The following is a 144,179-nucleotide window of genomic DNA, read 5'->3' on the forward strand; positions in this document are numbered from 1 at the left end:
TACAAGGTAATACTTTATCCATTTTAGTATTTTTTTTGTTCTACTACTATTGATTGAACTCTGTAATTAACACACAATTATTCTTAGGTGTTTAAATTTTAACTGAAAAGTGATCCCTGTTAAATAAAAGAGTGGGAATAAGAGAGGGAGGAGATGTACAATTTGGGACATGCTCAATCGGACTTGCCCCAAATGGTGGAGTTAGAATCGTGCCAGGGGATTCCAATACAATCCCATCAAGGTGGCATGTACCAATGCCATCTCACTAGTCAAAGTGATCAATTTCAGTTCACAATTGATCACACTGATAGGTCTAAGAGTCAAAGGGATCACATAAACAAGACTAGTGTCTGCTAATACTAGCTGATAGAATCAAAAAGGGAGAGAACGATCCATCATGGAAAGCGGGATTCACAGCAGACTCATAGAATGGCAGATGTCCTAAACAGCACTCTGGCCTCAGAATCAGCCCTTTCGGATGTGGCTGAAGAGCCCACGAGAGTATTTTAGGCATGGAAAGCCAAGACACTCTGGCAAAAAAAAAAAAAAAAAAAAAGAAGACCTAAATGAAAGATCTCTGTGAGTGAGATCCCAGTGGAAAGAACGGGATCATCAAAGAAGGAGGTACCGTTCTCTGAAGGGAGGAGAGAACTTTCACTTTGACTATGACCCTGTCAGAATAAGATCGAAGTTGGCAAACCCAAAAGGCTTCCATAGCCTTGGCAACTCTTGACGAGAGCCTAGGGAGATTACTGACGCCATAAACAAGAATGTCAAATTGTTAAGTCAACAACAGGAGTCACTGTGTACTTACTTCTCATGTGGGATCTGTCCTTAATGTGTTGTCCAATGTGAAGTAATGCTATAACTAGTACTGAAACAGTATTTTACACTTTGTGTTTCTGTGTGGGTGCAAACTGATGAAATCTTTACTTAATATATACTGAATTGATCTTCTGTATATAAAGATAATTGAAAATGAATCTTGATGTGAATGGAATGGGAGAGGGAGCGGGAGATGGGAGGGGTGCAAGTGGGAGGGAAATTATGAGGCGGGGGAGCCAATGTAATCCATAAACTGTACTTTGGAAATTTATATTTACTAAATAAAAAAATATATTACATACATGTGAATGCTGAGCTAGCCTCAAGGCCTAGTCCCAGAAATACCACTGACCTGTATGACTTAATAGGATCACTGTGGAATGTCCCATTGGAAAAGGTAAAGTAATTGCTCAACAAGTCTTTGCTCTTTTGTTATTCTGAAATGATACTCTATCTGAAAATACTTAAGCAGGTATATCTCAGCATTGTAAGGGAAATGATCCCTAATAGTTCCTATGAATATTTAGTGTACTCAGCAAACTTCTACTAAGGCACATTTACATGGTCAGTAGTGACCAAAATATTCCATGTATTGATTGTCCTGTTCAGTGTTCATTTTACTATACGTAAGCACTGTATTATACAAGTATTAGGTAATATAGTATCATAAAGTACTGATTACAATCATCTAATCTTATTCTAGCTCTTCGAGGACTGCTATGGCGGAGCTCAGCAGGTAATCAGACAATAACTACAAGGCACTGCTTCTCAAACTTTATTGGGCACACACTTCATGGGGTGAGAATGGAAGTTGTGAAAATACACATTCTGATTTAGCAGGCCTGGAGCTGGGGCAGGATTCTGCATTTCTCCCAAGATTTCAGGTGCTACAGATGCAGATTGCTGGACTACACTTTTGAGTAGCAAAGTCCTACAGCTTCTTCCAAAAATGAAATTTTCATAATCCTCTGTGAACAAGGTATCTGTGAAATGAACATGATAGCTTACTACTCTTAGTCACTTAGCAGGAAACATGAATCTCAGGATATACAAAGTTTGAATCCACTAAGTCAGAGGAATTCCATGTGATTTAGAAATTCAGTCAGCTTGCCAAGAGCAAAATGAAGAACATAATTCAGATGCGGATGGAAACTTCTGAAGTCCAGAAGCCTTTGCTCTGACATGCACTCTGAATAGGGCTGTCCCCATGCCAAGATTGTACTAAAAGGTGAGCACGCCCAACCTGGAGAAAACATGTGTCTCCAAGAAACCCTTGAACTCTTCCTCAAGAGGAGCCAGGCAACTCTGGAAGACCCAGTTAATAACTTGGGCATATTACTTGAAAAGAATATTTAGGCCCCATAAACACATTAGACATTAACTGGAAAATAAACCATAAAAGTAGTAAAACAAAGTGAAGAACTCCATAACCATCAGGGACAAAAAGGAATTCAGAAAGTGAACAATTTACACAAAGGTTATTACACTAGCTAAGAGTCTCCTTGTTTCTAGAATCTTTTTATCCCTGATTTGTGTTTTCTCCATAGTCCAGGCAATCTTCTCCAAACAGAACTTTTTACAACCCTGTTGTAAAATCATCTAAAACTCACTGTAAAAATACAAATACTGACTCTTTTTAGTGCACCAACCTGTGAGTATTTACAAAGGCTTACCCATATATTTACTAGAACCACAACCAGGATAATGGGCAGTTCCATGATCTCCAAAATTCTCCCCTGTCCCCTTGTAGCCATGGCTATCTTTCTCCCCTCCCCCTAACCTGACACTGTTCCTGTTTTGAATGGAATCTCTGGTGTGTCTTTTCAGTCCACCGTCCACCACCCCTCCCTCATGCAATGCTTCTGAGATGCATCAGTTTTGTAGTGTTGTGGTTTCATCAGGAGTTTGTTCCTTATCAAAACTGCACCCCCACATCTGTGTTTTCATGGATTTTGTAATTTATCAGAATATTAATAAATATACTTTAAAAAGCTATGTGAAAATTCACTATATTATTTTAAGTGTAAAGACTTTATTTATAGCAAAACACTTTATTATAATTTTACTTTCCTGGTTTTAATGGAAGCAAATTCATCTATGTTTTCAAAATCTAGGGCTGGCGCCGCGGCTCACTAGGCTAATCCTCCGCCTAGCGGCGCCGGCACACCGGGTTCTAGTCCCGGTCGGGGCGCCAGAATCTGTCCCGGTTGCCCCTCTTCCAGGCCAACCCTCTGCTGTGGCCAGGGAGTGCAGTGGAGGATGGCCCAGGTGCTTGGGCCCTGCACCCCATGGGAGACCAGGAAAAGCACCTGGCTCCTGGCTCCTGCCATCGGATCAGCGCGGTGCGCCGGCCGCAGCGCGCCAGCTGCGGCGGCCATTGGAGGGTGAACCAACAGCAAAAGGAAGACCTTTCTCTCTGTCTCTCTCTCTCTCACTGTCCACTCTGCCTGTCAAAAAAAAAAAAAAAAAATCTACTCCTTGGTTTATCTCATTTTCTTTTGTGTGATACCACCATGATTGCCATTTCCAAAAAAATTCTCAAAACCACTTCCAAATTTGGAAAAGATTGTGCTAACCAAAATACATGAATCCATTCTTAAAAATCCAACCACAATACTAATTTTTATATTATAAATTACTTATAATGCATATTTCTTGAAGTATTTTAGGTGAAATTTCTATAGGATTTAAATTGTCTGAATATTTAAGAGCCAGGTCACTGACTGCTTTTTATAAATTAAATGTAATCATAGATAAGTACTCTTTTTCTGATTAAAAATTCACCTCTGAAGGTGTACTCTTATCAGTCCATTTGTGCATTACTTAACAAAATGCCTGAGGCTGAGTAACTTATAGAGAGGATTGTTTAACTCAGTTTTGGAGGTTGATAGTCCAAACAGCATAGCTCCAGCTCTGGCCAGGGCTCCCTCGTCGCATCACAGCATGGAGGTGGACTTCATGGCAGGATGTGTGCGAGAGCACACACTGTGAGACAGGCTGGAAGAGAGTGATTCAGAGCTTAGACCTGTCTTTTAAAACAACCCTCTTAGGAGAACTAATGAAGAATGAACCCAGAAGAGCTATGTTAATTCCTTCTGAAGGTATCACCCTCATTGGCCTAATTATATCCATTATGCCCCATCTCAAAGGTTTCACTTCCCCTTACATCTTATTCCTTTTTCACATATTTATAAACTCTAGAAATATATTCATATCTCTCAATAAAGTTTGATATTCAAATATTCCTTCAAAGTAATTAATTTTTATCCTTTGTTATAAGCAGAGTAATAAGCCTTCTAAGAAGCATACAACTTCATATATATTAGTGGTTTTTAGATATAGAAATTAATGCTTTCCACTGTTTTAAAGTATTGTCCCATAAAGTTTCATAGAAGTATATAATATATTGCACCAAGATTTTCTCAATTGTAGCATAACATTTTTATTTTTTAAAGATTTACTTATTTGAAAAGCAGAATGACAGAGGGAGAGATGGTGGGGGGTGATCTTCCATTCTTCCATCCACTGGTTCACTCCCAAAATGGCCACAACAGCCAGATCTAGGCTAGGCCAAAACCAGGAGCCAAGAACTCCAGCCCTGTCTTCCACATGGGTGGCAGGTCCCTAAATGCTTGGGCCATCTTCTTTCCCAAGCACATTAGCAGGAAACTGAATTAGAAGCAGAGCAGCCCGGACTCAAACCAGTGCTGTGATATGGGATGCTGGCATTGCAAGGTGAGGCTTAACCTGCTGTGCCACCACACTGGCTCCAATATATCTTTTGATATTTGAGAAATATCTTATTTTATGTATTATTGCATTTGGTCCAGATGTTTATTTTTAATTTGTCATGATTTTAAAAAGCATTGCTGTAATATTAGTTGTCTTACTTGGTGATTTGGCACCCCTAAAATTTGTACCTGATTAGAATATCTTACTTGCCTCACCTTCATCCTGGGCCTGTGATATAATGTGGATGTACCACTGTTGTTTTATCCAAATGAAGGTGAGTTTGGGGTTGTTTCAAGTTTGGGGCACTTATGAATACAGTTGCTATAAACACATTTGTGTAGAATATTTTTAAAGATTTATTTATTTGCACAAAAATGAGGGAGATCTTCCCCTGTTCTTACTCCTTGCACTTTTTGCAATCAGGGCTTCCAAGAAGAGCAGTATTTCTTTAAAAGAGATGACGCTGACCAAAAAGGTTTTGTCTAGGATCTAAAGAATTGGTGTGCATGAGCAAAGTGTTTCTAAATAACTTCTGCCAGGAAAGTGAAACTTCTTTTGTCCTAGGGTAGTCACATGAGTGGCTTTTTAGTTAAGCTCAGGATAAAAAGAAAGCTTTTGTCCGGGGATTAGGATGGAACCCAAACTTCTGTGTCTCAGTCAAGGCTACCACTCCCCGAAATTCTTGTTTTATAAAACTGAATACCAGGGAAACAATGGATCAATTTGCATGAGTCCAGGATCCTCTAAGAGGCAAGAAACTGAGTTTTAATGAACCCCAGCTCCCTGATATGTGGACATAGGGAATTATCAAGGCAGACTAGGATGGCTCTGAAATTATATTGACTCTAGGTATAAAGTGGTGAGCTGGATCTACACCAGAAGCCCTAGAGCGGATGGGAAAGGGCTGCATTCAACACGTACCCAGCTGTTACTGGAAGCACCGCAGGCCTATTCACCAGGACACTGGGCTCGTGATCCAAGCAATAGAGGCAGAGGACATGGCTGTGAAAGGCAGGGAAGCCCCACCATGGAGGACCTTTATCAAGGCCCAGAACTGACACAGAGGATTCTCCTCCCACCTCAATGAACTGAGCAGTACCAGAAGTTGGACCCATCAACATCATCTGTGAGTTGCAGAGGCCTCACTCCTGTAACAGCACCCACACAGTGGGGTTGGGGCAGGGGGAATGGCACCAGCTGATCTGTCACCTGTGCAAGTCAGACTTCAGAAGTCCCATGGTTTCGGAGTTTTTATTTAAACAAGTCATAGAAAGAACTAGAAAAGAGATCTTCCTGCTACTCTGGCAATTGAGATTCTCAAAAGTTTCCATAAACTCAATATAAAAATATAAATGAATACTCCCTAAACCTAACTTTATGGAGTGGGTAATTCCAGTTATATAGAGAGCATATCCCTTATCCAAGATAATCTTTGAAGCAATATCTGAGATATAATTTAATGGATAAAGGCATAGATTTGAAGCCAGACAGTCTGAAACCAAGTTTGAGTGGCAATCCCAGAAAACACCAGAAATGAATAAAGAAAGAAAATGAGAAAGGGAAGGGAGCTGAGGAAGGGTGTGCGATCAAGTCAGCTTCTCTGGGGAGCAGCTAGAGGGTAATCCTGCTAAGGAACTGTCAGAGTAACCTTGGGAGTGTCCCAGACAAGGGCGAGGAAGCTGAGCTGTTGGATCCCCCAGCACTCTGTCCTCTACTGCTTCCGGGTTGCTCCAGGAGCATTCCCTGTCTGTTACTATAGCTTTCCACACATGCTCCTGAGCACGTTCTCAGGACCAGAACAAAGCCCTCAAGCAGAGAATCCCAGGTATGCGCTGCAAGCAGGTGGGAGCCTATGCAGAGGCTGCCAAGAGGACATAACTGTGGGCCACTAATCTCATCAGCCACTCCCTGAGGAATCTAGAAACACACTCAGAAGTACTGCCGCATTCTACCTTCATCACAAGCCTGAATATGGGTTTTTTAAAAAGATTTATTTTTATTTATTTGAAAGACAGAGTTACAGAGAGAGGTAGAGACAGAGGGAGAGGTCTTCCATCTGCTGATTCACTCCCCAGATGGCCGCAATGGCTGGAGCTATGCCGATCCAAAGCCAGGAGCTTCTTCCGGGTCTCCCATGCAGGTGCAGGGACCCAAAGACTTGGGCCATCTTCCACTGCTTTCCCAGGCCATGACAGAGAGCTGGATCAGAAGAGGAGCATCCGGGACTAGAACCGGCACCCATATGGGATGCCGGTACTTCAGGCCAGGGCGTTAACCCACTGTGCCACAGCACAGACCCCGAAAGATGGATTATTATCATCCCCATTTCACAAGCAACAAAACTGAAGATGTAAGACACTAAATGACTTGGCCACAATTAATTGGCACAGAAAGAACTTGAACTCATATTTTCTGCTTTAAACATCACCTTCCCTCCCCTCAACTATAACAAGTCATTTTATAAATTGAGCCTAAAAGGATAGAAAAATATTTGCCAACGATAATCGCTGTGCCACCTGTAGGTCTGGGGGTATGAGAACCGTAGAAGAAATCATGCTTAGACAGCCAGCAAAAACATGGAGCAGTTTGGTTCCCATTAGAAAAAGAAGAGTGGGAAGAATCACTATCTTCCTAAATTTGTACATATGAAATACATGAAGTTTGTATTCCTTAAATAAATTTTTAAAAAGAAGCAGCAGCTATTTACGGTCCAGGCTAGTATTGTAAGTAAGTTAAATGATTCCAGAGGTAAGAAGGTATTAGAAGTCATGGAAGGGAAGGCTGGCAAGATAGAAGGAGACAAAAGGGGCACACACAAAGCCTTGTGCAATGCTTTGATTTATGGCTTTGTTACTCTCCCCCTATCTTCATTCCAGCCATTCTGGCCTCCTTGACTACTCCAGCTACCCTGACTATGGCCTTTGCACTAGAACGGTCTTTCTTCAGATGTCCACCTGGCTGAATCCTTTACATTCTTCAATGCTTTGCTTAAATCTTTCCTTCCCAAGAAACCTAATTTCCACAACCACTTGATTTGTATCATATCTTGACCACGTGCCTAATCTCACACTCCTGATCCTTTGCTCTTTATTTTTCTTAACTCTTATCACCTCTGACTTCCTATATAGTCACTTCCTGTGCATGTTATATGCCTCCCTTTGTTCAAATGTAAGCTCCAAGCACTGGTGTTGTGGCATAGGAGGTAAAGCCACCACCTGGACACCAGCATCTTATAAGGGCACTGGTTTGAGATCTAACTGCTCCACTTCTGATCCAGCTCCCTGCTAATGTGTCTGGGAAAGCATTAGAAGATGGTCCATGTCCTTGGGCCCTCACACCCACATGGGAGACCCAGACTCTTAGCTTCAGCCTGGCCCTGTCCTGTCTGTTATGGCCGTTTGGGGAGTGAACCAGCAGATAGAAGATCTCTCCATCTCTAACTTGAACTTTCAAATAAATAAAATAAATCTTTAATTTAAAAAAAAAATGTAAGCTTCAATAAGGCAGACAATTTTGTTATATCCACAGATGTATCACAAGTACTTAGAGTAGGACCTGCCTAGTGGTAATTGCTTAATGAACATATGTTGAAAAATGTCAGGCACTCGTGAGAATGTTCCAACATGGGAACCACTCCACACAGCAGACTCATAGAATGATAAACACCCTAAACAGCACTCTGAACTCAGAATCAGCCCTTATGGCATTCCAGTCTGGCTGAAAAGCCCATGAGAGCATTTCAGGCATGGAAAGCCAAGACTCTGTGGCAGAAAAAAAAAAAAAAAATCCTACATGAAGAATTTCTGTGAGACCTTGTCTAAATACTGATGGATTCAAAAAGCTTGCATAGCCTTGGCAGCTCGTGACAGGAGCCTCGGGTGATCACTGACAACATAAATAAAAGTGTTAATTGTTAAATTAACAATAGGAGTCACTGTGCACTAACTCCCCATGCAGTATATCTGTCCTTAATGAGATGTACTATGAGAATTAACTGTAAATCTTGTTCTCAAACAGTTCTTTACATTTTGTATGTGAGTGGAGTACAAATTGTTGAAATCTTTACTAATAAGGTTGATCTTCTGTATATAAACTTCATTTAAAACAAATCTTAACAAAGAATGGGATGGGAGAGGGAGGAGGAGGTAGGATAGGAGTGGGGGGTGGGAGGGCAGGTATGGGGAGAAGAATCACTATATTCCTAAAATTGTACTTATGAAATTTGTACTCATTAAATAAATGATTTTTTAAAAATCAGGCACTCCTAAGCCCCCCAAAGAGTAATCAATGTGTTATTCTATACCTTCACCTCTGCCTGTGGTGCCAGCATCCCACATGGGCACCAGTTTGAGTTCCAGCTGTTCCACTTCTGATCTTGCTCCCTACTAATGGCCTGAGATAGCAGTGGAGGATGACCCAAGTGCTTGAGCCTCTGCACCCACAGTGGAGACCCAGAAGAAGCCCCTGGCTCTTGGCCTTGGGTTGGAGGAGCTACAGCCATTGCAGCCATCTGGGGAGTGAACCAGCAGATGGAAGACCTCTATGTCTCTCCCCCTCAAATAAATAAGTAAATCTTTAAAAAAAATAGGCATTTTCTTCTCAATTTACCTTAATAATTGTGTTTTATTGGTAGTGATTATTTAAATGACTTTATTTTTTAATGCATTTTAAAGTCAGAGAGAGAAGGAGAGAAAGAGACATCTTCTATCCCTCTCCAAAATGCCCACAATAACCCAGTCTGGGCCAGGCTGAAGCCAAGAACCTTATACTCCATTCTGGTCTCCCACATGGATGGCAGTCACCCAAGTGTTTGAGCCATTACCTGTTGCTTACCAGAGTGTGCATTTCCAGGAAGTTAGATAAAAGCAGAGTGGGACTTGAACCCCAGAACTCAGAGAGGGTACTGACATCCCAGGTGGTGACTTAACCGCTGTGTCAAACACCTGCCCCCTCTATCTACTTTTGTTTTTCCCCAAAGAAACCATTTAATGGGTACAGATTTCATAAATACTCTATTTACTTTTATTTCTCTTTTTTTTTTTTTTTTTTTTTTGACAGGCAGAGTGGACAGTGAGAGAGAGAGACAGAGAGAGAAAGGTCTTCCTTTGCCGTTGGTTCACCCTCCAATGGCCGCCGCTGCAGCCGGCGCACCGCGCTGATCCGATGGCAGGAGCCAGGAGCCAGGTGCTTTTCCTGGTATCCCATGGGGTGCAGGGCCCAAGCACCTGGGCCATCCTCCACTGCACTCCCTGGCCATAGCAGAGAGCTGGCCTGGAAGAGGGGCAACCGGGACAGAATCCGGCGCCCCGACCGGGACTAGAACCCGGTGTGCCGGCGCCGCAAGGTGGAGGATTAGCCTATTGAGCCACAGCGCCGGCCCTCTATTTACTTTTAAATATAAGTGTTTTGTTTGCCCTATGAAGAAGATGGTTTATCTAGTAACTACTCTTAGTTCTCTTTTTAGACATATTAGATGCCATAAACCTTATTTTGCCCTTGGTCCCTGCCCCCCGCTGCCAAAACCTTTTATTTAAAGATTACAAACTTTATGCATTTCATAAGTACAACTTTAGGAACAAAGTGATTTTTCCCACTGTACCCACCACCTTCCCATCCTTCTTCTTCCTCCTTCTCCTAGTCCCATTCTTATTTTTTACTAAGATCTATTTTCAATTGCTATCCACATATGATTAGCTCTATACTAAGTAAATTCAACAAATAGTATAAAAAAAAACTTCCTCAACAGTCAAGACAAGGGCTGTTCAAAGTCATTGCATCTCAAAGTGTCAATGTCACTTCTATAGATTACCTTTTAGGTGTTGTATTAGCACAGATCATAGAGAACATATGGTATTTTTCCTTTTGGGACTGGCTTATTTCACCAAGTATGATGTTTTCCAGTTTCATCCATTTTGTTGCAAATGACAGGATTTCATTTTTTCCCATTGTGTAGTATTCCATGGTGTACATATATAATAATTTCTTTATCCAGTCTTCAGTTAATGGACATTGGGGTTGATTCCATATCTTAGCTATTGTGAATTGAGCTGCACTTTGGTTCTTTTTGTTAAACAGAAGGTAGGATCTGCTACATGGTCAGCATTAGGTCTGGACACTATCCTTATATGGTCAGTGTTTGTATATCAACAGTATTTGAAAACATTTGCTCTAGTTCCAACAGTCAATGTTAACAGTCAAAGTTAAGCAATAAATATCCAAATGCCAGGGAAAGGACAGAGCTATGGACTAAAGAGTAACAGAACTCTACTATGGAGTGAAATCACTAGAAAAAAAGAAGCATTTAAATAATTCTTTTTTTAAAAAAATATTTATTTTATTTACTTGAAAGAGTTATAGAGAGAGGTAGAGACAGAGAGAGAGGTCTTCAACCTGCTGTTTCACTCCCCAGATGGCCCCAACAGCTGGAGCTGCGCCGATCTGAAGCCAGGAGCTTCTTCCGGGTCTCCCACATGGGTGCAGGGGCCCAATGACTTGGGCCATCTTGCACTGCTATCCCAGGCCATAGTAGAGAGCCGGATCAGAAGAGGAGCATCCGGGACTAGAACCGGCACCCACAAGGGATGCTGGCGCTTCAGACCAGGGCGTTAACTCACTGCGCACAGCGCCACCCCCAGCATTTAAATAATTCGAACATGTAAGTTGAGAACTAAAAATTGTACCTAAACTCATAGAACAACATGTAACATTCCAATACACCCTGGTGAGTGTTGTAGTTTTAATAAATAATTTTATTTGAATAATAAATAACTAGTTCAGTTTCTCAAAACCTAAAGTCATCAACAACTAAATATGTAGAAACACATAGAAAATATACAATACAAAAATTCCTCAGTAACACTCACTTTCTAACCCAAAAGTAATCATCTGGGGGCATGTGTTATAGCACAGCAGGTTAAGTTGCTGCTAGTGATACCAGTATCTTTTTTTTTTTTTTTTAATATTTATTTGAGTCAGAGTTAAAGAGACAGAGAGAGAGAGAAAGATCTTCCATCCACTGGATCACTCCCCTCAATGGCCTCAACAGCTGGGGCTGGGCCAGGCCAAAGCCAGAAGCTTCCTCCAGGTCTCCCACATGGGTAGCCAGGGCCCAAGCACTTGGGCCATCTTCCACTGCTTTTCTCATGCCATTAGCAGGGAGCTGGATCAGAAGTGGAGCAGCCAGGACTTAAACCAGTGCCCTACATGGGATGCCTGTGTATCAGCCTTACCTGCTATACCACAACCCAGCCCAACATCAGCATTCTATATCAGTCTACTAGTTTGAATCCTGGATGCATTGCTTTATGTGTTTGGGAAATAGCTGAAGATGGTTCAAGTACTTGGGCCTCTGCCACCAGGATAGAGACCCAGATGGAATTTTAGACTCCTGCTTCAATCTGACCCAGCCCTAGATGTTGCAGTCATCTGGAGTCTGAACCAGCAGATGGAAGATCTCTCTTTCCCTCACTCTGTCACTCTGCCTTTAAAAATTAAAAAAAAAAAAAGTAGCAATCTAATGTAGAGAGTACAGAAGCTGAGTGAACTCCACAGCACACCGAGAACTCATTGGAAGAACTGTGTCAGTCACAGTGAAAATGTGGGCAGATGGCACAGCTAATGAGAGGCCATCATGGTTTGTTCTTGAACTCAAATCAAGGACAGAACAGTTCCTCACCATTCATCCATCATCTACCCCAACATATTGGGTGCCCACTAAAGGGACAGAATAGTCAGCTTAAAGTCATTGAAAAAGTAAACAGAAAGAAGCAGTTTCTGGTAAAATGAGTTCCCAGTAAAGGAGAAAAATGAGTCAGGGCAAGTTTCACTGAAATGGGTTAGCACTGAAAATCATTGGCTTGTTTGCAACGCCTAGAACCAAGAGAATGAAGGAAAGAGCACATCAATATTTCTGTGGCATTCTTGCTTAGTCATGGCTATTCATCTAAAGAGCCTTTACAATTATGTATTTATTTTAATCAAATTACTCCTTTTTGGCAAAGTTATAAATACATCATTGGCAGAATGAAAGAGATGGCTCTCTTTTTGAAAAATATTCTGTTTTCTTGTCTATTCCATGAAGCAATTAAGATTCCTACATCAGTCTGAATTGCAACAATACTGAAAAGGTCGGGGTGGGGGGGAAGCCATTGTAATCCATAAACTGTACTTTGGAAATTTATATTTACTAAATAAAAGTAAAAAAAATATAGTACAAAAAAAAGGTCAAGAAACTATTCCATTAATTAAATGCCAGTTTCATAGGTGGGGAAGATTGTGTTTAAAAACTCATTCAATATCACCCACTGACAACTCTGACAATTTTTTAAACCTTTTTTGTTCTACTTGGTTTAGAAAACCTTATGGGAATTTCTGTACATCTGAATATTATGGAAATTCATCACATACTAAACTCGTTAGAATGACTCAATCTGACACTCTAGTCAATTCATCAAGCTCCTTGTGGACACATGAGAGAAATCAAAGTGGCAACTACAGTGCAGCATTTGATTAAAAGTCTAAGTTAATAATGCAAGAAAGTTAGTATATAGTATTTGAGCTGGTTAACGTATGCTAAGAACTGTATTAGGTGATTTTTTGTCACAGAATCTAAAAGCAGGTAAGTAAACTATTAAAAGGTTTCACCTAAGACCATTCTTCTTTAAACTATCTCAAAATTCTGGGGATCTGGTCATATTACTACATTTGAAATGGATGAATGAGCAAACTCATTGAGGATTTGCAATAAAAATTAAAAGCCTTGTTGTGACTGTTGAAATCTTTACTTAATGTATGCTAAACTGATCTTCTGTATATAAAGAGAATCGAAAATGAATCTTGATGTGAATGGAAGGGGAGAGGGAGTGGGAAAGGGGAGGGTTGCAGGTGGGAGGGATGTTATGGGGGGAAGCCATTGTAATCCATAAGCTGTACTTTGGAAATTTATATTCATTAAATAAAAGTTAAAAAAAATTTTAAAAAGCCTTGTTGTGATGAGCTCTACTGCCCTCACTGCATGACCAGGTCCTTCTCAGCCCGACCTCACTGCACTGCAGCAGGCACTAGACCCTCTGGTGAGGGAAGGAGAGAGAAGTTTCCTTAGAGCTGATACTCCCAAACGCAGTCTCTCAATCTCAGTGCCCTGGCCATATGGAGCCTGAAAATCGTTTGCTATAGGAGGCAAAGTGTCCTGTGCACTATAAGTAGCCCAGCGGCATCTCAGGCCTCTTTATTTGATCTGTAAATCACATTTTATTGGAAGCCCAGTGAGGACTGTGATGATAGATACTTCACATGCTATTGTACTTCAGTACCTAACAAAGCACCTATCACCAGGAAGACACTCAGTTAAAATTGGCCAGGCAAGAATATGTCCAGGGGGCCAGCACTGTGGCATAGCAGGTAAAGCTGCTGCCTGCAGTGCTGTCATCCCACATGGGCATTGACTCAAGTCCTGGTTGCTCCACTTCCCATCTAGCTCCCTGCTAATGCACCTGGGAAACAGTGGAAGATGGCCCAAGTGCTTTGACCCCTGTGCCCACATGGGAAACCTGGAAGAAGCTCCTGGCTCCTGGTTGTGGCCATTTGGGGAGTGAACTAGTAAATGGAAGTCCTTTCTCTTTCTGCAAGTCACGTTTCAACTTTGTGTGTGTGTGTGTGTGTTTATTTATTTATATGCACATAGTCTAGGGGCAGGTATTGTTGCACAGCAGATTAAGCTGCTACTTGGGACCCAAGCACCCCATATCAGACTATTGGTCCATGTCCCAGCCTCAACTTTTTTTTTTTTTTTCACAGACAGAGTGGACAGTGAGAGAGAGAGACAGAGAGAAAGGTCTTCCTTTTGCCGTTGGTTCACCCTCCAATGGCCGCCACAGCCGGCGCACTGCGGCTGGCGCACCGCGCTGATCCGATGGCAGAAGCCAGGTACTTCTCCTGGTCTCCCATGGGGTGCAGGGCCCAAATACTTGGGCCATCCTCCACTGCACTCCCTGGCCACAGCAGAGAGCTGGCCTGGAAGCTGGCCACCGGGACAGAATCCGGTGCCCCGACCGGGACTAGAACCCGGTGTGCCGGCACCGCAAGGCGGAGGATTAGCCTATTGAGCAGCGGCGCTGGCCCCCAGCCTCAACTTCTGATGTGGCTTTCTGCTGATGTGTATGCTGGGAGGCAGCATATGATGGCTCAAGTGCTCAGGTTCCTGCCACCCACGTGGGAGTCTCAGAAGGAGTCCTGATCTCCTAGTTTTAGCTTGAGCCAGCCTGGCTATAACAGATACTTAGAGAGTAAACCAGCAGATGGAAGATCTCTCACTTTCTGTCCTTCTCTGTCACTCTGCCTTACAAATAAATCAGTAGGTTTTTTTTTTAAAGGTTATATTTAACATTTCAAAGGATTGTGAATTTAGAAATGCTTTATATCCAAGGTCTTTAGATTTTTTATTTTATTTTTTTGCATGTAGCACTTGTTGAATGGATATAAAACTAAGCAGTTTTTGTCCTTTGGATTCACAGTTACCTGGATCCAAAGCCCAGTTCTGCCCACCAGCCTAAGTTAGTCATTAAAGTTCATTGATCTACCTTTGTCTGCTCTATAAAACAGATATAATAACACCTTCTTTAAACAGAGACGTGGAAAGGAGTAGCATTGTTATTTATAAGGTGTTTGTCACCTAGTAATTGTTCAATAGATGACACATGTCATGACATTTTTCTTAAGAGTGAAAATAGCTTAGTTTGTCAACCAAACCATACTCAGCTGTTGGCATACAGTCTCCATTTGGGAACCTCAGTTACAACAGCCAAGCCAAAGCTATTCTAAACCTTACAAGTAGAGTCTATGGTGAATCTTCCTGTTCCTAGCCTGGTACGTAATATGCCCCCAACTAAGCGTTGAACCCAACAGATGGCAATCTGTCTCGAACCCTAGCCATCTTTGTTTCAATATAATTTGGTGTTTGTCTAAATTCTCTGAATTATATTCTATTTGCCTACCAGGACAAACTTTCTGCTTAGATCTATCCATGTTACTAGGGCTCAAACATTCTCCTGGTTATTTCTAGCCCCTACTCTATGCTAATACCCATAGTAAATCTCACAACACAGACCAACTCAAACCACAGTGACAAAAATAAGATCAAGGGGCTGGAATTGTGGCACAGTAGGCTAAGCCTCTGCCTGCAGTGCTGGCATCCCATATGGGCACCAGTTCAAGTCCCAGTTGCTCCTCTTCTGATCCAGCTCTCTTCTTATGGCTTGGGAAAGCATTGGAAGATGGCCCGAGTACTCAGGCCCCTGTACCCACATGGGAGACCCAGAGGAAGCTCCTGGCCCCTGGCTTCAGATCTGCCCAGCTCAGCCCATTGTGGCTATTTGAGGAGTGAACCAGCAAATGGAAGACGTTTCTCTCTCTCTCTCTCTCTTTCTCTCTCTCTCTGTAACTCTACTTCTCAAACAAATAAATCCTTTAAAAAGTAATAAAATACGGGCTGGCACTGTGCAACCGTGGGTTAAAGCCCTGGTCTGCAGTGCCGGCATACCATATGGGCACTGGTTCAAGTCCCGGCTGCTCCACTTCCCATCTAGCTCCCTGCTATTGTGTTGGGAAAGCAGCAGAGGATGGCCCAAGTCAGGGAGACCCAGAAGAAGCTCCTGGCTCCTGCCTTCAGATCGGCCCAGCTCCGGCCTTTGCAGCCATCTGGGGAGTAAACCAGCTGAGAGAAGACCTCTCTTTTTGTCTCTCTCTCTACCTCTCTCTGTAAGTCTTTCAAATAAATAAATCTTTTTTAAAAATAATAAAATAAACTACCTAGAAACTCCATACTGCCTCTATCCATCAATCTAACCAAATGCTGGTTCACTCAACTGATCCGAGGTGGAATTCCCCTGAGTAGGATACTGAGCATCGAGGCACAATCCAAGCTGAAACAGACTTGAGGAAAAGGAAAGTGAATTATTTGGAGAAAAAAGAAAGGATAAAGTAAATAGTTATAAATTGCTATGTCCCAGTTCCCATTCATCCATTCTATCTTTTCATCTCTTCTCTTGCCCGTTCCAAAGGTCCTGGCCAGTAGACATCAAAACATACACCCACAGCCATGTAAATAGTTAAATGTAGCTGTAAGTATTCCCACACCTCTGAAAAATCCAGTTCACATCCAAGATTGAGGTCAACAACCTCAGATTTTCCTGACTTAGTGAATCTGGCACAGTGTTTCAGCAAACCATTCCTTGTATTTAATTTCACCAAGTGGTGCTCACATAACTTAGTAAAAATTTAAACCCTTTTCTGATTGAGTAATGTGCTAATGCTGGTAAAAAAGAGCCTGTTGACACATCTGGCTCATGTGGTGTCTTAGTCCACTTGTAGTGCCAAAACTGAACTTCACAAACTGGATAATGTATAAAGAACAGATTTGTTTCTTATCATTCTGGAGGCTGAGGATTCCAAGGTCAAGTGCTCTGCATCTGGTAAGGGCCTTCTTACTGTGTCACTCCATGGTGGGAGGCAGAAGGGCATGTATGCACAAAAGAGGGGAGGTGGGGGAGGAAGAGAGAGAAGGAAGGGAAGGGAAAGGAACTGAACTACTCCCTTTATCGGGAACCATTTCTAGTTAATCGATCAACTTCAGTGGTAACAGCATTAATCACCTCTTACAGGTCCCACCTCTCAACTCGTGATTAAGTGTACTCAGTGGACTTCCTTAGACAAAAATTTAGATTATATTGTTCTACCCCTGGTCCACACAATTTATGTCCTTCTCACATGTAAAACACATTCATTCTGTCCTAATAGCCCCAAAGCCTGACCTCATTCTAGCACCAGCTAATGAGTCCAAAGTCTCAACTACATCAGATATGAGACTGAAGGCGTGATTCATCCAAAAGCAAATTCCTCTCAGCTGAGAGCCTGTGAAATTTGTAAGCTATGTGCTTGCAAAATACAATGGTAGGACAGACAACAAAATAAACATTCCCATTCCAGGAGAGAAAAATAAGCAAGAAGAAAAGGGTAACTGCTCCTAAGTAATTCCAAAACCCAAAAAGAAAAGCAATGTAAGTTCTCAAAGCTGGAGAATGATCGCCTGGGACTCCATGTGCCACCTCCCAGATAAACTGAAGGGATTGGGTCCTGAAGCCTCAGGCAGCCCTGCCCCATAGCTTTGTTGGACTCATGTAGCAATTTTCACAGATTTTTGGAGTTTTGCACCTGCAGTTCTTCCAGGCTAGCACGGTACACTGGCAGCTCTATGGTTCTGGGGTCTTCACGGTTCCACTAAGCATTGCCCTACTGAGGATTCTGTGTGGTGGTTCCAACCCCATATTTCAACTCAGATTGCCCAGTAGGGGCTCTCTTTGATGGTTCTGCCTCTATAAAAACGTCTCTGCCCTGTCCCTAGGCTGTCTGCAAAATCCACTGATATCTAGGTAGAAGAAACTGTGACCCCATAATGCTTACATGGTGTGCAACTGTAGATTCAGCACTACGTGGACACTACCAAGGCTTACAGCTTGTGCCCTCGGCTATCACATGAGCCATACCTGGGCCCTCTTGAGCCACAATTGGGACAGACATAGGGCATTATGAGAATTTCAGAAACAGAGTTCCTAGGAAGTTCAGGACAGCCAACACTGATGCCTCTCTGGAAATCTTGACTCAAAGATTTCTCAAATGCCTTTGGGGTCATTCTCTCATTGTCATAGAACCTGGCCTCCTTTTAGCAAAAGGCCATGTGACAGGAGAAAAAAGAAAGGATAAAGTAAATAGTTATAAATTGCTATGTCCCAGTTCCCATTCATCCATTCTATCTTTTCATCTCTTCTCTTGCCCGTTCCAAAGGTCCTGGCCAGTAGACATCAAAACCCACATACACCCACAGCCATGTAAATAGTTAAATGTAGCTGTAAGTATTCCCACACCTCTGAAAAATCCAGTTACGGGGCATTCTTTAAAGCAGATATTGGCAAAATTTTTCTAACAAGGACAAATAGTAAATATTTTAGTCCTACAAGTTATATAGTCTCTTTCACAACCACTCATTCATTCACAGAGTAGCATGAAAGTATCCATAGACAACATGTAAATGATAACCACAGTTGTGTAACTATGAAACTTTATTTAGACCCTAGGGTAACCAAATGCTAGAACTGGCAGACAAGAACATAAAAATACTCATTATAATTACGTTTAATGTGTTAATAAAAAATAAGTATAATAAATAGATGGGAAATCTGAACATATAAATGAAGGGGCAGGTGTTGTGGTTCAGTTGACTAAGCCACTGTTTGGGATACCTGCATTCTGTACAGGAGTGTCTGAATAAGCCCTGGCTACTCCAAATCTGATGCAGCTCCTTGCTAATGTGCCTGGGAAGCAGCAGATGATGGCTCAAGTAGCTGACTCACTGGCACTCATGTCAGAGATCCAGATGGAGGTCCTGGCTCCTGGCTTTTGCCTGGCTCAGCTCTGCTGGCATTTGAAGTGCCAACAAGTAGGGAGAAGACCACTCTTCTTTCTCTCCATCACTCTGCCTTTCAAATAAATCAATCTTTTTAATGGAAATTGTTTTTCATTTAGTTATTTTACTTCATTAATTTATTCGCTTTTTATTTGGTTATTTATTCTGAGGGAGAGACAAACACAGACAGCTCCCATGTGCTGATTCACTCCACAAATGCCCACAATGGCAGGAGCTGAGCTGCATCAAAGCTGGGAAACTTTTTTTAAATAACCAGGTGGAAACTCTTTAACTGAAAATAATATTACCTGAAATAAAACATGCATTGATAGATGTCATAGTAGACTAGGGATTGCACAAGAAAAGTCAATAAGCTTGAAGACAAATCCAAAGAACCCACTTGCTATAGTTGTAAGAATACTATTCCTCGGCGCCGTGGCTCAATAGGCTAATCCTCCGCCTGCGGTGCTGGCACCCCGGGTTCTAGTCCTGGTTGGGGCACCGGATTCTGTCCTGGTTGCCCCTCTTCTAGGCCAGCTCTCTGCTGTGGCTTGGGAGTGCAGTGGAGGATGGCCCAGGTCCTTGGTCCCTGCACCTGCATGGGAGACCAGGTGGAAGCACCTGACTCCTGGCTTCGGATCGGCACAGCGCAGTGCGCCGGCTGTAGCAGCCACTTGGGGGGGTGAACCAACAGAAAAAGGAAGACCTTTCTCTCTGCCTCTCTCTATCTAACTCTGCCTGTCAAAAAAAGGAAAGGAGAGGAGAGGAGAGGAGAGGAGAGGAGAGGAGAGGAGAGGAGAGGAGAGGAGAGGAGAAGAGAGGAGAGGAAAGGAAACTATTCCTGATGAAACTGGGTGCAGGTAGATAATGTACTGCTTAGTGGAATGCTTATTGCTCAGGAAAGCCCATACCTAGGGACATTCCAAACTGCTAAGACAATGCAATGCAAGAGCCTTTCTGCATGCACCCCCCCACACACACGCCTTATCAGGGGCCAGGTGGCTCTCTGCACCTCCCCCAACAAACAGCTTAAGAAGGGACCCTGCTGCTGCTCAGATGGAATGAAGCCTAGTTTCCTACCCCCTGTCCTCTGTCCAGGCAGGCTCAATCCCCACCCTGTCTTTACCCCCCACCCCCCTTCTGTCCTCCCTAAAATATAATCTTCTCTACTTTAACTAGCCATTTCTTCTCCTTCTCTGAACCCTAATGTCCTAAAATCTAACAGTAGCCATGTGTTGACATACAATCCCCAATGAGATGATATGAAGAAGTGAGGCTTGTGGGAGGTGATTAGGTCATGAATGCAGAGCCTTCGTGCATGAGATTAATGCACGGTTTTGGGGTTTTTTTTCCCCAGAATGCGCAGCAGGACTTTATTGCCATCTCTACAGCTACTGGCTTTTGAGATCATGCATAGTTTTTATTATTTTATTTGCATGCATTTCATAAATACAACTTTAGGAACATAGTAATTCTTTCCTCCATACCCACCCTCCTACCCACCCTCCTCTTCCCTCTGCTGTTCCCAGTCTTGTTTTTTACTAACATCTATTTTTGTTTAACCTTATACACAGAAGATTAACTCTTTTCTAGGTAGAGAGTTCAGCACTTTGTATGAAGAAGAAAAAAAAAAAACTAAAAACAAGAAAAGTTTGAAAAAAAAAAACAACAAAAGCTGTTCCTCAATAGTCCAGACAAGGGCTGTTAAGTCATTACATCTCAATGGTAATTTTGCTTTTTCTTTTTTCAGAAAATTATCTTTAAAGATGAACCCAAGAATGATACATCTTTTGCTAGCACTTAGACATAACTATAATTTATGTGACATAAGAATATCCTCCAATTACTACACTAAAATGAAGTAATTCTTTGAGAGCAAGTTTTACTTTTAAGTCTCTTAATACAACACTTTGAGTACTGAGGTTCTGCATGGGAAGTTACTGCACAGTGACTCCTATTGTTTATTTAACAATTAACATTCTTAGTATGACTTCAATGATCACCCAAGGCTCTTGACAAGAGCTTCCTAGGCTCCAGAAGCCTTTTGGATCCACAAATTTCTTCAGTATTTTGACAAGGCCATAGGCAAAGTGGAAGTTCTCTCCTCCCTTCAGAGGAAAGAACATCCTTCTTTAGTAGCTGCTTCTTTCCACTGGGGTCTCACTCGCAGAGGTCCTTCACGTAGAACATTTTTGGCCATAGTGTCTTGGCTTTCCATGCCTGAAATGTACCCCTAGGCCTTTCAGCCAAACCAGAATGCCTTAAGGTTGATTCTGAGGTCAGAGTGCTATTTAAGGCAATTGTCCTTCTATGAGTCTGCTGTATGGACTGCTTCCCATGTTGAAGCATTCACTCCTTTTTAATTCTGTCTATTATTATTATTACCAAATACTCAGTGCTATTTATATGATCATTTTAACACTTGATCCTATTTATGCTATCACTAACACTTAACCCTATCCACATGATCTCTTTAACACTTAGAATGCTGTTTTTACCACCCAGCTTAGGGGGATTTGGGGTCCCATGGCATGTTATTAAGCTGTACCCTTAGAAGTAAGTCCAGACTCTCGAAAGGCTTGAGGAAGAGGCCTTTCTCCCCTCTGTCCTATGAGAATGCAACCAGGAGGCCCCTTCTGTAAGGAACAGAGACCCCACCAGACCCTGAATCTGCAGGCACCTTAATCTTGAACTTCTCTGCCTTGAGAACTAGAAACAGTATGTTTCTGATGTTTATTAACTAACCAGCATAAAGCATTTTGTTACAGCACAGTAGCTTGAAGGGAATAAAAGATTATTGAACCTGAGGAACAAGAGGAAAATAATGTCACTGGATAGAGCCTTGGTGACTTATGACAATACCAAAGGGTCTAACATGTGTGTAATAGGAGCATCAGACAAGGAGAAAGAAAGCAGAGCAAGAAAAAAAAGTGAAGGAAAAGATGCCTTTCCCTTGCTCTGTTCTCACTGCCATGCATCCTGGCACAGGCTGCCTCATCTGGAGGAAGTGGCTCACTTTTTGCATTCATAAACAAGTGCTGGTTTTTACCTACCAAGTGCTGCCTACTGGGATAGAATCTTAAATCTAATGTTCAAAAACCTAAATAATTCAGGATTTTGAAATTAAAACAATTGCTGAGAATGACCAAGTGATATTGTGAGGGATCATACAGGCCAATAGGCAGTTGGGTTGGTCCCCCTAAGAGGGTGCAAAATGCTTGCAACCCCAAAAGTTATCTTTAGCAAGATCAAGGTGTCCAATCCCAATGCATGCTTTTCCCCAAAAGTTGCCTTCAGCAGAACAAAAGTGCCCATCCCACTCTTCTGAGTTTCTGGTTTTATCATAGGAATAGAAAGAAGTTACCTATCTCAGACAGGGCAAATAAGGTTACGGATCAGGTGTTTTCATGGCTTTTGTCCCTGCCTTGTAAATGATTGTTAGCTGGTTAATATTTTTTTCCATAATTGTGCTTAAAAACCCTACTATCATCAGCCCGCTCCCCACCTCCTATCCTGGCCACTTTAGCAGGAGGTCTCGGACTTAAATAAATCTTTTCTCTCTGCCTTGTCTGTGTGGAAATTCTTCTGTGTGAGGCAAAGAACCAAGGTAACCCTTTTCTCTGCTTCTGTTTCACCCATCATAACAGTACACTATGAGAATTAGAGTTTATTCTCCATAAAAATGTACAAGAGACACTACAGAAGCTGAGTATATCACACTTTCATATCATCTCTGACTTCTCTCCCTAATAGTCTTAGTGGGGAGGACTAGTCAAGGTCCAGTTAGGCCTCTGAATAGGATTCATGATATGTGTCCTGCACTTAATCACTTAGGTATCTGCTTCATGTTCTGGGAACCTTAGGAATGATTTCAGGGAGTTAGCTCTGCTTATCAGCTTGTTCACATGCATTCTTTTAAGACTGAGTTTATCAGCTGATTAGGATGAACGGCTTTGTCCATTATCAGTTGCAAAATCCTAGTCATGGCTATGAATTGCTGAGCTCTGTCATTGAATCTGTGGGAGCTGGAGTCACAGTGTCCTTTCTGCAGATCATCATTTTGCATGCTGTGACTAAGTGTGTGTGTCGTTTAAAGCATATTTGTTAGGAGTCACTTCCTACTTGGAGGGAAAGCCGGAAAGAAATTCTCTGTTGACACATTAAACATTCTTTTCCTCCTCTTGCTTCCCGGCCTCCTGCCAACAGTTGCTTTGGAGTGGGGACAAAACTGTTTCCTCATCCAAGGCTGTAGGAGTTGCCACAGATTGTCCAAAGTGCTGTAGACAGTAACAGCTGAGACCAGAGCTAGGATCTAGGTTTTTCTAATTATTCATAAAATACTCTTTCAACTGCTTCTTGACTATAGGTATTGATCAGTGAGGAAGTTCATTGCAATTCCAATTTTGCAAGAGTTTTACAAGATTATTTTTGAGGGGCAGGCACTTTGGCAATGTTACGGGTGAAATGGCAGCAGAGAAAGGTTACTTGGCTCTATGTCTCACATGGAAGAATTTCCACACAGACAAGACAGAAAAAAAAAAGCAAGATTTATTTAAGTGAGAAGGCTCCTGCCAGAAAAGCCAGGAGGGGGGCTCCAAAAGAGGCAAAACCCAAGAGGCAAATGATTGTAGGGTTTTTAAACAGTTTGGGGGGAGAAGGCCTGACACTCAACTAATAATCAGTTACAAGGTGTGGACAAAACCCATCAAAAGGGGCTGGTGCTGTGGCACAGTGGGTTAAAGCCCTGGCCTTAAGTGGCGGCATCCCATATGGGCACTGGTTCTAGTCCAGGCAGCTCCTCTTCTGATCCAGCTCTCTGCTATGGACTGGGAAGGCAGTGGAGGGATGACCCAAGTTCTTGGGCCCCTGCACCTGCATGGGAGATCCAGAGGAAGCTCTTGTCTCCTGGCTTCAGTTTGGCACAGCTCTAGCCATTGCGGCCATCTGGGGAGTGAACCAGCTGATGGAAGATGTCTCTCTATGTCTCTACCTCTCTAACTCTTTTGAATAAATAAAATAAATCTTAATAAAAAAAAAAACACTATCAAAAGGCCTGATTTGTAATTTTATTTGCCCTGTGCAGCTTGCTCTTGGTAAATCAAAAGAGCCATCAGAAGGGTAGGATAGGTAACTTGCTTTTACAGTAAACTGGGAGCTCAGAAGGGTGCAATCACCACTCTCTTGCTATTCTCATGAGTGGGATGGGTGCTTTTGTTTTGTTAAAGGCAGCTTTTGAGGAGAAATATGCATTAGGATTTGGCACCCTGATCTTGCCGAAGATAATTTTTAGGGGAAGCAAGCATTTTGTACCCTCTTAGAGAGACTCCCCTTTCCTCACTTTCCACCAGTACCAACCTAACAGCCTATTAACCCATCCGACTCGTCACAGCACAGCAAGTTAAGCTGAAGTAGACAGGCATGCAGGTTAAAACTTATTAGGTTTGTGAGCTGGAACACCATGCCTTTGCCATGCCCCTATGTGACCTCATGCCCCTGCCTGGCCACACCTGAGTGCCCACTAGCCAATCAGGGCAATTAACCACTCCCCTTTGAAAGTGGATTAAAAGCCTGGGACAGGGTGTGCCCGACCCCTTTTCCTTGCCTTGGCCTCTTACCAGTAGGGGGCTGGCTGTTGCCTTGTGCCTTCCGGGCACGTGGCCTTGGACCATCTGCCCCATGCTTCCTGGCCTAGATGCTCTTCCACGTGGCTGGTTCCTGGTACTTGGTATGAACCCAGATCCACCTCTCTCTTATAGATCAAGACCTCAGTCTCCTATGCATCTTTTGCACTAAATAGAAGCTTAAAATGAACCGTGCTGCCTCGTTCATTTATGCCAGTATTCAGAATTCTTCTCTGAATATTAGGCAAGAACCCACTCGGGCTTATTAATATTGGGGATTTATTAATCATATGGCGATATCATATGGCACCCCAAATTATAACATATATGGCACTCCAGATGGGACTTTCGGGGAACTTTAAGGGACCACATTTCGTATATGTTTTAGGGGGCCAAATTCCGATAACAAAGCCACTGCTTCGGATGCCTGCAGACCATTTTGAAGTGCCTGGGATTTTATTCTTGCATCCATTTCCAAACATTTCCTGCTTATGTGCCTGGTAAGCAGGAAGCAGAAGTTTATGGCTCAAGTATTTAAATCCCTGCCACCCATGTGGAAGACTTGAACAGAAATTCTGGCTCCTGGCTTCTGTTTAGCTGGCTCTTACAAGTATTTGGGGAGTAAACCAGCAAGTGGAAGATATTTTTCTCTATCTTGCTCTGCCTTTCAAATGAGTATTTTTAAAAAATGAAATGAAATGATAATGCATTTTAAAAAATTATTTTCCTGAAACTATTTTGAAATGTAATGTAAGGCAGTACAGCAACAGGACATTCTGAGTCACAGGGGGGAAATAGATAATAAGTAAAGGGGATACAGACCAATGACAGAGTCATGAGAGTCTCACAGAGAAGCCCAGGACTCCAGCAGAGACTGAGGAGATACACACAGAGGGAGCACAGAGTGACAGAGGTGCAGTGGAGTAGCCGAATGAGGAGACTGATGCCACACCATCCCACCCTCCCCCAGAGGGACAGGTGAGATGTGAGGTCACAAGTCCATGGAGCTGTGGTTAGCAGCAGGCGGGAGAGCCAGGCAAACTGTGTTTGAAGTTCCAAGTGGGAGAATAGGGCAATAGACTGAAAACTCAGGCACACCCCCTGTCCATCCACGTCTACCCCCCTGCCCCCAACCGGATCTGCAGCTGGCTGGGAGAAGCTATACTGTCTGTTTACATCTCCGAATGTAAACAGGGTGCTACTGCATTTGCCACCCATGTACATGACCATCAATTGTGGGGGCCACATCACAACACACCCCCACCTGGAAATGAGGATCACAACATTTCAGAGTAACTTCCCCCAACAACCATGCAAGCTGTACAACAGGGAGAAGTTCTGAACATTAAAATCCCTAGCTCATTTCACACACTAGAACCAGCCCAACTAGGTGGGACTTAGCACACCAGAGCTCTCCTATCTGCCCCCATCACCATCCAGAAGTCAGCAGGACTCCCAGAGGTGGGGCTGTGTGTTTCCATTGGCAATGCCCAGACAAACAGCAGCTCATAGCAGAAGGAAATCTCACCACATGCACCAAGACACATATTAAAGATAAAAGTAACCAGAAATGCCAAAAAACAACAACAACAACAACAACAAAAAAGTGAAAAGCCTTAATAAGAGTAAGGAAGAGAGTATGAGCCCCACAAAGGAACAGAGAAAGGATTAGAAGGCCTTCTTGATGAAATAACAGAGAACGTCCTCAATCTGGAGAAAGATACATCCAAATATAGGAAGTACACAGAACTCCCAATAGACATGGCCTGTGGGGAGCAACTCGGACTAGACTAAGTTACTGGAATTAAGACTTATTCTATGCATCTGCTCTCCCACAATATGGCGCTGGGAGAGGAGTAAACAACTTTTACACAGCTGCCTCCAGTTCGACCAATAACCTGCAGGAGCTGATCGTGCTCCTGATTGGAGGAGAGCAGCGTACTTGGCGTGTGGGTAGCAGAGTTGGGATTGGTGGAAGAGGACTATAAAGGAGGAGAGAGACAACATGCACCGGGAACATCTAAAGGGAACATCCGGATAACATCTGAGCAGCCCCCGAGAGAGCCGGCCGGCAGTGTGCCACTCCCCCGTGGAAATGGGGAAAGTGGCAGGGGGAGCCGCCCTTCCACGGAGGTGGAAGGATCGGCAGCCAACCTGGGAAGAACCAGCAGCCAACCTGGGAAGAGCCGAGCAGACAAAAGAACAACGCAGGGTCCTGTGTCGTTCCTCCGTGAAGAGGGGGAGTGACAATGGCCAGAAAAGATCCTCACCCCCACACATACTGGCAAAGCTTTCCTCAGTAACACATAAAGAAAAGATCCTAAAATGTGCATGAGAGAAACGACAAATCACATTCAGAGGAAACCCAATTAAACTCACCCCAGACTTCTCATCGCAAACCCTACAGGCAAGGAGGAAATGACTAGAGATACTCCAAGTCCTAAGAGAAAAAACTGTCAACCCAGAATACTGTACCCTGCAAAAATCATCTATAAGTGAATGAGAAATAAGGGTCTTCCACAACAAACAGAAATTGAAAGAATTTGTAACTACTTGCCCATCCCTGCAAAAGATGCTCAAAGATGTGCTACACATAGAAGCAGGAATATCTCTACAAAAGTAGATGAACACAGAAAATTACCCAGAAAAAGAACAAATGAAATCCAAAGTACATCAACAAAACTATTTATGGAAACATGGTAGGGCAAAGTCAACACTTAACAATAGTCACACTGAATGTAAATGGTCTCAACTCCCCAGTTAAAAGACACAGACTGGCTGAATGGATTAAAAAAGAAACTCATCTATTTGCTGCTGCCTACAAGAAACACATCTTACCATCAAAGATGCTCACAGACTGAAAGTAAAAGGATGGAAAAAGATAATTCATGCTAAGAGAAACCAAAAAAGAGGTGGTGTGGCCATCCTAATATCAGACAAAATGGACTTTAACACAAAAACCATTGAGAGACAAAGAAGAACAAGAACACTGGAATTGATCCTCTGATCATTATAAACAGGAAGATGTGTGTATTATAAATGCATATGCACCTAACTACAGGGCACCTGGCTCTTTAAAAGAAATGTTAAAGGATTTAAAGGGAGATATAGACTCAAATACAATAATAATGGGGGACTTCAATAGCCTATTTTCAGCAATGGACAGATCAACCAAACAGAAAAGCAACAAGGAAACAACAGAGTTAATTGACATCATAGACCAAATATACCTAGCAGATATCAACAGAACCTTCCTCCCTACAGCCAAAGAGTACACATATTTCTCGCCAATATATGGAACTTTCTCTAGGATTGACCACATGCTAGGCCATAAAGCAAGTCTCAGAAAATTCAAAAAATTGAAGTCATACCATGCATCTTCTTGGACCACAATGCAATGAAGTTAGAAATCTATAACTCAAGAATCTCTACATCATATGCAAACACATGGAGACTGAACAACATGCTCCTGAATGAACAGTGGGTCATTCAAGAAATCAAAAGAAAAATCAAACAATTTCTGGAAAAAAATGAAGATGACAATACAACATACCAAAATTTGTGAGAAACAGCAAAAGCAGGTGATAAATACATTTTCAAAGACACAACAATAATGGTAACACTTACTATTGCTGTATTCCTTTATCACTCACCCAAACAAGATCACATATATTATTGCACCTCACAGTAGGAATATAAGCCTTAAATACAAGTTCATTATTCTAAGTTACAGGGCCTTCCACTTTACAACCAGAAAATCAGAGTGAATAGAAAAATTCTATAGTCAAAATCCGTCTTGTGCTGTGGTGTAGCGAGTTAAGCTGTTGTCTGCAGTGCCAGCTTCCTATATGGGCACTGGTTCGAGTTCTGGCTGCTCCACTTCCAATCTAGCTCCCTTCTAATGGGCTGGGAAGGCAAAGGAAGATGGCCCAAGTGCTTGGTCCCCGCACCCACATGGGAGACCCCAGTGAAGCTCCTGACATCAGACTGGCCATCCCTGGCTGTTGCAGCCATTTGGGGAGTGAACCAGCAGATGGAAAAATCTCTCCTTCTAATTCTGACTTAGATTTATTTCTTTGTTTGAAAGAGATACAGAGGGAACGAGAAAGAGAGAGAGATAAAGACAGAGAGAGAGCTTTTCCATCTGCTGGTTCACTCCCAAACGGCTGCAACAGCCAAGGATGGACCAGGCTCAGGAGCTTCACTGTAATCTCCCACGTGGGTGCAGGGGTCCAAGTGTTAGTAAAATGGTATGGTCTTATCTGTGGTACCATCTTGGGCTCTGACCCTGTCACCATTTTATACAATAAGCTTCATTCTAAACCCACCCTGGCTTATTAGAAGTCAGGTGACCAAATTACCCAATCGCAAGCATCAGCTCCACCCCCACCTTAATGGGATTTGCCACTCCCACTTCCATACCTCTGCAAAGCTATATACGACCTGTTTTCCCACTATAGGCTGCTGCTGTTCTCTCTGTGCACAGGGAGGCAGCCTGTCAGGTTTCCCCCACCTGACAACAAACCTTTTCTCTTACTCCAGTGTTTGGTGTGTTTTGTGGTGCCCTTTCCTTTCACCAAGTACTTGGGCCATCCTCTGCTGCTTTCCCAGCTGCATTAGCAGGGCTGGATCAGAAGTGCAGCAGCCAGAACTTGAACTGGCACCCATATGGAATGGTGACACTACAGGCCGAGACTTAACTTTCTACACCATAGTGCCTGCTCCTAATATAGAAAATTTTTATAAGGCTGTTAGAGTTGGTATCACAATGGCAAGGTACAGCCATTTTGTCACATGGCTCCTACAAAATGTTAGTAAGCAAATGTGCAGTTGGGATATTTATTACCCACAAAAGAACTTTTAGAAACCTGAAAAATAGCAGGGCTTATTGGAAATCTATTTCTCCTAACACTAAACAAAATTAGAATTACAGTGGAAATTGGATTGCATTTCCTTATGAATCTCCCAATTTTATCATGAGAATAGCAAGGGAGTGATGATTTCATGCTCTTGAGCTCACAGTTTATTGAGAAAACAAGTTACCTATCCAACCATTCTGGATGACTTTTTTGTTTTATCATGAGCAAGCCAGACAGGATAAAGGATTTCCAATTGGGTCTTTTGATAGGTTTTGTCCCCAATTTTTAACTGAATGTCAATCTGATTGTCAAGGGTTTTTCCTTCAAATTTTTGCTTAAAAACTCCGTTGCCACCAACCACTTTGGGTTTTTTTCCCTCTCTTGGAAGCTCTCTTCCTGGAGGCCTTTGATGCTAATAAATCTTGCTTTTAAATCTCTCTGCTTGTCTGCTTGGAAATTCTTCTTCCATGTGAGACAAAGAACTAGGGTAATAATATTCTCTCTGCTTTTGTTTCACCTGTAACAGTCTTGGCTGCCAGCAAGAAAATGTCATAGCGATGAAGGTGGATGATGCAATGATTATCATACTTACACTTTTCCCTCTGCTGCAAAGCACTTAGTCTCAAAAATAGTGTTTCCAGGGCCTGGCACTGTGGCATAACAGGTAAAGCTATTGTCTACCATGCCAACATCCCATATGGGTGCCAGTTCGAGGCCTGGCTTCTCCACTTCCAATCCAGCTCTTTGCTACGGCCTAGGAGAGCAGAAAAGATGCCTAAGTCCTTGGGCCCCTGCATCTATGTGGGAAACCCAGAAGAAGCTCCTGGCTTACAGATCAGCCCATTTAGGAAGTGAACCAACAGATGGAAGATTTCTCTCTCTCTAATTCTACCTTTCAAATAAATAAAACTTTTTAAAAAAAAGTGTTTTCATATTTGAAGAAACAGAATTAAATCTGTATCTATAATAGCAATAGTTGATAGCTGCTCAAAATTCATGCTGCACATGACTTTTGGCCTGCTTTCTGCTTGGTATGGATTCCAAACTAATTTCCAGGCTTTCCCTTCTCCTTTAGATTAATGGTCTCGCTCTCCTTTGCATTTCTCTCACTGAATAAAAAGCTTAAAAATTTAAATATATATATATTTATTTTATAGCAATAAATTGGGCTGGTACTGTGACATAGCAGGTAAAGCCACCACCTGCAGTGCCAGCATCCCATATGGGCGCTGGTTTGAGTCCAGGTGCTCTACCTCTGATCCAGCTCTCTGCTATGGCCTGGAAAAGCAGTCAAAGATGGCCCAAACCCTTGGGCCCATGCACCCACATGGGAGACCTGGAAGAAGCTCCTGGCTCCTGGCTTTGGATCTGCCCAGCTCTAACCATTCTGGCCATCTGGGAAGTAAATTAGCAAATGGAAGACCATTCTCTCTCTGCCTCTCTGTAACACTTTCAAATAAATAAATAAATCTTTTAAAATTGTAGTAGCAATAAGTATCTCTCAGCTCTAGAAATTTGGGCAGAGAAATAGATCTACAGATAATATCAGAAACTTTTTCCTCTTTTATAATTTTCTCCATTACTCTTCATTACATTTATTCATTAATCCAAAGTATTTATTAAGTGTCTACCATAAGCTTGGCCTTTCATTGGTTTATGGGGTAATGAATAGGAAGTTCTAAATGCTAAGAAACCTTGGAAAAAGAGTAGCTGACAGATGTGTGGATCATTTAGTCTTTTCATTTAACTAAAGAAGGGCATAAAGGAAAGAATGGAGATTCCATGGGGGTAGGCAATGCCTAGCCAGTAAAGAGTACTAGTTACTACTAAACAAAGTGTTTAAAGGAAAAGATGCTAACCAAGACCCAGAGAGAAATGAAATTTTGCTTTAGTATGAGATAGTGAGAGGTATTCTAAACTACAATGCTATAATAAAAATGTCATAATTGCAAAATTTCACACATGGCTTTGCCAGGTGTATATTAAGTTCTTTAAGAGATAGAACAGCAGGGCTGGCATTGTAGCACAATCAGTTAGCCTACACCTGTGATGCCAGCATCCCATATGGGCACCAGTTTGTGTCCCAGCTTCTCCACTTTCCATCTGTCTCCCTGCTAATGGCCCAAGAAAAGCAGTGGAGGCACTTGGGCCCCTGCTACTGTTATGGGAAATGGTGGTAGAGAAACTATTATTACCTTGGTTCTTTGTCACATACAGAAGAATTTCCACATGGACAAGCAGAGAAATTTAAAAAGCAAGAGTTAGAGTCAAAGACCTCCAGCCAGAGCAGCATGGAGGGGGGCTTCCAAGAGAGGAAAAACGCAAAGGACCACATGGTACCAAGGTTTTTAAGTACAATTTTGAAGAAAAAAAACTTAATCAGATTGACATTCAGCTACAAGGTAGGGACAAAACTCATTATAAAACCTGATTACAATCCTTTTTCCTATCTGGCTTGCTCATGATAAAACAAAAAACCAGCCAGAAGGGTGGGATAGGTAACTTGTTTTCATAACAAACTGAGTGCAGGAAGATGAAATCACTACTCCCTTGCTATTCTCATAAAATTGGAGATTCCTAAGCAAGGAGGGCAGACATTTTGTTCTTGCTGAAGATAACCTTTTAGGGGGAAGCAAGCATTCTACAGCCCAAATTCCACTGGGACCACCCTGACTACCTATTAACCCGCCTGACTCTTCACACTACCTATGTTGGAGACCTGGAAGAAGCTCCTAGATCCCAGCTTAAGCTTGGCTCAGCCCTGGCTATTGCAGCCATCTGAGGAATGGACCATCAGATAGAAGATCTGTTTCCCCTTCTCTGCAACTTTGATTTTCAAATAAATATCTCAGGGAGAATAAAAAGAAATAGAACGGTAGTAAAGGTATTTTTCATTCTACTGGACATAAATCTCATATTGGCTTATTTTGATACAACTTTGAACATATAATTATCTGTATATTTCTTTCTGTATTAAAAAGAATGACCTTTCTAATCACAGTCCCTTCTAGCAATTCAGTAACATGGTATTTCATTCAAAACTCAGTCCTGTCCCTTTTTAAAAAATGTATTCATGTCTTAGAGACAAATACAGAGAGTACTCACCTACTGATTCATTCCCCCAAATGCCTGCAATATCCAAGGGACTATCTAGCAGAAGCAAGGATCCTAGAACTCAATCCAGGTCTCCCACATGGATGGCAGGGACCAAGTTACTTGAGCTAGTACCTGCTGCCTCCTGGAGTGCACATTAGCAGGAAGCTAGAATCGAAAGTGGAGCCAGACATGATCACTCGGACTTACCTCCAGTGGTAGAGCTAGAAATGTGCCAGGGGATTCCAATTCAGTCTTATCAAGGAGGCATGTACCAATGCCATCTCACTTGTTAAAGTGATCAGTTTAAGTAAGTACATAATTGATCAAAAAGATAGGTTAAGTGTCAAAGAGATTTCACAAGTAAGACCAGTGTCTGCAAATAATGAAGGATAGAATTAAAAGGGAGAGAATGATCTTGCAGGGGAAACAGGACACACAGAAGACTCATGGAAATAGCAAATGCCCTAAACAGTACTCTGGCCTCAGAATCAACCCTTGGGGCATTCAGATCTGGCTAAAAGGCCCATGAGTGTCTCACAGGCATGGAAAGCCAAGACACTGTGGCAAAAACGACCTGAATGAAAGATCTCGGTGAACAAGATCCCAGCAGAAAGAACGGGCCATCAAAGAAGGAGGCACCTTTCTCTGAAGGTGTGCTATGGCCTTGACTAAATAAGTTCAGAGCTGGTGATCTCAAGGGGCTTCCATAGCCTTGACAGCTCATGGCAAGAGCCTCGGGTGATTACTGACATCATAAATAAGAGTGTCAGTTGTTAAATCAACAACGGGAGTCACTGTGCACATGATCCCCACGTAGGATCTCTGTCCTTAATGTATTTTACTATGAGAATTAACAGTAAAACTACTCGTCGAACAGTACTCTATATCTTGTGCGGTTGTGTGGGTGCAGTCTCTTGAAATCTTTGCTTACTATATATTAAGTTGATCTTCTGTACATAAAGATGATTGAAAATGCATCTTGATGAAGAGTGGGATGGGAGAGGGAGGGGTAGATGGGATGGCTGTGGGTGGGAGGGAGGTTATGGGGGAAAAAGCCACAATAATGCAAAAGTTGCACTTTGTAAATTTACATTTGTTAAATTAAAAAAAAAAAAAAAGAAAGTGGAGCCAGAGCTCAAACCCAGCCACTCCAATATAGGATGTGGGCCTCTTAACTGCTAGGCCAAACAGCTTTCTCCTATGCCCCCTTAAGGAATAATCTAGATTCTCTGCCTCTACTTCTCATTCCCCATCTATCTCTCATCACTCTGTGATCACATTGACGGTCCATAACATTCAATGTGTACCACGTTTTATTGGATCTGTCCATGAATCTTGACACCGTTGGTCATTCTCTCCTTTAGCAGCTATCCTTTGTCTTCTCAGATACCAGTTATACAGGGTTGTCCTTCTACCACTTCTTTTCATTCCTTTGTGAGTCCCTCTTTCTTGGTCTTCTTGAAAGATTGTATTCTCCAGTGTTCTGCCCTTTGTACTTATCTCCTAACACTGCACACACTCCTCCAAGGTGAACACTTCTGTAGGCAGACTTGTCCTACCATTTATATGCGAAGAACTCATTATTTCCCAGAGCCTTGACCTGTCCTGGGTTCCAGGGTCATAGTTCTCACCTGCCTATTGAATATCTATTTGTCACCTATTCCCTTCCAAATGAACATGAACAAGAACCAAATCCAGGAGTGGGCATTTGGTGCAGTGGTTAAGATGCCATTTGAGATGCCCATATCCCTTATCAACATGCCTGGGTTCAAGTCCCTACTTTACTCCCAATCCCAGCTTCTGGCTAAAGCAAACCTTGGGAGACAGCTGTGATGGCTCAAGTAGTTGGTTGTCTGCCGTGCACATGGGAGACCTGGATTGAGTTCCAGGGTCCTGGCTTCAGCCTGACCCAGCTCTGTAGTTGCAGGCATTTGGGGAGTGAAGTAGCAAATAGGAGATTTGTCTCTGTGTTTTTTAAATTAATAAAATTATGGGACTGGCATTGTGGCACATCAGGTTAAGCTACCATCTGTGACACAGTCATCCCACATAAGTGCCAGTTCAAGTCCTGGCTGCTCCACTTCCAATCCCACTCCCTGTTAATGTGCGAAGTGAAGGCAGAAGATGACCCAAGTGCTTGGGAATCTGCCACCCACATGGGACCCAACATGGAGTTCCTGGCTTCTGGCTTTGGCCTGGCCCAGCCATGATAATCATGACTATTTGGGGAGTGAACTAGTGGATGAAGATTCTCTTTCTCTAACTGCTAATCTCTATCAAATAAAATATTTATTAAAACAGAAGAAATGTTTAAAATATTTTATAGTCAAATCCATCATCTCCCTACTGCAACATTCTGCTGCTGCTCTTCCTCTATTTCTAATCTCTGGGCCCACCACCAAGCTGCTGAAACCAAGTCTTGGAGTCCCACCAAGATTCTTCCCTCTCTATTAGCCTTAGATCCACCATAGGCAGAGCCCGAGACAGGCAAATGTTAGCCTATAGTCAGTTTTTTGGGGAGCAAAGATTTCAAGAAACTGAGGTGGGGGCTTGGGGTAGAGCCAATCCACAAGTACATAAAGTAGTCACTGCTATAGCAGTTATGATTTTTGAGGGTCTCTGAAATACAGCTAAGAATTGCCCTTCTGAAGGATATAAGAAGGCTAAACATACAAGCTGAGAATCACTTATCTGAAATGCTTGGGAGCAGAAGCACTCTGAATTTTAGAATTTTTTTGATTTTGGAATATCTGCATATATGTAATAAGATACCCTGGGAGCCGGCGCCACAGCTCAATAGGCTAATCCTCCACCTAGTGGCGCCTGCACACCGGGTTCTAGTCCCAGTCAGGGCGCTGGATTCTGTCTCGGTTGCCCCTCTTCCAGGCCAGCTCTCTGCTGTGGCCCGGGAAGGCAGTGGAGGATGGCCCAAGTGCTTGGGCCCTGCACCCCATGGGAGACCAGGAGAAGCACCTGGTTCCTGGTTTCGGATCAGTGTGATGCGCCGGCCACAGCGCGCCAGCCGTGGTGGCCATTGGAGGGTGAACCAATGGCAAAAGGAAGACCTTTCTCTCTGTCTCTCTCACTATCCACTCTGCCTGTCAGAAAAAAAAAAAAAAAAAAAAAAAAAAAAAAGATACCCTGGGAACAGAACCCAAGTATAGACACAAAATTCATTTATGCTTCATATATATACCTTACACAAAATGCCTGAGGTACATTTTGATTGCAACCCATCAGAGGGAGTAAGGAGTAGAATTTTCAACTTATAGTGTCATGTCAGTGCTCAAAAAGTTTCAGATTTGGGGGGCTGGTATTTGGTGTAGTGGTTAAAAACTGCTTAGAGACGCCTGCATCCTATATTGGAGTACCTGGGCTCAAGTCCTGGTTCTACTCTCCATTCCAGGTTCCTGCTAACACACACCCTGGGAGGTAACAGGTGATGGCTCAAGTAGTTAGGTCTCTCACATGAGTGGCAGGAACCCAGATTGAGTTCTAGGCTCCTGGCTTCTACCTGGCTCAGCCTCAGTTGTTGTGGGAATTTTGAGAGTAAACTCGCAACTGGAAGATCTGTCTCTCTGTCACTCTGCCTTTCAAATAAGTGAAAATAAACTTTAAAAAGTTATTTTTTAAAAGTTTGAGATTTTTGAACATTTCAGATTAAGAATCCTTTGTGTATGTGTGTGTGTGTGTGTGTGTATGCATGAAAAATACCCTGGCTCTTATCCCCATAGAGTGCTATTCTCTTATACTTACAGTTTGTGTAGCTGTCACAATGTGTCACATATGTGGTAAAACTGAGGTGAGGCACTGCCATATGGTTGCTGATGCTAGGTGAAACATGAGCCATGTCCCATAACCACATATATCCATATACAGGAGGATATGCATAGGTTACATGTAAAATATCAAACCATTTTGGGGCCGCCGCCTGCAGTGCTGGCATCCCATTTGGGAGCCAGTTCAAGTCCTGGCTGCACCACTTCTGATCAAGCTCTCTGCTGTGGCCTGGGAAAGCAGTAGAAGATGGCCCAAGTCCTTGGGCCCCTGCACCCATATGGGAGACCTGGAGAGGGCTCCTGGCTCCTTGTTTTGGATCGGCACAGCTGTGGCCATTGTGGCCAACTGGGGAGTGAACCAGTGGATGGAAGACCCCTCTCTCTCTCTGCCTCTCTTTTTCTCTGTGTAACTCTGACTTTCAAGTAAATAAGTATATCTTTTAAAAAAATACATTTTATTCAAGGGATGAGCATCTGCAGATTTTGTTATCTGTAGAGGGTCCTGGAACCAATCCCTAACAATACCAAAGGACAATGGTAATAAGAATAAAAGCCAATTCCAATTATAATTTTAAAAAAGTCAATATTAGCTAAAATAATGTTACTAGCTAAAAATATAATTATCTTGACCATGTTCTGATTGATTTAACCAATGGGTAATTTGAAAACAACCTTCATTTAATTAAATTCAATACAACAACTATGTATTGAGAGCTATTAGGTGCCAGGGACTGTGTTGGTAGCTGGAAATTTGAAGTTGAACAAGTCCCTACGGTCCTGCTTCCTGGAGAAAGCACACAAGTCAGACAACAGCCATGGAGCTGTGGGAGAGGGGTGCTTCCAGGGAAGACTTCAAGTATGGATCATGTAAGGTAAATTCTCAAAGAATAACTGGAGTCAGTCAAACCAAATGAAGAAGTGAGGAGAAAATAATTGCCAGATATTCAAATGCCAAGAGAACATTAAGGAAGAACATGGAGGAGGACCAGAAGAAACCAAGCTGGGGCAGGCATTTGGTGCTATAGCAGGTCAAGCCAACACTTGGATGCCCACATCTTATATCACATTTTGCACGTTCAGGTCTTGGCCACTCCACTTTCAATTCAGCTTCCTGTTAATGTATCCTGGGAGGCAGCAAATGGTGGCTCAAGTGCTTGGGTCCCTGATACCCAAGCGAGAAGCTCAGATGGAGTTCCAGGATCCTGGTTTCAGATCCAAGGATTCACGGAAATGACCCAGCAGATGAAGATTTTTCTCACCTACCCCCTTTCCCTGCCACTCTGCCTTTCAGGGAAGGGAGGGATCAGACTGGCTAGATGAGGAAGAATGGCAAGAAATAAAGTTGGAGCATTAAGAATATAATTGACTTTCGCTCTAATTTAAATCATGAGCTCTGTGAGCATTTATACAAAGGCAAGTGAAGAGCTGTAAAAGAATCGTAACACAAGGGAGGTTCACAACCAGGTTTGCATTCAAAGAAGGTCTTTCTGACAGCTATATGGAAAATAAAGTGGCTGGGGCAAGATCAAGGCAAGGAGACCAGTCATGAAGCTGTTTCATAATGCAGGCAAGATGAAAAGCCTTTGAGAGTATTTCAGGCATGGAAAGCCAAGACACTCTGGCAAAAAAACAAAACAAAAAAAAAAAAAAACCCTAAATGAAAGATCTCTGTGACTGAGATCCCAGTGGAAAAAACAGGTCTTCAAAGAAGGAGGTACCTTTCTCTGAAGGGAGGAGAGAACCTCCACTTTGACTATGACCTTGTCTAAACAAGATAAGAGTCGGAGAACTCAGAGGGCTTCCATAGCCTTGGAAACTCATGACTGGAGCATAGGGAGATTACTGATGCCATAAACAGGAGTGTCAATTTGTTAAGTCAACAACAGGAGTCACTGTGCACTTACTCCTCATGTAGGATCTCTGTCCTTAATGTGCTGTACATTGAGATTTAATGCTATAACGAGTACTCAAACAGTATATTTCACTTTGTGTTTCTATTGGGGTACAAACTGTTGAAATCTTTACTTAATGTATACTAAACTGATCTTCTGTATATATAGAAAATTGAAAAATGAATCGATATGAATGGAAGGGGAGAGAGAGCGCGAAAGGGGAGGGTTGCAGGTGGGAGGTAAGTCATGGGGGGGGGGAGCCAATGTAGTCCATAAGCTGTACTTTGGAAATCTATATTCATTAAATAAAAGTTAAAAAAAAAATGCAGGCAAGAAAAGCTGAGGGCCTTTGGTGATGGGTGAAATGGTAGAGTGGCCATGCAGATGAAGAGAACTGGATTTTTTTTTTTTTTTTGACAGGCAGAGTGGACAGTGAGAGAGAGAGAGACAGGGAGAAAGGTCTTCCTTTGCTGTTGGTTCACTCTTCAATGGCCACCACGGCTGGCGCGCTGCGGCCGGCGCACCGCGCTGATCTGAAGGCAGGAGCCAGGTGCTTCTCCTGGTCTCCCACGGGGTGCAGGGCCCAAGCACTTGGGCCATCCTTCACTGCCTTCCTGGGCCACAGCAGAGAGCTGGCCTGGAAGAGGGGCAACCGGGACAGAATCCGGTGCCCCGACCGGGACTAGAACCTGGTGTGCCAGCGCCACTAGGTGGAGGATTAGCCTATTGAGCCGCGGCGCCGGCCAAGAACTGGATTTTATCAAGTACCAAGAGGGTAGAAGTGACAGTACTTGTATATCAACTAAGGATGGTATTAATGTGGAAGGAGAAAGTCGAGCATGATGCTTGGGCTTCTTTTTCAGATAGATGGCAGTATCAGACTCTGTAGTTGGGACTTAGGAGGAGCTACAGGATGGGGTAGCAAAAAGCAGTGTGGGGTAGGACAAGAGGAGGAGGATTTATTCTTTATGGACACATTTAGATCAAGGTTAGATGCCTAAGAGAACTCTAAAGGCATCCTTGGTAAATGGCTAAGAATAGAGGTTTCACATGGAATTTGAAGACATTTCAAATACCTGAGAATTCTTCAAAAAGTCTGTGGGAATATGTATTATGGCAAAACTGTCATGTATTTCAATGTGGGTTTTTTTGTTTTTTTTTTTTTTTTGGCAGCAAAAAAAAATTTACCTTTTAGTTCCCCTTTTTCATGAACTTTTTGAAGTACCCTCATACAAGATAATTGAAGCTATGTAGGAGATGAGATTGCCCAGGAAGAGTGTATAGAATAAGAGTATGTAGAATAGAAACAGAAGGCCCAGGACATGGCCTGAAGGACCACCAGTATGAGAAACACGGGATAATCAAACAAGTTCTCAGAGGAGATTGCAAGAGTCAGAATAGTAGAAAGAAAACCAGAACACAGTGGTGCAACAGAAGCCAAGAAACATTTTTCATACAGTGTCATATACCACTAAGAGGTTAAAAGAGGAATGGAATCATGCCCATCACATTTAGCAATACAGAGTTCTCTGTGACCCTGTAAGAGGCATTTGTTTGGCATGATAGAGCAGAAACCAGATTACAGTGTGTTGAGAAGTGGCAGGAGAGAAAGGGAGACAGCACAGAGACCACTGCTGAATTCACTGGGTTTCCAACCAAACTATCACTGATAGAAGACACATAGCCTCAGCCATTCTCACTTATTGGAATTTACCTCTTGCCTTTGAATCTCAACTGGGTCTCACACCTTATGCTTTCATACCCCATCCCCCAGGGCCACCTGAAAGACCAGTTGCTGGAACACCTAGAAGACCAGTTCCAGGAATTCTCCTCTGCCTGCTGTCCCCTACCCCACCCCCATCTCTAGCCCTCCTAAGATATTAAAAGGCCCCTTGGTGTCAGGGCCTTCTGCCACGTGTTCCATCAATGTACACATGGGCAGTTGGTCACCCATCTCTATGAATTTATTTTCTTTGAATAAATTCTGTATGGCTGTAAATTTGTACACTGACTCCTCTTGATAACAGATATGGTCCCCCCAAAACTTCCCCCAAAGTCCCATCTGGGGTGCCATATAAAATCAGAATATTGGGTGCCATGATATCACTGTGTGCTTATTAATAAGTTCCCAATATTAATAAGCCTGTGTGGGTTCTTGCCTAATATTCAGAGAAGAATTCTGAACACCAGCATAAATGGACAAGGCAGCATGATATGTTTTAAGCTTTTTATTCAGTGAGAAAGACGCATAGGAGAGTGAGGGCCCTGGAGAGAGGTAAATCTGGATTCATACCAAGGACCAAGAGCCAGCCACTTGGAGGAGCATCTAGGCCAGGAAGCATGAGGCAGGTGGCCCGAAGGCCGGGTGCCCTGGAAGCACAGGGCCACAGCAAGCCCCGTACTGGCAAAAGGTCAAGGAAAGGAAAGGGGCAGGCACACCATGTTCCAGGCTTTTAATCCATTTCCAAAGGGCAGTGGTTAATTAATCTGATTGGCTGGTGGGTGCACAGGTGTGTCCAAGTAGAGGCATGAGGTCACACAGGGGCGTGGTGAAGGCCTTCCAGCACACAAACATGATCAATTTTATTCTATATGCCTACCTACAACACTCTCTGTTCTGCGCCTCTTAACAGTTACTATCACTTCCCAGAATGTAGCCCTTAGAATCACTGCATAAAGGGAACGAATGATCGAGGAAAGAGTGGACAATGAGTATAATTCAATATGGTAATTTTTATATTTAAAAGGTAGCCTGTTATTGAAGTGAAAGGCTGTAAATACTGACTTCTTAAGCAAAATTGATAATATTGGTTATAATCAGCTCATTTTTCATCCAGCTACAAACTGAAAAAAATCTTACTCATCAACCTCAACTTCATATCTTACACTAAAGTTAATAAAATAAGGATCTATCTTAACTAATTCACTCAATTTCTCAGGTTAAAAAAATCTTCAAAAGAACTGACAGCCAATCTTGAGAAATGTTATAGTTTAAGACCTTATTTTTACTTTAACTCAAACAAATTCTATACCTGCAGCAGGTTAAATTAAATTTTAAGAAGAGGTTTAAGAATAATTTAGCTTCAGTTAGCTTTTGCTATATAACAAAGCACCGCAGATGTAATGACTGGAACATTCATCATTTTCTAGGATTCTAGCACATATTTCCCAGTGGGCAGTTCTTTTGGCCTGGGCCCACTCAGCTGATAACAGCCTGTTCACCTACACAGTTATAGGTAGATGGCCATTCAGCTAGAGTTGGATGATTATCTTTGGTGGTTGGCAGATGTTAGCTGGAGCAGGAGGAATGACATAAATATGGCATTTATGTGCTGCTTCATCCAGCGGGCATATTCGTGCACTCGGTTATCTCAGGGTTCCAAGAATCAGAAGTCCTAATTCAGAAGCACTTCAAGTCTCTACTTGTGGCACATTTGTTAATGGCCTATCAGCCGAGCAAGTGGCATGACCAAGCCTAGGTTTACTGAGAAGAATTCACCTCACATTGAGAAGACTATAAATTCACATTGCAAAAGGAGATGCAGACAATGAGGAAACAATTTGCCATTCATCACAACTAGGTATTCAATAAAAATACTTATTTGGGGCACTTTCCTAGTTTAGGTTTTATGGAACCACCTATGCATGCCGCATATGCACAAAATAAAATTTTCATTTCTTTTCTCAGAGGTGGTGCTGATTCACAGAGATGGAAGGGTATTCTGGGGGCTTTGAGTTCCTTGAGGGACTTACAGCCTCTGTCTCTCTTCTGAATCCCCAGTAGTGTGGTAACTTTATTTGGATATAAATGAGTGGCTTGTGAGCTAGATCAATATCAAAATAGTAAGAAAAATGCATAATAAGGCATTTAATACATTTTAGATACCTATTAGTTTCCAGTTTCAAACTTTGTGTTGTTTATTATTTCAAAAAAGAATTAAAGAAACAACTGTGTTTTCTGACAAATTTTCAACAGTTATTTGCTTGCCAGGCATCTTTCTTGTGAGGTGATGTTCACCAGCCTTTCACTGAAAGGGTTAAAAGAATGGAACTTGGGGAAAGGAGAAAGCTGACCTGCAGGAAAGGCAACTCAGGCATTGTTATGCAGATTCCAGCCTCAGGTGGAGTCTGCTTTCCAGTTTGCCGTTCTTCCTTTGTATCACCATAGAACAAAGGTTAACAATATGCTTATTCATTACATTCATCACTGTGCATCTTTGATATCAGTTGGTTTAACACAATCACTCAGCAGCAAGGAAACTACGGAAAGAATGAAAAAAATCCAACTTTGTTGAATTACTGATTTACCTATGGTGAGCTTTGGTGATTTGGGCTTTATTGCAACAGTTCCAAAAAAATTGAAAATGAACCCCTACAAAAGATAAATAAATGTAGCCTTCCTAAAATGATAAAAGAGGAAATAAATAGGCTAAGATTTATCTTTTTGGGGGGAGCGGGGAGGGGACAGGCAGAGTTAGACAGTGAGAGAGACAGAGAGAAAGGTCTTCCTTCCATTGGTTCACTCTCCAAATGGCCGCTAGTCAGGCACTGCCCCGATCCAAAGCCAGGAGCCAGGTGCTTCTCCTGGTCTCGCATGCCGGTGCAGGGCCCAAGCACTTGGGCCATCCTCCACTGCACTCCCGGGCCACAGCAGAGAGCTGGCCTGGAAGAGGAGCAACTGAGACAGAATCCGGCGCCCAACCGGGACTAGAACCCGGGGTGCTGGCACCGCAGACGGGAGGATTAGCCTAGTGACCCGCGGCGCCAGCCTAGGTTAAGATTTCTAAGAACCACAAAATTGATCTTCTCTAGTCAAAATTCACCCTGTGTCTTCAAAGAAATCAGTGGACCAATGAAACTAAGTGCAAAATTAAGCTCTGATTCCTCTTCCTGTTCTCTTTTTAGGCAAGCATGGTGTGAAAGGGAACTTGGGAGTTTCTAAGGGAGTGGACTTCAGGCCCTGTCCTTTCTGCATCCTAGTCCCCTTCAGGCTCCTGCAATCCCAGATCTTGCCCGGATGCTCATAAGCAAGCTCCATCTTAACACCTGCCTTCCTTTATCCTGTCCGTCACTGCCTGGGTTCCTGCTCACGAAGGGGGTATCCATCATCTTCTGAGAAGCAGAAGCAGACACCCAGACCCCTTGAAGCTCCCACCCACACCTCTTATACTAGGCTTAGCTGCTGAACTTGCTAGGGCCTCTCCTCAGCCTATTTTCAGAACTGTAGTCAGCAGATGAGGAATGGCAGTAACAGACTTCCAGGACAGGGAGGGAAGCATGGCTAGAGAGCCATACGAATGTGGTGGCTGGGTGCAGTCTGTAGAGGTTGGTGAAGGCTTTAGGCCTTTAGAAAGGAAGAAAAAGAATAGGTACATAACAGGCCACCGGTGGGCGGCTGTCCACCTCACTGCCTGCCCCCACGAGATAGGGTCTGCAAGGCCTTTTCCATTTGCATCCAGGTCCTGTGATGCTTTCCAAGCCACAGAGCTCACCTGCCTTCAGTGCAGACCATCCATCCACACAAAACCCAGGAAAAACCACTTGAGTGTTGTTACGTCCACAGTGCTGACTCATACTTCCCCAGCCATACATGTGTTTCATCTTTGGATGAAGAGTTGGGAGACAGGGAACACAGAATGTCTCCCTGGGAAGAATCAATCAACTTCTGAAAAGACAGAATCACGGTTTCCCCTTCTCAGAGCCCCATCATCTGGCATTGGCCATCATATCTGCAGGAACCTGTGTTAGCCCTGAGGTATTTTCAAATCTCCTGCCATGTCTGGCACTTTGACTATCAATTATTCATTTGTATATTCATCTAGCAAATGGTTATTAAACTTCTCTCCCATGCCGGCTGTTGTTCTGGTTGCTAGGAATAGAATGAGATGCTGAACAAAATATCCCTGTCCTCGTGAAGTTCACATTCTAAGGTCCCCTATTTGTTTAGTGTTTGCCTTTCTTTCCTCCAGCCTTGTAAAATGCTATTTTCCCTGTTAGGAATGACTCCTCTCTATCATATATCCTCCTTTGGCCAAATTTACCCACTTCCCTCATCCCAATGGTCACCTCTGAACGCTCTTGGGATCCTAGATAATCTTTGCAATTACCAAGAGGAGGGGCACAGAATCTTATTTCCTGGGGTGGAAGAAATGGCTCTGAAAGTAATGGCTGCCATTACTGCTCTTCAGAATCACCAGAGTGCTTTGTTCTCCAAGATGCAAACTAACAACACTGAACCCATATTGTCCATGGGTGGGGATGCATATGTTAATGTTTGCTCATTTGATGCCTAATTTATGTTGCAAGCTTGATAAAGAAATTATTGAATTGGATTTGGCAAACATGTGAATGAGTAAGACTTATTTGTTTGTTTGGGAGATTTAACAGGCAAAGGGTGGCTTGAGCTTAAAGAGAAGGCAAATGAGAAGGCAATAAAGAATGAGTAATAGGATACCACTTTGAACTGAGGGCAAAGTGTGAACATAGAACACAATTCTGGCGGTGATATTGAAGGCTGAGAATGTATCTAGGCAGAAGATAAATGAGGTCATATTAAGAAGATGGCTTTCTGGAGCCAGAATTGTAGTGCAGTGGGTTAAACTACTACCTGTGATGCTAATTCATGTTGGCTGCTCCATTTCTGATCCACCTCCCTCCTAAAGTGCCTGAGAATAGCCATTATGCATTTGGGCCCCTGCCACACATGTTGCCTACCTGGGTGAGGTTGTTGTTCCTGGCTTCCAACTGGGTCAGTCCCAGTTGTTGGGACCATTTGGAAAGTGAACCAGTGAATGGGAATCTCTCCCTCTCCCACTGTGCCTTTCAAGTAAATCAATCTTTTTTAAAAAGATGGCTTTGGAGCCTGAGCTGTGGCATAGCAGGTAAAGCCACCGCCCGCAGTGCTGGCATTCCAGATGGGCACCGGTTCAAGTCCTGGCTGCTCTACTTCTAATCCAGCTCTCTGCTGTGGCCTGGGAAAGCAGTGGAAGATGGCTCAAGTCCTTGGGCCTCTGTACCCATGTAGGAGACCCAGAAGAAGCTCCTGGCTTCGGATCAGTGCAGTTCCAGCCCTTATGGCTAACTGGGGAGTGAACCAGCGGATGGAAGACCTCTCACTCTGCCTCTCCTCTCTCTGTGTAACTGACTTTCAAGTAAAATAAATCTTAAAAAAAAAAAAAGATGGCTTTGAGGAGGATAATGGGAAGGTCAAATTTGAGAATGAATATGTAGAAAAAAAAAGAGAGAAGTAATGAAGTTTATGAATCCTTGGACTTGAGGAGTGAAGGATTAGTGCAAATCCAAGTTTAGGAGATTTGTAGAACATTCTTATCCCTTGCATGAAACAAAGCTATGACTTGAGAATTTGGGGATTGAGGGACTACAGGGACCATAAACATCACAGACTGTGAAAGCTTATGGTCACTGACATTTCTAGCAACTGGGGTACTCCACAGTTAACACTGTTGAAATCTGCTGGGCATTTAAAAATACATGTATATATAAAAGATAATTCTTGCTGAGTAGAGTGGAATTTAAGACATGTCCAAAAGAACAAAGAATCTAGGTGAGGTCAAAAAGAACAGAATTATTATCATAAGATAGAAAAAGGGTTCATGAAAGGGCTATATGTTTTTATTGGATAGTATATTATGTTGTTTAACTTGTTATACATTAAAATGTATTACATATTAACTAGTGTTACATAGTGTTATATATTAACTAGTGTTATACATTAAGTTATGAAAGAGTAGTTTCAGAATCTAAGGTACTTCTTAATCAAAGAAATACCTGCCATTTGTATTCATCTTCAGTCAATCATAATTCCAAGAACTACAATTTACTCCAACTATTTTAAAATATACAACTGATCATAGCCTCCTTCACAGACATCCTAAGTCATTTAACCAAATACTGCCCTGGAAGCAAGGAAAGCAGCATAATGCAGCCCCCACAAACACCTGCATTTGTTCCGTGGTACCTAACTATGATCAACAAACTTGACGTGCATAAAATCATCTGTACCCAACAATGACCCTGGGAGGGAAGTAAAATAGACCTTCCACTCCCTAATTTACAAGTAGGGAAACCAAGGCTCAGATAAAGGAGGTAGATTGAGCAAAGTCAGAAAGCTACTAAGTTGAAAGTTTTTCATACCTCAAGTCTTTGCTCTTTCCACTATCCTCTTCCTGTTCACCCAGTTTCTACATAGAAGGCTGGAATCTGCCTCTCTATTAAAAACTATATGAGCAGCTGTGGCTTAAACATATCCTACATGCTACTGTAACTAAGGGTTAGAGTAATCCTCATGCTAACTTACCCACAAATGTCAGTCAAGCTGTACTCAGAGCTCATGCATGCGTAGAAAGTATGAAAACATAATACTGGCTTTCAATCTTTGAGTTTCTTTCTTACCCTCTATTTTTTTTTTTTTTTTTTTTTTTGACAGGCAGAGTGGACAGTGAGAGAGAGACAGAGAGAAAGGTCTTCCTTTGCCATTGGTTCACCCCCCAATGGCCGCTGTGGCCCACATGCTGCGGCCGGCATACCACCCTGATCCCAAAGCCAGGAGCCAGGTGCTTCTCCTGGTCTCCCGTGCCGGTGCAGGGCCCAAGGACTTGGGCCATCCTCCACTGCACTCCTGGGCCACAACAGAGAGCTAGCCTGAAAGAGGGGCAACCGGGACAGAATCTGGCGCCCCAACCGGAACTAGAACCCGGTATGCCAGCGCCACAAGGTGGAGGATTAGCCTATTGAGCCGCGGCACCAGCCTCTTACCCTCTATTTTTATAGACACTTTTTCAGAAGTAAAATTTTGTGCACATGTACACATTTCTTTAGTTTTCATTTTTATAAAATACTACAGAAACGAATCCCAAGTTTGAGCACCTAAAAAAATAAAATGTAAAAACACAATGGGCAGTGACACAGAGATATTAACAGAAATAGTTCAGAGTGTCTATGGAAATAAACACACCAAAATCTCTTTTCCCTAAATCCCTAGTCTTGTTCCCAGTTGGACAAGTTGGGGAACAACTCCAGGGAGAATTGAATTTCAAGAATATTATGCATTGCTCTGTGCCCAGTGAAAATGTTGGAAGACATTTCCCTTTCTGTATGTCTCTTAATGAAAGTGAAATAGATAGAAGGAATTGGCATGGGTCCCAGTCCCCTGACCCTATTTACATTCTGACCAAATTGCCAATACAAATATTTTTAAGATTCTTGATATCTGATGCAGAATCATGTTGTCAATCATGCTTTGATAGGAAGCTAACTCACAAGATGTACAAAACCTATTCTGAAAGCATCTGAAACTTTTCCACTGTAAAACATGAATATCTGAGAAAACATAGTAGTGTTAGTCATCCTCAATTGAAAGATTAAAATGCTATGGGTAGAAGTCGAAGTGCCTAGGCAAGGCAGTTAGGAACATGTCATATTCCCTTTTCTATGTAGAAAATGATAGGTCCCCCTTCACAGCATTTTCCTAAAAAAAAAAAAAAAAAGAAAGAAAGAAAGAAAAAAGATTTGAGTTCATTGAAACAGGCCAACAGGTTTTTGAATTTCATATAATAAAGGCTTTTAATTTATAATTTCATATAATAAGCTCATTAACTTCATGGCATTTAAGATTTAAAATTATATAAGACTATTTGTTAGTAAAATGGCAGTCTTATCTATGGCGTGATCTATACCCTGACACCATTCTAGGTTCTAGCCCACGCCACCAATCCTGGAAGCCAGGTGACCCCGTGGCCCAACCACAGGTGTCAGCTCCACCCCCACCTTAATGGGATCTGCTGCTCCTACTTCCTGCCCACCCCCCTGGCAAAGGTTTAACAGGACCTGTTCCTGAACAAGTCTCCCTCCCTATCTCTGTCTCTTGATCTCGTACACTCTCCTCTTTCTTTCTTCACCGCTTACCTCTAGTCTGTTGGGTTTCCACATCAATAAACCCTTTCCCTTACTTTGGTGTTTGCTGAGTTTTGTGGAGGCCTTACATTATTTACCTCTTGGATTGGTAACACATCCCCAGTTCTGTACCCAAGGGTTCTGCTTTCCTCTAAGAACTGACTTAAATTCTGGATGGGCTTCCCAAGATTGCAGTATTAGGCAACTTTGAGCTGGAACAGTGGACGGCAAGTGTTCAAGGATGGTGATGCACAGAAGGGGACAGGCCCGTGGTCTAACACCTAGACTGGATGAGGAAGAGGAGTGAGGAGAGGCCAGTAGAGAACCAACAAACATGTCAGGGTGATGGATGGTCATTCATGTGCATGTCTCCAAGGATGATATGGCCAGGGACAATGTTCCAAGAAAGACTGGGAGGGGCCAGTGCTGTGGCGTACCAGGTAAACTTGCCACCTGCAGTGCCAGCATTCCATATGGGCACAGGTTCAAGTCCTGGCTGCTCCACTTCAGATCCAGCACTCTGCTATGGCCTGGGAGAGTAGAAGATGGTCCAAGTCCTTGAGCCCCTGCACCCATGTGGCAGACCCGGAAGAAGCTCCTGGCTTCTGATCGGCCTAGTTCCCTTGGTTGTGGCTATCTGGGGAGTGAACCAGCAGATGAAAGGTATCTTTCTCTCCCCCACCCCACACTCTGCCTTTCAAATAGATAAATCTTTAAATAAAAAAGAAGGAAAAGCTGGGAGCCATAGCCCAAGACTTGAGTGGGCGAGTGGAGAGATACGGAAGTCCTTGGAGGACAGCAATGTAAAGCAGAAAGAAGTGGTACAGAACTAACCTAAACATGCAGGATACTTACCTAAAGGTTGAGGAATAACCAATGTCTGGAAGCTGCAGCCAGATAGGAAGAGGACTACAAATGGGCTCCCAGATCCCAGTACCCAGGCAATGCGGGAAAACTAGCAGCCTGTATTTGAAAGGGCTACAAAGGAAGCTGTCTTTTGGAACGAACTAGGCTCCAGCTAAGGCAAGCAGATGAAGGAAGAAATAGGCAAAAAGGCTGAAAGTGCACAGGGATTGTTAATATCAAGTTAGTGAATAATTCCAGAGCAATTCTGGAGGATGTGAGAGGGATGTGGAAGAAGGGGGAAGAGGCAGAGAAATCACAAATACCAAGGGAGAGACTACTTAATGGCTTACATTGAGTGGTGACCAAGACCAATGGACATATCAACTTGAAGATATTTTGGTGACATCTTCATGCTGAATGGAAGGCAGAACAGCAATTACATCAGTTCTGGATGAGGGGTGGAAGCGAGTACATGGCAGTGCCTGAGTCACATTGCCTGAAAAACTTTTATAAAACATAAGTATCTACGTCCCACTCCCAACCAACTAAAATACAATCAGTGGCAGTAGTCCCAAGGGCTGATCATTTTTGGCAAAAGTACACTTTTTAAGATTCCCCAGGTTCAATAAACCACTGGTATATGACAGCGACTCTCAGATGGCCCCTGGGCTGGCAGTATCTTTGTGGCCTGGGAACTTGTTGGAAATGCAAATATTCAGGTTTTGATCCAGATTTACTAAATTAGAAACATTGGAGATGAAGCTCAGTGATTCATGTTGTCACAAGCTCTTTGGTGGTTCTTTCCTTTTTGAACACTTACCTTTTCCTTTTCTAATTACTCATTGTATTTATTTGAAAGGCAGAGAGACAGGGACAGACAGACAGAAATCTCCAATCTGCTAATTCATTCCCCAAATGCCCACAAAGGTAGGACTGGGCCAGGCTGAAACCAGGAATCTGGAGCTGTCTTCGTCCTGAGGAAGCAAGGATCCAATCTCCTTGAGCCATCACCTGCTGCCTGCCTGCACGCATGTTAGTGGAAGCTGGATGGGATGCAAGCCAGAACTTGGACACGGGCATTAAACACAGGCAATGCAGCATGAGAAGTGGGTGTCATAACCACTGTGCCAAACACCTGTACTACTGGGCAATTCTGATGACAGAGCTTCAGGACCACTAGTATACAAGAGGAGTGGAGGGTACAGTTGTTATAGCTGTCTATAGGTATCCTTCATGGGCAACAGAAGTCATAATCCCAACAGCATTTTACCAGGAGTCTTATTATAGTTCAAATTCTTTTGTTTTAAAGATTTATTTTATCTATTTGAAAGACAGAGTTACAGAGAGAGGTAGAGACAGAGAGAGAGGTCTTCCATCCAATGGCTCACTCCCCAATTGGCCGCAACGGCCGGACTTGCACCAATTCGAAGGCAGGAGCCAGGACCTTCTTCCAGGTCTCCCACTTGGGTCATTTTCTATGCTATCCCAGGCCATAGCAGAGGGCTGGATCAGAAGAGGAGCAGCCAGAGCTAGAACCAGTGCCCACATGGGATGCTAGTGCTTCAGGCCAGGGCTTTAACCCGCTGCGCCACAGCGCCGGCCCCGAGTTCAAATTCCTTTTACATGTAGTTTTCGTAGTTTGATAAGCAATAACTAGAAAACACGTACACACACACATAATGTTTGTCTTGAGACTGAGTATTTTGTATGTTTATGGTTAATGTAAGTCTTGCATGCTAAAGTTCAAACCGACCCTCTTGATCTTTGCCTAGAACAAAACTGAACAGCAGTTATCATCCATCCAGAGGCCGCTAATGGCACACTGACAGCAGCAAAGGGACAACAGGCTCTTCGTGCAGCCCCCTCTTATGCAAATCACAGGACAGAACTTGTGTTTCAGTTACCAAGGAAGATGAGCACATACAATGACATGTGCTAGTAATCTATTTTTTTAAAAAGGAAACCACTCTTAAAAAGAAACCAAGGGAAAGAAAACTAACAGGAAATTTCTCAAACTAAACCAGGTTAAATATTGGCAGTTTGTGGAGGACAAATACAGACATGTGAGATGTATTTCCTGAAAATGTTAGCTCTTAAGTGAAGAGATTTTTCTCTGTATGTTCTTAAATAGAGATTGGCATTTTCAAAGTGGCATATTCAAGATGGTCCATAAGTTTCCAATAATAATAATTAGCTCCCCAATCTGGCCTTGTTTAGCTTCCTTTTTCACTGTGCTTTTATCCCAGTGCTTAGTTTGCAATTTGCTTAATAGCTAAGAATAAGTATACTAACAGAGTAAAACAGAATAAAAGACACCTGAACTCAACTAATGAATGCATAATTTATGTAGAAAAATATCTTTACACTTTAACATATAAAACTGTTAATCCAAATCTCCATCCATCACTGCATACTACACTAGTAACTAGTTTCTTTCCTTTTTTTTTCTCCAAAAATTTGAGAGAGAGAGAGAGAGACTGGTCTTCCATCCACTGGTTCATTTCCCAAATGTCCACAATGGCCAGGGCTGGGCCAGGCCAAAGCCAGGAGCTTCCTCTAGGTCTCCCTTGTGGGTCCACGGGCCCGAGCACTTGAGCCATCCTCAGCTGCTTTCCCAGGTGCATTAGCAGAGAGCTGTATGGGAAGTAGAGCAGTTAAGAGTCGAACCGGTGCCCATATATAACACTGGCACTGTAGGAGTTAGCTTTACTGCTATGTCACAGCACCAGCCCCTCCTTTCCTCCTTTTATTGTTTTCTTCTACAAGATTTTTCCCACAGGAAAGCTCAACAGCTTTCAGTAAACAAAACTCTACTACCCTCTGAAGGACAGACAAGATTAGAAAAGGCAAGGGTCATACACTCCCAGGGAATCTGCCTTGGAGAAACCACAGGAGAGGAACAGAGGAACCAACTTTGTGTTTGGAGGTGTGCATAAGTAGCACAACAGGTAAGGAGAGGGCTGTGAGGTTCTACTCTGCCTCCTCCACCTGTTTCCCTTTGTGCACTGCCATCCCTGTAACCACTCTGCATCACAAGGAGCAAGCAAGAGGCCACACTAAGAGGAAGGCTGACCCACTTTGGGAGGCACTCGTTTCTCTACCTTCTCTTCACCAAGCCTACATAAGGAATGGTAGATTCCATCTGACAGGACTGCCATTTTGAAAAAGCACCCCCATAAGAGGAGGGGCCAAGTGTGGGAAGCAACTGATAGGTTGTTGAAGCACTCTGATCTCAGAATCAGCCCTTAAGGCACTCTGATCTGGCTGAAAGCCCATGAGAGCATTTCAGGCACGGAAAGCCAAGACACTGCAGCAAAAAAAAATGATCTACATGAAGGATCTCTGGGAGTGAGATTCTAATGGAAAGAAGGAGCCATCAAAGAAGGATGTACTTTTCTCTAAAGTGAGGACAGAACTTCTACTTTGCTTATGGCCTTGTCTAAATACTAATAGAGTTTGTGTATTCAAAAGGCTTCCATAACCTTGGCAGCTCAAGAAAAGAGCCTCGGTGATCACTGACATCATAAATAACAGTGTTAACTGTTAAATCAACAACAGGAGTCACTGTGCACTTACTCCCCACGTAGGACCTCTGCCTTTAATGAGTTGTACCATGAGAATTAACTGTACAACTTGTTCTCAAACAGTACTTTATAAGTTGTGCGTGAGGGGGTGCAAATTGTTGAAATCTTTACTTAGTATAGAGTTGGTCCTCTGTATACAAAGTTAATTAAAAATGAATCTTAATGAAGAATGAGATGGGAGAGGGAGAAGGAGGTGAGACAGGAGGACAGATATGGGGGTTGGGGGGAAGAACTGCTATATTCCTAAAAGTTGTACCTATGAAATTTGTATTCATTAAATAAAAGCTTTCTTTAAAAAAATGGGTTGTTGAGGCTCTTCTGGTACCTATGGCTCCCTGGAATCACAAGGAAGCCATAAACTAAAGCCTCAGCCATTGATATCTCCCCTGGTACCTGATAATTCCATGGAAACAGCAATTCACAGCCTAGAATACCTGAGGTTGTGACCATTATAAAAAGAAAAAAAAAAACTCACATGGTTAACAGTATACACCACGTCAAGCAGAAATACTGGACAAGTGTTTAAAATAAGCACATAGATAATGGGCATTGTGATACAGCAGGCTAAGTCACTGCTTGCAGTGGTCTACAACCCATATTGGGATGCCAGTTCCAAGTCCTCGCTATTCTGCCTCTGATCCAGATCCCTGCTAAAGTGTCTGGGAAGCAGTAGACAGTTACTCAGAGAGAAACAGTTTATGTCCAAGAATTTTAATTTTTATTCATTTATTTTTATTCATTTTATTTTCAATTATTTGGAAGGCAGGGAGGCAGAGACAGAGGTCTACCATCCACTGGGTCACTGTTCAAATCCCCCAAACAGCTGGGACCTGGCCAGGCTGAAGCCAAGAACTTGGATCTCAGTTTTGGTCTCTCACAGGGACCCAAATACTTGAGCCATCGTCTGCCACCTCCCAGTTCACACATTAGCAGGAGACAGAACCAGGAATTGAACTCGGACACCCTGGCATGTGATGCAGATGTCCCAAGCAACATCCTAACCAGTATACTAAACACACTACCAACATCAGATTTCTTAACAAAAGCACTGAAAACAAACATTTGGAGATTTTCAGATACCATTCTATTATTGATTTCTATTTTAACTCCATTGTGGTCTGTGCTTGATCTGAATCCTTTTAAACTGATTGAGGTGTCTGCTCAGTATAGACCATATTTTGGGCAATAGGACAAGTCTCAAAGACTGACAGATGGCACAGTAGCACATGAAAAGATGCTCACTGTGAGTCATTAGGGGACTGCAAGTTAAAAGCCCAGTAAGGGGCAGGCGCCATGGCGCAGTGGGTTAATCCTCCACCTGCATCCCATATGGGCGCCAGTTTGAGTCCCAGCTGCTCAACTTCCAGTCAGGCTCCCTACTATGGCCTGGGAAAGCAGTAGAAGATGGCCCAAGTGTTTGGGCCCCTGCACCCGCGTGGGAGACCTGGAGGAAGCTCCTTGCTTCGGATCAGCACAGCTTCAGCCGTTGCGGCCATTTGGAGAGTGAACCAGTGGATAGAAGACCTTTCTCTTTGTCTCTCCCTCTCATTGTCTATAACTCTACCTCTCAAATGAATAAATAAAATCTTAAAAAAAAAAAGCCCAATAAAATACCACCACACACTAACCCACAAAATGTTGCCAAGGACGTAGTGGAACTGGAGACCTCTTTCAGTACTGAAGGAATCCTCATCTAAAATGGTTCATCCACTTTGAAAAAAATAGTTTAGTACTTTTTTTTTTTTGACAGGTAGAATGGACAGTGAGAGAGAGAGAGAGAGAGAGAGAGAGAAAGGTCATCCTTTTGCTGTTGGTTCAACCTCCAATGGCCGCCGCGGCCAGCATGTTGCGGCCAGCGCATCGCACTGATCCAATGGCAGGAGCCAGGTGCTTCTCCTGGTCTCCCATGGGGTGCAGGGCCCAAGCACTTGGGCCATCCTCCACTGCACTCCTGGGCCACAGCAGAGGGCTGGCCTGGAAGAGGGGCAACTGGGACAGAATCTGGCGCCCCGACCGGGACTAGAACCCAGTGTGCCGGGGCCGCTAGGTGGAGGATTAGCCTATTGAGCCGCGGTGCCAGCCAGTTTAGTACTTTCTTAAAAAGTTAAACATACATCAACCATATTATCCAGCTATTCCATTCCAAAGAAAAAGAAGCATACAAGACATATCACATACTGCTTTTGTGTCCTGGCTGCTCTGCCTCTGATCCCAGCTTCCTGCTAATGTGCCTGGGAAGGCAGCAGTGATGGCCCAAGTATTTGGGTCCCTGCCACCCATATGGGAGACCAGGATTCCTGCCTCCCAGCTTCAGCCTGGCCCAGCACTGGTTGCTGCGGCCATTTGTGGAGTGAACCAGTGGATGAAAGATATCTCTGTCTCTCCCTCTCGGTTGATCTGCCTTTCAAAATAAATGTTTTAAAAATTAGAAAAATTGATAATTATTGCAATTGGATGACAGCTACATGAGAGTTCACAATAATGGTCCTTTATGTTTGAAATTTCCTATAATAGGCACTCTAAAAACATACAAAGAAAATATAAGTATCAAATACATTAGAATTGTCACCATTAATGTGAAATGTTATGGAAATAGAAGGAAATGAAAATGGATGAATGAAACAGAAGTCTAGCACAGATCATTGGCCATATGCTATATATTAACAAGTACAATTAACTCAACCTTCAGCCTATGAAAGGAAAACACAAAATGAAGTCTTAAGTCTCTAGGTTGGCATGCAAGGTCTTCTACATCTGGGCTCCACAAATAATATTAAACAATTTTATTTTATCATTCACCTTCAGAATCTTACATCCCATGTAAAGGAACTACTGTGCTTATATTCACTAGGGCTGGCAGCGAGGCATAGAAAGTTAAGCTGCCACCTGCAGTGCTGGCATCCCATATGGGCACCAGTTCAAGTTCCAGCTTCTCCACTTTGAATCCAGCTCCCTACTAATGGCCTGGAAAAGTAATGGAAGATGTCCCAAGTGCCTGGGTCCCTGCACTCTCATGGGAGACCTGGAATAATCTTCGGATCCCCTGCACTTGCATGGGAGACCCTAAAGAAGCTCCTGGGTCTTGACTTTGGATTAACCTAACTCTAGGCTGTTACAGCCATTTGGGAAGTGAACAAGCAGATGGAAGCTCTCGCTTGCTCTCTATCCCTCCCTTGCTCTACCTCTGCCTTTCTTTTTTTCTTTTCTTTTCTTTTTTATTTGACAGTGAGAGAGAGAGACAGAGAGAAAGGTCTTCCTTCCGTTGGTTCACCCCCCAAATGGCCTCTATGGCCAGCATGCTGCACTGATCTGAAGCCAGGAGCCAGGTGCTTCCTCCTGGTCTCCCATGCAGGTGCAGGGCCCAAACACTTGGGCCATCCTCTACTGCCTTCCCAGGCCACAGCAGAGAGCTCACTGGAAGAGGAGCAACCAGGACAGAATCAATAAATCTTAAAAAATAAAAGAGACCCATTCACTTTTTTGTTTTAAAGATTTATTTATTTGAAAGTCAGAGTTACACAGAGAGAGGAGAGGGAGAGAGAAACAGAGAGGTCTTTCATCTACTGGTTCACTCCCAAATAGCCAGGAGCTTCTTCTGGGTCTCCCATGCGGGTGCAGGGGCCCAAAGACTTGGGCCATCTTCTAGTGCTTTCCCAGGCCATAGCAGAGAGCTGGATCAGAAGTGGAGCAGCTGGGACTAGAACCGGTGCCCATATGGGATGCCGAACCCATTGCGCCACAGCGCCGGCCCCAACCCATTAATTTCTTTGAAAGGGAGGGGGGGCTCTAATAAATTCTCTTCCATCCACTGGTTCATTCCCCAGATGGTCGCAATTGCTGGGGCTGGGCAGATCCAAAGCCAGGAGCCAGGAGCTTCCTCCCAGTTCCCTCATGAGCACAAGGGCCCACTTGGGCCATCCTCTACTGTTTTCTCAGATTAGAAGTGCAGCAGCTGGGACTTTAATCAGTATCCATATGGAACAAGAGTGTTACAGGCACTGGCTTTACCTACTATGTCACGACACCAGCTCTTACTGTTTACTTTTAAAAAGTATGGAAACCATGCATAAATAATAATGTATTTCCTTTCATTACCTGTATTGTTCTAGAATCAAACAAATAGGTATTTCAGTATTCAACCCCAGTTATAAACATTTTAAACATCATTTTCTCAGGCCTTTTCTGAAATCCCCCCAAACTGTATTTCCTTTCCCTGCTCTTTGTCATTGCACTCTTTTAAGTTGTGCAGTAATTCGTGTACTTCTGTACTTAATCTCCTCCCACCCAGCTAAGCTCTGAGAACTATCCTGTCTTTGATTCACTAGTTCATCCTACACACCTAGCACTGTACCTGATACCCAACAGGCACCTAGCAAACGTTCATCAAATCTGTTCCCATTTCCCCAGTCTCCTTACTTTCCTCATTTTCCTGCATCTTTTCCTTTATTGCAGTTCTGAATTTCCCATCTGCTCTATGAACCCCATAGAACATCATTGAGAAGCAGGAGATGGATCAGACTGACAAGACAGAAAGCTTCGCTCTCACCATCATCCAGAATGATGATACCATCACAAGAGTGAGGCAGGACAGAAGAGTCCCTGCCATGGTGCGGGGAGAAAGCTGAGACTTGGGTCTCCTGGGCCAATAGCTGACTCTACAGGAGACCCAAAACCAGTGCCATCTTTCTCTTAGTGGTTGGGGAAGAGCTGTAAGTGGAGAAGCTGAAAGTGAAGACCTGGATTGGAATTGGAATTCTGCTACCTAATTAGATATCTAAACTTTTCAAAGCATACTTAAATCTTCAAGGGTTACTTCTTCCAAATGCAAAAATGGAGAAATCATTGTCCACCCTATTATGATATCGGAATTGGCCCCCTGAAATGATATTGGAATGTGGCCCCTTTAAAGTTCCCCAAAAGTCCCATCTGGGGTGCCATATGAAATTGGAATACAGGGTGCCATATGGTAACACCATATACTTACTAATAAATTCTCAATATTAGTAAGCCTGTGTGGGTTCTTGCCTAATATTCAGAGAAGAATATTGAATACTGGCATAGATGAACAAGGCAGCATGGTACATTATTCAGTAAGAAAGATGCATAGGAGAGTGAGAGCTTTATCTAAAAGAAAGGGGTATATCTGGATTCATACTGAGTACCAGGAACCAGCCACATGGAGGAGCATCTAGGCCAGGAAGCATGGGGCAGGTGGCCAGAAGGCCATGCACCCTGGAAGCACAGGGCCACAGCAAGCCCCGTACTGGCAAAAGGTCAAGGAAAGGAGAAGGCGGGCACACCATGTCCCAGGCTTTTAATCCATTTCCAAAGGGGAGTGGTTTATTAACCCGATTGGCCGGTGGGTACACAGGTATGGCCAGGTAGGGGCATGAGGTCACACAAGGGCATGGTGAAGGTGTGGTCTTCTAGCTCACAAACCTGATCAGTTTTATTCTGTATACCTGCCTACAACAATATGGCTGTAAGAATCCAATGAGAGGAGGCTTAAGAGCTTGAATATAGTGACACTGACAGACAGACAGACACACACACACACACACACACACACACACAAATGTCCCAGTTAATAGACCAAAGCTATGGTAATTATTTGATCCAGGTCTGTAAGTATTCAGAAGTAGCTCATTGGCTTCAGTGAATCAGTTGCCTTGATCTTTTCCCTTCTTGTAGGATGAGTTGTCTACCCAACTTCTTCCCAAACAAGATATCATATCTTAAGTATGCAAAACAGTAGTTATTTTTTTTTATCAGAGATGTTGTTCTGTTCCTACTGTATCTCATACATGCAACTTTTGAGATTTGCGACACTCTACAAACTTTTCGGAAGATAAGGATGTCATTCATCTTGCCCTCTGTGCTACGGAGTCTGAGCCCCACTTGGGGTCCACTTGGAGTACCCAGAGTGCTGTTTCAGATATAAGGTGGTTAACGGGCCTGGGCCTTTATTAACAGTGTCTGTATGGAACTTCCTTCTGTAGAGATTGTTTCTCAACCACTTTCATATGTGTTCTACTGTCAAAGCCTCACAATAATTGTGAGATAGGGCCAGAATTGTCTTTTCTTTTACTTTTTCCCCTAGAACTTGGGATAAGAGATTAACTTATTTGTCCAAAGTCTCACTAGTAGTAGCTACCATTGTGAAAGAATGAGCGAGCTAGTGAGCTAGTAGGTAAGGAATCCAAGCCACTCATCTAGGCCCTAGTCTCCCCTTCTCTCCTATTCTTTTCTTTTTATGAAAATTTTTAGTAATCTGTATGATAGGTTTTTTCCCCTCCTGGAATTCTGGAATGCAATGCTAACGTGATTGCTAAAACTATAAGCCTCAAAAAAAAAAAAAAAAAAAAAAAAAAAAAAAAAAACACAGTAGTCATTTTTATTGTTTCAACAGTATGCTTTGTAAGTCCAGCTTTCATTAATCATGCAACAACATGTTTTCTGAATTAAGCTGTTAACAGACGTTAAATGTTAAGGTAAATATTTGCAGGCTTACGTTTTCATTTCTTTTTGCCTTTTAAGTAAATCACCTTATAACTGTCTGAATGTAAAACATCTCCACGTATAAACCAGTCCCAACTTGAAAAGTAAAACTTAGAAACCTCAACCATTACTGTAGTTAAAATGTAATGACCCTGAACTAATTTTTACATCTAGAAAATACAAGAATGGATAAAGAGAAGAAACCTTCACTGATGATTCTGGCTTCAAGTAGAATTTATGTTCTTAGGAGGAGAAAAAATAAACAGGATTTATCACAACCTTGAGTATAATATGATTAAGTTATTTCTCACAAATCTGACATTAAATGTACCAACTTTCTTAAAATCAGGACTTTTTTGTACTTTTTCCCTTTTGTGTCTTCCACCATTCTGTGCCTGAAACCTAGTTAGCAGTCTGGTCTTCCCCTGTGGAATATCATAGTGTAATATTATCAAAGGGCTGCCATTAACCTTTGTTGTCATCCCAAGTAAATTTTGGGAAAAAAAAATAATATAACCCTATGACCATGTAACATGAATCAGTTAAAATTTCAACTATTCAGGGCCAGTGCTATGGTGCAGTGGGTTAAAGCCCTGGCCTGCAATGCTGGCATCCCATAGGGGCACTGGTTCAAGTCACGGCTGCTCCACTTCTGATCCAGCTCCCTGCACATGCACCTGGGAAAGCAGCAGAGGGTGGCCCAGGTGCTTGGGCCCCTGCACCCGCATGGGAGACCTGGCTTAGGACTGGCTTAGCTCTATCCCATGTCTGAAGAAACCAGTGGATGGAAGATATCTCTACCTCTCCCTCCCTACCTCTCTAACTCAAATAAATCTTCAAAAAAAAAAAAAATCACCTATTCTGTGACATTTTAATACTAGTTTGGCTTCCTAGATAAATATCACAAGTGTCTCATAAGCCCTTTTAGGCTTTGAAAATTGGTTAAAAGTATTTCTAGGGAATCTATAGATTCATAACAGAAACTAAGAACTAAGACAGAACAAAGGAATATGTCTGTGGTAACAGTTCACCCCGATAACCCCACTTTGCATTGAAGATGGAAGCTATATGTCCTACCTTCTGGAAAATGAAATAAACATTCCCTGCTTCATTTGCCAGGTTTTATCCCGAGTGGGAGCAAAAAGGAAATTCCTGTAAGAGCTAGTTACTCTTTGGGTCTGCAATTCTATGAGTCTTAGTGAGTGACACTGCAAACAGACACTGAAAAGGAGTGACCTGTTTTAGTTTCACAGATTTATTCTCAGAAAACTACCGAATCACAGCACCTGTAGTTCAATTATTAGCAAAGATGTATTTCTATTACTTGCTTCAGTATGCCATCTACAGTGATCGAATTTAGTTTATTTTCTGTCTTCTAAAAGGACAGCTCTGGGAGAAAAGAAGTGTTACTGTAACTCACACAATATCCCAAGCACAGATAGCAGAACCCACACAGAGTGGATGCTTAGTATTAAAGTAAACGAGCACAAATTTGATTTGGCAGAGAACTGCTTAGTTACATAAACATGCTACTTCACATACTGTTTAAACTTCTGAACCAAGTTCCTTGTAACGCAGATCAACACCGAGAGTAACTTTACAGCTAGTTTATGAACATACTTACTCCAAGTTATTAAATATTAAGACATCTGTAAAAGATTTACTTGTTTTTCATAATGAAAGCATCAAGATAGTGCCGAATGTAACTCTGACGATAAACTAATCTCAAGGACAAATTCACACAGCTGTTGCCATCACCACTGCAATAAAATTATGACTCAAAGCTAGCAAATTTCCTCATCGCACATGCCAGCAACTGCAGGATAGTGTCCCTGAACTTCATGAGGACAGTATGAACAGTCATTAGCTCTCTGCACACGGAAATGGCTCACCATCTCTCACCAAAGTTATATTTAGTTTTTTTGACTGAGAAAAAAAATTGCTGGGTGCTTGAGAAACAACTCTAGAGAATTCTCATTTTTGATCCCATGAACTTTAGTGAATGATGTTGCAAACTGATACTAAAGAGTGACCAGCTTTACTTCCTTAGACTTACTCCAAAGATCATACCCAGATAGGATTTTCCTCTAAACACAAATCTTCACTTGAGGGTCATCCAGCTCTACCACTAGCTCTACAAATGCCCAAGTTACTTTTATCTTTTCAGCCTATACTTCAAGTGACTAGCAATTCAGCTTCAGGTCTGCCTCTCGGTCTTTCCCTATGTCTCCTTCCATCAGCAAGTTAGGTGGGTATCATTCTGAAATCCAACAGTTATAGGCAAAGAAATCAAGGGTATATAGAAATGCATAAAAACCTAAAAATATCAGTTTGTGTTCCTTCCATACAGTCTTGACACAGTAAAGATAACTATTTTAATTTGCAAATCTCTATGTCCCATGTTCCGGGGGCAAGGAGATGCACAACTGGCAGGGAGAGATCTGGGATTCAATGCAGGTTCTATCCCTCATCATTGCTCTAAGAAAGGAGTTCTCGAAGTTCCTTAAGAATTGAGTCCATTCTTTGCATTAGTTGGGTATGGAATGACAGTTGGCAAAGAGCAAATTAAATCTGCAAAAAGCATATCATGACTATGCACCTCACATTTAGATGTAAGAAGTTAAAACTATTAAGAAGATTAAATAAGACTCAGAACACAAAGCACCAGCTGTCCTCGTTCAGGTGTACAAGAAATATTTCTTCTCTCACTTCGATTTTCCCCCTTTTGTTTTGTAAAAGCACTCTGCAAACTGTCAAGGCTTATTCCAATTTCAGGTACAACTGTTTGTATGGCTTTGTTTTGAGCAATGTGAGGAAAGTGAGATGAACTTGGACTTTGAAGGTAAACAGAGCACCTTTGGATCAAATCCTGGTCCTGCTGTTTACAAATTTGGCCTGTCTTTGCGTGTGCTTTCTAATCTGAGAGCTTCGGCTTCCTCCTCAATACATCGCAATAGCCTTCCCCAACCTTTTTCATAACATTGTACACCTTGAAAATGCGAGTGTTTTTACTGCAAAGGATATTGCCACCCACAGCAAGATCCTTCTTTGCTATCACAAGGGCAGATGGGTAGTGGGCATTTTGGAAACCATAACTACTCACGCTCCGCAGCACCTTCTTTGGGCTGCTCTCCTCACTTGGCTCGTGGGGAGAGAGGTAAGCCTTCCTCATCGTAATAGATATTGAATACTTCTTAGTTCACCATTCTTCTCCAGATCAAACTCGCACAGAGCAACCCTGCTTACCCGTTGTGTCCATGCTGTTGGCTGAACACTCCTCTGGAGAGTAACAGCTTAGGCTGTCCCAATGCAGAACTGCCCACCGAAAGTGAGGCTTCCTGGTGCCTCTTTCAATGAGGAACTCATCAGTCCACCCTGCTGTGACAGCTGTGGTCTCCCATCCCTGCCGCATGGCTCCACAAGGCCTACATCTGAAGCCATGTGGGTTGCCCATGACTAGCAAGCTGCTTCCTATTAACTCAGGTTTTTCATTGGAGAGGCACAAGAGGAGCCAGTGAAGGTTTGCCTGAAAGAAACCTGAAGAAAAAGCACCGGCAGCAGCTACCAAACTCTTAAAAACTAAAGTGCAAGAAAGGGGGTTTTTGGTGGCCATTTGAGAGCCTTAAACTCTAGCTTTTACATGTGCAGAAATTTGGAGTAACAAGGGAATCACTTTTTTGGGAAAGTCTAATCTCATCATTGCAGCAGTAGAAACATCCAAGGCTGTAGCAGGGTTGTACTTCCTGAAATTCTTACCTTTGCTTGATTGATGCAAAAGAAGTACTATTTAATGCACCTGCCATATGTACCAGGTGCCCTACATGTTACTTTTAATCTTTAAAACCACTCAGCAACTTATTACTCTCCCTCATCAAACAGATGAAACTTAAGCAAAGGGACTTGTCCAAGATAACAAAGCTAGATGCAGGCAGAGGTGTGATTCCGAGTACCAACACTTGAACTAAGGCTTTTCCACCAGGCTCCATTCACTGCCCAGTAGCCCAGAGCTACTCCAAAATATACTGAGTTTTCATTTCTATTTTTTTAAGATTTATTTATTTATTGGAAAGGTAGAGTTAGGCAGAGAGTTAGAGAGGCTAGCTCACTCCCCAAATGGTGGCAACAGCTGTAGCTGGGTCTATCTGAATCTAGGAGTCTGGAGCTTCTTCTGGTTGTCCTACATGGGCCCAGGGACCCAATGACTTGGGCCATCTTCCACTGCTTTCCCAGGCCATAGCAGAGAAGTGGGGCACTTGTGACTCAAACCGGCACCCATGTGAGATGCGGTTGCTGCAGGTGGTGGCTTTACCCACTATGATACAGCACCAGCCCCTGAGTTATGGTTTCTTAAACTCACTTATTAAATACAGATGGAAGACTAAAAACTGCAACCAGATCTAAATATTAATACCAGGATACAACAAGTCTCTCAAGGATAAGCATAGACAGTTTGGCATGTAGACCAAGTGGCCACAAGGAAAAGAGAGGGTAAAAAAGAGGCCCTGTTACTAATGGTAGAGCTAGAAATGTGCCATGGGATTTCAAATCAATCGTATTAAGGTGGCATGTACTAATGCCATCTTACTAGTCAAAGTGATCAGTTTAAGTTCATAACTGATCATAAAGATAGGATTAAATGTCAAAGGGATCACATAAACAAGACCAGTGTCTGCTAATAATAATTGATAGAATTAAAAAGGAGAGAATGATCCAGCATGGGAAGTGGGATACACAGCAGACTCAAAGAATGGCAAATATCCTGATCAGCACTCTGGCCTCAGAATCAGCCCTTAAGGCATTCGGATCTGGCTAAAAAGCCCATGAGAGTTTCACAGGCATGGAAAGCCAAGACACTCTGGCAAAAAAACAAAAACAAAAACAAAAACAAAAACAAAAAACAAACAAAAAAAAAGAAAACTAAATGAAAGATCTCTGTTAGTGAGATTTCAGCAGAAAGAACTGGCCATCAAAGAAGGAGGTACCTTTCTCTGAAGGGAGGAGAGAACTTCCATTTTGATTATGGCCTTGTCTAAATAAAGTCGGAGTTTGTGACCTTAAGAGGCTTCCATAGCCTTGGCAGCTCATGACAAGAGCCTCGGGTGATTACTGACGTCATAAATAAGAGTGTCAATTGTTAAATCAACAACGGGAGTCACCATACACTTGCTCCCCATGTAGGATCTCTGCCCTTAATGTGTTGTGCTATGCAAATTAATGGTAAAATTAGTATTCAAATAGTACTTTATACTTTGTGTATCTGTGTGGGTGCAGTCTGTTGAAATCTTTACTTAGTATATACCAAGTTGATCTTCTGTATATAAAGATAGTTAAAAATGAATCTTAATGAGGGTTGAGATGGGAGAGGGAGTGGGAGATGGGATAGTTTGTGGGTGGGAGGGATGTTATTGGGGGGAAAAGCTGCTATAATCCAAAAATTGTACTTTCAACATTTATTAAATAAGTTTAAAAAAAAAAAGAAGCCCTGTTATAGGGACCATCAGTGCACTAGAGACTAGGAATATACTAAATGGCGATGTGTGCACACCCATATACATATAATTGTGTTTGTGACAACTTTAAGCAGTGATATTAACCATTGTGTATGTTAGTTCTCATCAAATCAATTTGATGCCATTAGGAGCCTTTGCATAGTTAAGGAAAAGCACCTGTGTAATACTTAAAGTTTATCTTGATCCATATAGGCCAGGTTTCTCAATCTGGCTGCTATTGCCATTTTTTAGTGAAAAGTCATATTTTGAGGCTGTCCTTGGGACATACTGCCTTATGTCCCTTTTAGGTGAGTTGAATTTTTTTCTAATATACCTACTACTTCTAAACCTAAGTGTTAAAATAAGTGGAAAGGGGGTATTATAGGGAATAATTCCTTTAGAAATAGAATTCTGTTATTCCTTGTAGGGTTTTCCCCCCTAAAAACCTAGTCCTATCTAAGCAAAAATGCTCATATTCAGCACAGCTACTTTCCTACATAGATGCAATTATGGTTAGCTGTTTTTCACATCTCATACTCCAGGCATGATAGGTTGCTGTGTGCCAAAGATCATTATTTGCTGTTATCTAATCTAGGATGATGATTACATGTATTTACATGAACTACAGGAAGCCAGTAAGAGGAAAAGGGTGGGGACTAAGATTAGGAATCTTTGAAAGGATAAATACAGGCTTTCAACAGTTAACTCACCTTGACACTTGGCCTATTTCAAAAGAATAATCATCCATGCCAGTCTTCATGGAAGTTTATACTACATGTGACATACTTGACTTTTTTGTTTTGTTTTTTTAAATGCAGTTCCATACGTTACACAAAAACTAGATAATCTGGACTAAAAATAACTGAACAATATCTACTGTTTCCAATTTCAGGATGAAGAGATTCCCAGTAAAGGATTAGCCTATTGCACACTTTTCCATTTTCATGGATTATCTTTCATATTAATTGTTGCAATGTCTTACCTTCCTCTCTTCAATCTTCAGTTAGAGCTAAGAGATCTTGCTCCAGTGAGATTTACTTTAAATTAATGAGAGGAGGTAAGTAACAAGAACAACCATATTGTGACACTTAAGCTGGAGAGTCCTTATCACACACAACAAAGTCCTTATCAGACCCTGTTCTCTCCACTTTCCTGTTGGCGTGGAAATTCCCAAAGATTTCTGCTTTAATCATACTCCAGGAAGAAGACTCTCCTGACTCACATATGACCCTTCCCAACCCAAGATACCATCTTAGCATCCTATCTGCTCCCTTAGCATCTCATAGGAATACTATCCCGAAAGGGGGGAGGGAGAAAAGAAGGCCACTTCCTGTGTGTTCTGGATCCCATCACGTCATGTCTCCTGGGAGTTCCTTTTTCTCACCTCCACATCTTAAATCTTGCCCCCTGTGAACTCCTACCCATCTTTTGGAGCGCACTGAAGCTTCCCCATCTTAAAAACAGGTCTTTACTTGCCTGCGTAAACCTTTCGTAACCCTACCTGAAAAATCCATCTGTAGCGTGGGTTCTTGGCCCAACACTTAACACTGCATCCCACAGGAGTTCAAGTCCCAGCTCCACTGGATTCCCTCTAAGTGCACGCTGGGAGGCAGCAAGTGGTGGCTCAAGTCGTGGGGTCCCCACAGTGCTCCAGTCCTGGCTTGGGGGACATATGGGGGACTGAACCAGTACACAGATCTCACTCTCATATGGAAGTATTAAAAAAACAGTAAAAAGTGGAAATCCACGTGAACTGAAAATTGACCTTTAAAAAAAGTTTCTTTGCTTTTGTCACAGGGTATCTCCGCACCGGGTGTTTAAAAAGCTACCAAATACAAGAAGACTTGTGTTTTGTTTTGTTTTTTGTTTTTTTTTTTCCTATTAATTTAGCAGCACTGACAACAAACAGTGTTTAAGCTGGAGGAGAAACCTCCGGGCTTGCACCTGTGAGCGCCTTCCTCCGAGGCCCGCAGCCACATCCCCTGCGCTCTCCTCATCGCTGGCTGCGTAGCCGCTGACTCAGGGGAAGCCGTACCGCACGACCCCAGGGAAAGGATAAGCGCATTTCTCCTACTCTCTTAAAGGCCCGACAGCCTGAGAATCTGAAATGGCTGCTGCCCTCACGCGAGCAGCCACCCACGGATCCGGAGTGCGGACTTTGCCCCGGGGCTCGCTCTCCTCAGGATTGACCTCCGGCGCCGAGCCCCGCACAAAGTGCTGAGTCACGGTGAGGCGGCAGCGCGCGCCGGGAGGCGGGCCCGGCGCAGTCACGTGGCGGGGGCTGTACCACAACAACGGCGCGGCGTGCAGCGCCCGCGGCCCGCGCCGCTTCCTCCGGCGACAGCCCGCTGTTCGGAGCATGCTCAGCTCGGTGGCGCGGGCGCCCGGCGTCCCCGGCCGCCGGGCTCCGGGCCGGGTTTTCTTGTGCTCCCGGCATCGGGTTTGCATTGGTCCGTGGAGCTCGGAAGCCAGCGGTGCGGTGCGGTCCGCCGCTTGCAGGGGTGGGTTTGGTTCGGGCAGGTGTTTGAGTTCTTCCGCGGAGGAAGTGGTCAGGAAATCTCTAACCTTTCCTCATGACTAGCTCATTCTGCAAGATAGGAGCTTTGCCTGTTTTGCTGAAGTCTTGACGGGGCTGTGTGCTGAAAACCCACGCCCAAATGTGGACGTGCAGCTTTGGGTGAAACTCACGTTATGAGATGCCGAAGGAGTCCCGCAAATGCAAATTACTGTTAGAGCGGCTGTTGCTGACTGTGACCGCTCGGTCTTAGCGGGGCGTTTTCCCTTTTACCAGGAATTTCTGAGGATGCGGCCAACATCCCGCTTTTAAATTTGGTTCAACTGCCGGTGGAGCCGAAATGACCGCCGTGGTTTCGTGTGCGAGTCGGGGGGGGGGGGGGTGTAGGAGTGCGGCCCAAGATCTAGGGCGGAATAATTCGGATCCTAAAGCTAATTCTCACTACGCGGGTATCTGGCTAGAACTTAGTCTCTTACTGGATGGAGCCAAGCGGACCCTCCCGAGAGGGTTGGCTCCACGGTAAGGTAATTAGGAAATCCCGCAGCTCTAAGGGAAAATCCTGCTTTGTCCAGTGTCAATAAAGGTCTGCACCAGCGCGGTCTCAACAACTTGGGATGCGAGATAGACGCAGTCTGAAAATCGAAAAGAAACAGGTGAATTAAATACACCACGTCTTTCTTAGCTCAGTATCCGAAATACTGTCCTACACATCAACGTGCAATCAACACGAAATTTTAGATATTTACATTGGATTTTTGTGTTAAGTCATCAAAGCTGGTCGGTCACACAGCACACTTCTTGAGCCACTAAATTTCACCGGAAATACTTAATTTCTATTTAGATTTCATGAAACGTACACTTGAAAACATGGAGTCACATTCCCAACTTGTTCCAAAATTTACTTAAAAGGTTTCAAATAAGCGGAGCTGGTGTGGTGGGCTGTAGTTGACGTTTTAAGGTGCTCCCTGCTGCTAGGCCAGCATCCTATATTCTGCTGGTTCAAGTCCAGCTGCTCAGCTTCTGATCCTGCTTCCTGCTAATGAACCTAAGAAAGCAGCAGCAGACGATGGCCCATGTACTTGGGCCCCTGCACCCACGTGGGAGACCACGATGGAGTTCCTGGCTCCTGGCTTCTGCCTGGCCCGTCCCCAGCCATTGTGGCCATGTGGGGAGTGAACCAGCAGATGGAAGATTTTCTCTGTCCCTCTGTCACTCAGCCTTTCAAATAAATAAAAGTTTTCCAGTAAGTGAATGGAATGTCCATTTTTAAATTCATATTGAAGTTAAAGTAAACGTTCAGTTTCTGGTTAGCCACATTCAAATGACCAGTAGTCACATGTGGCTAATGACCATTATGTGGAACACCGCAGGCTATGAAATGTGACATCGTGAGAATAACCAAATGACCCTTTCTTTGGATGCCTTATCTGTTTGTGAAGCAGTTTTTTTCTCTATCTCCCTCTCCCCTGCCTCCTGCTTTTCAAAAGGAGCTAATATATGAAGTATTTACCTTACACCAAGCACAGAAGGCACAAGTCATCTCAATTCCAGAGAAAAATCACTATATAGTGTGGATATGCTTTTGAAAGGATTCTATATCCTGTGCAGAGGCAAGCACAAATTCAACTGAAACACAGAGAGCAGTTATTCCGGAAAAATAAGTAGGAAGCCAGGCACGGAAATGTCTGGTGCAGGCAGTGAAGGCACAAGACTCTTGAGCCTCAAACCCCATCCTCCACACACACACACCCCACTGTGAAAATCACGGCCAACCTTCCCTATCCGTGTGCCCGCATCCTGTGACGTGTACTGTGGAGGCTGTGAGAGAAGACACTCCCCAATCATGCACTCAGTGATTAGGAAGTGCTTACGCAAAGTGAACTCTGAAGTGCCAGGGAAAGGATTGTCATATGCACACTCCTCCTGGCCTCAGGACAAGTGTGACCTGGTTGCTGTCACTTTGCTCTGGATCTGTCATGTCATTGCTGTGTCAGAGCTTATTTACTGAACAAGTGCTTGGGGGCAAGGTACCTTCTTCCTTCCAGTTCCCGCCAAGGGAGAGCCAACTCCAGCTGTTCCTAGGTAAGCTCACGTGAACAGCATTTTGATCACTTTAAATGGATGAAGCTTAGGTTTGAAGGCAGGATAACTCCTTCATATGGTCTATCTGGAGACGGCGATCAATCCCCATTTTTTTTTATTTTTAAAAGTGGCCAACTAGAACGCATGTTATCAAATACTTACAGATCCATGAGAAATTGTACTATGCCCATCCACTGAAGGCAGGATTAAACTAGGCGCATTCAGGCTTGGAAATAATTTGCCCGAAGTTTCCCAGTGCCTCTGAGGTACAGTCATGTGACTCACTCGACTCTCAAGTTAATTACGTTTTCAAGGCATTCTGCGGCTCTCACCTGTGTCTTTTCCCGACCTCTTCGGATTAGGAGAAAAGGAGTTTTACATCCGCATTCGCTTAAAGCGATGCAGCCCGCCCCGCCCCAGCGCCGCCCGCGCACCCCTCCTCCGCAGAGAGCCTCGGGGCCCCCGGGGCTCTGGGCCACGCCTCTCCCTCCTGCCCCGCCTCCTTTCCCCGCCCCCCGCCCGCAGTCTATAAAATCCGGAGCTGCGGACCGCGACCTGGAGCGGCGGACCAGCGGGCGGCGGCACTGGGCATGCTCCGCGGCGGCGCAGGTTTTGGTCACAAGTAGGAAGAAGCCAGTGAGTGCACGACACCGGCAAAGAGAAGCGGGAGCCGCAGCGCGGCCGTGGGGTCAGTCGCCGCCGCCTCGGAGCAGGAGCAGGGCGGGAGCGAGCGAGGGGCGAGGCCGTCTGGCCTAGAGCCGCCCAGCCTGCCTTCCCGTCTTCTGTCTGTGCGCGGTGCGCCGGACCCCCGGATCTGTCACCTGGGCGGCGGGGACCCGTCCTCGCACCGGGAAGCCGGCGCGGACAGGACCCTCCCTCTGCCAGCTGCGTCCCGAAGGCCCCCGCCTGGGGTGGAGCCGTAGCTGCCGCTGCCTTCTGCGGGCGCCCGGAGCCCGCGGCCGCGGGCACCTCCAAGGAGTCGGAGGAGGGGGCGGCCATGGGGCTGCTGTCCCAGGGCTCGCCGCTGAGCTGGGAGGAGACCAAGCGCCACGCCGACCACGTGCGGCGGCACGGAATCCTCCAGTTCCTGAACATCTACCACGCCGTCAAGGACCGGCACAAGGACGTGCTCAAATGGGGCGACGAGGTGAGCGCCCGCGGTCGGGCCACCCCGCACTGCCTTTGTTCAGCCCGGCGGGACCGGAGCTCCGGGCCCCATCGCGGTCGGCGTCCTGCAGTGCGCCCCGAGAGTCCCCGGTACCTCCCCGTCCCGGGCGCGCCGTGCCTGCCTTCGCCTGGCCGGCGTCCAGGGCCATCCGGACCGTGTGGGGCCCCTGCCTGAATCTCTAGCCACACTCGTGTCCCCCGTACATTCATTCATTCATTTGGGTGTCTCCCTTCATTCGGCAGACGCGATGGGCGCTGGGATGGCGTGAGCATGAGAAAGTGTACATGTATTAAAGTCCAGTGTATCTCCCGACCAGTCTCGAAATTGACTCTGAGATTAATGAGAAAGGGATCGATTTGTCCTCGTGGGCCCATTGCTGTTAGAAAGCGGGTCTTGGAAGTTCGCTTATTTCCTTGCCTCATCCAGGTGTCTTTCACAATGCTCTTCTCAAGCCCCTACTCCCGCCTCCGCCCACGCTGATAGCTGTAAAATTGCAACAAATTTTGGCTCCCTTTTCTTGAAGAGGGAAACCCTCCTTGATCCTGTTTAGTTCTAAGTGGGAGTGCCTAGAGCTTCAAAATAGGGATTTGTTAGCGCCTTTCCATGGCCCCAGTCCAGCATCTAAACTTCACCAATCAGTGCTTCAACATGTGCTCTGCCTGCAGATGCGGATGTCTCTCTATCCTCAGTATGTTGAACCATTGTTTATTGGAATGATGTGGAAAGCAGCTTTAACAGTTACTGTTAGGTTTAGTCCATTCTGCCAAAGCTTTCTAAGTCCTCTCTTCCTGTTTTTAAAAAACAAGGTGCAGTACAGATAATTAACTTATTCAGAAGTCAGTCTCTGTTTTTGGATTTCAGTTTTTGCTTTCGAATGTATCTTCTGTCAGTGTTTACCTGTTTGGTGTAAGTGTGTGCAGGTCCTGCAGAGCATCTTGCAAAGTTTCCTGCTTTCTAAGATGGGATGGTAGCTCCGCCTCCCACAGCTGTAGGAATTGCTAACTCGGAAAAAGAATGACTAGTAATTTGCACTTCTACAAAAGGGATTTGTCACACTTTGTATGGAAAAACAGCACAGTCTGTGTTTGATAATTCTTCACTTTTCTTCAGTTCATCTAACACTTTCTGTATTCATTTCTGTATTGTGTGTCACTCACAGGGCAATGTCAGCCCAAGGAGACAGGGACAGTGTACATTGTGCCTTTTGTTCACTTCTTGTTGTCCTAAGGTTTAGTCTTGTGCCTGGTACAGTTGGCATCAAGTGCTTGTGGCACAGGGAATGTATGAAGTGTCACTTAGTTTTGCATTGTAAGACAATTTAGCCATCTTTGAGCAACTAGAAATTAAAATTTTGTTTGTTCGCATTTTGACACCTGACTACCAAAGGGAAAGCAGTTGATGGTGGTCATTGCCCCAGGCAGAATTACATGGACTGGAGACTTTCTGCTGTGTTCACCTAAGATCCTACCAGAGTCCTTAGTCCTGTATTTAGGAAACTTCTTGCTGTAGGTAGGACGAACATTGAGATCTTCTGTATGAAGTGACTTGCATTGTTGAGGTAGCTGAATGAGAAGAACTCAAGAGCAGGGTCTTTATGAAGGTCAGCACCCAGGAAAGTGTCTCCCCTTTGATAAGTGGTTATGGAGAAAAGGTTGGGATTAGGTGCTCCTCCCCACCCCACCCCAAAAGATCAAAGGTGTTGCTTCTATAAATTGGGCTTGGCATTTCAACCAGGTAGTAAAACTTGAAAAGATAAACCTGGGCAGATCTGTTGATAAAGAGACTTCAGGGTGTCTTAAGGCTGTAATAATCTTTCCTGGATAGCACTGCTGTCATGTTAAAATGTGTTAAACATGTTCAGTGAAAGCTTTCGCTTGTGACTGCACACTTCTTGTCCCAAATATCACTTCATGAGCGAGATCCAAAGCTGCAAATTGGTTTTTCTTAAGAAACTTGATTTTAGATGCTTCCTGTCTCACCAGCGTGTTACTGTTTATCTTATGATTTGTCTTCTCCATCCTCTCGAATTTTCTTCTTTCCCATGCCTGCCCTCTGTGTCCTTTGGAATGGGGAGGTTACTATTTAATAGAAACACAAAGTAGAAAAGATGTAAAAAAATCACATGCTGCTCATTTTTTATTAAGATTGCGTACAGAGAGAGATCTTCCATTCACTGGTTTAGTCCCTAAATGGCTGCAGCGAGTGTCCAGGGCTGGGCCAGGTTGAAGCCAAGAGCCAAGAACTCCAACTGTGTCTCCCATGTTAGTGCAGGGGCTCAAGTTCTTGGAACATCTGCTGCAGTTTTCCCAGGCCCATTAGCAGGGAGCTGGATCATAAGTGGAGAAGCCAGGACTTGAATCAGTACCCATATGGGATGCCAGCATTGCAGGCAGCAGCTTAACCAGCTGCGCCATACCCTGGCCTCTGTTCATTTATTACATTCTGCTTCCGTTGTCCCTGGGTAGAGGCTAGAGGCATAGAAGTTTCAAGAAGAATAACATTCCTACCTATAAGTATTGACAGTCCAGTTGTAGGCAAACAGCCTGACAGAAGGGGAAGAATTGATTGTGAAGACTTCCCAAAAGGAAAAAAAAGTCCCACGCAACTTTTTGCTCCTGAAACGGCAAGTCAGTGATGCCTTGGTGTCTGCTGAGTTGGTCCTTTCCCACCCTTGACCTGTGGGATGCAGATGGCCAGTGCTCCTGCTGTGCACCTTGAGCTTTCTGGGGAGAGAAGGTGTGCTGCTCTGGGGGCAGCTGGGTTCACGCCCAGGTACTTGCTAATGCCGCTGTTCCTCGGCATCAGGCCCACGTAATCACCCTCTTATGGGACAGCACGAATGGATCATGACTGCAGGTTGTGATCCGTTAGTGGTTTGAGAAACAGTAGATTCCAGTTAGGACTTTGGGGTGTGGGTATGGTGAAGGCACTTAACAAGAGATCCACCTTGCCAAAATCTTTAAGTGTAAAATACAAAATTAACTACAGGAATGATAGAATTTGTTCATCTTGCATGATTGAGACTTTATGCTTTTGCTTAAGAACTCCTTCTTGCCAGCCCCTAGCATCTGCGATTCTGTGCATTTGACTATTTTAGCAGTTGGCCCTTCTGTGACTTGATTTGTTTCTCTTAGCGTAATATCTTCAAAATCATCCACATTTTCGGATTTCCTTCTGTTTATTAGGCTGAATAATATTCCATCGTTTGTGTATACTGCATTTTCTTTGTCCATTTTTTTTTGTCAGTTAACATTTAGGTTCGGTTCACATCTTGGCTGTTGTGAATAGTGCTACTGTAAACATTAGATTGGTAATCTTGATGCCAACCAGAATTCTCAAAAACTGAAATGAAAGAGAAGAGTACCAAGTATGTAGGCAGAGTATTATGTCAAACTTATGCATTATTTATTTGAGAGCAGGTGTGAATAGGGGTGTGCCTTGGGATGCATGTACATTTTTTCTGACTTTGAAGAGTTTGAAGGCCACAGTCCCTGATTTATCAAGGAAGGCTCCGTGGATGAGGTGAGCCTTGAGAGAACAAATAGCTGCTCAGCATGAATCTTTGCACATAGTGGGAACTCACTATTGCATGAACAGCACAGAATTCAGAATGCTGGCTGGGAAACCCAGAGGACCAACTAGCAAGTGAGCTTGTGTGCATACAGAAGCCGTGGGAGGTAACTGAGGACTGGCTGGGCTGATAAATGTAGAGGAGGGTGTGGTGGGTGAGGCAGACACCCCTATCCCCCTAGATGAAGGGTGATAAGCAGAAAGTGGTGTTTTGAGTGTGATAGGTTGAACTGCATTGGCTTGACACCAAAATGATGTTTTGTGTGGTTCAGTGTTGCACTTATACAGCCACGCCTTGATTTTCAAAAGAAAGAACAGAGCCTTTAAAGAACATTATACTGTGGCTGTAGGTATGGTTGGAAGCCCTCCCCCGCCCTGCCTTTTTTATTTTTAAGATTTACTTATTTGAAAGGTGGAGAGAGAGATCGATTTTCCTTCCACTGGTTCATTCCCCAAATGCCCACAAACTGGGCCATGCCCAAACCGAGAGCCTAGAACTCCATCCAGGCCTCCTGTGTGAGTGACAAGAACCCCAAGTACTTTGCCATCATTCACTGCCTCCCAGGTGCATTAGCAGTGAGCTGGATCAGAAGCAGAGGAGCCGGGGCTCAAACTGGCCCCTTAACCTGCTGTGCCACAACATGCGCCCATGTCTGCCACTTCAGAAATGCCAACCACTTATCTCCTCCCGCCAGAAAGAGCCCTGGGTTTGGGTCCAGTGTGGATTCTCGCCAAGGTCTGCCAAATTGCCTGTGTGATCTTGAGCCTGGGTTTCCTCATTTGGAAAGTGAGTGTGTTGGACTTTTATCTGATCGCTTCTAGCTTTTGCCATTTGAGTAAGTACAATTTGAATAGGATTACTAATAATGTACATATTTCAAACCAGAATGTGTTAGCTCTTTGAAATTCATCTGGAGGTAACCTTTTCAACTGCTGAGTAAAGACAATCACGGTAGTAAAGCAGACTATGTTATAGAGCCATGCTTTTGTCAATGTGTTGAAATGCAAAAGTATTTTTCTGTGAGGATCATAAATAGGTAGATTTCCAGGTCAGTCTTCAGGTTCCTGTTTGCACTTTAATATGAAGGTGCAAACCCTACCTAATCAACAGTTGTTATGCTTTCTGTGGGATACAGAGGTTTCTGCCTTCTAGGTGCCGGGATGTTACCTTATTTTGCCCCCAAATTAGAGGAGGGAGTGGTGGAGAGAGGTGACGCAGATATTCCTGGGTGAAAAAAAAGTGAGCTCTTGCTTGTTTCTTAACAGGTGACACACACTTTTCAGATACAGATTTTGTTTATAACTTGTGTGCACATTGAAAGATAGAGGAAATCTATGATGCAAATATGATAATAAATGACTTTTGACTTTTCCTAATCACTCCAGAGTTGACTTAGCTGCCTGCCAGGTATTTTCAGCTACTTAGTAGCAAGAGGTAACAGAATTGAATCTGCCTGACTCTAGGTCCATTTATTTTTTTAAAATTTAATTTTTTAAAGATTTTTTATTTGAAAGGCAGCGTTAAAGAGGCAGAAGCAGACAGAGATCTTCCATCTGCTAGTTCACTCCTCAAATGGCTGCAAAGGCCAGAGCTGGGTCCATCAGAGTCCAGGAGCTTCTTTGGGGTCTCCCCCATGGATGCAGGGGCCCAAGCACTTGGGCCATCTTCTGCTTTCTCAGGCATGTTAGCAGGGAGCTGGATCAGAAGTGGAGCAGCTGGGACTTGAACTGTGCCCGTATGGGATGCTGGCATTGCGGGTGGAGGCTTTACCTGCTATCCCACAGTGCCGGCCCCCTCTAGGTCTGTTTCTTAAACACATTATACCACAATTCTAAAACAAAAAAGTTTTAGATTCTTTACAATGTATTACATTACATCAGACCTTCTTTTGTAGTTTAACTATCCAGGGAGGGGGAGGGAGAGGGAGGGAGGGAGGGAGGGGGAAGGGAGAAGACTTCCATCCGCTGGTTCACTCCCCGAGTGGCTGCCACGCTGGAGCTGGGCGGATCTGAAGCCAGGAGATTCTTCTGGGTCTCCCTTGTGGGTGCAAAGGCCCAAGAACTTGGGCTACCTTCTACTACTTTCCCAGGCCATAGCAGAGAAGTGGATTGGAATTTGAGCAGCTGGAACTTGAACCCGGGCCTATATGGGATGCTGGCACTGCAGGCAGTGGCTTTATCTGCTACACTACAGCACCAGCCCCATAATACAATTCTAATAACTGTTTTTAATGTCCATGGCTGTTGATTCTGTCATCTTTGTCACTTCCAGTCAGATTCAATTAATTGATTTTGATTTTTCTCTTCATTTTTGAGTGTGTTTTTCTGATTCTTGGAATGTCTAGTAATCTTTCTGGATACCGAACATTGTGAATTTTACCTTGTTACTCTATTATATTTGTATATACCTATAAGTATTCTTAAGCTTTGTTGTGAGAATACAGTTATTTGGGGACAGTTTGATCTTTCAGGTGCTGCTTTTATAATTTAGGTTTCTGAGTTGAGGGCTAATTCTTTTCTACTGAGGCAAGACCTTCATGGGTACTCTACCTAGTGCACCTGAATCATGGTTGCTCCTTTTTGCTGATGGGAAAAACGCTGCTCCAGCTTTGGGTACTTGCCTCACATATGTGTGTTGAAGAACTGCTGAGTCTTTGGAGAAAACCTTTGCAGACGGCTGGGGTTCTCTTCTTTCTGATACTCTGTCCCGTGAACTGCTATGATTCTGGCCTTCAACTCTCCAATTCAGGGAGTCCACTGAACTTTGCATCACTTCCATGCCCCTGACCTAAGCCTCTCTCCAGGCAGGAAATTGGAGCAGTTTTAGGGTCAGTTAACTTTTTTCCCCCCATATCTCAGATATTTCTGCTCTTTATTAGCTGATATCCAATGGCTTCAAAACTATTCTTTCTTATACTTGGATTTTCTTTCTCCTTTTTTGTTGTTGTTTTTGGTTGTTGCTGTTTAAGGTCTCTGTTACTTCATTTTTATTAGAAATGAAAGTTTTTTCCACTTTTTATATTCTTTTCAGTTCTGTTCTCCATTGTAAACTCTCTCTAAAGTTGGCTGCTCTAGTAGTTATTAGATCCCTGCCAGCAAACAAGATTTAGCCAAGCTTTAAAGCCAGGATTTTCTTTATGGTTGTGTTTCATTGTTTAGTATTACTGTTATCATTCTATGATGGGATAGTTGTTCAAAGTACAGTTACATGTAATTTGAAAGTTTATGTACATTTTATGCATTAGCTTGTGTCTAAAGATGACAATGTAAGCCCCAAATGGTTGTGTAATCCAAGATATGGAACTTAATTACTTCGGACTACAATTTCCTTATTTATATATCTAATCAAAAACTCCATCATTTGGTTTTGAATTACATGCTCATATATATATTTCCAATTGTATTTATTAACATTTTTTGTTTTAGAATGTTCTGAACTACATATAACATGGAAATCAGGAAATGCATATGAGAAGTAGTAGAATCCCTTTCCTCACCCAGTTCCCTCTTGGGTTTTAGTTTTTTTTTTAGATTTATTTATTTACTTGAAAGGCAGAGTTACAGAGAGGCAGAGGCAGAGAGTGGTCTTCCATCCTCTGGTTTACTCCCCAAATGGCCTAAATGGCCAGAGCTGAGCTGATTTGAAGCTGGGAGACAGGAGCTTCTTCTGGGTCTCCCACGTGGGTGCAGGGGCCAAGATGACTTGGGCCATCTTCTACTGCTTTCCCACACCATAGCAGAGAGCTGGGTCGGAAGAGGAGCAGCAGGGACTTGAATTGGCAAAGCAGCACCCATATGGGATGCCGGCACCCCAGGCAGAGTTCTATCCCACTACGCCACAGCGCCAGCCCCTGGGTTTTAGCTTTTCTATTAGGTAACATACTTTACTGGCAACTGAAAAATAATCCAATTCAAAAGCATAAATACTAGGTTTCTAGAAAGTTGTGTTTTTTTGATTGCAATGATTATTATTTTTAAGTTTATATTATTTTTATTTACTGGAAAGGCAGAACAACAGAGAGGGGGTAATATCTTCCATGCACTGGTTCACTCCTTGGTGCCTGTAACAGCCCGGGCTGTTTTGGCCAGGCCAGAACCAGGAGCCAAGAGTTCCATCTTGGCCTCCCATGTGGGTGTCAGGAAGCTGACTAGGGAAGCTGGTTCAGCATGGAGGAGCCAGGACTCAAGCAGGCACTCTGGTCCGGGATGTGAGCATCCCAAGCAACAACTGAACCCACTGAGCCACAGTGGCTGCCCCTAGATTTTTGTCTTTTGTTTCCTAAGTAAAATGAAAGTACCTAATTGAGCCTCTCAAATTTTCTATGAAAAGCAGAGTGGTATTGCAAAATGCCTCCTTCAGAAAAGCTGAGACTTCAGCTTTACTTACACATGGCAGACCACTAAGAGCTTTGCTTCCAGGATGGAGGACTTTCAAATGAAGAAGTGTTTATTGAGTGCCTCCTATATGTTGGAGAGAACCTAGGAAAAGAAAAAAAGCTGTTTACCCTTGCAGAATTCCAGCGGAAGTAGGTATGGGAGAAGAGGAGTTGGTTCTCTCTACAGAGATTCTTGGGTCTTTTAGAGCTCAGAGCTCTTAAAGGAAGGTTGAGAAGGCAAAGAAAGGGTGTGGTACACATGTGTGAGGTTACAAGGTTCCTGGAGTTGAAGTGCTGGGTAGTGTGGCTGTAACACGGCCAATTCTGCAATCAGGGGATGGGCTAGAGGTTGAGGCTAGAAAGATGGATTGGGATTAAGGCTATTGAAGGTGCTTTCTTTTTCTTAAGGTTTTTTTGTTTGTTTGTTTTTTTGTTTTGTTTGTTTTTGTGTTTTTGTTTTTTTTAACTTGAAAGCAGAGTTACAGAGAGAGAGAAAGAGAAAGAGAAAGAGAACCATCTGCTGGTTCACTCCTCAAATGGCTGCAATGGCTTGGGCTGGCCCAGGCCAATGTCAGGAGCCCAGAGCTTCTTCCAGGACCCCTGCATGGGTGCAGGGACCCAAGTACTTGGGCTGTCTTCTGCTTCTTTCCCAGGAGTCTTAGCAGGGAGCTAGATTGGAAGTCGACAGCCGGGGCTTAAATTGATGCCTATATGGGATGCCAGCATCACAGGCAGAGGCTTAACCTGCTACGCCACAGTGCTGGCCCCCTGAAGGTACTTTCTAATAGTCCATGTGGGCAGGCATAGTATTACAGGTCCAGAAATGATACTTGGAGCTTTTCTGTAGATCATGTGATAGTGGTTTGGAGAGGTCAGTAGAAACAAGCCCTCACCAGAGGACATCATCCTTGCTAGAAGAGAAAGGAGAGTGTGGCTGAGCCTCCAGAGGTGGGGAATTGTGCATAATGGGAAGGAAGCTGAGAAGAGTTGTCTGGGGACCCGGCCCTGGAGTACCTGTGTCTCTCACCCGGGTGTCTAGTCTGGGGAGCCAAGTGTATAATAGTCCCTGCTGGGATCCTTCCTGGGGGAACTGGTTTGGCCGTCCTGGTTTAAAGCCCTTTCATTTGAGGAGTTCAGCACTTTACAAGCAATAGGAATACTGGATGGATAGTGGTGACATCTAAGCTGACTGCAGCTTTGGCGGCCGCTAGCCCAAAGGTGGTGGTTAAAAACCAAGGTGGTGGGGGGGCAGGATAACCTAGAGAGAAAACATCGACTGTGCCTCTGAACCCTGATGAACACATGTAAGGGGAGATGGGAATATAGTGTGGGATCCTGAAAAGTAACAGTTTGGGAGGTAGCAGGATTAGTGATGGCAAGCTTTCAATGGGTACCAGAGGATGAGAACCAAAACAAAGGCACTGGTTTGCTGGGGGCTCTAGTGATGGTGTATTTCCAACATGCTAAAGAGTAGTGCTGCAACTCATCGAATGGCAAATGCCCTAAACAACACTCTGGCCTCAGAATCAGCCCTTAAGTCATTCAGACACTGAGGCAAGAAAAATGACCTAAAATGAAAGATCTCTGAGATCCCAGCAGAAAGAACTGGCCATCAAAGAAGGAGATACCTTTCTCTGAAGGGAGGAGAGAACTTCCACTTTGACCATGGCCTTATCTAAATAACATCAGAGTTGGTGAACTCAAGAGGCTTCTATAGCCTTGGCAGCTCATGACAAGAGCCTCGGGTGATTACTGATGTCATAAGTGTCAATTGTTAAATCAACAACGGGAGTCACTGTGCACTTACTCCCGATGTAGGACCTCTGTCCTTAATGTTTGTACTATGTGAATTAATGGTAAAACTACTCATATGCAAATTAACAGTAAAACTACCACTCAAACAGTACTCTATACTTTGTGTATCTGTGTGGGTGCAAACTGTTGAAATTTTTACTTAGTATATATTAAGTTGATCTTTTGTATATAAAGATAATTGAAAATGAATCTTGATGAAGAGTGGGATGGGAGTGGGAGATGGGATAGTTTGCGGGTGGGAGGGAGGTTATGGGGGAAAAGCTGCTACAATTCAAAAGTTGTACTTTGGAAATGTATTTATTAAATAAAAGTTGAAAAAAAATAGTGCTGCAGGTTAAGTTGCTGCCCATGACACCTGCATCCCATTTGTACACTGGTTAGAGTCCTGGCTGCTCTACCTCTTATCCAGCTCCCTGGTAATGCACCTGGGAAAGCAGTGCAAGATGGCCCGTGTCCTTGAACCCCTATGTCAATGTGGGTGACCCGGATGAAGCTTCTAGCTCCTGGCTTCAGCCTAGCCCATCCTCAGCTGTTGCAGCTACCTAGGGAGTGAACCAAAGGATGGAAGATCTCTCTCTCTCTCTCTTTTTTTTTTTTTTTTTTTTTTTTTTTTTGACAGGCAGAGTGGACAGAGAGAGACAGAGAGAAAGGTCTTCCTTTTGCCATTGGTTCACCCTCCAATGGCCGCTGCCGCCGGAGCACCCCACTGATCCGAAGCCAGGAGCCAGGTGCTTTTCCCGGTCTCCCATGGGGTGCAGGGCCCAAGCACTTGGGCCATCCTCCACTGCACTCCCTGGCCACAGCAGAGAGCTGGCCTGGAAGAGGGGCAACCGGGACAGAATCCGGCGCCCGACCGGGACTAGAACCTGGTGTGCTGGCGCCGCTAGGCGGAGGATTAGCCTAGTGAGCCGCAGCGCCGGCCTCTCTCTCTCTCTTGCTCTGTAACTCTGCCTTTCAAATAAATAAATAAACCTTTTTTTTTTTTTTTTAAAGGAAAAGAGCAAAAATCAATTTCTGGCCAAAATAAGTACTTCAAGCCTGTGCATATTTTTATAGCTCATCTGGTCCTTGAAATTGACAACTTTTCAAAGGAAGCAGACTAGAACTGGGAAAGCAGTTGAGTTTTTGTCCTTTGGGTGGTATTTCTGTGGCTACTAAGTTGTCACCCTTGTATAGTGAAACTGAATGTTGATGGTGTCGCTCCCCCTCTTCGTGGAGGAACGACACTAAACCCTGCGCTGTTCTTTCGTCTGCTCGGCCCTCCCCGGGTTTGCTGCTGGTTCTTCCCGGGTTGGCTACTGTCCCTTCCACCTCCGTGGAAGGGCGGTTCCCCCTGCCACTTTCCCCACTTCCGCAGGGGAGCGGCACACCGCCGGCCGGCTCTCTCGGGGGCTGCTCAGGTGTTCCCCTTAGGTGTTCCCCTTAGATGTTCCTGGTGCATGCCGTCTCTCTCCTCCTTTATAGTCCTCCTCCGCCAATCCCAACTCAGCTGCCCACACGCCGAGTACGCTGCTCTCCTCCAATCAGGAGCAAGTCCTACAGTTTATTGGCTGAACTGGAGGCAGCTGTGTAGAAGCTGTTTTCTTCTCTCCCAGCACCATATTGTGGGAGAGCAGATGCATAGAATAAGTCTTAATTCCAGTAACTTAGTCTAGTCCGAGTTGCTCCCCACAGATGAATTTGGTAGGTTTGAATGAGCCCCCTTAATCTACAGTAACAGTTGTGTTTCCCAGACTTTGTTCAGCGAGACAGGGAAGCGTGCGGTGGGCCTCAGACCTCCACACACAAGAGGCCTTTTTGATGCACCTTCATAGGTCCACAGAGACTGTTTATCTGGGTCGGCATCTCTTCAGAGATATTAATGGCCAAGGTGCTACTTTGTTGGATGCTCTTTAGAAAAGAGCTATCTGTTTTCCTAGATTTTTGTGTTTGCTGTGGTCAGGATTTGGTGATTGGACATATTTTGGCAATAGAATTATAAAAGGATCTCCAAAACCTGTTTCTGATTGCATGAACATCCAGGCAGACCCACTGTCAAGTTTGCCCCCCTCCCCCTAGGTTCTGCCTTTAGTCCTTTGCTTTCAGGTAACTCCTTTCTTTTGAACTGGGTGCCTATTTAGAATTAAAACAAAGCCCTGAAGTGAGCTAGACTCCATCACCCTTTTCCTGGAAAGTACTAAGAGCCTGGGCTGTGATTCTGCCTACTGGGTTGACCACAGAGCTCATGGGCAGGGGGGTCCAAAGCTTCCCCGGGGCCAGGAGGGGCTGGAAGTTCTGTGGACACTGGCTGGGACTTGTCTGGAGTTCAGAATGAGTGGTTGCTGAAGTGACCTTGCATACCAGAGAGTTAGCATTAAAAATAAAATCTTGACCTGTTTCCTGAGACCTGTCAGCCCACCAACCCGAGAGGTTATGTGGGTGTGCTCCCTTTTGGCCCCTTCTGCACGCGATCACGTCTGCACCCCACATTGGTGTTTAGATGCCCTGCTGTCACCTAGCGCAGTCGCCAGCGGTCCTTCCTGTGCTGGGCACGGGAGACCCCTGGCTGCCACTGCAGCCGTGTCCAGGTTGTGCTCTGTTGACTGCGGCTCAAAGAGCAAGAACTAGGAAGCACACAGAAGTCTTCTGGGCGCGGAGTTCGTGCACTTTACTCCCAGAAGCATAGCTCAGGCACTCCCCTAGGGATCACTTCCTTTATATAAAGTTCCTGTGTGCTTAGTCATCTGGTTTTTCTACTCTGGATGAAACTTCAAGAAAGCAACTCGGGCAGAAATGAGAGGAACCAGTCCAGAGAGAAGCTGCAAGAAGCAGGTCCCTCTCTGGGCACCTCGTGGACTTCCAAGGACCTTGTTCTGTAGGACTCTAATTAAAGGAATGAACTTGCTGATGAAGCCTGGAGCACTAATAAAAAGTGAAAGTGTGCTTAGCAGCTTCTTATGGTCGGTTTAAGAGGATGTGATCAGCGTTGGAAAGGTCAGCACACATACTGTACGTGAGCATTGTTAAGACAGGGCACGCTTTGATAACGCTCTGGTAACAAGACTTTGCCCTTGAATAAAATTACCCTTTCTGGCAATGCAGAGTAAATTGTGTGCTGTATTTGGTGTGAGAGGGAAAGAAAACAGGGGGTCTTGGATTAACAGGATTTCTAGAAGAGTTTAACTACAGAAACAGTCATTTAGGAGTGGAAAGGATATTTGTTTTTCTCTTGTTTTACAGATGATAAAAACCAAGGCCCAGAGACTTAAAACACATCCTGAGTGGCTGTAATTTGGGAAGATGAGGACGTGTTGGGGCTGGAGAGCAGCTTTGCCCAAGTCCAGGAGGTGCTAGTGTGGGTGGCTGTCTGTGGTGGCAGGGACATGAAGGGGTCACAGTGTCCTGGGGTCAGCCATGGTCTCTCTGAAGAGAGAGACCATGAAGACCACTTGAGGCACAGAGGAGCTCTTGAAGGGCCAGGGCCAAGTCTTCAGGCAGAGGGGGGCCTTGTTGGAAAGACAGGAAAGGCTAGTGTGGCTGCACCGTGGGGTGGGGAGCAGGATTCAGGATGAAGGAAGCCGAGAAGTTTGGCTGGATGGTTCTTGGGCAGGGAGGTTGGGCTTTTTGCCGAATGTGAGCTTCAAGCAGTGGAGTGATTCGATCTGCTCGGTTGAGGAGCCTGGGTCTGCCTGCCGCAGAAGTAGGCAGTGAGCATTCTACACCACAGCTTTCACTTAGGTCTTCGAGCTGAGCACCTAGAATACATGCCCCGTATGTGAAACTGAAACAGCACTTCCCTTCCTATGAGTGGCATGTTCCGATACTTCTGTCCTACTGCACCAAAAGGGCAGTAATGTTGATCATAGCCCCCCATGGCCTGAAAGGGGTTGTAAGCAGCATTTAGAGCGCTTAGAAGACCCTGTTCTGTCTCAGTCAGGGTTATCACTACCCTAGAGCTAGGAAAGAATCCCGAGTTAGACACTCTGCATGTATTATTTTATGTAGTCCTCCCCAGGGGCCCTGTGAGGTAGATTTTATCCCTGTTTACACAAGAAGTGACCATGATTCAAGCAGATGGACCCCAAAGGGTGCACTCTGAGCTGTGTCCCCACGTGTTGCCAGCCCAACAAGCAGGAGTTAAGCACTCCATGCCAGCTTTCAGAGGTGGCAGCCAAAGATGAGACCCAGGCTGGAAAGGCTAGGGCAGGGGGCGGTGGCAGCGCAGGAGCAGGCAGGCTTTTTGTTCTCAGATGAAAATATGAATGTGTCTTAGAGCCACAGATGCAGACTTCAGCACTTTTCATCCCCAGAGGGCCCATAATTCTCATGAAGTGCCAGCACTCTTTCAAAAGGACACCATTGAATACGCTTGGTAAATTTCTCGGTCCACAGGACACTTGCTAACAAGTTTAATAATGTGACTGCAGCCTTCCCAGCTAATCTGCTGGCATCTTGCCCTGTGGAGAGGCAGAGATGTAGGACAAGCCCTTTATAAGAAAATCAGGCTGACCTTACTTGATGGTTATACAGCCTGTGCCCACTTCCTCCCAGGGTTCAGGTAGCTAGCCACAGTCAGAGCCAAAGCTTTGACTTCCCTCCTTGAGGTTTTCACCTTTGCACTTGAGTCTCAAATAGGGCAGGGAAGGATTTTATGTTCATGAGTCTAAATCTTCCAAATCCTTTTTTGCACAGGTTGGAATTATTCTGTAGTTGAGATCTGCTGTGACATCCAGGTACAATTCTTGAGTGAGATCTGTGACGCTGCCTCCCTGACATGGGATTGTGTCTGATGATGGTGGATGGCATTAAACTTGGGGATCTTGAGGCACTGTCATCCTTTCTCTGGGGGGTAGTAGGTCGGCCCAGCAGTCACTTTGTAGTTAAAATTCCTTTATTGTAGCAATGGCTGTCACTTAGGTACTTTGGAAAGCACTTTAATTTTCCCTCCTCTTTTTTTGGGTGGGTCAGTGAACACCACTTCCCAGGAACTACAGCTGTAAATTTCTAATATTTCTCAAAGTGAGTCCCTGAATTTCAGACAAGCTAGCTCATAAATAGTGCCTTCCAAGGGAATGTGCCTGCTCCAGCCCTTCACGAGTGCATCAGGCACTGAGCTGGGCATCGCTCAGGGAGAGTGGGTGCTTCTTCCAGTAACAGTCATGTCCCATGCTGCAGCCCTAGCTTCTGCACCTGGTAGGAGGAAACTGCAGAGATTCTGGTCAGTCCTCTTCCCTATACTGCCCCAGATCCCTTGCCCCACCCCCATCCCAGCTGTGACTGCTGCAGGTGGCTGACCCAAAGCAACCCTATCTGGGAACCAGGATATCCTCTTTCTTGTCCACATAGCATCTTGGATACTAGTAGGGGAATGTGTTCTCAGGAAAGAGCCAAGGAATTTACGTGTCCTTAGAAGCCAGAAGCTATGGTACTAAACAGGTGTTCTGGTGCAAATAGGAGCTACTCATAGTTGCAGTATTGTTTCTGTAAGAGGAAGTGTCTTCTGGTGCAGGGTGATTGTGTTGTGTTGGTGACCACACGAAGGTCAGTAACTCAATGTGTTGGCTGCCTTTTCAGAGGGAGTGAGAAGACTGTTAGGTTCCTGCTACATTTGGTTCAAAGTAAGGAAGGAGTTCCATGACAGCCTTTATAAAGTCTGGGCGTTTTGCACTTGGATCTCCGGTCGCTAATTTAGGCAGGTGAAGAATGCTTTCTCCATGCAGGCTGAGGTAACGATTCAGAGAATCAAATCCCTGGATTTTTATGCAGTGTTAGAATGGGGATTTATATGTCATAAATAAAAAGCAGCCTGTTCTGTAAGCAGAAGGCCTAGTGGATGAAGCCAACGGAAGACTGGGTCAGGGTGAGGCCACGCAGATTTTGGTTTCTAAAAATGTAAATTTTCCCTGGAGTGCATCAGGAGTAATTCTGTGGCTTGAATTGACATTTTAAAGTAGGAAGAAAAAAACCATTTTCTCAAAACATATGAAATGTTTTAAGAATTTGATATAACTTTAGACTAAACTATTCAAATGTTTCCTTATTTGGAACACAGAGCAATTTAATAGAACATATCAACAGTTACCAAGCACCACACATGAAAAATATGTACACGAAAGCACACATTATAGTTTCTGCTTTGCACTTACTGGTCTCTCCAAACTCTTCAGTTTTTGGCCTTGTGAAATGGTGTTTTGGGTATTTGTAAAGTCATTGTTAGACATGCCTACCTTTGAATTCACCATTAACCTAAATCTGTGCCACATCAAGTTTCATTTTGTCTGTATAAGAATTTCTTTTTTTTTTTTAGTATGTTTTTTTTTATTTTTTTATTTTTATTTTATTTTTTTATTTTTTTTTATTTTTTTTTTATTTTTTGACAGGCAGAGTGGACAGTGAGAGAGAGAGACAGAGAGAAAGGTCTTCCTTTTGCCGTTGGTTCACCCTCCAATGGCCGCCGCGGCCGGCGCGCTGCGGCCGGCGCACCACGCTGATCCGATGGCAGGAGCCAGGAGCCAGGTGCTTTTCCTGGTCTCCCATGGGGTGCAGGGCCCAAGCACCTGGGCCATCCTCCACTGCACTCCCTGGCCACAGCAGAGGGCTGGCAAGGAAGAGGGGCAACCGGGACAGAATCCGGCGCCCCGACCGGGACTAGAACCCGGTGTGCCGGCGCCGCAAAGTGGAGGATTAGCCTAGAGAGCCGCGGCGCCGGCTGTATAAGAATTTCTTACTCACTTTTCCACCATTGTAAACACAGCTGCCCTTTCGGTGTTGCTGTTCTGTCTTCCTTAGGTAATTGTAGGTATTGAAAAACTCAGTGGGATGACTGCAGCTAGCACTCCCAGGTACAATGCTAGACGTGGACATGGGGGCCATCCAACTTGATTGTTGATAGGGCTCAAAAACCATTGGTCATTGACATTTCACCGTGAGGACGCAGTTCTGGACAGAAGGCACGGTCTCCAACCCTGAAACATGCTTTCTGGGGCTGGGCCCGGCAGACAGTGATCGTGCTGCCCTGGTGCTGAACCACTGGGTGGGGTGTCTTGTGGGAAAGTGCTCATGGCAAGGGTGTGCAGGCCCGCACCCTTGCCTGGGCAGTCCCACTTGACGAATCAGCTTAGATTTAATTGACATTTCCTCCAGGAAAGCTGAGCTCCTGGATGGGAAGAGACCCTGCTGTTGCCTGTCCATAACTCCTTTTGGTCATTTAGAGCACTCCCCCAGAGAGCTTAGCCATGTCTTATTATTTCGTGTCACTCCAGTCAGTGTAAGTTTGAGAACCTCCTTGATTGAAGGGATGAAAGGACCCAAGGAGGTGGGGGAGGGGAGGCACAGCAAGACAGTTTGTTTTGGTGCCTATTAGTTGTTCACTCTAACTGGAGCTCTAACCCTCTGAATGGCTGTGGGCTTGCTCAGGAGTGTACAGAGAAAACTGGATCTCATGGGAAGAAAAGGCAATATTAGCAAATGGGCCAGTGGATGAGGTCCGACAGTGGAGCACAGGGCTGGCTCTGAACCCCAAATGTCCATTGCTCTGCACACCCACCTTTCCTGGACTATGTCCTGGAGCCCTTTCCTGCCTTGCCCTCTTCCACCTGAACACCTGGATACAGCCCCTTTCCTGGGGTACCAAGTCCTCTATCCACTGTCTGGGGGAGCATGTAGGACCTCGTGACTCCTTGTCCCTTAAGGACTGGATAATAGGGTCCTTCTCCCCAGAGGTCGGGCACATGAAAGCTTACATACTTTTGAGAGGGGAAATTCTTGTGCTTTTCTTTTTTTAAGATTTATTTATTTATTTGAAAGAGTTACAGAGAGAAATCTTCATCTGCTGGTTCATTCCACAATGGCCAGGACTGAGCCAGTCTAAAGCCAGAAGCCAGGAGCTTAATCCAGGTCTCCCACATGGGTGCAGAGACCCAAACACTTGGGCCATCTTCTGCTTTCCCAGGTGCGTTAGCAGGGAGCTGGATCAGAATTGGCACAGCCTGGTGTAGAACCGGCACCCATATAGGACATTGGTGTCCTGGGTGGCAGCATTACCTGCTATGCCACAGGGCTAGCCTCAGGACTAGACCATATCCTGATCACACAGTGTTCTTTCCTCTAGGGAGTGGAAATAAAGAAAAATATCTAATCAAGAGGCTGATACTGTGGTGTAGCAGGTAGAGCCACCACCTGCAGTATTGGCATCCCATATGGGTGCTGGTTCAAGTCCTGGCTGCTCCATGTCCAATCCAGCTTCCCCCTCTCTGTAACTCAGCCTTTCAGGTAAAAGAAATAAATCTTAAAAAACATTTAAAATTATCTAATTGTGCCTCAAATTTTAAGGTACCTGAAATCATCACCCTCAAAGTAGAAACTCGGGATGTTTAAACAGGAACATTTTTATTTAATACTAGTGGTAAATACATTTAAAGACTTAGCAAACATCCCCAAAATTTGATGTAAGTTGCTATTAACTTACCTTAAACTTTAATGCTACAGGTATGCCAGATGTCTACTCTGTATTCAGTAGGGCAATGAGTTCTTACATCACTCTCAATTAAGATTTTTTTTTTAATTGGCCTGATTTCAGATGAACACAAAGCACCTCACTCTTGTTCAGACCTGAATCAAATGACTTAAGGATTATTGTGTCCAGGTGGTTCTTAGCAACACTATACTAACACATAAAGTACATAAGAGTCTTTTCTATGTGTCTTTGTCCTTGTTTTCAACAACGCAGATATTGGGATAAAATGCAGCCTTTTAGAATAGAAATCTAAGAGGATTTTAATTCTGATTTGTAGAAAGGATAGTGCACATTTAAAATATGAATGTCTTATACAGTGGTCAGTTGTTTTTACTGGGTCTGTTTTCCTTCATTTAAAAGGCTAATGGTATATGCTAGACAGCATTGTCCCTAGGAATTGTGATCTGTGCTGAACTGAACTCAGTGGTGGTTGGTTTTCCTGTTTCTTCCTGATGCTATTAACCACACAGACTTGAATTAGTTACTCTGCAACCCCTTTATAATGCCCTTTGAGTATAAGTATGTGTGCAGCATATGTGCTGGAAGTTGGGGTTGACAGGCTAATCAAAGCTCAGAAGCTGGTTCAGTAGTCCCCCACTTGTTCTAAACTCCCCCAGTGAATGCCTGAAACCATGGATAGGACACAGTATATTTACTAATTTACCCAGGATAAAGTTTAATTTATAAATTAGGCTCGGTAAGGGATTAACAAAAACTAATAAAATACAACAATTATAATATGCACAGTTACTTCAAAAAGTTTGTGGAAAACAGAATTAAAAGGTAAACTTCTTGTTACAAAAAAACTTGAAATCCATGTTGCTTTTTTGTAATACAGACTCTTGAACTTTTGTAAGACCCCTGTATACCGTAGTAAAAGAACGTGGTCTCTTTTGAAGCAATCAAGACAAGTATTATTTTCGGACTTGAGTAACCAAAATCACAGAGCAAAAACATAAGTAGGGGACCAGACTACTGTGTACTGTAACCCTTAGAGTCAGTGTGGTGGTACAGAAGGGCCTCCATATCCTGTTCTGTTATTTTTGCTTTCGTCTGTTCCTCTCACCTTTTGGATACAAAAAGCAAGTACAGGCTGGGGACAAAATTCCAGAAATCATAAAATATAGCATTGTGGCTTTAGGTGTTTTATATTGGGAAAGTACTGTTCTATTATATCACTTAAATTTTTTATTTATTTTTATTTATTTGAGAGGCAGAGCATCCATCCACTGGTTCCCTTCCCAAATGCCCTCAGAGTTCCAGGAGGCCAAAGTTCAGGGCAGAAAACTCAATCCAGGTCCCTCTCGTGGGTGGGAGGAATCCAGTTATTTGAGCCATCACCAGTGCCTCCTGTGCTCTGCATTAGCAGGAAGCCGGAGTTCGGCACCTGGAGTTGAACCCAGGCCTTCCAATGTGGGTATGTGGGACACAGGAACTGGCATCCCAAGCGCTAGGCCAAAGGCCTATCTTTGTTGTCACTTCTTATTACCATTCATTGTCTAGGTTACTGAACCAAACCCCATTTCAGCTCTGGTTTGTCTGTTAAAGATTCAGTTATTTGAATGCCTGTACTGGACTAGGAAGTAAATGTGAATGTGTTGAGGTGGCAGGGGAGATTGAACAACAAGAGCCAAGATGCCAAGGAACCCCTGATACAGAAAGATCTGGGTGACACAGAGGAAGAGGACTGTGGGAGGCCTTGAATTTTAGTTTGCAAAATATTTAGAAAGTTCTTAAGGCTTCCAACAGAACTTAGATTTTTTTATTGAAAAGTAAGTTTGTTTTTCTCATTTGGTAAATGTTCTGTTTGTTTTTATTTGCTTAATGATATCATCCAGTGACTATTTTTTTAATTAAGGAGTGTTAGCATTTAAATGTCATCCATTTGGCTGTTTAACATTCAAAATGAGTTTGAGCTTGTTGCCTTTTTACCCTGCTAATGTGGGCTAGGAGTGTTTTGCTGTTGTTGTTTGTAAAGATTTATTTATTCATTTGAAAGGCAGAGAGGAAGAGACAAAGAGAAAGGAAGAGACTGAGAGAGATCTTCCATCTGAAGGCAGGAGCCAGGAGCCTCTTCCAGGTCTCCCACATGGGTGCAGGGCCCCAAGCACTTGGGCCATCCTCCACTGCCTTCCCAGGTGCATTAGAAGGGAGCCAGATTGGAAGTGGACCTGAACTGGCGGCCATATGGTACGCTGATACCGTAGGTGGCAGCTTCATCCAGTATGTCACAGTGCTGGCCAAGGAGTGATTTTGAAAATGAAGAATTTTTTGTTCAAAACTATGCTAACAAAGCTTATTGCAATTTAACTTATGTGAGGGGACTTCAAAATGTTCCTGGAAAATGCATATTATGAAAACTATCATGGATTTCTGAATTCTTTGCATCAAAATAAACTGATCTTTTAATTACTTTTCATGCACATTTTGAAGTTTCCTCACATATGAGAAGTTTATGGCATACTTTTTCTCTTTATGCTCATTTAAAGATCATACCTAGGACCTTCTCATGTCCTTCCTGAAGATTAACAAAGTGTCCTGTTCTACCAGGTTCTGAACGTTCAGGACTCACTCATCTGTAGATGCTATCTAGCAACTTGTGCCTGATTTGGGGAGCAGTTCTGGGTCCTGCAGCCTAGAATTTTTCCATTGACAGAGTAATTGTGCAGGTGCATTTCTCCTATTTTTGGTTTACTTACCTAAAGCAAGCAGTATTACTCATTTCTTGAACTAAAAGAATCTGATAGAACCCAAACCCTTTCAGTAAGGCAACCAGCAATAGCTAATTGGAAATTTATTTTTTGATTTTTTTTTTTTGGTTGTTTAAACATGTCAGGCTTGCTTATTTCTTGCTACATGTTTCCCTCTTTATAATTCTTTCTTAGCTGAAGAGCAAAACAATCTCTTCCGTGTTACTCTGTCTTGTGATGGGGATGGATGGTTCACATACCTTCCAAGGCCAGGCAAGTACACCTAAATAAGAGAATAGGCTATTGCACATCAGAGTGTGCGCCTTGTGAAGGGAGCAGCTCAGCCCCAGCCCTGCAGACACAGGCCCAGTGCTGGCTTCTGGGTGTGTGTGTTTCAAGGCTGGGAATCTAGGTTTACATCATCTGCCACCTGTTACCTGCAGAGACTTGTCTTTGTGCATTGTGCAAAGGATGCCTGCAAGTGTTTGGCTAAATGGTCCAGTTCCATACCTTTTCACTTAAATATGGATAATGGATGTTTTGTTTAAATTACAGATTGTGACTGTGTTAGTTTTTCATTACCATGATGAAATAGCCAAGGCAGTGTAACTTTAGAAAGGAAGGAGGTTTGTTTGGGTTCACTGTTAATGGCAGGCCCTATTGGTTCATGATGGCATATTTAACTTCTGCTTTTTATCAAAATCCCACCAGGTGCTCCTTGCGTTGTAGATTTTATTGGCTTCAGAGTAGAGAAATTGTCTGAAAATACTCAGGATAAACTAAAATTGTTAACCCCTAACATAACATCTCCACATTAGTGTATGTATGATTATGGTTTAATTTTCCACAAGAGGACTTGCAGTGGGGTTATTACAGATTCTGCCACTGAGGAAGTATAATGTACCTTTGCTTGGAATGATCAGATAAGCCCTTTCTGATAATAATCCAATTGATGGAATATACAGCTGCAATGGACAGAATCGTAGCTTTGATCTCTTTTGAAGTATAATTTGGCAAAATAGGCCTCTTGACCTTTTGCTGGGACATTAAATGGGACAGGAGAAAGAGAAGGGATTGGAGAAGAACAGTTCTTATCCTTAAACAATGCCAGCGTTGATTGGCCCTCTTTACAGGTTTTCATATTACGCAGAGAACGCCTGCTACACACCATGGTGTAAGCAAACGGGCCTGTCTCACGTTCACGTGGATTCTTCCTGGCCTTCACATTGCCCTGCCATCCTCTTTTATGAAGGTCACACTGAGCACAAGTCTGGGAAAATGTTAATCTTTCTTGCCTCTATTGTCCACAGGTGGAATACATGTTGGTATCTTTTGATCATGAACATAAAAAAGTCCAATTGGTCCTGTCTGGAGAAGAAGTTCTTGAAACTCTGCAAGAGAAGGGAGAAAGGACAAACCCAAAGTAAGCTGATGCACTGAAAGCTCGGTGTGGTGTTTCTGGGACTGCTACAGCTACTGGAACATAAATGTCCTCTCAGCTTGACGGGGGCCAGACAGCATAGCAGTTCAGAGCACAGTCTGCGTTTCCAAGCTGCCCAGCTTTCAAATCCTGATTTCTCTACGCAGTAACTGAGTGACTTTGGGCAAGTAATTTAATCTCTCTGTGCCTCAGTTTCCTCATATGGAGAGATAATAATACCAACTCTAGGGTGCTGAGATTAAATACAGTGATATACTTAAGCATTCAGCACAATAAACAATTGTTAAAACATTTCTTGAAAAAGATTTATTTATTTGAAAGGCAGAGTTACAGAGAGGCAGAGGCAGAGAGAGAGAAGTCTTCCATTCACCGGTTCGCTCCCCAAATGACAGCAATGGCTGGAGGTGGGCCAATCCAAAGCCAGAAACCAGGAGCTTCCTCTGGGTCTCTCATCAGATGCAGGGGCCCAAGAACTTGAGCCATCTTCTACTGCTTTTCCAGGCCATAGCAGAGAGCTGGATTGGAAGTGGAGCAGCCGGGACTTGAACCAGCACTCATGGGATACTGGCACTGCAGGAAGTGGCTTTACCTGCTATACCACAGCGCCAGCCCCTAAACATTTTTTTAAAAGTCATCATAGAAGGATAACTGGGATCACAGAGGATGGTATCCTATAAATCTTGCAGATGGAATTTATTTGGCATGTTGCTTTTAAAAATGCTCCTTTATTTATGTGGACAAAGCAGGGGAAAGGGACACGGGAGCAGGACAGCAGGCACGTTGTGCTGCAGTGTGTTAAGCTGCCGCTTGGCACACCTGCATCCCACACTGGTGGCTGGTTCGAGTCCTAGCTGCTCCGCTTCCAGTCCAGCTTCCTGCTGATGTGCCTTGCAAGGCAACAGATGATGGCCCTGCTACCCACCTAGGAGACCCAGATGGAGTTCCCAGTTCTTGGCATCAGCCTGGCCCTGCCCTGGCTGTTGCAGGCATTTGGGGGAATGAAGCAACAGATAGAAGATATCTCTCCTCCCTGTGTCTCCCTCTCAAATAAATAAGTAAATCTCAAGAAGAAGAAGAAGACGAGGCATGGGGCATGTGCTCTCTAGTTCCATGTCACTGCCTGGTGTTTGGGAAGTGCATCTCAGCACTGATCTGGAAACATCTCAGAAGCCTCATTCTTTCCTGCCAAGCTTGTCCTGGTCAGTGAGTGTCCTGTGTGCCTTTCCAGTTACTTGTACATATTTTGGGCCCTGTTCTTTTTAACCCTCATATAATTGAAGAGCTGTAGAAGATGAACAGCTTTTTGGGGGAGTTATAAAGGAATTCTTAGCTTCATTTATACCTAATGGTTTCGAAACATTTCAGGCAGCTTTAAAAGTTGAGTCCACTGCAGCAGCAGAATGAGATGGGTCTCGATGATTTCTCCTCCGCAGCCATCCCACCCTTTGGAGACCAGAGTATGGGAGTTACATGATTGAGGGCACACCTGGGCAGCCCTATGGAGGAACCATGTCCGAGTTCAACACTGTCGAGGACAACATGCGAAAACGCCGAAAGGAGGCTACTTCTCTGCTGGGAGAAAATCAGGCTGTTTGCACGATAACCTCGTTTCCCAGGTTAGTTCCTGTGTTGATGTGCCCCAGCAGAGAGAGCTGCACTATCGGTGAGAAACGGAGCCCGTCGTGACCCACGCATCCCCCGCTGTAATTCTCAGGCTTGACAGGCAGTTGTACACTTCCTAGGCGGCATTCGCTAGACTGTAACATGCATTCCTTTCGCGGATGGAGGCCACTCCCTCTCCCTGTGAGCAGGAAAAATCTCAGGTGGGTGAGGGGTGGACAGGTTGGTTTTGAGGAAGTTGACATCTTCCTTCTTTCTACTGTTTGAAAGAGAGGGTATCAAGTCATTAGCTCTGCCGTTCACTCAGACTGAGTGCCCACTCCCCGCCGTGCACGGGCAGCGTGGCAGTGTTACCATGAGTGAACACAGACAGCCTGCTGTGTGGAGCTGGGGGGAAGGCAGAGTAGGACAAGTCAGTTGACGCATGTAAAATCAGGGTGGTTGCATGACGAAGAGAAAGGATGCTACGTGGCTGTCTGGTGGACTCCCCGGGAGGATGATGTCCAGAGTTCTAGGGAGAAGCTAAGAGGAGTGCGAAGCAAGGGAATGTCCCAGGAGAGGGAGTAGCAAGCACAGGGCCCTAGGAAGAGCCTGGGGGAGCACAAGCCTAATGGAAATAAGAAGCAGGCAAGCTTGCCTGTGTGGGCAGGAGGCTCAAAACAGAGCCAGGTGTGTTGTCAGGTGAAGATAGACAGGCTGGGCTGACGAGAACTTTGGTTCTTACCTTAAAAGCGAAAGGAGACCTTGGGAAGGTCAAGTTGGGTATATAACATCATGGTTTCCTGTCATAGCCCTCACCTGGGCGTGGGTAAGGCTAGGGAACAGGTCTCATGGCCTCGGAGGAGAGGAGTAAGGGACCCAGTCTGGGAAGACAAGAGCAGCCTGGACCAGCCTGGGTTAAAACGTGGCAAAATCAGCCAGCTTGCTGCAGAGCTGTGGGTGGGTGATTATCTCATGAAAACCTTAGAATAACAGAGGCTGAGAAGTAGGTTTTTTGACATGTTTTTGACAACTTACCAGTAACCTGGAAAATCTAGCGCTTTGTGTTTTCCTTTTTTCCCCTTAACATTAGGAGAACTGATACATTTGACTTGGCAAGTTTTAAAAAAGAGGAGCTTGTAACACATACGAGAACTGTTGTAGCGTATATTTTAAAATTTAGGAGTTGTATGGATAGGATAGGCAATGATGGAATTTTTTTTTGGTGGGGGGAGGCACAAAATAGTTTTCCATTAAACTTCATGTGCCTCTTAAAATATCTGAGAATGGCTCTATGTGGACACTGGCCCTGTTAGAAAAGATTTAGCTTTATAAGTCTTTTTTAACTTGTAAACTAAGGGCAAATGTCCATTTGCTTTTATTATAATATTTAACAGGCCCTTTCTGGAGAACAGAGGAAGATCAGCCTACTAGTAGAACTTTTCAGTTAATAAAGTGAGCACAAGAAGCCTATAAAATGTATGCCGTGTATAAATTTTTTTAAGAATAAAAGTGGGAGTTCAACTGGCTTATCCTGTAACAGTAAGAAAATAATAAGCAATAAATTGGAAATGTTGCTTTATAATCATTATGAAGAGAGAGGTGAGAAAGAGAAGTAAAGTTTTCTTTAAAAAGCTATTTTTTTTTTTTTTTTTTTGGACAGGCAGAGTGGACAGTGAGAGAGACAGAGAGAAAGGTCTTCCTTTGCTGTTGGTTTATCCTCCAATGGCTGCTGCGGCCGGCGTGCTGCGGCTGGCACACCGCACTGATCCGAAGGCAGGAGCCAGGTGCTTCTGGTCTCCTATGGGGTGCAGGGCCCAAGCACTTGGGCCATCCTCCACTGCACTCCCTGGCCACAGCAGAGAGCTGGCCTGGAAGAGGGGCAACCGGGACAGAATCCGGCGCCCCAATCGAAACTAGAACCCAGTGTGCCAGCGCCGCAGGTGGAGGATTAGCCTATTGAGTCACGGCGCCGGCCTAAAAAGCTATTTTTTCTTTAAAGATTTATTTCTTTATTTGAAAGGCAGAGTTAGAGAGAGGCAGAGACAGACAGAAAGATCTTCCATCCGTTTATTAACTATCCAAATAGCCACAATGGCTGGGTTTGGGCCAGGTTGAAGCCAGGAGCCTGTAACTCCCTCTGGGTCTCCCATATGGGTGCAGGGGCCCATGCACTTGGGCCATTTGCCACTGCTTTCCCAGGCCAATAGCAGGGAGCTGGATCAGAAGTGAAGCAGCAGGGACACAAACCTGTGCTCATATGGGATGTCACAGGTGGCAGCTTAACTCACTGTGCTACAGTACCAGCCCAAAAAGCTATGCTATTTTTTTAAGTCTAGCCTTATTAGGATAGGAGTATATCTTAGGCCTTGTGAACCTTGACAAGAATAGAGTGAGTGAGTTGTTAGATACGTCCCCTTACATCCACAGCACATAAGAAAGAACGTTTTCTTGTATTGTAGGGTCGAGAGAGAATGGAGTGCTCTGTGTGAGGAGGCACAGTAGGCCTGTGCTTACTCTGTGAGGAATTGTAGGCCAAAACGGTGCTCCTATCACGACTCGCCTTTAATGAAGTTCATTGGCTCACAGCAGGAAAAGGGAGTTTTCACGTCCTCAGTCACACTGGCCTCACTGACGTTCTCAGTATGACCAGCAGGGATGCGAACCATGTCCCTGCTTGTGCAAAGCTCTGTTGGACAGCGTTGGCCAAAGAAACCAGCAGCCTGGGTTCTCACCCGGCCCTCCGCCTGCCATGTGCTCACATGTTCTGATTCTCTCGCCATCCATCCTGCTTCTGCTTAGCCAGGAATCCCCCAGGATTTAAGTGTGTTACCCTCCTAAAGGACTTTTCTTCATGGGTAAAGAATCCACATAGCTGCAAGGATTCCCAGGAGCCCTTAGAGCAGCTAGGAGCTGGTTTCCAGACAAAATCAGCATCTTCAGTTGTTCATAGGTGACTATTGGCAACTAATAGAAACTTTATTTTGTAAAAGGAAGGAGTTAAACTAAGTCATGGGCTAGGCCTGACCCTGAAGCCAAAACTTCCTGCCATTGGTCTACACCCTGACAAGAGCCTCCCTTGTTTTGATTTCTCTGACTTGGTTAGTCTTTGCCTCCCTCACAGCACACTTAACATTGACCTTAGTTGCTCACTTGGAAGAACTGGTGTGCCCTGCAGGGGATGTGGAATTTGAGTTTTATATTCAAGAGTAACTGGGGAGTTGCATTTTTCTGTGTTGGAAACTAGGGCTGTCTTTCAGGTCAAATAAGATAAGAGAGCTGGGTTTCAGACTGCAGGGGGTGCTCTCAGCGGGTGGCCCTTCCGGATTACAGCAAAACCTAGCAGGAGGCTGGGGGCAGCGGTGGTGTACAAGAGTCAGAGGTGATCGAAGTTTCGCGCTAGCTAAGGAGGACACCCCAGAAGCTGAGTAGGCAGACACCTGTAAGCTGTGACAACTTGCCTGCCCATGGGAAGCAGCTCCTGAGCTGTCAGTCCTTGGTAGGGGAGGAGAAGGGAGGGCCTGAGCCAGTGCTCTGGAAAGCAGGTGAGTGGAGACCCGGGCAAAACCTATACATAAGGAGCTGAAATCGCAGAGGAGGAGCCTTCTGAGCAAGACAAGGAAACAGGAGGGAGCGGCTGCGAGGGGGCACAGTATTCACAAGCACACAAACCGCACTAGAGCCCCACCCCCCACCGAAGGGGAGTAATAGGAATGAGTGCTTTTTGACAGGTGCCGTGATGGCAAGACTACATGCAGTTCGTTGCTGAAAACAAATCCCATCTATTTAGTTCTTCTTTGTTGTAGATTAGGCTGTCCTGGGTTCACACTGCCCGAGTGCAAGCCTAACCCGGTCGAAGGCGGAGCTTCCAAGTCCCTCTTCTTTCCAGATGAAGCCATAAACAAGCACCCCCGCTTCAGGTGAGTCTGCTCTGTGTTGAAATGCAGTTGCCCTTCGCGAGGACGGTCTTCCTATCCTGTACTGATGCTGGCTGCTCTCCTACTGAGCCAGAAGAGACGGCGGACATCCACTACACCCCTGGCTGCTTGATCGTTGCTGCTTGCACCCAGACTTTCCAGGTCATCTTAAAGTCATTAGTTTGGCCACTGCCCTCCCCCTTATGAACAGTCTTTTCGATCCTACTCTGTAAACATCTATTGTGGGACATTTCCCCTTAACCTTTCCCCTCCCCCCCGCCACAAGTTACCGTCGGTGTGCGTGATGCAGTCATCTCCCTCTTCGTTCCTGGATAATAAGGTAAAATATGTATACCACCTGGTGTATGTAAAAGGCATATTGTTCCTGTAGTCTCTTAACTTCTAGGTCTGTTGCTTTGTAGTTTAGTTCTTAGGCTGTAAGTTGCTTCAGGTCTGCACAGCCTGCCCCTGGCTTTGTGCCTTGAGTGCTCACCTGGGATCCTGACCCACAGTTAGGGACACTGGGATTTTCCCAAAGACCTGCACATTTGCTGTGTGCAGAGTCTTTTTGGGAGGAACAAAGATTTATAGAGATCATTTCCAACTTCAAGTGCTAGGTGTTTAAAATATTCAGCTACAAGAAAAGATAGATTATGACAGATGTCAAAAGATGGTAATGCCAGAGATCTTCCTTAGTGAAAGGAGCGTGCTTCTGCCTGAGAAGATCAAGCAAAGCCAGCTACACAGAAGATGTGGCCTTCAAACTCAGTGCAAACACAGTCAAGGCACAAACGTGTGATGGTGTGTTTTCTAGTAGCTATATTAAAGTAAAAACGGATGAGCTTAATTTTATAACGTTTTAACAATTGAAAATGTTCAAAATGCTATTTCAGCATGTAGCCAGTATTTTTAAATAGTTAGGAAATGTTACTTTTCTTTTTTGCATTAAGTCTACAATCTGGTGTGTACTTGACTCTGACAGTGTGTTTTAATGAACACTCGGTATTCAAGTGTACCTGGTAGTCTCTGGGTTAGATGGAATAGTTCTGAAGAGTAAATATTAATGCTGCAGACTGGGAGAAGGGAGGAATGAGGCCTGGGGATTCATAGTGAGGGGGATGTGAGTATTAATGTTTGAAGTCTTTGGAATTAACAAGGGAAATGTTAGATTGAAATTCAGCCACGAGCACCTGAGCTTGATGTGGCAAGTAACCAGGAGCCACAGGAGCAAGGGCTGAGTATAACTGAGTAGCTAGACACAAGTGTTCAGTGGTATTTTTTCTTTATAATTAATTTTTTAAGGAATACAAATTTCATATGTACAACATTAGGAATATAGTTATTCTTCCCACTATTCCCACCCTACTACCCACACTCCCCTTCCCAGTACCATGCTCCATTAAGATTCGTTTTCAGTTTAACTTTGTACATAGGAGACCAACTCTATACTAAGTAAAGATTTCAACAATTTGTACACACACACAAACTGCTTGAGAACAAGCATCACAGTTAACTCTCATAATATAACTCGTTGAGGACGGGTCCTGCATGGGGATTTAGTGCACAGTGACTCCTCTTGTTAATTTAACAACACTCTGGTGGTCACTAATGTCATACAAAAGAGGCTCTTGACATCAGCTGCCTAGGGTATGGAAGCTTTTTAAATCCTCAAACTCTCAGTATTTGGACAAGGCCGTAAGCAAAGTGGAAGTTTTCTCCTCCCTCTAGAGAAAAGTACCTCCTCCTTTGATGGGTTCAGTGGTACTTTCTTGAATAATTAGTTTGAGATAAATTTCATTCCATTTACTCCCTCTGCATGTATTTGTTTGAGTCAGAGAGTAAGCACTGCCATTTGTTGGTTCATGCCCTAACTGCAGTGTCCTGGGCTGGATCGAGGCTGAAGCTGGGAGCCAGCAACTCAATCCAGGTCTCATGTTGGTGGCAGGAACCCAACTGTTTGTGTTATCACCCCTGCCCCCCATGGCCTGCACTAACAGGAAGCCGGGACCAGGAGCTGGAGGCGAGTTTCTGAAGTCCTCCCCTCCCGTGTTGTTCCACGGCAAATGATCTGCTAAGCCAAACACTCACCCCCATGTACTTTCATGTAATCAGATCCTTTTACCTGAAGGCTCTTTGGTAACCAGTGTACCATGTTTGGTTGTCTGTTTTAGTACCCTAACGAGAAATATACGACACAGGAGAGGAGAAAAGGTGGTCATCAATGTACCAAGTAAGTCTGCAGCAAGGGGGCTGGGAGAGACGTGTGGAGTTGTTATCTAATCCCTAATTCTCAACCATTTCCCTTTTCTCCCTTCTTTAATTAATAACACAGTATTTAAGGACAAGAACACACCATCTCCATTTATAGAAACATTTCCTGAGGATGATGAGGCAGCAAAGGCTTCTAAGCCGGACCATATTTACATGGATGCCATGGGATTTGGGATGGGCAACTGCTGTCTTCAGGTATTGTTTCAGACACACAGAGACCAAGTGTCCTCATCCGTTTATGTTTAACTTCTTCTCTTTATACCTGCGTGTTTCCTGTCTTAAAAAACCACGTTTTAATCAGGTTGTAATGGTAGCTGATATGACTTTCTGAAAGCAATGAAACTATTTTATGAATTCATGCAGAGCTATCTTTTTTTTAAAGAATTATTTATGGGGCAGGAGCCATGGCGCAGTGGGTTAACACCCTGACCTGAAGCGCCGGCATCCCATATGGGCATCAGTTTGAGACCCAGCTGCTCTACTTCCGATCCAGCTCTCTGCTGTGGCCTGGGAAAGCAGTAGAAGATGGCCCAAGTCCTTGGGCCCCTGCACCCACGTGGGAGACCCGAAAGAACCTCCTGACTCCTGGCTTTGGATCGGCTAAACTCTGGCCATTGTGGTCAATTGGGGAGTGAACCAGTGGATGGAAGACCTCTCTCTCTTTCTTTGCCTCTTCTCTCTCTGTGTAATTCTGACTTTCACATAAATAAATAAATCTTAAAAAAAAAAAAAAAAGGAATTATTTAATTATTTGAAAGACAGAGTTAAGAGAGAAGTAGAGCCAGAGAGAGAGAGGTCTTCCATCTGCTAGTTCACTCCCCAAATGACCGCAATGGCCAGAGGTGAGCTGATCAGGAGCCAGGAGCTTTTTCCAGGTCTCCCATGTGGTTGCAGGGGCCCAAGGACTTGGGCTGTCTTCTACTGCTTTCCCAGGCCATACCAGACTAGATCGGAAGAGGAGTAGCCGGTACTTGAACCTGCGCCTATATGGAATACCGGCGCCCATATGGGATGTCAGCGCTGCAGGCTGCAGCCTTAACCCACTGTGCCACAGCACCAGCCAAAGCTATCTCTTGACAGAACTCTATAGAATTTTCTACAGCTCACCACAATGGCATCTATTTGTTATATTAACTTTTTTTTTTAAAGATCTATTTTATTTATTTGAAAGAGTTACAGAGAGAGGTAGAGACAGAGAGGTCTTCCATCTGCTGGTTCACTCCCCAGATGGCCACAATGGCCGGAGCTGTGCTGATCCGAAACCAGGAGCCAGGAGTTTCTTCCGGGTTTCTTAGGCCATAGCAGAGAGCTGGATCGCAAGAGGAGCAGCCGGGACTAGAACCGGTGCCCATATGGGATGCAGGCGCTTCAGGCCAGGGCGTTAACCCGTTGCGCCACAGTGCTGGCCCCTGTTATATTAACTTAAAATGTAGAATACTCTGTGAACATTGGCACTATCCCTTTTCCATATGCCTAATTTTTACTGCCATCTGCTGACAGTTTGAGGTGGTTGAACATCACTCAAATCTTGATTATTATTTCTGAAAATGAGCTCTGATGGAAGTACTATAGTGATTTTGTGATCCAAGGGTGAAGAATTGTTTAAATTTTTACTTTTGTACAGAGTCATCTAGTGGTATGAAAAAAGAATAAATATTTAGCAACTCATGTTTGTTTGCCTTGGTACTGGTTAGGTGGCCCAGGAAGTAAAATAGCCTTTCTCTATTGATTCAATTAACATTTTTCCTGGATCTGATTAAATTCCTGGTGCCGCTGGCAGCGGCTGTGTCCAGGCTAGCAGCGGACCTGAGTGGGAGATCACAGGCCTGTGCCGGGGCGTTGGCTTTCACTCAGGAACTTGGGTGATGCCCTTCACTGCTTTTGGCTCCGTTTTCTCATGATTTAAACCAAAGGTTTGCATTAGGGCTTCTTCCAGATCTGACTTGAAGCTCGTATTTATTCTGTGGCTTTTATTAGGGATGTTTGCTTTAACCCACAATTTGATTAGAGTCATGTTAGGAAGGAGTAAGAATTGCACAAAACATAGTTTTTTAAATTGAAAGTTAGGAAAAGGGGCCAGTGCCGTGGTGCAGTAGGTTAATCCTCCGCCTGCAGCACTGGTATCCCATATGGGTGCTGGTTCTAGTCCCGGCTGCTCCTCTTCCAATCCAGCTCTCTGCTGTGGCCTGGGAAAGAAGTAGAAGACCCAACTCCTTGGGCCCCTACACCCACATGGGAGACCGGGAAGAAGCTCCTGGCTTCAGATTGGCACAGCTCTGGCCATTGCGGCCATTTGGGGAGTGAACCAATGGAAGGAAGACCTTTCTCTCTGTCTCTCCCTCTCACTATCTGTAACTCTACCTCTCAAATAAATTAATAAAATCTTTAAAAAAAATTTTTTTTAAAGTTAGGAAAAGAGCGGTTGCTTGTTATTGTCCAAAGAGATCTTGTCTAATTAGAGTTACTTAGGCTGATCAGGAGGAGTGTCTAAGGACCTGAGGCAGTGCAAAGGCTGGGGCCTCCTGCCTGATGGCAGTCAACACAGAGGCTCCGAAACCCAGCATTCCCCTCATGCCGAACCACTGCAGTGTAACAGGCACTGGCTCGTGTGTATACATCCCACCCATCTGTTTTCAAAACTGTATATAATCCAGGCCGATTATAGGCTAATCCTCCGCCTTGCAGCTCCGGCATACCGGGTTCTAGTCCCGGTCGGGGCGCCGGGTTCTGTCCCGTTTGCTCCTCTTCAGTCCAGCTCTCTGCTGTGGCCCGGGAATGCAGTGGAGGATGGTCCAAGTGCTTGGGCCCTGCAGCTGGCTCCTGGCTTTGGATCAGTGCGGTGTGCCTGCCACAGTGGCCATTGGAGGGTGAACCAACAGTAAAAGAAGACCTTTCTCTCTGTCTCTCTCACTGTCCACTCTGCCTGTCAAAAAAAAAAAAAAACAAAAAAAAAACCTGTATATAATCCAAATTGAATGCCAGAGTCATAAAACCTGTATATAATCCAAATTGAATGCCAGAGTCATATTTCTCTACGCTGAATTTGCATAGCCAATGATCTTGGTTTTTTTTCTTTTTTTCCTGTTGTCCTGACATATATAAGTAGCATGAAATATACAGCTTTCAAACAAACATAGGCCAGTAAGTTTCCTTAGACATTGTTTCACGTTTAAAAAAAATCTTGACTAACTGCATATCTGCTTTCCTATCTTAATTGCAAGTGTTTCTAAAGAGAACCATTAAGCTCTAGGAACTTACAGTACATGGCTTTGAAATTGTATAAGTGCTATCACAGTACCAGTTGCCTTTTCTTGGTTTAATATTAAACCAGGATGTTCTGCCAAGGACCACACAGTTGCTCTAATACAAGCTCCAAAGGGATATTCTTTCCCTTGAAACCCTGTATTTTTGCAAATAAATGTGTCCTCATGAATGAATATTTTTTGTTGCCTGAAGATATTTTTCTTTCCAATTGAAGTTCTGTCATGGGTTTAGGATTAGGTTTTCTTTTTCCCAGTGATGTGTCCAGTTCCAGTACTCCATTTAAAAAAAAAAAAAAAAGTCGTAAGCCCGGATAATGTGACATGTATCTGTGGCAAATGAATTCCACAGATAGCCACAGAACTCCTTTCTCTGTAAGTGAAGCATTAGAAACTGCTTATTATATAGTAAAGCAGAAAAAATGTTTCAGAGTAATATTTAAGGCTAATGGAAGACTTACTGTACAAAATAAAAAAGGCATTTTAACCACACTCAAATTTTTGACCTTTTGGACTTTTTGGGAATCATTTAATAAGCAGTAAGTTCATGATATGTTATGGTGGCGCTTTTACATTAAGAAAATCATGTGGCTTCAAACTTGAGTTCTATATAAATTTTAGATCAGATACTTAGATTTTTTTTTTTTTAAAGATTTATTTATTTGAAAGGCAGAGTTAGAGAGAGGCAGAGAGAGAATGAGAATATCATCCATCCACTGGTTCACTCCCCAAATGGCTGTAATTGCCAGAGCTGGGCCAATCTGAAGCCAAGAGCCAGGAGCTTCTTCTGGGCCTCCCACAACAGTGGAGGGGCCCAAGGACCTGGGCCACCATCTGCTACTTTCCCGGCCATAGCAAAGAGCAGGATCAGAAGTGGAGCAGTCGGGTCTTGAACTGTTGCCCATGTGGGATGCTGGCACTGCAGTCAGTGGCTTTACATGTTACACCACAGTGCTAGCCCCAGATATTTAGATTTCTAACATTTACCTTCCTTGTGCCCCTTTTCTGTCTTGTCAATGTTCTAGTTACGTTATGTCTCTTTATATAATGCTTTAAAGGACCCCACAAGGGGCTGGCATTGTGGTATAGTGGCAGTTTGTTTGCCTGCTGCTGCACTTCCAATCCAGCACCCTGCTGATGGCTTGGGCCCACCCAGTGCTTGGGCCCGTACCACCCACATGGGAGACTCAGGTGAAGCTCCTGGCTTTAGCCTGACTCAGCCTAGTGGTTGCTGCCACCTGGGGAGTGAACCAGCAGCTAGAAGATCTCTCTCTGTCTCTCCCTGTCTCCCTGTCTCTGTGGTTCTGACTTTGAAACAGATAAATAAATCTTTAAAAAACGATACCAGAAGCCAAAACTATTCATAAATTTGTACCTTCTTAAGGTGTATTAAATTTTCTTTTGTTCTGAGTTATGACCCATACTGATATCATATTTGAGTTGATGGTCACTGTCTCAGCCCTAGAGTCAGCAAGCTGGTTACAGAATTTAGTATTTAAAATAACTGAGTCACTATTAAATTCCAGTTGCTAATTTTCTTAAGCCTACTTTTCTAGGGTTAGCTTTTCTGGGTTTCGCCTGTGGATTGCCTCGTGTATCCTCGGCCATCCAAGAGAAGCCAGTCACTAAATCCAGTCATTAGTACTTAACAATAACAGAGGGAATTAAAACTCTTCCCAGCTTGCAGTTAATTACATGCGTGCTAACCCAGTTTGTGTTCCTGTCCCCCATCCGCCTCCATCCCCCTAAATGAAGGCGGGACTTGGCTTCTTCTGGGTGATTGTTTCGGAGAGTTTGTGCTCGCCAGTTATGTGACCTCTCTCTGCCTCCTGAATGTGCAGGCCTCCCAGGGCATCTCCTGATCTTCAGAACGTCACACCCCAAGGATTTCTCCAGCTCAGATGTTTCTTCTGGCCATCAGCCATGGAGACCTAGCCACATTGCACATCCTCTTTGTCTGGCACCTTTCTCCTGACCTGGTCTCCCTGTGTGTGCTGGGTGTATGTAACACTGGCACTGAAGCCCAAGTCATCCCCGTGCATTGGCCTACTCCCAGCAGCCTGCCCCAGTGTTTTCCTTTCTGGCGGCAGTGCTTTGACTGCTTTCCCTTTCTTCTAGTCTTGCCCCTTCCTAACTGCTCCCTGTATTGCACCAGGTGAACTTGGTAACCATCATGAACACCTCCAGGTCTCTTCTGTGCCAACACGTTAGAAGCCCTTACCTCACTGAAGTAATGGTGCTGTAGAAGGAAATTGGCCAGCAGAGGAGGAAATGACCTGATGAACTTCACCATGTATTTTGTGTTTTACTTTTCTTTCCTGACTTGTTTTCTTTTCCTGACTTATTTTGCTTTGAACATTTTGTTTGTATTAGTTGTCTCCATGTAGTGGAACATGATTAAATACCACTTGATTTTACCCACAAAATCTTTTAAACAAAACTGTTGTATTAACTGTTGTCACCTATGAAACAGCATCCATGGCCTTGCCCCCTTCTTTCCCAGCCATCTTCCTTCTCAGACTGTATGAGCTAATGATGGTTTCTTGTCATTAATAGCTTCTAATTCTTAAACAGGTGACATTCCAAGCCTGTAGCATATCGGAGGCCAGATACCTTTATGATCAGTTGGCCACAATCTGTCCAATTGTTGTAAGTAGAACTACCTTTCTTTAAATACTTCTTTGTACAAAATAAGATGGCACGTGCAGAATTTGCAATTTGTGATATTTAAGTCTAGTTAAGATTTTATTTGGAAACAAACTAGATAGTATGCAGACTTAATGAAGCTGTACAAGCTTACAGTTGCTGGTAAAACATCTGCATCATTGTAGTGTGGCCATTTTCCCTGTCATAGTGTATCTGCACATCATAGAGATGATGATTTAAATGCCCCAGACCCAAGGATTTGGGTTGCTTCTGGTATATTTCACTGTGAGAAACCGGCACATACAAGATCTTTTCTTTTAAAAGGGAACAAATTTCTTATACTTAACATTTGCAGTGTTTTCTGTAATGATCTGAACATATGAAATAGTTACACTAATAGTCTCTATATCCCTGTCTACTAAATGTTACAGTATGTGTCATTTTGGAGTTAGTTTTGACTGATTGATTTTTCTTCTAATTTGCCCATGCCTTTGCATTTATTTATCATTGGATGCCAGACACGGTCAATTTCCACTTGTGTTCTGGAATTTTTTTTCTTATAAATGTTCTTGACATTTATTCCAAAATTTAGTTAAAATACTTGGAAACTGATTTTTAAAAAGGAAGGAAAAGTACATATGTTAAAATTATTGTATGAGTTGCATAAACCCACTTTTTTTTTTTTAATAGAAGAGTCACCACATAGAACTTTGTCAGCATATAAGTGATACCTTGAGCCTGCAGGAGCTGACTTTTATTTGTTTTTAGATGGCTCTGAGTGCTGCATCTCCCTTTTACCGTGGCTACGTGTCGGACATTGATTGTCGCTGGGGAGTGATTTCTGCATCTGTAGACGATAGAACTCGGGAGGAGAGAGGACTAGAGGTGGGAATGATTTTTCCTCAATAGCCTTTTGAAGTGAAATGGGGATATTGTAAATACTTGGCATTTTGAGATCTCCCTTAGGCTTTTAAAGTCTTGCATTGGGTTAATAAATCCGACTTTGTTTTGCAGTGAATATGTGGGGAATGTGATTTGGTTTGGGTTGGGAATTAATTTTTATCATTTTTTGACATCTGTATTTGGACTTTTTTTAACATTAGTAGTACCAGTTTTCTATATTTTGGAAGTCAGTGCTGATGGCTATTTTTATCAAAATGCTTTTAGGTGCTATCTAAGTGCTTTGTATAAATGCTTTCTGCTCTGCTGTGAAAGGGTAATTTCTTGTCAGATTCTATTTTTCCATGTGAAGGGTTAGGTTTTACTAATAAAGATAGATTAGCACATCATATTTTCATGTGGAGCTGTAACCCTGCATCTCTCCAACCAGGGTGCACATCCAAACCACCCCTAGGCCTTTTTTTAAATTTTATTTATTTATTTGAAGTTACACAAAGAGAAGGATAGGCAGAGAGAGAGAGGTCTTCCATCCGCTGGTTCACTCCCCAATTAGCCACAATGGCTGGAGCTGCACCAATCTGAAGCCAGAAGCCAGGAGCTTCTTCTGGGTCTTCTACACGGATGCAGGGGCCCAAGGATTTGGGCTGTCTTCTGCCGCTTTCTCAGGCCATAGCAGAGAGCTGGATCAGAAGTGGAGCAACCGGGACTCAAACCAGTGCCCACATGGGATGCCGGCACTGCAGACTGGGGATTTAACCCATTGTGCCACAGTACTGGCCCCATCATAAATTGTTCAACATGCTTTCTAAGTGGAACTAAAATTTAAAGGATAGGTGATTTTGATTGACAGCCCTGTTTTACATTATGGGTTTTTATTTTTTTGCTTCCAACCTTGACATCTGTTTTCATACTTTTCAACACTATCAAAGTGATCTTACAAAGAAAAAAGTATGTTTAAATCATGCCAAAAAATAAAAGGATACTTAAATTACCTCCAGATATTTATAAAATATAATTTTCCCTAGTAATACTTCCTAGGGCTCACTAATGTTTTTCTTATTTTAAGATTTTTATATTGTTCTATGTAAATATGACATTTTAATGTAATAATTTGGGGTGTTGATTTATTTCCAAATCATCTTATATGGCATTCATTCATATTTTCTTAAATTTTAGCCACTGAAGAACAGTAACTATAGGATTAGTAAATCTCGATATGATTCAATAGACAGCTACTTATCTAAGTGTGGTGAGAAGTATAATGACATTGACTTGACGATAGATAAAGAAATCTACGAGCAGCTCTTGAAGGAAGGTGAGCATCTATGCCTATGCTAGGTTTGATTGTACGCCTTTAGTTCTTCAAAGTTCTTTGCAACATTTTTTTTGCTGACTCCTGGTCTGGTTTCTGTTTTTAGTGTGAAGTCTCTAACTTTTCTTATGAGGCTGCTTGTTCCTAAAGTTTCAAGTTCCAAATACTTGTGAGATCTTCTTGACTTTTAGCAAAAGGAACTTGCTTTGGAGCCCTGTATCTAGGTCCACACCAGTGCCGCAGCAGGCATTGTGTAAGTAGCGACTAAAATGCTGACTCTTCCCCAGTGTCCGTAGGAGAAAGGCCCAGGCGAGGTGAGAATACTGAACAAAACCAGCTGTTTCCTAAGCTCCTAGATTCCCTGCCTTCAAACTGTGGACTGAGAGGAAGCGGTGCCCCGCATTTGCAGTGAGCGGTGTGGTCTGTCTTTGCAGGGATTGACCATCTCCTGGCGCAGCATGTTGCTCATCTCTTTATTAGAGACCCCCTGACTCTGTTTGAGGAGAAAATACACCTGGATGATGCCAATGAGTCTGACCATTTTGAGGTATTTCCTCTGTCTTTAGTACACTTCCAAGAAGGAAGCCATTTTCCCAACCCGTGAGGAAGTAGTGGCGGTAGAAATAAAATACACCATTCATTCATCACCCAGCGCTGTAAAGAACTAAGAAGAATTACACATTGAACATAGTAGTTATTTTAGTGCCACAGGCATGCCCCCTAGCTTTGTGCTAAACACTTGCTATTTTGTTTTCTGAGCACGTCACACTTCCAAGAAAATCTTAACAACCTTTTTGTATTTGTGAATTGAAGAGTATTTGGCCTGGACAATAAGCAGCCTTCTTCCCTAATTAAAAGTCAGATTATCTTAATGTTCTCCTAGACTTGTAGAAAATTGGTTTTATTCTCTGCTTTCTTATTACAGAATATTCAGTCCACAAATTGGCAGACAATGAGGTTTAAGCCACCTCCTCCAAACTCCGATATTGGCTGGAGAGTGGAATTCCGGCCCATGGAGGTGAGATATATGTTTTGGTGTTTGTCGCCCTTCCAATACTTGTATCAGAAGGTTTTTAAGTTCACTGTAAGGCAGTGAAGATCCAGCATGTGCATGTTAAAGCAAGTCCACAGCTCAGGAGGGGATCTCTGAGAACAGATCTGGGTGGAGGCTTTTCAGGCTCCGGAGATGGCTTGGGATGACCTGACCCACAGAGTGGAGGGCAGGGCCTCTCGGGAGGAGGGGGTTACTGTGTGCTTGGTCCATGACTTTCTGGGCTCCTGCTTGTCTAGGTTCAGTTAACAGACTTCGAGAACTCTGCCTATGTGGTGTTTGTGGTGCTGCTCACCAGAGTGATTCTCTCATACAAACTGGATTTTCTCATTCCTCTGTCAAAGGTAAGGGTGTCTACTCATATACTGTTCATTTCAAATCAGACATTAGAATCTTTCACCCTTTAGAATGAAGTGCTTCTCTTTTCACTCGGTTCTATTTTTCATTTTAAATCTAAGCTTTATTTCTAGAGGTTTTCCATTCAAGATAATTGATGGCTGGAGATAGCCCCATATATTGATTTCATCTACCTAAAACCCCATTTTGATTACAATGGTAAAGTCAGAATGAGGGGAAGCAGGACTATAGGAATGGAGAGAGAGGTCTCACATCTGTAGGACTGGAGTTGAGTTATTGCTGGAGGGCACAGACAGCACCCAACTGACATGAGAGCAGATGGGAGCTGATTCAACCCATCCCACCAGGGACCAGCAAAGGAGCTTCCTGGGAGTTTTCCCAGTGCAGCTTTGGAGCAACCCCACGCTATGAAGCTGCAGAGCTGGGAGCTCTGGGGGCTCTGGGGGTCCTGGGGTTATCCAGGCAGAGAGACTGTATGGGGAAGACTGACTGCTCAGCTGGGTGAGGGCTTACTGCAGTGGGTTCCTGCTGTGAGGGGTCAGGACCAGAGAAAGAAGTAGAGCAGCCCTGGCACAGCAAACATGGGTGGAAAAATAAAATTGCATGGATGCAGCCCCTGCCTGCAGGATACCTGCCTCCCTGCTCCCTGCACAAGCCAGGTTGTCAGCTTATGCCTGGCATCCTCCTGTTTCCTCCCATGGAAGTTGAGCAGTCAGTATGCCCTGCCTGCCCATCACATCCAGGCTGAAGGAAACCTGTAGAATTTTGTGTGCCTGTGTTTCCCTTATGGGGTGTACTTTCTGGGAAGACCAAAACCTAGCCACAGTTGAGCCTGTTTGTAAATATGAATAGAGGTCTGAAAGGCAACAGAGTCTTAAAGACAGGGCCTGGCCAGGCCTGCAGGGTAGGCTAATCTCAGTGAAAGTTAATTCAAGAAACTAGAAAGACTTCCTAAAGAAATGCTACCTAATGCCCTCAGGTTCTCAAGAAGGGCTGCATTTAGATAAGCAATCAGGATGAGCCAAAGAGCTTTGGCAGAAATAGGAATCTAGGACTCGAGACATGGTAGCAGCACGTTCTGCACTCAGAATACTCACCAGCAAAGCAGGTGTTGTTGAAGGTCAAGTTAGTGATTTAGAAGAGACTAGATTAAGATTCATTCCAGTAGAATGGCAGACAAGTGGATATTATGGGAGAACTGAAACAGGGAGAATTGCTCTGGAATGTTTGGTATTTGGCAGTCAGAAGAAGAGAATGGTCCATATAGAAAGAGACAGAATACAGTAACCAAAGAAATAATAGAATTTGCTGTTACCATAGGAGTCCCTTCAGAATGAAACAGAAATATGAGGATATTTCAAAAAAGTTCGTGGGAAAGTGATGTAACAAATTTTTGAAATCCATTCAGTTTCTCCATAGTACACATTTTCAGGAACTTTTTGAAGTGCCTTTATATTTGAAGAAGAACCCAAATCTAGGAATTGTATATATGTCAAGTAAAGAGAAAAATTTGTGCACAACAGAGAACGTTGGGAAATACACCACAGGAGGAGGTGGAAAGAAACCTTTCAGGAATGCTGAGTGGTAAAGAATTAGCAACCACAGAATTCTGTTCCCCACCAGACTTTAATTTCCAGATGATTCTGGGTCTTATCGAATGTCTTTGTTCAGACCACTGTAATGAAAGCAGCAGAAATGTGTCACTCATGGTTCCGGAGGCTGGAAAGTCTCAGATCAGGGCACCGGCAGATGCCGTGTCCGGTGTGGACCCACTGCGGTTCACGGACGGCATCTTCTCACTGCATCCTCCCATGGTGGAGAGCAAGCGAGGTCCTTCTTAAGGGCATGCAGCTCATTCATGAGAGCAGAGCCTAGGATCTGATCACCTTCTAAAGACCCCACCTCTTCCTACTGTTGCATTCAAGATTAGGTTTTGAAGTATGAATGGGGAGGAGTGGCACAGATGTTCAGATCCTGGCTGCTGGCAGGGGGATAGTAGAGAGAGATGAATGGTAGAGACTGTTGAATGCTTGACACCTAGAAAGGAATACTGTCAGAACTGTTTCTTTAAAAGCAAACCACTACTAGTATAGAAATATTATTTCCAGATTGCTGGCTAAAAGGGTGGGGAAAAGGACAAAGAAAGCATCAGTGCCCTAAAGTATAGCAATACTTAAACGAGGGAAGAATTTAATGGCTTGGGTAATAAGATACAGGTTTCATGAGAAAAGCTAAGAACATAAATCCCTTGTAGTAATTTGGTAGCTTTTAAACCTAGACAGATTACTTGATGCTTGTGTGCCTTGTTTGCTGCATGTAGATGGAGGTAAGCAGGCTGTTGTGAGCTCATGTGAGTATTAAGGGAGATGAAGCACTCAGCAGACTACCTTGTGTGTTACCCAGTACTGACAGGTCAGGTCCTGGAAGAAAGCGAAAGGCCGTAGGGGAATTAAATGACAGTTTTCAAATGCTTTGAGGAAGATTTACGAAAATTAAGGAGCACGTTTATGTGTCAAAATAAGACCATATGGGATGCATTCCCACCAGAATTCAGCAAAAAGGTATTCAAGAAACATTTCACTATTGGAAATTAAAAACATCTGTCCTAATGTCCAGATTAATCAAAACTATAATTGAAGATTGTTCAGGAAAGCAAATGACAGTGGGATGCTGGCAGAGCTTGTCTCTAAAGATAAACCATAGCTTTCGGTGTTTCATAAAGGTTGAAAATAAACCTAAGCATTCAAGAATGTAAAGAGCAGTGGTAAAATTCACTTTCAAAAATGAGTTAATGAAAGCAGAAGAGGCAGTAAAACCAGCGATCTTTATGAACAGATACTATTAGGAATGAAAGTAGAGATGTCCAGGTCGGCACCGCGGCTCACTAGGTTAATCCTCCGCCTTGCGGTGCCACCACACCGGGTTCTAGTCCCGGTCGGGGTGCCGGATTCTGTCCCGGTTGCCCCTCTTCCAGCCCAGCTCTCTGCTGTGGCCCGGGAGTGCAGTGGAGGATGGCCCAAGTACTTGGGCCCTGCACCCCATGGGAGACCAGGAGAAGTACCTGGCTCCTGCCTTCAGATCAGCGTGGTGCACCGACCGCAGCACGCCGGCCGCGGCGGCCATTGGAGGGTGAACCAACGGCAAAGGAAGACCTTTCTCTCTGTCTCTCTCACTGTCCACTCTGTCTGTCAAAAAAAAAAAAAAAAAGAAAAGAAAGAAAGTAGAGATGTCCAAGTCGTAGTGGGGTTTCAGACTATAATCTGAATACTCCTGTTCAGAAGGTCCCACGAGTCTCAAAGAACAAACAGATACCAACCGTAAGCTCCTCCCCAGTGAGGATGGGAGGAGGCTACTCAGGAGAAAGCTGTGCCTTCCCGGCCATGCCATTCTGACCCTCTCGCTCGTGTTTCTGTTCGCTGAGGTTCCACATCACATTGCAGTGTAGAAAAGACTCCTACTGAAAGGTTTAGAAGCTCTCCTTTCAGGATTCTGGAAAGTCATTCAACAAATGGAGACATTCACAGTTTTTCAGGCTTGTGAATGAGTTGACGTGCAGGGCCACCAGGTACGCAGACAGCACTGGTGACTGGGCCCTTGGAGGACTAAAAAGCTTACTCCAGATCTGACAGCCTGTTAACTCTGCTTACGCAAGTGAGGCAGCAAAACCCCCGTGGCAGGAGGGAACGGCATTTGAACGAACCATAAGAACTGGATTCCAGTCCCACCCTGCCTTCGTTACCCCAGGGACCTCTGATCCGCTGCTGAACTGTGTAAAGGGACCCAACCACTCACCTTCCCAGCACTGTAGATTTGTTGCAAGGTTCAGTCACAGTGCTGTTTTGAAATGCAGACATCTTACAGGAACATACTGTTTTTTAAAGTAAACATCTCAGTATTCTCCATTTGTGATTAAAAGCACGTTGCAATCAGTGGTTGAGTGAAACAGCCTCACGTAAGGAAGAAGTGTTCTTCCAACCAGAGAAGACCAGAGGGGAAGTAGAATCCTGAAAGGAGTGTACCCCGGTGCCAAGGCGAGGTGCTTCTGCGCCAGGTCAGAGACATCTTTATGTACTCGTGGTTCTTCTTCCCCCTCAGGTTGATGAAAACATGAAAGTCGCACAGAAAAGAGATGCAGTCTTGAAGGAGATGTTTTATTTCAGGAAAGATATTTGCAAAGGTATGACACTTTCTTGGGTTCTCAGGGCCGCTTTGGCTACAACAGGCCACTAAAACTCCTCCGTGCTCTCGTGGCAGGTGGCAACGCTGTGGTGGACGGGTGTGGCAAGGCTCAGAACAGCACAGAGCTGGCGGTAGAAGAGTACGCCCTCATGAGCATAGACACCATCATCAACGGGAAGGTAGGTCCCCGGCCGGGCCCCGCGCTGTGCTTGCCGACTGGTGGGGTGCTCAGCCTGTGTCCTGCTTCCTACAGGAAGGTGTGTTTCCTGGGCTCATCCCCATCCTGAACTCTTACCTTGAGAACATGGAAGTGGATGTGGACACCAGATGCAGTATTCTGAACTACCTGAAGCTGATTAAGAAGAGAGCATCCGGTATGCTGGCCATTTCTTTTCTTTTTCTTAAGCTCTTAATATAGGTAGAGCTACACAATCTTAAAACATTGTTTGTTTTGTAAAAATGTTTTCCTTTTTTATTTGAGAGGAAGAGATAATGAGAAAGAGCACCCCAACCCATAACTCTTAAATTTCAAATAAAAAGGTCTCTGTAAAAGATAAAGTAATGGGGCTGGCGCTGTGGCATAGCAGGTGAAGCCACTGCCTGCAGTGCTGGGATCCAATGTGGGTACCGGTTTGAGACCTTGCTGCTCCACTTCCAATCCAGCTCTCTGCTAGGGCCTGGGAAAACAGTAGAGGATAGCTCAAGTCCTTGGGCCGCTGCACCCATGTGGGAGAACCGGAAGAAGCTCCTGGCTCTCAGCTTCATATCGGCACAGCTCTGGACATTGCGGCCATTTGGGGAATGAAACAGCAGCTGGAAGACCTCTCTCTCATTCTCTCTCACTTTCTCTCTGCCTCGCTGTAACTCTTAAATCTTTATGTACATACTTAAATAAATAAATCTTAAAAAAAAATAACACAGTGCTATCTGTATGTCACTTGAGCCTTTTGTGAACCTTCTGGAGTCAGGAAAGCTATACAACCCTACATCACATCCCGGGTGGTTGCTCTGCCAGTTTCTCTCTTCACTCACTTTCTCCACTCTATTCTTCTTTCATTTCTCCTGACCAGTGTTTGCTCTAGGTACCCCTTTGTTCTCTGAGGTAGTCTCAGGACACTGATACAGGTCGTCTCAGCCCTCTGGCCAAATAGAGGACATGTGCTTTTGTACAGGTGTGCTGAACTCCTGTCCCTTAAGAACTGGCTGTGTTGGCATACAGGCGGCATCTTACAGGAACCAAATGTATATGTTCTCGTTGCCCACCTGCAAACTAAAATTCTTCCCCAGGGACCGCTGTCGTGGCACAGTGGGTTAAGCTACCCACCGCCTGTGATGCTGGCATCCCACAGGAGTGCTGGTTTGAGTCCGGCTGCCTTGCTACCAATTCAGCTCCCTGCTGATGCACCTGGGAAAGCAGCAGAGGATGGCCCAAGTGCTTGGGCTGCTGCCAGCCACATGGCGAGACCTGGAGGGGATTTTGAACTCCTGGCTTCAGCCTGGCCCAGCCCTGGTTGTTGTAGCCATTTGAAGGGTGAATCAGCGGATGGAAGATCTCTCTCTCCTTCCCTCACTCACTCTCCCTTTCAAATAAATGAAATAAATCTTTAAAAAAAAATTCCCCCTGGGAAATAATTTTATTTAAGATTTTATTTGAGAGGCAGAGTTTCAGACAGAGGGAGAGAGAGAAAGGTCTTCCATCCACTGGTTCGCTCCCCAGATGGCTGCAGTAGCTGGAGCTGAGCCAATCTGAAGCCAGGAGCTTCTTCCAGGTCTCCTATGTGGGTGCAGGAGCCCAGAACATGAACTGGTGCCCAGATGGGATGCCAGCACTGCCGGCGGCAGCTTAACTACTATGCCACAGCGCCGACCCCCAGGGGGAATTCTGTGAAAGGTAGGTTGTTCCCAACTCCTGCCGTGTATCTGCACTGAAAAGTCATGTTGATATCTTTCCTTTCCTTTTTTTTTTTTTAATTTTTATTTGACAGAGTTATAGACAGTGAGAGAGAGAGACAGAGAGAAAGGTCTTCCTTCTGTTGGTTCACTCCCCTAATGGCCACCACGGCCAGCACTGCACTGATCCGAAGCCAGGAGCCGGATGCTTCCGGTCTCCCATGTGGGTGCAGGGACCACTTGGGCCATCCTCCACTGCACTTCCAGGCCACAGCAGAGAGCTAGACTGGAAGAGGAGCAACCGGGACTAGTACCCAGCGCCCCAACCAGGACTAGAACCCGGCGTGCCAGCGCCGCAGGTAGAGGATTAGCCAAGTGAGCCACGGTGCTGGCCAACCTCTTTTTCAAAATCGAATTTATGCTAGGCACTAAGTATCAACTTATTTTAATTCTGTTAATTTTCCATTGTTAAAAAACTGTTTGTTTTTCCAGGAGAACTAATGACAGTTGCCCGATGGATGAGGGAGTTTATTGCAAACCATCCTGACTACAAGCAAGACAGTGTAATCACCGATGAAATGAACTATAGCCTTATTTTGAAGTGTAACCAAATTGCAAATGAATTATGTGAATGCCCAGAGTTACTAGGCTCAGCCCTTAGGAAAGTAAAATATAGTGGAAGTAAAACTGACTCTTCCAACTAGACATTCTCTAGAAAGAACAACACATTGCTGTTTCATTGAAGAAGTGACTGCGGGACTGGGACTCCGAGCCCACGTGTATGATGTGCAGACCAAATAATAGAACTGTACTGTTTCCTGGCCAGTGGGCCAGAAATGGATTTAGAGGCTTTCTTCAGTAGGCAGATCTACAGTTTATACAGTATACATGTACAAAGTAAAGTATTTTTATGATTAACAATGTATTTTAATAACATTGTACCTACAGTCAATGTGAACTGGCTTGTACATTTTTGAATTCTTACTCTGGAGAGAATACTGTTCAAGCAGTCTTGTAAATGCAGTGTACTAGCAGCTGTACAATACCTTCATTCCAGAGTTTAAAATGTTTGTTGTAAATTTTTGTTCCTTTGAAGACTACGTGGGACCTGATTCATTGAAATGTATCACTTTAAAAATACTTGCTCTTGCTTAGAGTCATCTCCTTTGTTGTGTACATAAAATCACTTATAATTCATGGGAGGTGCGTCAGGGCTGACCTTGGATTCCCAGCACCTTTTCTGTGGTGCTGCTTCTGCAGTTGGAATAACTGACCATGGGACCCAATAAAACCCACTGAACGCTATGGCTTGTTGTGAAAGGGCATCTCCATTATTACACTTGCTAATTCAGTCCTTAAAAGATAACTTTATAGGAGGAAAGGAGACTTACCCAGAGTTCACCTGTAATGATTATCAGTCATTTTTCTTCCTGTACGTACTGTCAAAAATGACATCAGTTCTTCTGATACAGATTGCTGCTTTATTCTTAAATACTCAAACCTAAAGCAGTTACTGAAGTTCTAGGATTTTTTTGTTTGTGTGTGTGTTTTTTTTTTAATTAATCTCTTCTCTCATTTCCCTTGAGCATATTGATATGGACTTCTTTTAAAAGCCATTCACTCCAGTCTTGGAGAATGTTCTGTATACTGCTTATCTTTCTCTATGAAACTCATAATCATGAAATGCACTAAGTGTTGTGAATCAGGACCCTAGATGTTTAATTGTAAATAATTTTGTTTCAAATAATTGTTACAGCTTTGTGTTGAAGTTCTGTTTTTCTCAATTAGAGTCTTAACTGCTTCTAAAAATAACTGTATTATACATTATGCAAACCTTTAAGGCATAAATATTTAAACTGTAATGCTAATTTTAAAAGATTGCAATAAAGCTGCTTCAGCTAAACCTGTTTATGTGTTTAAAGACCAGCATTATTGTTTTTAAAGATTTACTTATTTTTACTTGAAAGTCACAGTTGCACAGAGAGAAGGAGAGGCAGAGAGAGAGAGAGAGAGGTCTTCCATCCATTGGTTCACTCTTCAAATGGCTGCAACGGCCGAGGCCGAGCTGATCCAGAGCCAGGAGCCTCTTCCAGGTCTCACACAGGTGCAAGGCCCAAAGATTTGGGCCATCTCCTACTGCCTTCCCAGGCCATAGCAGAGGGCTGGATCGAAGTGGAACAGTCGGGACTCGAACCGGTGCCCGTGTGAGATGCCAGCACTGCAGGCGGCAGCTTTACCTGCTATGCCACAGCATTCTGTACTTCACATTTGTATTCTGGAGGATTAAGGAATGCCTATTTTTGGTTTACAACTTTTCTTGTGTGAGTCAAATTTTATAAAGGTAGAGAAAGTGTTTGACGTATAAAGAAAGAGTGAAATTAGCTTTCAGGAAACTTAAATGTTGAATCCTACAACTAGATGAATAGTAGAGTTGATTTCCTAGATTAGCCTAGAGTCTGTGAAGTGAGTGTTCAATCCTCAGATGTTTCTAGAAAGACACCAGATGCCCCAACTCCCTAAGTAGCTATGAGGATAGCAGAAGGGCTTGGAGTGTGACTGTAATGACTGCTATGCCCTAAAAGTGGCTTTGTCTAGACTCCATAGCCTGCTGTGCTGGGTTGGGGTGACACGGGGAGTGTTGATGGAACTTGGGTGCTGGACATGCTTTGAATCAGCAAGTCCTGCAGTGTTAACCCACCCTGTCCACCTCATGGGCAGAGTTGGTGAAGCAGTGGGCTTCCTCTGGGCAATACAGTTGCTCAGAGCGCTGACTTTATCTAGATGCTCCCAGGGCAATGCTGTCAAACTAACCTGCCTACGATTTCTCAGGGGTCTTCTCGTGGCTTAGATTGGGGAGCGAGCATTTCTGCACACATAACAGGCTCCTGGATAGTGCTGACACTGTTGCTTACCCCATGGAGAACAAGAACTCAGATTATTTTGTACCCAAGCTATAAACAACTCCATTTCAAATCACTCGCCTTCAGACTCATGTGTCTATGTCTTACTGAAATCAGGTAATAATGCTCCTTCCCAGAGAAAGTAAGCCGATCAAGAGCTTTGCCACCAGAACCTGAGAAGTTGGAGGCTGAGGGATAGAATTATAACCACGGAAATGAGCAAAAGGTATTTTTTCCTCATTAGAAATTCCTGTAGCTAAGCCCAGGTACTCGGAACCTCACTTGGAACACAAGCGTCCTTAACCTGCTTTTAACCCAAAGTCCAACTTCCTATCAGGTCCCCTGCATTGGTAAGGTTTCCAGGGATCAGCTTTGTGGTGTAGCAGGTAAAGCTGCCACCTGCAGCATCAGCATCCCATTTGGACACCAGTTCGAGTGAGTCCTGGCTGCTCCTCTTCCAATTCAGCTCCCTGCTAATGCACCTGGGAAAGCAGTGGAAGGGGCCAGCGCCGTGGCTCACTAGGCTAACCCTCCACCTAGCGGCGCTGGCACACCGGGTTCTAGTCCCGGTCGGGGCGCCGGATTCTGTCCCGGTTGCCCCTCTTCCAGTCCAGCTCTCTGCTGTGGCCCGGGAAGGCAGTGGAGGATGGCCCAAGTGTTTGGGCCCTGCACCCGCAAGGGAGACCAGGAGAAGCATGTGGCTCCTGCCTTCGGATCAGCATGATGCGCCGGCTGGCCGCAGTGCACCAGCCACGGCGGCCATTGGAGGGTGAACCAACGGCAAAGGAAGACCTTTCTCTTTCTCTCTCACTGTCCACTCTGCCTGTCAAAAAAAAAAAAAAAAAAAAAAAGGCAGTGGAAGACAGTCTAAGTGCTTGGGCCCCTTCACCAGTGTGGGAGACCCAGAACAAGCTCCTGCCTCCTGGCTTCTGCCTGGCCCATTCCTGGCCATTGCGGCTATTTGGGGAGCAAACCAGCAGATGCAAGACTTCTCTGTCTCTCCCTCTCTCAGTAATTGCCTTTCAAGTAAATAAAATTACATCTAAAAATAAAGTTTCCTCTTAATCCCACGATGCTTTTGGCAATTAGCATGTCTCTGAGGTTGGAGGTGGGAAGTGGGGGAGGGAACTTTCCTTGATTTTCTGGGAAACCACCAAGTGATGCCAAAAATTAGCCAAAGTTCTGACGAGCTGATGGGATGTTTGTTGGAAACCTGAAACAGAAAAGGTAGAAGTATCCTTCAGGTAACTTGTAGTGTTTGACATGGGGGAGGAAGCCACAGGGAAGTGGGCCTGTGAAGCCAGGGCCTGTCAAAGCCTGGCTAGATGACAGTCCCTTGCCATGGCTGCAGATACTTAGCTGGGTGGTGTGGTTTTCAGGGGTTCTGATGAACTTCCCGTTGAGGGTTAAGACTCACCTGCTTCTCCTGAAGAGAAGCCACAGAATTCTGCCAGCTGTTCTCTCCATTATGCTTTTGTGTAAATATTTAACTTTCCCTATAAACACTACTAGGAATACATGCCTGGTGAGATTTAGGAAAGTGAGAATTAGAAGGTTTTTTCCATCTAAGCTGCTCTAACAGTATCATAGACTGAGTGACTCAAACAGCAGATGTTTATTTCTCAGCATTCTGGAGTCTGGGATTCCAAGATAAGAGTCCTGACAGATTCAGTTCCTGTGAGGGCTCCCTTTATGGTGTGCAGAGGACCACTTTGCCCTTCCCTCACATGTTGAGAACAGAGATTGTGTCATATCTCCTTAAAAGGGCACTAATTCCATCCTCATGGTCTAATTACCTCCCAACGGCCCCCACCTCCAGACAGCATTACATTTGAGTTTAGAATACAATATAGGAAGTCTTAAAGGGGATACATTCAATCCCTAAGAGAAGGGAAATGAATACAGATCTGGAAGTGAGGAGACCTTGAGGGGTCTAGAATAGACACGTTCCTTGGACTGTCACATGTTGGTAAGCAGAGGCTGGGTAACTCCTTAACATCCTTTGCACTCCTAACAGTCTATGAAATGAAAGATTACAACACTAAGTATGGAAGACGCACTAAAAACAATGGACTGTATAACAGTGATAGCAAAACTACACACAGCACATGTATCTCACAAATTTCATGTTGAGTGAACAAAGCCAGATAGAATGGGCACTGTAAGATTACATTTGCAACTTGAAAACTAGCAAAGCTAAGTGACTACTGCAGAAGTCCCTCTAGTGGTTGCCTCTGGGTAAGAGTGAGCAAGCACTGACTGGAAAGACAAACTTCCGGGTTGCTTGACATATTTCAAATCTGCGTGGGTGATGATTCACAGACACATATGTTTGAAACTCACTGAATGGGATGATTATTTGGCACAGTGGTTAAGATGCCACCTGGGACTCCCACATCCCATATCAGAGTGCCTGGGTTTCAGTCTCACCTCCAGTACTCTTTCTAGCAGGTGCACCTTGGGAAGCAGCAGGTGATGGTTTAAGTAATTGTGTTCCTGGAGGACCTGCACTAGTTCCAGACTCCCAGCTTTGGCCTGACCCAGCCTTGGCTGTCTTGGGTGTTTGGAGGATTCTGCCTTTCAAATTAAAATGAGAATAAATAAATAAAAATAACTGATGCTGTACAATTAAGGGGGCATGTTATACTTTTTATGTTTATTATACTTCAAACAGAAAAAAATGGAGGTAAAAGTTTTATAAAATACATAAAGTTCAACTCAAAATGGATCAAAGCCCTAAGCATAGGACATGAAGTTTCTAGAAATAATTAGGAAAAACACTTTAAGGCATTGGTATAGGCAAAGATATCTTTGTATAAGACCCCAGAAGCACAGTCAATAAAAGCAGTGATAGACAAATAGGATTATATCAACCTGAGAAGCTTCTGCACAGCAAAGGAAAAAATCAAGAGTTAAGAGACAACAGACAAAATAGGAGAACATATTTGGAAGCTATTCATCTGATGGGATTAATATCCAGACTATGTAAGAGCTCAAACAATAGCACAAAACCGAAATAATTTTAAAATGTGTAAATTATCTGAATAGACAACTCTCCGAAAGACATACAAATGACCAACAAGTATTTGAAAAAGTGCCCCAGGGCCAGCGCTGTGGCACAGCAGGTTAACACCCGGCCTTAAGCTCCAGCATCCCATATGGGCACTAGTTTGAGACCCGGCTGCTCCACCTCCAATCCAGCTTTCTGCTATGGCCTGGGAAAGCAGTAGAAGATGGCCCAAGTCCTTGGGGCCCTGCACCCAAGTGGGAGACCTGGAAGAGGCTCCAGGCTTCAGATCGGTGCAACTCCGCCCGTTGCGACCAACTGGGGAGTAAACCAGCGGATGGAAGGCCTCTCTCTTTCTCTCTCCCCCTCTCTTCTCTCTGTGTAACTCTAACTTTCAAATAAATAAATTTTTTTTAAAAAAAGAAAAAATGCTCTTTTTCACTAATCATCAGGAATATGCAAATCAAAACTACAAAGAAAGAACATCTCTCTCCAAAGACAAAAAATACATGTGGCAAGGGCAGACAAGGGAACTTTCATACATTTTTGGTGTGAATGTACATTAGCACAGCCACTATGGAAAAGAGTACAGAGACTCCTTGAAAAAAAATAAAAACCACCATATGATTCAGAAATCTCACTGTTGAGTATACATACACAAATGGAATCAAATCACTTTATTAAAGAGACATCTGCACACCTATGTTTATTGCTGCACTATTGGTCCCAACAGCTAACACAGGGAATCAACTAAGGTATTCATTGACAAATGAATAAAGAAAAAGAATCCACACAATGGAATATTATTCAGGTATAAAAATGAATGATACTCTGACTTGTGCAACAAGGTGCGTGGAACTGGAGGAGGTCACATTCAATGAAATTAGCCAGGCTCAGAAAGACAAATACCACATCTTCTCACAGAATTAAAAAAAAAAAAATCTCATAGAAAAAGAGAGTAGAACAGTCACCAGAGACAGGGAGGGGTCTAGGAATAAGAGAGGTTAGATGAGGTTGGCACTGTGGTATAGCAGGTAAAGCCACTGCCTGTGATGCCAGCATCCCATATGGGTGCTAGTTTATGTCTTGGCAGCTCCATTTCTGATCCAGCTCCCTGCTAATGTGCCTGGGAAAGTAGTGGAGGATGGCCCAGGTTTTTGGGCCCTTGCACCCATGTGGGAAACTTGGAAGAAGCTCCTGGCTCCTGGCTTTGGACTGGCCCAGCTCTGGCTATTGTAGCCATTTGGGGAGTGAACCAGCATATGGAAGACCTTTCTGTCTCTGTGTAATTCTGCCTTTGGAATAAATAAATACATCTTTAAAAATTTTTTTTAAAAAAGAAGTTAGTCAAGGGACACCAAAACAGAGAGGAGAAATTAGTTCTGATGTTCTGCTACCCAGCAGGGTAGCTAAAGTTTATAATACTCTGAGATATGAGTATTTCAAAATAACTAGAAAGGAAGAGTAAGAAGTTTGGTTTCCAATGCACAGAAATGATTAATGTTTAAGGAAATGCTAATTGTCTTGATTTGACCATCAGAAATTGTATACATGAACTGAATTATTGTACTGTGGCCTACAACTATGGATAAATACTAGACATTTATCAGGACTGTATTGGTACAGAATACAAGTACTTCTAGCATAAAAGCAAGAGTGGAGAGGTTTTCAAATGCCAGTATTTGCACACTTTAAGCAACATAACCATTTGTATTTCATTTGTAAAATGGATATGAGAATTCTTGGCAGTGTTACTATGGGGTGGAGAAGAGGTGACCCTCGTCAAAGCTAAGTGCATAAGCTCCGCAGGTCTGCTGTTTGCACCCCCTACCTTAACAGTGAGAGGGCACTATTGTGCTAAAGATGACATGAACTCTATCTACTTCCTATCTACCGACCACATTTTCCCAACCGTCTCCTTCAGAGTAACCTACCCTTCCAAAAATGCAGTGAGAAGTCAGCCTAGAAAAACAAACACTGCTAACTTAGGAACTAAGCGTTCTAGGTTGGGAGGAGAATGAAACAAGAGAAGTTCCTTGTATGTCTTTATCATCTCTCATACATAGTCATGGTGAGTTTCCTAGAACCTTTCTTAAAAATAAGATTTATTTATGTATTTGAAAGGTAGAGTTACACAGAGAGAGGGAGAGACAGAGAAAGAGAATCTTCCATCTGCTGGTTCATTCCCCAAATAACTGCAATGACTGGGGCTAGGCCAGACCCACGCCAGGAGCCTGGGACTCCACCAGCATCTCTCACATGGGTGGCAGAGGCCCAAGCACAGTAATCTTCCACTGCTTTCCCAGGTGCATCAGCAGGGAGCTATGTCAGAAGTGGAATAGCCAGACTTGAACTACCACTGACATGGGATGCAGGCATTGCAGGTGGCAGCCCAACCTGCTGTTCCACATCACCAACTCCTAAAAGTCCAAATATTTTGAATATTGTTGGCCTTCCTACAGAGTAGAGGTATTTGGTATATTCAGGATGCTTGGATGCAAGTGACACAAACACAGTACCCCAACAGGCTTAAACAAAAGAGAGATCTCCCAGTGTGCACAACTGAAATGTTCGGTGGTGATGCTAGCTTCAAGCAGAGTTTACTTGGGATTCAAATGCCATCAAGTCCTTGGGTCTGCATCTCTGGCCCACACTTCCCACTTTAGTGATTTCACTCTCAGCAGGTTTTCTCCAAAATATCCTCTTTGCCCCCTGTGCCCAACCCACTGTGTGACAGTCCCAAGGACCCCAGGAGTGCATCTTAGTAGTGGACACCCCCCCAGTGGAAAAGGGCACCACCCCCCATTTGCCTCAAGTCTACAGGAATGTCTGGGTCAGCCTCTGACCTGGTGAAGAACCATGATGTGTTCTCAAGAGATTGGGTTCTAGTATTTTTTTTTTTTTAAGATTTACTTATTTACTTGAAAGGCAGTTACAGAGAGGCAGAGGCAGAGGTGGGGGGGGGGGGTCTTCCTCTTCCATCTGCTGGTTTAATTCCTATTGGCTGCAACAGCTGGAGCTGGGCCAATCCGAGGTCAGGAGCTTCTTTCGGGTCTCCCACGTGGGTGCAGGGGCCCAAGGACTTGGGCCATCCTCTACTGCCTTCCCAGGCCATAGCTGGAAAGAGGAGCAGCTGGGAATGGAACCACACCGGATGCCAGCACTGCAGGCGGCTTTACCCTCTACGCCACAGCACTGGCCCCTGGGTTCTAGTTCTGCCTCTATGACCTGTATTGGTGTGATACTGAGTAAGTCATTTGCTTCCTCTGGATCTCAATGGTCTCATTAGCAAAAGAGAGGGATAAAATTTCAGTAGGTCTGTTCCAGAGCTAACCTTGCTCTAGATTTCACACCAAAAGCTTTCTCCTCTGGACTTTAGATAATACTGCCTCCTAGTGGTCTATTCAGTAGCTGCCTTTTCATTTCGTTCCACTGGCTGACAAATAGCCAATTCAGACAGACATGCTCTGAGCAAATTTACTGAACAATACAAGTACAGTATTAGAATATATTTTTTGATTCTCATTCTAACATATAAGTAGGCTTGTGCTTTGACATAAGCGATTGAAGCTGTGAGATTCATTTTTATTACTGTTCCAGCTTCGTACTGGTCATCCTGTTATGCTGTGCTTTCCTTATTCAGTTGTAAGTATTTGCTGAGATGCTTTGTGATTCCTTCTTTGGACATGGTTATGGAGTAATGTGCAGCTTCACTTCAAAACCTTTGGGGCTTGCCTACATCTCTCTTATTATTGATGTGCACTATAATTTTATTGTGGTCATATTCTGTATGATTATTCAGTGCTTCAAATTTTAGATTTTTTAAATAGCCCAACATATGGCCTTTATTGATGACTATTCCACATGACAATATACTGTGTCACTGGGATCTGTAATGGGTAGTTTTCTTTACCAAGTTGAATTTTTGATAATGTTCCAATCTTCTGTTTCCCTACTGCTTCTTGTTGTTGCCTTCTCTTTCAATTCTGAGGGCAGAGTGTTCAGAATCTCCAAATGTGATTGCAGACTGGTTTCTTTCTCCCTTTAGTTTTGTCAGTTCTTGCCTCATATACGTTGAAGCTGTGTCAGCAGCTATCTTCACATCTAGGACTAGCACGGGTATTAGCCACTTTCAGTGCTATGACTAGGGACATTACACAAGCACGAGCTACATGTGAAGGAAGGAGGTTTAATTGAATCATTGTTCTGGATGTTCACAGTCCAAGACTGGGCAACCTTATTGGTCTGACAAGGATGGTGGATGGTGGAACAGAGGAGGATCACAAGGCAAACCAAGAAGTAGAGAAATGGAACGTACTCACCTGGGTCTATGTGGTCTCTCCTTATATCATGATCCAGTTGTGGGCTCCACCCAGGAGCCCAATCCCATCTAATCACTTCTCTAAGGCTCACCTTCAACTATCATAATTGGATTAAATTTTCAGTTATTTTTATTTTTTTAATAAAGGAAAGAGGTTTATTGGGGCTCTTGATTCTCGAGGTTCACAGTCTTAAGACCAGGCCAGATGGTGTTTGTGCTGGCAGAGTCCATAGGTGGCACAGGGCCACGTGTGACAGGAGACAGGGGTGTCTGTGAGGTCTCGTACTTTTTTTGAACTTTTATTTAGTAAATATAAATTTCCAAAGTACAGTTTATGGATTACAATGGCTTTTTCCCCTCCAATAACTTCCCCCACCCACAACCCTCCCATCTCCCGCTCCCTCTCCCATTCCATTCACATCAAGATTCATTTTCAATTATCTTTATATACAGAAGATCAATTTAGTATATATTAAGTAAAGATTTCATCAGTTCGCACCCACCCAGAAACACAAAGTGTAAAATACTGTTTCAGTACTAGTTATAGCATTACTTCACATTGGACAACACATTAAGGACAGAGATCCTACATGAGGAGTAAGTGCACAGTGATTCTCTTTATTATTATTATTTTTCATTTTTATTCTACTTGAAAGGCAGAGTCACTGAGAGAGAGAGAGAGAGAGAGAGAGAGATCTTCCATCTGCTGATTCACTCCCCAAATGGCTGCAACAGCAGGATCTGAGCTGGGCTGAAGCCAGCAGCCTCTTCTGAGTCTCCCATGTGGGTGCAGGGGCCCAAGCACTTGGGCTGTCCTCTACTGCTTTCCCAGACCATCATCCTGGAGCTGGATCAAAAGTGGAGCATCCAGGACTCAAATTGGTACCCATGTGGGATGCTGGCGTTGCAGGTGGCAGCTTAACCCACTACGCCGGAGCACCGGCCTCATGTGAGGTCTCTTACGAAGCCACCAGGCTTTCATCGTGGAGGCTGCACCCTGTCACCTCCTGGGGCCCCTCCTTCCAACCCCATAACTGGATTGGGTTTGCAGCCTCTTGGACTCAGACACACAGCAGGTAGTTTCAGTCAGTTCTCAGTTTTCTCCCCCGGCACAGAAACTTGGTGCATAAGGGGCCTCTAAGGAGCGTGTGTGAGGCATGTGGCATGGAAATGCCCTGTGTGCACAGTGCTTTCCTTTTGTGCACCACAGCTGAGCGGGGCCAGCAGCGCGCAGAGGAGCGGGGCTTCCCTGCTCCATTGTAGCAGGTGTTCCTTCCCATGAGTGGCCGTTGCTGGAAGACTCCGCCTCTTGGGAAGGCAGTGGCCTGCAAAGCCCCTGTCGTCCAGGGTCCCAGGCTTGCCCACACGAGAACACCTTGCAGGTCTCCTGTAGTTGCTTTAGTAAACGAGTGTTGTTCCGTCTTGAGACAGAAATTTCCAGCTTCAATCCATTAACTGTTAACGTAAGACTTTGAGGGCCAAGCCTTTGATATAAGAGCTTTTTGGGGACACACAAACTAATATCCAAACTGTAACAACAAGTCTCCTCAATGAACTGACCCTTATGACATTATACGGTATTGTTTTTTTTATCTTTGGTAATACTTTTTTTAAGATTTGTTTTTGTAAAAAAGATTTATTTATTTATTTGAAAGACAGAGTTACACACACACACACACACACAGAGAGAGAGAGAGAGAGAGAGAGAGAGGTCTTCTGTCTAATGGCTCACTCCCAGTTGGCTGCAATGGCCGGAACTGCGCTGATCCGAAGCCAGGATCCAGGAGCTCATCCGGGTCTCCCACATGGGTGCAGGGGCCCAAGGATTTGGGCCATCTTCCACTGCTTTCCCAGGCCACAGCAGAGAGCTGGATCGGAAGTGGAGCAGCTGGGTCTCAAACCAGAGCCCATATGGGATGCTGGCACCTTAGGCCATGGCGTTAACCTGCTGCACCACAGTGCTGGCCCCAAGATTTATTATTTTATTTATTTGAAAGAATTACAAAGAGAGGTAGAACCAGAGAGAAGTCTTCCCTCCACTGGTTCACTCTCCAAATGACCGCAACGGCCAGAGCTGAGCTGATCTGAAGCCAGGAGCTTCTTCCAGGTTTCTCGTGTGGGTGCAGGGGCCCACAGAGTTGGGCCATCATCTTCTGCTTTCCCAGGCCATGGCAGAGAGCTGGATCAGAAATGGAGCAGCCAAGACTTGAATTGGCACTCATATTGGAAGCTGGTATCACAAGCAATGGTTTAACCCCATGTGCCACATCGCCAGCCCCAATATTCCTGTTTTGAAATTTGTCTCATACTATTACAGCCATGCCAATTTTCTTATAATTAGTGATTACGTAACAGATATTTTCCATCTTTTTACTGGCAACCTATCTAAGATTTTATAATTTAAAGTGTATTCCTTACTAACAGCCCTGGGTCTTTTTAAATTTCTTTTTTATTGAAATAGCCCATTCATATTTATTATAAGGAATATGTCTGGGTTTAAATCTACCATCCTATGTGTTTCTACCATTCTGTGTTCCTTTAATCCTCATTTCTTGCTATTTTTTCATTTTACATTTTATCCCTCTTATTGATGTAATTATACATCTGATTTTAAAATTAATGATTCCTCTTTGTGTATTTTTAAAATAATGATAATGTGGATCTCTAACAGCATCATAAATCATGTAATAATATTATCTCATTCATATATATAGCATGAGAACCATACAACAGTGCACCTCCCATTTTTTGCGCTACTTCCATATGTTTTGCTTCTAAAGGTGTTACAGTACTTGTAATCCAACACTGATGCTTTACTTTAAAAGTAAAACATATCAAGGCTTTATATCTAAAATATGAAAGAAGTCTCAAAACCCAACAGTAGAAATAACAATCCAATTATAACAAGGAAGATAGGAAGAAATATTCTAACAAAGAGACAAAGCAGATGGTAAATAAGCACATGAAAAGAAATTCAACATCATTAGCAGGTGGGAAATGCAATAGGAAACTGCAGTGAGTATTATTATACACCTATTAGAAAAGTGAAAATTAAAACAAATAGTGACAAATTCTAGTAAGGATACAGAAAAACTGCATTACCCTCATATTTTGGCTGATGGGGATGAAAAATGGCCCAGCCACTCTGGGAACTGCTTGGCCATTTCTTACATAACTAAATATGTAATTCACATTTGACCCAGCAGTTGCACTCTTGGATATTTATCCCAGAGAAATGAAAACTTAATGTTTACACAAAAACCTGTTACACAAATGTTAAAAGCAGTTTTATTCCTAGTAACCAAACACAGGAAACAACCCAGATGTCCTTCAAGGAGCAAATGGTTAAGCAAATATGGTCCATGTATACCACCAAATAAACTCAGCAAGAAAAGGGAACAAACAGCAGCAGTCTGGATGAGTCCCCAGTGGACTATCCTGGAGGGGAAAAGCCCAGGGTTTTTTTTGTTTTGTTTTGTTTTGTTTTGTTTTTTTCGACAGGCAGAGTTAGACAGTGAAAGAGAGAGACAAAGAGAAAAAAGTCTTCCTTCCGTTGGTTCACCCCACAAATGGCCCCCACGGCAGGCGCTGCGCCGATCCAAAGCCAGGAGCCAGGTGCTTTCTCCTGGTCTCCCATGCAGGTGCACTTGGGCCATCCTCCACTGCCTTCCCGGGCCACAGCAGAGAGCTGGACTGGAAGAGGACCAGAACCGGGGTACCGGCGCTGCAGGCAGAGGATTAGCCAGCCAAGTGAGCTGTGGTACCAGCCAAAGCCCAGTTCTAATTAACAGTTGCTAGAGTTTAGGGATGGAAGCAGGGACATGAGGAAGAAGTTAGCCTCACTATAAAAGGGCAGTACAAGGGACCCTGTGACTGTGGAACTGCTCAATATTTTAATTGTGACAATGAATACATGAATCTATAAATGTGATAAAATTATACAGGACTAAAAGCACACAGAAAAGTAAAACTGGAGAAATCCGAGTAAGATTGTGTCGCTCCCCGTCTTCGTGGAGGAACGACACAGGACCCTGCGTTGTTCTTTCGTCTGCTCGGCCCTCCCCGGGTTTGCTGCTGGTTCTTCCCGGGTTGGCTACCGACCCTTCCACCTCCGTGGAAGGGCGATTCCCCCTGCCACTTTCCCCACTTCCGCGGGGGAGCGGCACACCGCCGGCCGGCTCTCTCGGGGGCTGCTCAGGTGTTATTCGGATAGATGTTCCTGGTGCATGTTGTCTCTCTCGTCCTTTATAGTCCTCTTCCACCAATCCCAACTCTGCTACCCACACGCTGAGTACGCTGCTCTCCTCCAATCAGGAGCAGGTCCTGCTGTTTATTGGTTGAACTGGAGGCAGCTGTGTAGAAGCTGTTTCCTCCTCTCCCAGCGCCATATTGTAGGAGAGCAGATGCATAGAATAAGTCTTAATTCGAGTAACAGTCTAGTCTGAGTTGCTCCCCACAGATTGGATGATTATAGTAAGGTCAATATATTGGTTATGGTATTTGATTACAGTTTTGCAAACTATTTCTATCATAGAAATTGGGTATAGGATAAAAGGGACCTCTGTATTTTTTAAAGATTTATTTATTTATTCGAAAGGCTGAGTTACACAGAGGCAGAGAGGCACGGGGAGGGGAAACGGAGAGAGAGATGTCTTCCATCTGCAGGTTCACTCCCCAAATGGCCACAACGGCCAGAGCTGAGCCAATCTGAAGCCAGGAGCCTCCTCCCATGCAGGTGCAGGGGCCCAAGGACTTGGGCCATCTTCTACTGCTTTCCCAGGCTATAACAGAGAGCTGGATCAGAAGCAGAGCAGCCAGGATATGAACCGGTGCCCATATGGGATGTTGGCACTGCCAGCAGCGGCTTTACCCACCAAGCCATAGAGCCAGCCCCTCTGTATTATTTTTAATAATTTTAAAATTTATATAAGGAAAAAAATTTAAGCATTTCATATATACAGTTTTAAGAGCATAATTATACTTTCCACCCCACCCTCTGCCCATCCCTAGTTCCCACCCTTCCTCCTACTTTCTTTCTTATGGAGATTTGATTATTGTTTATAGCCTTTGTTTATACTCTTCAGGAACAGTGGTTTTTCTACTTTCTACTTGTTGAATTCTTTATTTAGTGAAGGGTTATGCTTATGATTATAAAGTAAATTGAAAATTAATCACTGTCATTGCATTATTCATATAATTACCTATGAATTTATTATTATCTCAAAGTAATGTTTATTTTTAAAAGGTAATTGTACAGGTGCCAGAATAGAAAGAGGTAACAAATGTTCCCCCCGCTGAAGAATTTAAGTTGGGGCCAGCATTGTGGTGCAGCTGATTAAACTGTCTCCTGTGATGCCAGCAACCGATATGAGCTCCAGTCTGAGTCCCAGCTGCTCCCTGCTAATGTACCTATGAAAGCAGCAGAAGATAGCCAAACTCCTTTGGCTCCTGTACCCACATGGGAGACCCAGATGGAGTTCCATGCTCCTGGCTCAGCCCCAGCTTTTGTGGCCATTTGGGGATGAAAGATCTCTCTGTCTGTTACTCCCTCTCTCTGCAACTCTGCCTTTCAAATAAACAAATAGATCTTTAAAAAAAAATTGTTGTCATGGAGTAAGGAATTGCCGGCGCTGTGGTATAGTAGGTAAAGCCGCAGCCTGCAGTGCTGGCATCCCATATGGGCACGGGTTCAAATTCCAGCTGCTCCTCTTCTGATCCAGCTCTCTGCTATGGCCTAGGAAAGCAGCGGAAGATGGCTCAAGTCCTTGGGCCCCTGCACGTGCATGGGAAACCTGGAAGAAGCTCCTGGCTACTGGCTTTGGATCGGCGCAGGTCCAGCTGTTGCGGCTATCTGGGGAGTGAACCAGCAGATGGAAGACACCCTCCCCCACTCTCTGTGTGTGTGTCTCTCTCTGCCTCTCCTTCTCTCTCTGTATAACTCTTTCAAATAAATAAATAAATATTTTTTAAAAAGGAATTTAGTGGTTTTAAAGATGGCAAAGGCCCGATCTAAAACTAATTCCTTGAGCAAGGACAGTCTATTCAATAAATGGTGCTGGGAAAATTGGATTTCCACGTGCAGAATCATGAAGCAAGACCCCTACCTTACACCTTACACAAAAATCCACTCAACATGGATTAAAGACCTAAATCTACGACCTGACACCATCAAGTTACTAGAGAACATTGGAGAAACCCTTCAAGATATTGGCACAGGCAAAGAGTTTCTGGAAAAGACCCGGGAGGCACAGGCAGTCAAAGCCAAAATTAACTATTGGGATTGCATCAAATTGAGAAGTTTCTGTACTGCAAAAGAAACAGTCAGGAGAGTGAAGAGACAACCGACAGAATGGGAAAAAATATTTGCAAACTATGCAACAGATAAAGGGTTAATAACCAGAATCTACAAAGAGATCAAGAAACTCCACAAAAACAAAACCAACAACCCAATTAAGAGATGGGCCAAGGACCTCAATAGACATTTTTCAAAAGAGGAAATCCAAATGGCCAACAGGCACATGAAAAAATGTTCAAGGTCATTAGCAATCAGAGAAATGCAAATCAAAACCACAATGAGGTTCCACCTCACCCCGGTTAGAATGGCTCACATTCAGAAATCTACCAACAACAGATGCTGGCGAGGATGTGGGGAAAAAGGGACACTAACCCACTGTTGGTGGGAATGCAAACTGGTCAAGCCACTATGGAAATCAGTCTGGAGATTCCTCAGAAACCTGAAGATAACCCTACCTTTCGACCCAGCCATCCCACTCCTTGGAATTTACCCAAAGGAATTTAAATTGGCAAACAAAAAAGCGGTCTGCAGCCTAATGTTTATTGCAGCTCAATTCACAATAGCTAAGACCTGGAACCAACCTAAATGCCCATCAACGGTAGACTGGATAAAGAAATTATGGGATATGTACTCTTTAGAATACTATACTGCAGTAAGAAACAACGAAATCCAGTCATTTGCAACAAAATGGAGGAATCTGGAACACATCATGCTGAGTGAAATAAGCCAGTCCCAAAGGGACAAATACCATATGTTCTCCCTGATCGGTGACAACTGACTGAACACCAAAAAGGAAACTTGTTGAAGTGAAAGGGACACTATGGGAAACGGTGACTTGATCAGCATAGCCCTGACTGTTAATGAACAACTTAATACATTATCCCTCTTAGTAGTTTTTTTGTCTGTTCTACTTAATATGACTGATTTAATTCTGTAATTAATACACAGTTATTCTTAAGTGTTGAAATTTAACTGAAATGTGATCCCTGTTAAACATAAGAGTAGGAATAAGAGAGGGAAGAGATATATAATTTGGGACATGCTCAAGCTGACTTGCCCCAAATGGTAGAGTTAGAAACATACCAGGGGACTCCAATTTAATCCCATCAAGGTGGCATGTACCAATGCCATCTCACTAGTCCAAGTGATCAATTTCAGTTCGCAATTGATCATAATGAAAGGACTAAGAGTCAAAGGGAGCACATAAGCAAGTCTAGTACCTGCTAACACTAACCGATAGAATAAATAAAGGGGAGAGTGATCCAACATGGGAAGTGAGATACTCAGCAGACTCATAGAATGGCAGATGCCCTAAATAGCACTCTGGCCTCAGAATCAGCCCTAAAGGCATTCAGATCTGGCTGAAAAGCCCATGAGAGTATTTCAGGCATGGAAAGCCAAGACACTCTGGCAAAAGATCTCTGTGAGTGAGATCTCAGTGAAAAGAACAGGTCTTCAAAGAAGGAGGTACCTTTCTCTGAAGGGAGGAGAGAACCTCCACTTTGACTATGACCTTGTCTAAACAAGATAAGAGTCGGAGAACTCAAGGGGCTTCCATAGCCTTGGAAACTCATGACTGGAGCATAGGGAGATTACTGATGCCATAGACAGGAGTGTCAATTGGTAAAGTCAACAACAGGAGTCACTGTGCACTTACTCCTCATGTAGGATCTCTGTCATTAATGTGCTGTGCATTGAGATTTAATGCTATAACGAGTACTCAAATAATATATTTCACTTTGTGTTTCTATGGGGGTGCAAACTGTTGAAATCTTTACTTAATGCATACTAAACTGATCCTCTGTAAAAAAAAAAAAAAAAAAAAAAAAAAAAAAAAAAAAAAGAAAAGAATAGAAACTATCAACTCCCAACTTGACTCTCACTGGGATTAAACATGACAATAGGTCTGATCTGATTTCATCATCATTAAAAAAAATCATCTATTATTTTTCACTTTATGTTTCTGTGTGTCTGTGTGGGAGCAAACTGTTGAAATCCTTACTTAATGTATACTAAGCTGATCTTCTGTATATTAAGATAATCGAAAATGAATCTTGATGTGAATGGAAGGGGAGAGGGAGTGGGAAAGGGGAGGGTTGTGGGTGGGAGGGACGGTATGGGGGGGAAGCCATAGTAATCCATTATTCGTACTTTGGAAACGTATATTCATTAAATAAAAGTTAAAAAAAAAAAAAAAAAAAAGATGGCAAAGGCCCATTGGGCAGATCCAGGAGACAGCTTAATTCTAACAGATGAACTCTGTAGTCATGTAATCATACTACTTAATATTTATCGCGCAATTACAGATGCTTTGCCTGTAGTAATTCATCTTATCTCTACCATCACTCTGCACTAGGATATTACTGCCATATTGCCAGCAAGGAGAATAAAACACAAGTGAGTTAAGTAACTTGACCAAGTAATTTTTTTTAAAGGGAACTCTTGATTTAGCCAATCTTGAATGATATTACAGTGCTATGTAAAGAGTACCAGATTATTTGTCCAGAATCTTGGGTTCCAGTTCCAATCTCTTACTGAGTCACTTTAAAAAAAAAAAAAAAAAAGATTTATTTATTTATTTGAAATTCAGAGTTACACAGAGGCAGAGAGAGAGAAACATCTTCCATCTGCTGGTTCACTCTCCAATTGGCCACAATGGCTGGAACTGTGCCAATCAGAAGCCAGGAACCAGGAGCTTCTTCCAGGTCTCCCACTTTTTTTTTTTTTTTTTTTCATTTGACATGTAGAGTTATAGACAGTGAGAGAGAGAGAGACAGAGAGAAAGGTCTGCCTTCTGTTGGTTCACTCCCCAAATGGCCACCCCGGCCAGTGCTGCGCCAATCTGAAGCCAGGAGCCAGGTGCTTCCTCCTGGTCTCCCATTTGGGTGCAAGGGCCCAAGCACCTGGGCCATCCTCCACTGCCCTCCCGGGCCACAGCAGAGAGCTGGACTGGAAGAGGAGCAACCTGGACTAGAACTCAGCGCCCATATGGGATGCCAGTGCCGCAAGGTGGAGGATTAACCAAGTGAGCCACTGTGCCAGCCCCAGGCCGTTTTCTACTGCTTTCCCAGGCCAAAGGAGGGAGCTGGATGGGAAGTGGAGCAGCTAAGACTCAAACTGGTGCCCATACGAGATGCTGGCTCTGCAGGCAGCGGCCTTACCTGTTATGCTACAGAGCCGCTCAAACTAATTCCCTTCTTTTTTAAAAAGATTTATTTATTTATTTGAAAGTCAGAATTACACAGAGAGAAGGAGAGGCAGAGAGAGAGAGAAAGGTCTTCCATCTGCTGGTTCACTCCCCAGGTGGCCGCAACAGCCGGAGCTGCACCAATCCGAAGCCAGGAGCCAGGAGCTTCTGCTGGGTCTCCCACACGGGTGCAGGGGCCCAAGGACTTGGGCTATCTTCTGCTGCTTTCCCGAGCTATAGCAGAGAGCTGGATCAGAAGTGGGGCAGCTGGGTCTTGAACCGGTGTCCATATGGGATGCCAGCGCTTCAGGCCAGGGCGTTAACCCGATGCGCCACAGCACCGGCCTCCTGATTTGCTTTTATTTTGAGAGATGATTCAAGAACTTGGTTGTCCCATTTGCAAAAAGATGTTCCTAGAATCTTTACCACATGAACATCATTCTGTATTTTGATGATTCCCTGACTCTAAATAATCAGCAAAAATAATTCTTTTTTTCTGGGCCCGCTTTGCCAGTTGGAGCCATCCCTAGTGGCATCACTCATGTCTCCTGAACCTTCCAGGGTTACTGAAGGTCTACTCCTGCTGAATACTGGTGTTTGGTTTCACTGGGCTACCACTGACTGCCACTCTCCCCACAAAAGGCTTCCCTAATGCTTTCAGGTGTGGCCAACTTCAGGTGATAACAGTAGCGGTCATTTACTGAGTCCTTACCGAGTGCTAAAGATTGACACAGGCTATGACATTTCATCCACACAAAGCCCTGGGAAATGAGTACTGTCAGGATCCATTTTTACACTGGTGGCCTTGAAGACTAATGCCTGACCTAAAAACTGCTGCAAGCAGTAGTAGGTAGAGGCAGCTCTCAAACCTTCACCTCCCTAATGCAACATTTTTTTTTTTATTTAATGAATGCATTTTTACATAGATACAACTTTAGGAATACAGTGGTTTTTTCTCTCATGCCGCCCACCCCGCTCCCTTCCCACCTCTCATTCCCTCTCCCATCTCCTTCATTATGGATCATTTTTAGTATGGCTTTATATATAGAGGACCATCTCTGTGTTATCATATCTCATATGTTATCATATCGCTTTCAGCCTTCCACAAAGTCATGTTTTAGGAGGAGGATTGGGACATTGTAAGTATTTTATAAATTATAAAGTTAAGGTTAAAATTTAACTTAAATAATACAATTTTTTTAAAAAAAGATTTACTTATTTTATTTGAAAGAGTTGCAGAGGGAGGGAGAGACACAAACAGAGGTCTTCCATCTGCTGGGTCACTCCCCAAATGGCTGCCAGGGCTGGGCCAGGCCAAAGTCAGGAGCTTCTCCCAGGTCTTCCACATGGATGCAGGGGCCCAAGCATTTGGGCCACCTTTCACTGCTTTCCCAAGTGTATTAGTAGAGAGTGGATTGGAAGTGGAATAGCTAGGACTCAATCTGGAGCCCGTATTGCAGGCGGCAGATTAACCTGCTACACCACAGCGCTGATCTTTAATATTATAATTTAAAGTGAATTTGCTCATTTCCTTTTCTGAAAATTTACATTTGGTAAGCCATTTTAACTAAAATCACCTTGGCATTCCAGCAGCCCCCTTATGATGGCAGTATAAGACTAATACTTGCACCTGCAGCTTGCAGCGTCGACAAGCTGACCGGCAAGCCATGTGCTTCTCAACACATCAGCCTTTGGCCTGCTCTGGGGTTAGGCAAAATGTGAAATCAGTGACCTTTGGTGGGGGGAGGTGGGGTGAAGAGTCTCAGGCATCTAAGGTTGTTGACCCCAGAAACAAAAGAAATCCAACGAACTTGCAAAACAGAGAAAACAACTTCCTTTTGGGAAAAAAACAAAGCACCTACTTGTTGCTGCCCACCCATTTAATAACTGGCCTTGATTGTCTTCCAGCAGCAAACACAATAGCCCTATCCACAAATGTTTTTCCCATTTCTTCTGTTCCGTTCAAACCAAGCATTTGAGAATAAATTGTTCATTTCTCTTTTCTCGATGTGCTCCAATGGTTGTAAACAAGGAGACAACTGGTATATAGAAATGTCACATGTTTCTCTTGACTACATATGGTCTTATGAACCCCTGCCTGGGTATTAAATGAACAACAGAAGGATGATCTGACTATCCTCAGAGGGCTAGGTTGGGACTACAAAAAACAAAAACCAGACAATAAGCCTGTACTGGATTATGTTCAAGTGCAATAGACACCTTTGGACTGTCTTCCCAGCACACTAGATTCTTTTTCCAGAGAACTGTCCCATCCATCTACACAGAATTAGCCCCCAGAGTTCTTGTTTTTATTTTATGACCCTTGGTCATAGCTGATTGTCTAGAGGCAAACATCTGGAGGAGGCAATCCAAGAACCAATTCAGTTCTCCTTCTCTTGAGAAATCCGACTAAGACAGAGATGCAAGCAACTGAGTCCAGCCGTGAGTGGAACATTAGAAAGAAAGCCCGAGGACTTTTGCTGCTGGGGCTCCGGTTGTTCAACTCTCCTCCCACACTGTGGGTGATCGACAGCCCACCCAACAACTTCACGGTTTTGTTTATCTCAAATAGGTGTCTGTGACAATCATTTCCTATCAAAGACACCATGCCCTGTGGTAGCTTCAGTGGAGGTGGATGTAAAAGAATCACTGACACGTTCCCTGATCCTGTGTCGACCAGGAATCTTCTTGCTATGGAAGGGAATAGGATCTGGGGTTTGACTTAGCTTGGTGATCCCCCGAACAGCTTTGGTCACAGTACACACAGAAACGACAATAACATCTGCTTTACAAAGTCATGTCAGGCAGGAAGTGTGACTCTGGCTGGGCTCCTGGCTCATGTCAAAGGTTCAAGCAACATCAGCCTCTGCCATGCCTTGAGAACAGATTCTCCGGATGCTCTCAAATTCAAGTCACACAAAGATCATGGGAGTTATATTTTAAAATAGAAAAGGCATCATTCCCATGAAGAAAAAAAGTTACAACCATAATACTGGCTGATTTGGAGGTGGTGGACAGCAGGCAGGGACTAAAGTCAGAGGCCTGTCTTCGAGGGCTGGAATGCCTCAGCTTAACCCAATGGGCAGGTTACTGGGAAAGTCCAGAGGAACCCTTGCTTCCACTTGCTTGGGAATATCGGTGCAGGCCAAGTCAACCCTACTAAGTGAGCAGCAGCCCCTTCCTCCTAGTGGCTTTTTATTGTGGCAAACACTTTGACCTGATTAAGTTATTCTCACGAAAGCCACAAGGGCTTCCATTCCTTCCCCTCCTCTAGGCATTTTTCCAAGAAATCAGTGAGGAAGGCACAAACAGAAAAAACCTCTTTGCATGGAATTTTCGGCAGCATTGAGGAAACTGGCATGGCTTTCTGAGTGTCTTTAAATCACCTCATGATATGGAGGTGATATGCTATGGAGCATAATGGAGATGAACTGCCTGTTCTGCCTAGAGACAAAATTCCCACAATTCCCTAGAGCTGCTTGGAAGTCACTGACCTCCTCATTGCCATGTTCCTCAGTAAGCATTGACAAGATAGTGGTCAGTTGTATCTGGCAGCTAATAAACATTTCTTTTTAAAAAAGAGTTCTATTGGGGGGCCGGCGCCGTGGCGCAGGTTAATCCTCCACCTGCAGCACCAGCATCTCATATGGACACCGGTTCGAGTCCCAGCTGCTCCTCTTCCAATCCAGCTCTCTGCTGAGGCCTGGGAAAGCAGTAGAAGATGGCCCAAGTCCTTGGGCTCCTGCAGCCACATGGGAGACCCAGAAGAAGCTCCTGGCTCCTGGCTTCGGATTGGCACAGCTCCGGCCATTGCGGCCATTTGGAGAGTGAACCAGCAGATGGAAAACATCTCTCTCTTTCTCTCTCTCTCTCTCTCTCTCTCTCTCCTCTCTCTGTGTAACTGTGACTTACAAGTAAAATAAATAAATCTTAAAAAAAAGAGTCGTATTTATTTGTTTGATAGGCAGAGTGACAGAAAGATCTTCCATCTGCTGGTTCACTCCACAAATAGCCTGGAACTCCATCTGAGTTTCCCATGTGGGTGACAGGGACTCAGACTGTCCTTTGCTGCTACTTTTCCAGATGCATTAACAGAAAGCTGGATTAGAAGCAGAGTAGCCATGGCTCAACCTGCGCTCCATACGGGATGTTGGTCTTGCAGGCAGCAGCTTACCCTGCTTTGCCACAGTGCAGGTCCCTAACAAATATTTCTTTTTTTTTTTTTTAAGACTGATTTATTTATTTGAGAATCAGAGTTACAGACAGAGAGAGGGAGAGACAGAGAAAGAGGTCATCCATCCACTGGTTCACTCCCCAAATGGTTGTAACAGCTGGAGCTGGACCACGCCGAAGCCAGGAGCAAGGAGATTCTTCTGGGTCTCCCACATGGGTGTAGGGACCCAAGGACCTGGGTCATCCTCTTCTGCTTTCCCAGGAGCATTATCAGGGAGCTGGATCAGAAGTGGAGTAGCCAGGAATCAAATCGGTGCCTACATGGGATGCCAGCACCGCTGGTGGAGGCTTAACCTACTATACCACAGCACCAGCCCCCTAGCAAATATTTCTTCAGTGTTCACTCAGTGCCAGGGATTGTTGATCTTTAAATCCAGGGTGACCAAGAGAAACAATTTCTCCTCTGAAGAAGCCCATGTCCTCATGAGTACAGTACATAGATATCATGACTCAGATTTGTTCACAGTTCTGCCTCCCCTGGATTCATGGGTTCTGTGGAGAGTGTGGAATGGCTATTTCCTCAAAGCCCCTTACAACAGCGGAGCACAGTATATTATGCTTTCTTTAAAAATGAAACACAAAAAATTCTCATTTTTTGCAACTGAATCTTGATGATCTATGCCACCTCAAGACTTCCAGCTCCACTCTGTTTCTCAGCAGGTGTTCTGTCCCTGCGTGGACCGCTCAGTCTGGCTGCCCAAAGCAGAAAAGGATGGGAGGTGACATGCATAACACAGCTATGGGGAACGTATGCAAGCACTGCAGGGACTGGCTATGAAGCAAAGCCAGCAGAGCGTGGCTAACACAATCAAAGAACAGAGAGTGCCTTTTTCTAAATTAGAGGACTGTGTCAATAAAATTCTTTCTGAAAAATAAACAACATATGAGAGAAGAATCCAGGTTTGCTCTGGGGTGGTATTCAAAGTGTTTGAACTGTTTTCTCCTTTGGAGTATCTGCCCCAAGTAAAGCATGACTGACTATTTGGTCTGGAGAGATCAGGGTGCATTCTCTCTGATGGCTGGAAAACGGATGGGCTTAACACACTGCAAAGCTTAAAAGCAAGCAACAACAACAAAGAATGAAACTGAGGAAGATCTTCATTTCTGACTAGAAACAAAAACAAAACTCTGGTGAGAAAAAGTGACTATTGTCAATGTGACTGGTTGGTATTATTTGTATACACCCACCCGAAGATGTTATGGACTAGTTACTGAAATCATCCCACACAAAATTTTAAACAAATGGCTTAATGTTTTTATTTTTGCCACAGTGTGTTTCCTCTTTGTGTTACCAAGCAGCTTTTGCTCTGGAGGTGGCTCAGTTCTATCCATCGAGGGACAGCTCTTTACCCTTGCTCCTCTAATCTAGACCCTGGTTCAGAAGGAGCCTTGTCTCATTGAAGCATGATACCATGCTTTCTGTTTGGCAAAGAGCCATCCTTTCATTCACAAAGATCCCCAACTACTTCTTCATATTCCTCTGATAAATCTATGGGAAGTCTGAATGAACATGAGTGGAGGCAAAGACATAAGTAAGAGACACAACAGAACATAGAGCTCATGGAGCAAGGTCACTTACGTCTGACAGCTTAATTTTAATGGTGTGACCTTGAGCAAGTTGTGCTTCAGGTTCCTCATTTGTAAAATAGGGATGACAATAATAGTACCAATTTCACAGAGTCATTGTGAAAAATCAAAGAACTGTTATGTGTCAAACACATAAGACAGTACTTTTTTTTTTTTTTTTTTTTTTTTTTGACAGGCAGAGTGGACAGTGAGAGAGAAAGACAGAGAGAAAGGTCTTCCTTTGCCGTTGGTTCACCCTCCAATGGCCGCCGCAGCCGGCGCACGGCGCTGATCCGATGGCAGGAGCCAGGAGCCAGGTGCTTTTCCTGGTCTCCCATGGGGTGCAGGGCCCAAGCACCTGGGCCATCCTCCACTGCACTCCCTGACCACAGCAGAGAGCTGGCCTGGAAGAGGGGCAACCGGGACAGAAGCTGGCGCCCCGACCGGGACTAGAACCAGGTGTGCCGGCGCCGCTAGGCAGAGGATTAGCCTATTGAGCCGCGGCGCCGGCCCATAAGACAGTACTAATAGAATAGTAAGCACTCAATAAAAGCCAGTTATTATTCTATGTGAGTGTAGTTTTAAAAAATGATCCACAATGAGAAATATATTCAAAAATTACTATAGATTTTAACTTAATGTAAAATTTGTTATAAAACATTATTAAGAAAATGGAAAGATGCATAACCAGCTGGGGAAAATATTTGCCACCATACAACAAAAAGTTAGTATCCTTCATATATAAAGAGTTCTTATAAACATTGAAAATTAAAGATTTTAAGACTACCAAGAAAACGCAAAGGAAATGACAAAACAACTATTTATGGAAAAGGAAAACCTTGGCAAAACATCTGTGTTCACTGATTAGAAGACTTTATTTTTTTGCATTTTTCCCTAAAATTAGCATTTAATTAATGTGAAGCTTTAAGATATGCACATACTGCTCTACTTCCTAATTACACATAAAATATGCCTGTGAGGCCTCATGGGAACCGGCAACACAGGCCACCCCTGGGAGTGGGAGCCACAGCAAAGGCTCTACAACATAGTACTTGGTGCTGGTGAGTGTGTGATGAACTGGGAGAGCTGTGCGCACCGTGCTCGGCGAGTGTCCACAAAGACTCGGTGCCTGGGTGGCCACACCTTCACACTGTCCACCACTCTTTTCCTCCTATTGACCAGTGGGGAAGCCTAGGGCCCCATAACCCAGGACTCACAGTTGGACCTGCTCCCCCTACCTCTCCTCCTCCCGAGGGCCTTGTCCAGGTCCCCTCCCCAGGCTGCCAGGACAGGGGACACAGCTGGGTGCCCCCACCCCACCCAGCTGACCTTGACCCACTGCCAAGACCACACCTGCTCACCAGGATGGCAGCCCCTAACCACAAGCCCTGCCTGGCTCTGCCTGGACTTCGGCACCCAAGGCCCCACGAAGATCCCCAGCCTCTAAGTACCTTCTCTACAACACGGCAAAGTCTGGACACGAGGGGTGGTCCACCATGACACCTTTTTTCTCTGTAGCCATGAGGACAAGCTCTGAGGAGGTGGCCTAGGGTGGTGACCAGGAGGCCACAACCAGCCTGGGTCACAAGCACCGAGCAGGGATCACCCAAGGGGTCTCAGATGCCCACCAACCGCTGAGGACCATGAACGCACCTCCCTTTCGCTCCCAGCCACCTCCTAAGGCCCACCCCTTCCCTGATTAGAAGACTTTATGTTGTTAAGATGTCAGTACTATGCAAAGTTATCTGCATATTAATGAAGTCACTATCAAAATCTCACTTTGGGGACCAATGTTGTGATGCAGTGGGTTAAGCCACTGCTTGGGATGCTGACATTCCATATCAGAGTGCTGGTTCAAGTTCTGGCTGCTCAACTTCCAATCCAGCTCCTTGATAATGTGCTTGGGAATGCAGTGGAAGATGGCTCAAGTACTTGGGGCCCTTCTATCTACATGGGAGACATGGATGGAGCCCCAAGGTGCTGGCTTTGGCCTGGCTGTTGTGGCCATTTGGGGAATAAACCAGAGGATGGAATATCATTATCAATCTCTCTCTCTTGCTCTGCCTTTCAAATAGATAAAATACATTTTAAGAGATTTTAGCCAAAGTTGGAAGCAGCCTAAATGTCCATGAGAAAATGTAGCATTTACATACAATGGAATATTATCTAGCCTCTTTTAAAAGGGAAGGAAATCCCGACACATGCTGCAACATGGGTGAACCCTGAGGACATTACACTGTTAAATAAGCCAATCACAAAAGCACGGATTCCACATATTTGAGATATCTACTGTAGTCAAAATCATAGAGACAGAAAATAAGTGATGCTATCAGGGAGTTGCTTCTTAAGGGATGTGGAGTTTCTTTTCATAAAAAAAGTTCTAGACATTGGCTGAACTACAATGTGAATGTAGTTAACTATAGAAATGTTCACTTTAGAATGGTTAAAATGGGGACTGTCTTGTAGTACAGTGGATTAGCCACCACTTACATTGCTGGCATTCCATATTTGAGCACTGGATCAAGTCCTGGCTACTCCACTTCTGATCC

At 44.0% G+C, this 144,179-nt stretch overlaps 1 protein-coding gene and 1 long non-coding RNA gene across 5 annotated transcripts; one reads left to right on the forward strand and one right to left on the reverse strand.

Annotated features, from left to right (window-relative positions):
* Positions 1–1,587: 1,587 nt before the first annotated feature.
* LOC149126621 (uncharacterized) lies at positions 1,588–63,898 on the reverse strand. The gene is made up of 2 exons (XR_016233986.1): positions 62,346–63,898; positions 1,588–3,822 (listed from the first exon to the last, which is right to left on the reverse strand). It is a non-coding gene; the product is annotated as an uncharacterized LOC149126621 (long non-coding RNA).
* A 5,642-nt stretch (positions 63,899–69,540) lies between these two features.
* Positions 69,541–118,024, forward strand: GCLC (glutamate-cysteine ligase catalytic subunit). 4 transcript variants are annotated; one of them, XR_016233987.1, is made up of 16 exons: positions 69,541–70,332; positions 92,609–92,721; positions 94,173–94,355; positions 98,145–98,258; positions 100,427–100,485; positions 100,588–100,721; positions 106,361–106,435; positions 107,201–107,317; positions 108,509–108,647; positions 108,751–109,191; positions 109,570–109,662; positions 109,935–110,039; positions 114,148–114,229; positions 114,307–114,410; positions 114,485–114,605; positions 116,614–118,024. XR_016233987.1 is itself a non-coding variant. In XM_002714508.6 (16 exons), the coding sequence occupies exons 1-16, from the start codon at positions 70,183–70,185 to the stop codon at positions 116,823–116,825; spliced, it is 1,914 nt and encodes a 637-aa protein (XP_002714554.1). In that variant the 5' UTR covers positions 69,541–70,182; the 3' UTR covers positions 116,826–118,024. The 4 variants fall into 4 exon arrangements, 2 of the variants coding, with proteins under 2 accessions (XP_002714554.1, XP_051711568.1); XM_002714508.6 differs by having other exon boundaries at positions 109,079–109,191; XR_016233988.1 differs by lacking the exon at positions 107,201–107,317.
* Positions 118,025–144,179: the final 26,155 nt, after the last annotated feature.

This window comes from Oryctolagus cuniculus, chromosome 5 (genome assembly GCF_051225735.1).
Source record: "Oryctolagus cuniculus isolate XC-2025 breed Fujian yellow rabbit chromosome 5, ASM5122573v1, whole genome shotgun sequence".
In the NCBI taxonomy this organism is placed as follows: domain Eukaryota; kingdom Metazoa; phylum Chordata; class Mammalia; order Lagomorpha; family Leporidae; genus Oryctolagus; species Oryctolagus cuniculus.

Coding starts and splice junctions, on each gene's coding strand:
- GCLC (XM_002714508.6), top strand. CDS start 70,183: ATGGGGCTGCTGTCCCAGGGCTCGCCGCTGAGCTGGGAGGAGACCAAG. Junction 107,318..108,508: donor GGGAGGAGAGAGGACTAGAG/GTGGGAATGATT, acceptor CTTAAATTTTAG/CCACTGAAGAACAGTAACTA. Junction 114,230..114,306: donor CAGGAAAGATATTTGCAAAG/GTATGACACTTT, acceptor CTCTCGTGGCAG/GTGGCAACGCTGTGGTGGAC.